Here is a 100,933-nt window from a genome sequence, read left to right as displayed (position 1 = left end):
CAGCCGCAGCTCCACGTCCTTCTGGACGTAGTGCTCGTGCAGCGGCAGTGCACTCAGGCTGGACGCGCAGGAGAAGTTCTCATCGGGCTTCTCCACGGTGAAGCGCACGCTGCCCGCGTCCAGCTCGGACGGCGGCTGGTACCTCTCACGGCAGTCAGCGATGTCCAGGAAGCGCTTGACGTAGCTCTCCCACTGCAGGCTGAACTGGCTGGTCTCGCGCTCACCCGGGCCCGGCACCGGCGGCGTCTTGCCCCGGCTGGGTGGCATGGTCTGCCCGGGGCTGTCGGGCAGCTCGCTGGGGCTGACCGTGCCGCTGCCCAGCCCGCTGCACGGCTCGCTGGCGAAGGAGCTGGCGATGGACGGACTCTCAAAGCTGCCCAGCGAGCTGACAGAGCTGCAGCGGCTGAGCACCAGTGGTGTCTCCTGCACATAGTTCTCCGATGAGCTGGATGGGGTGGCGTCCTCAGCCCCCAAGCCCCGGCCGGGGCCCCTGCGGGGCGCTGGGATGGCCACGGGCAGCGAGCTGGCGCCCGGGCTCCGCCATGCTCCTTCCAACCCTGCCTCGCCTGGGCCGGCCGCCTCCAGCACCTCCAGGGACGAGTCGCTGTCATCCATGTCCCCAGCCTCGCTAGGTCCCGGGCGCCCAGCCGAGGACAGGGAAGAGAGAGAGCTGCAGCGAGACAGGCAGAGTGATACGTCCTTGCCTGCAGTGGGCGGCGGCCCGGGCGTCTTCTCGGGCCCCTTGCCTCGGCCCACAGTGGGCAGCCAGGCCTGCTTCCGGGTGCCGGTGGAGGCCGCGGGTCCTGTGCCCATCCTAGCCACGCCCTCAAGCAGCGGGACGTGCTGGTAGCTGGGTGACAGCTTGATGGTGCGCACGTGGGCGTCTGCGGCTGCCACGTCTAGGGCTGGGGGCTCAGCTGGGCCCCCAGCCAGCCCAAGGTCCAGCCGGCTGGGTCGTGCCCGGGCCCCCAGTGGGTCCTCACGCTGCTCAGCCAGCGCGGCCAGGGGGCAGGGCCGCAGGTGTTCGCGTGGGCAGTAGCCGTCGCTGGTGCTGCCGCTGTTGAGGCTGTCGTTGGAGAGGCTGGCGTGGGCCGCCTTGAGCCGCAGCAGCGGGTGGGCCCGGCTGCCCACCTCCCGCCGCCCCGCCTCGGGCCCCCGGCAGGGCGAGCAGGACTGGGCGCGGCCCTCCCGTGGCGCCTCCTGCCCGGGGTCCCCGGAGCTGAGGCTGAAGCTGTCGTCAGACGAGGTGTGCAGGGTGGAGATGTCCTCCACCAGTCGGTCAATGCGAGCCACTGCCAGTGCCAGCTTGGCCTGGGCCTGGGCCGCCACCACTGCTTCCTCCGCGTCCCTCACCTTCTCTGGCTCGGGACCGCGGCGGGCTGGCGGGGTGCGGGCCAGCGCCTGTCCATGCAGGAAGGGGCTACCCAGGAAGAGGGAGAGGGCAGCGGGGCCTGACGGCTCGGTGGTGGCCGTGGCCAGGGAGGGCGCGTCGTCGTCGTCGAAGCAGCCCGAGTCCGAGGCGTAGTCCCGGGCCAGCGCGTCCAGGTGCCGCAGTGGCGGCAGCGGCTTCTTGGCGGCGGCCTCGGGCTCGGGCTCGGGCCCGGGCCGGCCCCGCTCGCCCAGGTGGCCGAGCGCCTGCGCCAGGTGCCGGGCGTCCAGCTCGGCCTCCAGCGCGCGCTGCTTGCGCACGTAGAGGCTGGGCGCGCAGGTGCCCGGGGAGACGGCGGCGGCGGCCGCGGGGCACTTGGCGGGCCGGTGCGCCAGCAGGTTGCGCAGGGCGGCCGCGCTGCCCATGGCGATCATCTTGTGCCGCGAGTGCACGAGGTTGCGCAGCATGCCCACGGCGCCCAGCTCCCACAGCAGCTCCTGGTCGCGCGCGCTGCGGGCCGACAGGTTCCAGAGCGTGCCGCACGCGTTGCTCACGATGGTCAGGCTGTGCGACGTCAGGTGCTGCAGCAGCGTCTGCAGGCAGCTGTGGTCCCGCAGCACCTGCCTGGGCGCCGAGGGCCGGGTGAGGGTGGGGCCGGCAGGAGGGGCGGGGCCGGCGCGGGTGAGGGCGGGGCCACCGAGCCGGGAACTGAAGTCCGGGTACCGGGGGGATGTTTTAGTATCTAAGCATACCCTAGTCCCTGTTTGGTATAAGTATACCCCGAGCCACTTAAACTCAAAGTCAAAATACAAATAAAATAAACGGGGACAACTGTATGATGGTAATGTGATCAGTGGATTATATACTTTGGATGATTGTATGGTATGTGAATAAATCTTAATAAAAATAAAAACGGGGGAGGTATATGGGAAGTCTACTTTCTGCATGGTTTTTTGGCAAACCTTCCAGTGCTCTAATAAAAGAAGTTATTTTTTATTTTATTTAAATTACATAAAACATTAAAGTTAAACATTAAATTCTATTAATATAAAAATAAAATTAGGTTAAATCAGAATAAAACAATTAAAAACAAAAATTATATCAAGGTAAAATTAAAATATAAAGTATAGAAATTAGATTAGATACAAATTAAATTAAAATTTTAGCATAAGTAGATCCAGTGCAACATGTGAGATATACTAAAAACAAAATAAAATAAGATGTGTAAATTACATTATGATTAAATTAAAAGTAAATAAACATAAAATTGAATCAAAAGAAAAATTACATGAAAATGAAAATTTAAATACAAATTAAAGCAAAGTAAAGCACAACGCGATTTAAAATGAAACAGGAAACGTTTGGTGTAAAGGCATCTTGCAGGACCTTTGGGATCTGCCTCCACGCGGTTCCCAGGAGGGCGGGAGAAGCCGCGGTCCCCGCCCCGCGCGCCCCGCCCCGCGAGCCCCCTCCTGACCTGTAGTCCTCGCGCGTGGCGACCAGGCTGGAGACGTTGCGCAGGATGCCGCCGCCGCTCTCGATGATGGCCAGCGAGTTGCTCTGGCACTTGTAGGTGAGCGTGCTCACCAGGAAGCCCAGGGCGCCGTCCACTTGGCAGATGGCCGCCTTGTTCTCCGTGCTGTGCGCCGACAGGTTCCACAGGGCGCTGAGCACGCCCTTCAGCGTGGACTCCTGGGCGCGGGGTGCAGGGAGGGTCAGCAGGCTGGGGAGGTGGGCAGCGGCCCATGCACCCCACCCTGCGCTCCCCGCCCCCTCTGCAGAGGCAGGGACAGAAAGTGGGAGGAAAAGGTCCGAAACTGATTTTTGAATAAAATATAAAGTTATCAAATCCGCGGCCACAGCATCTTGGAGCTGCAAAGGCTGGGAGCCTGTGTCAGTCTGTGGCTGGACTGCTCTGGACAACATTCTGGCTCAGCAGTGGGTTGTTGGGCTTGATTGCTCCCTGAGACGGAGACCTCACTATCTGTCACAAATGTCCCCCTGCCCTGAGGCTCACAGCAGTGGCTCCCTTCCTGGGCCTGGGGGACCCACCCACCCCAGGCCCCTGCCCGGCACCCACCTTGGAGGCCCGGAGGACACACTGCATGAGGGCCGTGACGCTGCCGACCTCCCTCAGCACCTTCTTGCTGTTGATGTCGGCCCGCCAGGACAGGTTCCGTAGGATGCTGGACACAACCTGGGGCAGGGGGCAGGGTGACCAGGGAGGCCTGGGGGCTCCCAAGGGGGTCCCTCGCCCCTGCCTTCAACTCCAGCCAAGCGGTGGGACTGCACAGAGACTGGCCCGGACACACATGGCAGGAAGGAGGTGGACAGGGAGGGGAACCCACCAGCCAACAGGGCAGGCCTTTGACAGTCAGGGAGAAGCAAAGGACAAACTTCCAGAGTCACCCTGCAAGGAGCGCCCCAGGATCCCAGGTCCCACCCCACCCAGGGGAGCACCCCGTCCCAGCCGTGGGTACCTGGTGGAGCTCCTCGCTCTCAGATGCCAGCTGGGCCACGATGGCCTCCATGCAGCCCCGGCGGGCACACAGCGCGGCCTGTGGGGGGGCAGGAGGGTCACAGGGGCTTGGGGAGACCCGAGGGAGCTGCCCTCCACCCTCCGGCCCCTTCACCCCCTTTCACTGAGCACCCAGCCGCCAGAGCCTCATGGCCTGGAGGGAGAGACAGCAGTCAGCCCATTGCTCAGATGAGGAAACTGAGGTTCAGAGAAGGGCAGGGACCCCACTGTGAGAGGAGTGCAGAGGACAGTGTCCGAGCTGTAGCCCTTCTGCCGCAGGCCCTCTCGGGGCCTCAGTTTACCTGACCGTCCCTCGGGGATGACCTGCCCAGCCTCGGCCAGGTGAGGTTCCAGAGGCCCCGCCCGCACCTTGTTGGCAACGTCCCCGAAGGTCAGGTTGGTGAGGATCATGCCCGCGTAGCGGCGCAAGGCCAGGTTGAGCGGGTCCCGTGTCACCTTGTGCATCTCATAGTCAACCTGCAGGAGCTCGGCCACAGCCTGCAGCCCGCCTGCGGGGGCACGGGAAGGGGCGCTGTGAGGCTGGGGGCTCACCCTGCGCAGCCCCACCTTCCTCCTCCCAGCTTCGGGCTGGGCCGCTTGCCCTGCCAAGTTGCCCTCCTCTCTCCACCTGCCAGGAAGGCTTCCTGGAGGCAGCGGCAGGGAGGGGGCGCTCACCCAGCTCATTCATGGCACGGCGGTACTCCTCGTCGAAGGACAGCTTCATCACGGCACAGGTGGCCTGGCAGATCTGTGGCTCGATGGGGACGGGGGCTGTGGGTGATGGGAGGGTCAGAGCCACCCCCGGAAACTGTCCCCGAGTCACCCCGCAGGTCCCCTCCCCTCCTTGCCCTCCTCCCCACAAAGTTCTACAGGGATGGCCCCAAGTGCCACCTGCTGTGCCGGCTGCAAGAAAGTTGGTGCCCAACTTCCTTGGACATCTGTCCCTCACCTGGCCAGGCCCCCCGACGGCGCGCGCCCCCGCGCCCTCACCCGCGCCGCCGCCCTCGGGCCCGCCGTCCCGCGCCTGCAGCCAGTCCCAGCAGGTTTCGCAGTAGGCGCGGATCTGCTCCAGCACGTGCAGGACGCGCATCTCCTTGCGCGCCAGGCCCTGGTCCGGCTGTGAGAAGACGATGTTGTGCAGCGCCGCGTTGGCGCGCATGCGCGCGTCCTTGGCGCCCGGGGCCGCCGGGGACCCCGAGCGACCCCCGGCGCTGGCCCCCGCTTCGGCGCCGTGCAGGATCTGCAGCAGCAGCGGCAGGCAGCCCGAGCGACGCATGGCCACGCAGCTCTCGGGCGAGCTGGACATGGCGAGCAGCGTGCGCGCCGTATCCTCCTGGTCGCGGGTCGCCAGCATGGACAGCAGCCAAAAGACCACCTCCACCTGCGCGCGGAGGGGACGGGAGGGCGGGGTCAGGGTGGGGACCCCCGCCCGCTCACCTGCCCAGTCAGGGGCAGTCCGCACATCTGGGACATGGACCGGGGCATCGGGGACCCCCTAAAACGGGGGGAGGTGATCTGTGCCCCCAAATGCTCACCCCACCGGCCTCCCTGGGTGCCCCCCACATCTTGGGGGCCAGTGCCTCCCAGGATGGGTGATCCACCCCCATGCCCACATGCTCCACCAGCCTAGCCGTGAGCCCCACCCCAGGACGGCACCCCACAGCAGGATGCCGGACCCGCATCACACGCACCCCACCTGGCCTCCCAGGGACACCCCCCGACCTGGGGCCCCTCTTACCTTGCTGTTGCCGGGCTGGGGGCCGCCATCGTCAGGGTGCGTGGGGGCCTCCGTCTCAGGGTCCTCGTCCACCGATACCGGCTTCACCGCCAGCAGGGCCTGCGGGGAGAATACCAGGCCTGGGGTTCGCCCCGAGAACACCCCACAAAGTGCCCATTACGACGTCACCACCCCCCCGGGGCCTGGCTTCTTCCGCCGCCCTCCACCCCGTACCTGGGGCTCCGTCTGCTGCACGCGGTCCTGGGCCTCCAGCAGCTCCTTGTCGATCTGCTCCAGGCGGGAAGCGCGAATCTGCGGGGGAGACCGCAAAGCTGGGGCCCCACCCCCAGGCAGGACCCCGCCCCCAAGCCAGGCTCCGCCCACAGCCGCCCTTGGCCCCACCCACGAACTCATCTGGATCCTGGCTCCGCCCAAACCTTCTGCAACCCCTGATTGGCCAACCGGCAGCTCTGTCCTGTCCCATAACCCCGCCCCCCGCGTCAGACCCGCCCGCAGCGGGCGCTGCCCTCAGATTCGCTCGCAGACGTGAGGCCCCGCCCCCAGCCGGCCCCGCCCCGCCCCCGCACCTGCGCGCGCTGCACCATCTCGTCCGCGGTGCCGAAGCGCTCCTCCATGAGCGAGCGGATGTGCTGCGCCTCGAACTCCAGCTGCTGCCGGATCAGGTCCATCTGCATCGAGAACTGCTGGCAAGGGCGGGCGGGCCGCGGTGAGCTGGGCCCGGTGGCGCCTGCACCACCCGGGCACCCCCGCCCCGGGCACCCCCACCCAGGCGGAGCACCCCCGCCCCGGGCACCCCGCCCGCGCACCGTCTCCACGTGCGGCAGCTCGTCCAGCCGCTTGGACAGGCCCTGGAGCTGGGAGTAGTACCACAGCTTCTCCTTCTCTTCCTTCTCGATCTCGTTCAGCAGGAAGCACCTGGGGGCGCATGCAGGGGTGGGGTGGGGCACCATGTAGATGGGGTATCTCTTGATTTGTGCACTTGCTTATAGAGTGCACACTGTGTGCCAATTTCACAGGCAATATGTCAGTCCCCCTGGGACTCCCGGCACTGGGGGAAAGCCAGGCTGCAATTAATGGGGTGGGGCACAGAAAATGAATTAAAGGGAGAGCAGGTTATTCCTTGGTGAATCCTCACCCTTGGAGAAAGGCTCTGGCTGGGGCTGCTCCGCTCTCACACCTTTCCTGCACTTGCTAAGCTCCCTGCAGCCAACGCAGATGGGCTTCAGGCTCAGCGTGCTCCAGGCGCAGCAGCACCCCTCCCCCCTTAAAAACCCTGTGGGGTGGCGCTGCTATTCCCATTCTACAGAGCAGTATCTGAAGTTGGCAGGGTTAGGGGACTTGCTTGAGGTTCACACAGCGCAGCCCGGACTTAAGTCCCCTGGCAAACTGCCCTGTCCGAGCCCCCACACCACAGCCAAGCCGAAGCAGGCAGCCTGGACCCTGCCTTCCTCTGCTGGCACAGAGCCCAGATGACTTGGTTCTCGTCCCTCTCTCCACAAAGGCTGCCTTGAGCCCCTCTGGCTCCAGGCCTGGCTCCGAGCACAGGCGCCGGACCCAGCCATCTCCCTGACGACGTCTGCGGGCCAGGGACCCCTGGGGATGTCTCCCAGGAGCCTTCCCCTCTGCCAGGAAACTACCCGCCTCTGTCCTCCAGCGGGGGTCAGCCAGGCCCAGAGAGGAGGCACGGAGCTGCTCAGTGGCCGGCTGGCTCACCGTTCCCGGTCTAGCTCCTCCAGCAGCTGGATGGTGGCCCGGCTCAGCTCGCCCGTGCCGTCCTTGGAGCAGTGAAGGGGGCTTCCCTCGGGGCTCCGGGCAGGGGGATCGGGGCCCAGGGCTGGCGGCTGGAACTTGAGGTTGTACAGGCTGGTGATGTCCATTTGCAGGGCTGGGGGGGGGGGGCAGGGACGGAGAGCGCGAATGTCAGTGTCCCCCCACCCCCTTCCTCCCGGCCCCCCATGGGACGGGCTGGGGCTGGCCCCCGTGTGCAGACTGTCCCTCCCGCAGTGGCAGCCCCTCACCTTTCAGCTGCTCTAGCACCTCCGTCTGCCCTGAGGACACGAGCACCCGGGCCTCCTGCTCCAGCTTACCCTGCAAATGCTTCAGCACCTCCTGGGGGTGGTGGGGAGAGGGTTGGAGTCAGACCCCTGCCCGAAGCTGTCCAGGGGCCACCCCGTGAGATGCTGGGCCTGGCTGCCTGCTCCCGGGTCTAGCGTCTCAGTGTTTGTCCCTGTAACTCCGGACTGTCCCCTCCGGCCAGCCCCTAGCATTTGTCCCTGTCCCCGCAGACCATCCCTCTGGCTAGCCCCTGGCATTTGTCCCCATCCTCTCTGGGCAACCTCTGGCCTCTGTCCCTGTCCCTTAGGATCATCCCCTCCAGCCAGCCCCTGGCGTTTGTCCCTGTCCCCTCCTTCCAGCCCCTGGCATTTGTCCCTGTCCCCTCTGGCCAGTCCCCAGCATTTGTCCTTTTCCCCTCAGTCCAGCCACTGATATTTGTCCCTGTCCCCTCCGGCCAGCCCCTAGCGTTTGTCCCTGTCCCCGCAGACCATCCCTCTGGCTAGCCCCTGGCATTTGTCCCCATCCTCTCTGGGCAACCTCTGGCCTCTGTCCCTGTCCCTTAGGATCATCCCCTCCAGCCAGCCCCTGGCGTTTGTCCCTGTCCCCTCCATCCAGCCCCCGGCATTTGTCCCTGTCCCCTCAGACTGTCCCCTCTGCCCCCACCTTCATGCCGGACGTCTCGGTCTCCAGCTTGGACAGGTGGCTCGAGTTGTCCTTCAGCTCCTGCCGCAGGTGACGGTTCTCGGCCTTCAAGGCCTCCACCTGCCGCACCAGCTGCTCGTAGGCCGCCACGGAGCTCGTCATCTTCAGCTCCTGCAGCGCCTGGGGCCGCGGGAACACAGGGTCACCAGAGCTGGAGGGGGCAACGCTGCCCCAAGCCCCGCCCACCCGCCTAATCCTGGGGGCGGGGGATCCCCGGCAGGGTGGGCCTGGCCCGGGGAATCCGGGGGACAGACGGCATGGCAGATGGAGTGACAGACAGGGACAGCGGCGATGGGACAGGAAGACAGGGGGACAGAGCAGTCAGACGCACAGAAAGCCCCAACACCCAGCTGCCCCCATAGCCGGGCTCAATGCACACTGACGGCCAGACAGACAGACTGTCAGTCTAAGGCAGCAGATGGACTGGGCAGCCCAGGCGCACTCAGCTGGAGAGACAACAGCTAGATGGACAGAAGGACAGACTGACAGCTGGGACCCTCCCCCCAAAGCAGCACAGCCTGCCGGGGGCCGGCCAGTGGACAAGATCAGGTTAAGGTCACTCCCCAGCACCTAAGGAAGCAGGCTGACAGTGGGGACGGACAGACGGTCACCCCGGGAACCCCCGCCCCCGCCATCAGCGGCCGGATCCTGGGGGGCTGCCCCTGCCGCCCCCCTGGCACCACCTCGTCCGCCTCTTTGTGTCACTGGCTGTCCCCTCACGCTGGCCCAACCTCCTCCCTCGCCCCGCCTCCTCCCCTCTTTGTTCCCTTCCCACCCACCCACCCGCGCCCACCCCCTCCCTCCGCCTTTGTCTGAGGCTGGCCAATGGCAGCCCGGCCCTGTGGCCACACCCCCCAGGAGCCCCCTCCCCTGGCCCACCAGGGCCCCCTCCCCACCCCAGCCCTGCCCACAGGGGGCGCCTGCTCCTTTCCAGCCCCCACCCCATGCAGCCACATCCATTCATTCACTTGCTCATTCAGTCCCCTCTCCCTCCCCCTACCCCAAGAAGCCCCCTGCCCACCCTGGCGTCACCAAGGGCTCAGATGAGCCCGGAGTAGGGGTGGGGGGCCCTGTCCTGCTCGGAGGGCCCTCTGTGTGCCTCGTTGTGTTTTCTGGATTCTGAGTCTCAGGATCCACCATGAGGCCGTTCCCAGAGGGGGAAACTGAGGCCTCAAGATAAGGAAGTGGACAAGGTGTGACTGGAACCCAGGCTCTCCCACTCCCCGGGCCTCAGTGTGTCCATCTGAGGAACAGGGACAGCTCGGCCAGCCCAGCTGGTCTCCCGGAGCTGAGTGGGGCTCAGGTGGGAGAAAAGGCACAGGGCAAACCGTGATTTGCAAAGCAGACAGGAAGGCAGGAAGGGGACACGGCGAGTTGGACGCCAGCCTTCACCTCCCACCCTCACACCCGCCGTGCCCAAAGCTGTGGGGATCTCAGCTGGGGACCAGGCCCAGGGTTGGGGCCCCACACAGTGGCTGAAGCCATTGCATCGTGCCCAGCTGGCATGTCCCCCCCACTCCCAAACCCAGCCCCTTCCCAGGGCCCTGTCCACGGTGGCCACATCTCCCCAACCTGCTCTCATGTGGCTCCCCTTGAATGGCCCAGGCTGAGCCTCTGACACCCTCACTCTCCCCCACATCCGGTAGTCAGACTGACCTTGGCCACAGGGCCACGCAGCCTGAGGGCCTAGACTCTGTGCCCCCAGCAGCTTGTTCAAGCTCTGTCTGGCTAGACTGTCCCTCCCCCAACTCCTGAGACCATCACAGTGTCCTCGCCAGCCTCCTTCAGCCTCCACGGGTCACTCACGCACAGCCAGAGAGATCTCTGAAAGTCACAAGGCAGACCCCGGCCTTCCCCTGCTCAAACACTTCCCATGGCTCCCCAGTGCCCTTGGGGTGAAGACCTGACCCTCCACAGATGCCCTGCCTCGCCTGCCACCCAGCTGCTCTCCGCCTGAGCCTCTGCTGCCTGGGACCCTCTTCACCTGCCTCCTGCCATCCCTCCTGGGTGCAGGTACCTGGAGTCTCTTCCTCCAGGAAGTCCTCCTGCTTGCCCCTCACCCCCAGGCTGGGCCAGGCGCCTCCTGGGGACCTCTCCTGGAAAGCACCTAAGGGAGACCCCAGTCGCTGGGTATCTGAGTGGCATGGGTGCAGGACAGCTCATTCCTCATCCAAGACCTCAGTTTACCGAGAGGGAACCTGACGCCTGGGGAGGCCCTGCGACGTCACCCAAAGCACCCCGGGCCTGCGCGACATCTCCGGGAGATGGCGACAGAACCCGGGAGTGGGTGCCCGCGTGACCGGCTGCCCCGGCCTGGACGCCCCTCCCGCGGGACTCAGTTTCCCTCCCAGCCCCCACCTTGGAGAAACGAAGTCCGCGGGAGACCCCGCTGCGGGGGCCGGGGTCCTCCTCCCTCCGGAGTCCGCAGTCCGGCCTGAGACCGCAGCCCTCCCGGGGGCTCCGGGCGCACAAAGCCCGTCCCGGCCCGGCCAGGCGGCGCCGGGCGAAACCACCGCGCGGGGGAGGCTGCGGCTGCGGGATGCGCGCGCGGCGGCCAATGACAGCGCGGGAAGACGGCTGGTGCCATGGCAACAGCCAATGGCGGCCCGGGGCGGGGCCCGGAGGCCGCGGGGCTGGGGCTCGGGCGCGGGTTCAGGGACTGCGTGTGCGGGGGGAGCGGGTGGGGGTAAGCCCTCCCCCCTCCCCAGGGAAGGGGCGCCCCAAGCACCGGGACCCGCGTACCCAAACCCCTTGTGTCCAGGGCAATGGCCATGCGGAACCCCCCGGGGCTGAATTCACAGAATCTAACAGTAAAACGCCGAGTCTTGGATGTTACGTCAGGATCTTAGGGGGTGGGGGCAGGGCGGGAGCAGGGGCCAGGCCCACCCCCGCGCCCCCAGACCCCGCTGGCGCGTCCACACGAATGGGGATCGGGCTGCACCTCCCCGGGGGTCCTGGCTGCGTGGGGTGAGCGGGCTGGCCAGGGTGCGCCTGGGACCCTGCCTTCTCCCACTTCTCCCTGTCTCCCCACCTCCTCCTCCCAGGACTCGCTGTCTCTCCCGTCTCTGTCGCTCCCTGCACCTGGGAATCTGCCTTTGTCCCTCCCCAGGCCTGCCTCGGGCTCCCTCGCTCTCAGCCTCTCTGTGCCCCTGTCCTTCCTCGCTCTTAATTTGCCCTCCCGGAGCGGGAGCTGGAGGGGCTGAGGGCCTGGGATCCCAGGAGCCCACATCCCCAGCTGTCCTGGATCTCCGATGCATCCCTGGAGGCCACTTGAGGGTTTAAGCCCGGAGCTGCCTCCGCAGCTGCGGCACCTCCTGCCGACACCCGCACGGAAGGGTGGGGTCCGGGCTGCCTCCACGTCTTGGCTGGGTGCCTGGGCCAGATCTTTTTCCCAGAAACCATCAGCTTGCGACCCCCGGCTTCCTCCTCTGTAAAACGGGGACCCTGCAGGTGGAGCCCTTGCAAGGGCTGGCCCGAGGAGTGAAAGGAGAGGCAGGGAGGGTCTGCTGCGGCCCAGGGCTTAGGGGAGCCCCGCTGGCTGAGAGGGCTCCGTGTGGACTCAGGCCCGGCCCTCGGGGAGCCTCCAGACTCGACTGCGGGCCTTGGGAGGGGTACAAAGGGTAGAGGGGCTCTTCTGAGGGTTGGAAAATCTGCCCTGAGAAGGGGGCATCAGTGCTGGGCCTCTTTAGGATGAGTAGGAGTTGGCCGGGTGGTCAAGAAGGGGGAAGGCAGCCCAGACCCAGGGAAAGCAAGGGAGAAACCCGGGACTGTGCTCTATCAGCTCAGGCCCAGGGGATATGGGGTGTGGGGTGGGGCCACGGGGCTGAGGATAAAAGGAGGTGCAGAGAGCAAGGCAAGGGTGGGAGATGGGGGTAGGTGGAGGGCCCAGTGCTTCAGCTCTGCTTCCATCTTCCTGTTGGACCTTAAAGCATGGCTGTCTCTGGCTTCAGTTTCCCATTGTATTCACTGAGGGGGTGTGCTGGATACTTCCTCCCAGTGGAACTGGGGCTCATTCCCCCCACCCCCCAGCTCCCCAGCCCTTTCAATCAGAACCTTGGAGCTGGCAGGAGCTCAGGGGTCCAGTGGCCAGGCCTGTCCTCATACAGATGGGGAAACTGAGGCTTAAGCCAGGGAGCATGTTGTTCGTGGCTCTGGCCTCCCTCACCCCTCTGGGTGCCCTGTAGGTTTGGGGGGAGGGGTTCTGTATGGTGAGGCTCTGGAATATCAGGTTCCCCAAAATCCTTGACCCTGTAAATCCTCGAGCCACACAGGCAGCACTCTAGAGTCCCCACAGCCCCTCAGGACCCCAGGCCCAACCTCAGGGATCTAAGAGACCCCCCCACCCCACCCTGCAGTGCCAGGCCAAGCCCGGGCCCCTCCCAGGCTGCTCCAGCACTACCGGCTCTTGCCGGGGAAAGCTCCATCACGTGGAGCTCTCTTCTTTCCAGATACGAGGTCTGACCGTCCCTGTCCCCTGATGTGCTCCCCTCCACCGCGCTCCTCTGCGCCCGGGGCTGGGGGCTGAGCAGGGCCAGCCCCTCCCTCCCTAGCTGGGTGGGGGGACAGAGGGAAGCAGGAAGGCACCAGGTCATCTCCAGAGAGCAGATGGGGGCTGCAGGCTGGGAGAAGGGCAGACCCCCGGCACATGACAATTGCCCCTGGAAGTGGGGCAGGGGGCGCCGGGCATCCCGGCTCCAGGCCGGGCCGCGCCTCTCAATCCGGGCCGGCTTCCCGCGGGGTAGCGGGCAGGGGTGGCGCTGGGGCCGAAACCCGGCCGGGTCAGCACCGCGGACAGCGCCCCGAGGTCCCCGAGCGCCCTGCGCGGCTGCAGGCCTGACCCCGGGCTCCGCGCCTTAAACCCCCAGACTCGGTCTCCCCCTAAATGGGAGCGGGTCCAGCCCTGGGTTCAGAAGGATCCCGGAGGCCCCGAGGTGCCCGGGTCGGGGTGGGGAATGGACACTGTCATTTCTGAGAACATCAGCGTCAGCGAGCGTCGGCGGCGGGCTACGCTCGGTGCCCAGAAGGGGAAACTGAGGCTCGGGAGGGCCAGGGCGTGGCCCAGCCTCACGGCTGGCGCGGGAAGGAGCCCGGGCTCAGCGCGCCCCGGGGTGGGGTCCGGGGGTCTCCCGCCGAGGCCGAGGGCTTGGCCCGGCGAGGCCCGCGCCTGCGCAGAGCGGGGTGGGGTGGGGTCCGCTGCGGCGCGGGGGGCAGGGCTCCCGGCCCCCGCCACCCCGCCAGCCTCCCCCGGCGGTTTCCCTGGCAACCGTCTCCACGGCGACCACCCGGGACCCCCGACCCGCCCAGCCCCCGCGCGCGCGCCCCCTGCTGCGGGGACCACCGCCCTCGCGGCCCCGAGGCTGCCCCCGGCCTGCGAGCGCCCTCCCCGCCCGGGCGCCCCACAGCCGAACCCCGCGCCGCGGGCCCCGCGCCTACCTGCTCCCCGAAGGCCGCGAGCAGCAGGCCCGGGGACCCCATGGAGCCGCCGCGCCCGCCCGCGCCCCGCGACGCCGCTGCGCCTGCGCGGAGGGAGGGGCCGGGAAGGCAGGGCCCGCCCCCCAGAGCGCCCCCAGCGGGGCCCGGGGCGCAGGAGGGGACCCGCGGAGTCTGGGGCACGCCGCAGGGGCGCGGGGAGGGGTCCCCTGAGAGTGGGAGGCCAGGGGGCCCCGTGGGGGCGGGGAAAGTGAGGGGAGCGCTTCCGAACCGGGTGGGGTACCCCAGAAGGGTGGGAGGAGACGGAGGGAGAGAGGGGTTCACACGCGGGGTTAGGAGGCCCCGTACGGGAAAGTGGGAACCCCAGGGGTTCGGACAATCGTCCTGCGTCTCAGCACCGCATTCGCCCGGGCGGCGCACACGTCCTTTACTCGATCAACAAACGTTTGGTGCCCGCCGGCTGCGACTCGGACCTGGGCTCTGGGGACAGAGGGAACCCGCCTGGTGGGTCGGCACATCCCCCAAAACAGATCTGCATTCAGTCACTCAACAAACATTTATTAAGCTCCTACTGTGCGCGGGACCCTTGCAATGAACAGAACAGACACCCCATTGAGCGGGAGATGGAAATAAGGTGAAGGCGGCAGCCAGCCCGCAGTGCTGAGGGGTCCTGTGGGAAGGGGACTGGAGTAACCCCTGCTGGCTTTGGGAGGATGGGAGGGCCCCGCAGGCCTTGGGAGCTGCGGGAGGACCTAGGCCTTTACCCCGGAGTGAGGGGAGAGCCCTGGAGAATGCTCAGTGGGGTCACGAAGGAGGGCAATGCCGGGGAGCAGGGGGATGAGGAGGCCTGGCCTGCGTGGGGCCGTGGGGAGCAGCAGTTCTCACGAACAAGCGAAAGGAGGAAAGGGGCGCTTTGGCCTGGATGCCGGAGGCCTCTGAGCAGGGGCTGTGGCGAGCCGGGTCCTGGGGGAGGTGGCAGAGGGCACGGCCGGTGCAAAGGCTGCTCAGGGGAGAGGTGAGGGGCAAGAAATGGGCACCAGACTTGGGGTTTTACTGATGCCTGGGAAGTAGGGGGCCGTGACCTAACGCTTTTGTCTTAAACTGGTGTCCAGGTGGGAGGTGGTGGGGCCTGGCCAGGGCGGGGGTCGTGGGAAGGGCCGCAGGCAGGACAGCCGTGAAGGCAGCAGACTGATCATGGGGTGGGACAGACAGAGGCATCGAGCCCCAGCAGACAGCGTTGTCTGAGTGCCGCCAGGGCCGGGCAGGCAGAGCAGGATTCTGGGCCTGTCGCCCGCTGGAGCCCAGGGGACAGTGGGACCAGGTGGGCAGTTTCGGGCGGCCCAGGCAGCATGGAGGGGTGGCTGCGGCTGGAGAGGCCAGAAGCCAGGGGCAGCTCCCTGGGGCCAAAGGAGCCCCTGCCCTGCTCCAGGATTCGCAGGTGCCCCCTGGTAGCAGGAGCCCGTGCCTCCTTCTGAACCGGCCCCAGGACCTCCCATTCCTAACATTCTTTTAAAAATGTTTCAAGAGCTGAGAGGTCACTCTGGTGGGCACTCTTACGCACAATTAGGCAACCCTTTTTAGGTTCTAATGAATTGGGGTAGCTGGTGGTGGATACCTGAAACTATCAAACTACAACCCAGAACCCATGAATCTTGACAATTGTATAAAAATGGAGCTTATGAGGGGTGACAATGGGATTGGGAAAGCCATAAGGACCACACTCCACTTTGTGTAGTTTATGGATGGATGAGTAGAAAAATAAGGGAAGGAAACAAACAGACAAAGGTACCCAGTGTTCTTTTTTACTTCAATTGCTCTTGTGCCGGTTTGAGTGTATTGTGTCCCCCAAATGCCATTATCTTTATGGTCTTCTGTGGGGCAGAAGTTTCGGTGTTGGTTAGATTTGCTTGGAGTGTGCCCCACCCAGCTGTTAGTGATAATTTTGATGAGATGTTCCCATGGAGGCTTGGCCCCACCCATTCGGGGTGGGCCTTGATCAGTGGAGCTATATAAATGAGCTGACTCAAAGAGGAAAGAGAGTGCAGCTGGGAGTGATGTTTTGAAGAGAAGCAAGCTTGCTAGAAAGGAACGTCCTGGGAGAAAGCCGTTTTGAGGCCGGAGCTTTGGAGCAGATGCCAGCTGCCTTCCTAGCTAACAGAGGTTTTCCGGAGGCCATTGGCCATCCTCTGGTGAGGGTACCCAATTGCTGATGTGTTACCTTGGACGCTTTGTGGCCTTAAGACTGTAATTGTGTAGTGAAATAAACCCCTGTTTTATAAAAGCTTATCCATCTCTGGTGTTTTGCATTCTGCAGCATTAGCAAACTAGGACACTCTTTTTCACTTTAATTATTATTCTTGTTATTTTTGTGTGTGTGTGTGTGGTAATGAAAGTATCAGGGATTGATTTAGGTGATGAATGTACAACTATGTAATGGTACTGTGAACAATCGAACGTACGATTTGTTTTGTATGACTGCGTGGTATGTGAATATATCTCAATAAAATGAAGATTAAAAAAAAAAATGTTTCAAGTAAAAATCACCAGCTGCCCCCAACCTGAGGCAACCCTGGGACAGGGTAGAAAGCTTTCCGAGGGCTCAGGAGGTGCTACATGCTGTCGTGGCCAGGGGCACCCCACCTTCCTGAGACGCTGGAGCAGACACTTCCTGGCCCGGCAGGGCAGACAGGCCGTCATGACTGCTCACAGGAGGGGGAAAGCAGCCCCTGACAGCATATATGACGACTGTGACCATGTACCAATAAAACTTTATTTACATCAGCCACAGACCCCGGCCTTGTCACTGGAGCTGGCTCCTGGCAGGTGTCTGGGGGTACGGAACCCCTCCAGGCCTGACCCCCCACCCCCAGGGCACTAGAAGGATGGGTGGTAGAGGACCACCCCACAGCCAGAAACCAGGGGCCGACACGGCCTCAAATCCCAGCCGCACCTCAAGTGGCAGAGGCCTGCCGGAAGTAGCACCTTGTCCATGGAGGTGACCGTGGATACACTGGAGGGACTTAGCAACTGGCTTTGCAGCAACCCTCCACCCCCTTCCAGAGGTCCACCCAGGAGCCTGTGACAACAGGGCAGACGCGCCCTTGGCCTGGCCCGATGGCAGCGGGAATGCAGGGCCCGACGTACAGACTGACCAGTGGGGACTGGCCCCTCAGCCCTCAGCCCTGACCCGGCCGGGGCCCCGGAGAGCAGGCTCTGGACGTGGGGGCCCTGGAGGGTGGAGGAGGCCGAGAGGCACATGGACCTGGGAAGGCCTTACCCTCTCATCTTCCCCTGCTGCCACCAGGCCCCCCGCAGCCGGGTAGCAGGGAGTCAGGCAGGCTCCGATGGCACTGCCTTTCCCAGCTCCCCTCCCCCCAGTCTCCTGACGGACACCCCTAGGTGGACGCCGCCCCCGGGCACACTCGCATTCGTTCTGCTCCCAGAAGGTAGTCCGCTTTTGGTACTGAGGTTCACAAGCTGCCTTCCAGAAAAGTCCTGCGTTGAAGGCTGGGTGTCCCTTCTCCTCTTGCCGAGGTGCATGAAAAACAGCTCAGGTTTTACATTTTAGCAATTTCACATCTTAGTACAGAAACTTTCACAACAAAAACTGAGAGAAGACAATGAGCCCCCATCTTCCCTCCCTCCTGCCCTTTCTGCTGGAGGATTTTGAAGCAAATCTCGGCCACAGTGATGCCCAGGATCCCCTGGGCAGGGGCAGCTTGGACCCAAGAGGCCTCTTAAAACCGATCACAACAAACCACACTCAGATCCTGCTTGAATCGGGAGCCCGGTAAGGGACACCCGCCGCAGTCCTGGAGGCGACCCCGCGCATTCTGTGACTCAGCGGGTCCCCATCTGCTACCTCCCACACTCCGTGGCCCCATCCGCCTCGTCTGATTCTGAGGCTTGGGAAGTTCCCTTTGGCAGCACCAGGCCCTGCTGGCTGGCCCTAAGCGGCCTCAGCTCGTCCTCTTGCTTCTGGGCAGCTGTTCAATGCTCACTGCATCCACAGTCTGACCTAAGACTGGCCATTTGTCCCAGGAACTGGGTTCCTCTGAGGGGACGGCAGCTCTCCACCTGGTCAGGTCCCCAGCCATTTTTCTACAAGGACACTTTTCCTCACCTACGTTCAGGACCTCAGCAGGCCACAGACACTCTCCTGGCTCACTGTCTCGGTGCTGGAGGAGACCCCCTAATGCGAGGTGGCAGGCACACCCAGCCTAACCCAGGCAGGTCACACTCTCCCCAGCTCTGCCCTGGGAAGCTCGAGCACAAGGCGGGTCCATCAGGGTGTCCCGGGAACCCCCTCACTCGGCACCTCAGCCTCGACTGTTAGTGCAGATCCTGCAGGTGCCCTCGAGTGTCCCCAGGGCCTGTGTCCTCCACCCACTCAGCACCCCGAAGCCGTGCTGGGTGATGACGGTGACGCCTGGGGGGAGCAGGGAGAGGAAGGGTCAGGACCACCGACTCGGGGTCCTGCAAGTGCAGGAACCAGCCACCTTGTGACAGAGCACGAGAAAGCACAGAGGGGAGACGCTAGCCAGGGAGCCGCTAGCCAGGGAGCCGCCTGTGTGGGGTGCAGCCCTGCAGCCGGGGTTGGACCTGACAAGCATCCACGTTATAGGAAGGTCAAGGAAAGCTCAAGGGAACTGAGCCTGGCCAGGGCAGAGGTGAGAGGACTAAAACCTCTGGGCCTCCACGATCTGCGACACAGCTTGCAAGTCCCAGTGGCACCACACGCATGGTTCAGCCCACTGCCCAGCACAGACCGGTTCTGTCCCTACCTGGACTTACTGGAGAACAGGGGCCCACACTTCCCAGCAGCCCCCCTTGACGGGCTGTCCGGACGCCCCTCCCAGAGTCCCCACGGCCAGCCCACGACACCTGGAAGGACAGGCTGGACTCGAGGTGAGAAATCTGCGCCTTTATTGGCTGGACAGGGCTACTTGAGGGGGATGAAGCGGGAGGAGTGGGTGGCCCCGATGCCGGGCCGGCCGTGCTTCACGGGCTTGTAGGTGATGGAGAACTCGCCCAGGTAGTGGCCAATCATCTCGGGCTGTGGGGAGCGGGAGCACGCGTTAGGCGACTTTGACCGGGGCCCCCCACCCCACCCCGCCCCTCCCCGCGGGCACGGCTCTACCTTGATTTCCACCTGGTTGAAGGTCTTGCCATTGTAGACGCCCACCATGCTGCCCACCATCTCGGGCAGGATGATCATGTCACGCAGGTGTGTCTTCACCACCTCTGGCTTCTCCATGGGCGGCGCCTCCTTCTTGGCCTTCCGCAGCCGCTTCAGCAGCGAGTGTTGCTTCCGCCGCAGGCCGCGGTTCAGCCGCCTCCGCTGCCGCGCGCTGTACAGCTGCATCAGCTGCTCGCTGTGGACCGGGACAGGGCGGCTGAGTCCCCGTGGCCTGTCCCCTCACCCCAGGGGCGTCCCGTGCCCAGCTTTGGTGCCGAACCCCTCAAATTTAGGAGCCACCCCCTCAGTGTTGAGAGATGCGGAAACTGAGGTGGTGCCAGGCCGAGTGATTGGAGTAAGGGGCCGAGGAGCAGGCGAGCAGCAGAGACTTAGCAAAGGCCTTTAACAGGAGCCAGGAAAGGGGTTGACACTGCAAAGCCCCCAGCCAGGCAGGAGTCTGTCCTGCCCCACCCCCCACGCCCGGCATCAGCGACGCCTACAGAGGACCTGATTATCGGGAGAACTCCCCACCCATCCAACGCAAACCAGGACCTCACGTCAGCTCTGCGCCTCGGCAGGTTAAGAAACCCTTAGACTGAGAGTTGACAGACCCCCACCCACACACGAAATCCGGGCCTGCTGCCGACTTTGATAAGGTTTGTGAGTTTAACACCGTTCTTACAATATTTCCGAGATTGAAACGTCTTAAACGGTGAAATCAGCATGACATTCAAACGCCAGTACACATAGGTCGTATTTGCTAGAACACAGCTCGCCCGCCCGCCGGCTCACAGGCAGTTGGTGGCTGCGTTCGCAAAGCTGGGGACATCGACCACCGGCCCTTGGCACTGAGATCGCAAGTGCCTCCCCCGGCCCCGGGGAGCGCCCTCCCCACCGCCGGCCGCTCGCGCCGACCCCGGCCACCCCTTACTAGGACATGTCCAGCAGCTGGTCGAGGTCCACGCCGCGGTAGGTGAACTTGCGGAAGGTGCGCTTCTTCTTTTGCTCCACTTCCGCCTGCGCGGGGACGGGACGGGGGTGAGCGGGACCCCGAGACCCATGACCCACGGCGGCGGGACCACCTGACCCGGGCTCCCCGAGAAAAACGCGCGCGCCGGCGGGTACGGAAGCCCGCGGAGACACACCACGGCTCACGCGTCCCAGGAGGCACGCGCAGCACCCGCTACGGGGGCCTGTCTGGGACATGCAGGCCGCGACAGGCCCTCTCCGTCAAGTGTCGTCCCGACACCCCAGCAGACCCTCCTCGCGCCCGCATGCTCAACGCCCCCGGAGGCCTGGAGGAGGCCGCCGCAGTCGCGGGGCATGAGCCCAGTCTCCGAGGCGCCACCGGAACCAGGATGGCGCCGGATGGAGCGGGCCCAGACGCGCAAACTCGCAACACTCACCATCTTGCAGGTTCTTCGGAAAAGACCCGTCACACTCGCGCCTGCGCAGTTAACGCGAGAGCGGCCTGCGTGCCCCGCCCCTCGGCCGAGCGCGCACACGCGCGCACGCGTTCCCGGCGGCGGGCGGGCGCCCTCTGCCGTCCGGAGGGCAGAGCACAGGCTGCGAGGCTTAAAGGGCCCGCCGCCCATCTTTGTGGGGCAGCTGCTGTGAGCTGCCCCAAGCGGAATCGGGGTGTGTGAGCTCTGCCCTCCACCACCGAGCCCTTTTCCAGAGCGCAAAGGTGGACACTGGTCACGATCGAGGGTTTTATGGATATCAGGGCCAGGGGGAAAGAGTGGAGGGTAAGAAGCAACCCACCTTTACTAGATACAAAATTATGTGAAGTAATGATTATAACGCATCAGTGGTTTGTAACCTATGTAGATGTAATATGTATAACGATAATACCACCCACAAAGGGGGAGGAGGGAATAGCACTATACAGGAGTAACACTTCTCTATCTCCCTGGAATGGAGTTAGTATAACTCTGAAGATGATTCTGACAAGTTACAATGTATTTGGTAAGTCCTAGAGGAACTGCGAAGAAAATCATACAAAAATAAAGCGATAAAGTCATTAAAGGATTTAGAAGTTAGTCTAGGAAATGTTCATTAATAAAATAAGGAAGCAGTGATGTAGGATACAAAACCAGAAAAGATCCGAGGCATCTAAAACAAAAAGCCAAATGGCAGATGTGAATCCAGCTGAGTCAGGAATAACATTAAACGTGAATAGATTAAAGCAGCAGCCAGCTCTGGTGGGAAGAACTTTCCAGAACTAAACGGTCACTGCCCCATCCTCCCTCCAGGCCAGCCTTGTGGGTGGCAGCTGGGGGTGGCCTGGAAGGGAGCGGGGCCTTCACAAGGGTGTCTGGGCCACCCGGGGGGAGGGTAACTGAACTTGACCCGAGAGGGCCGAGTCTCCGTGCGCCGTCAAGAGCTCACACACCCGGGCTTGGGGCCCACAGGCAGCTTCATTCCCAGGTCACCTAACTCGTGCCTGCCCCTTCTCCTGTGAGCAAACATGGCCCCAGGAGCACCTCCTGGCTCAAAATTGGTTTGTTTTTGCACAGTGCTCCTGTGCCAGGGGATTTTGCCCTCCAGGAGCAGAGTTTACCTGCCGGGAGAGCAGCGGACGCCGTGGGTGCCCCACCACCCCTGCCACGTCCCTCCTTCAGTCCCCGGCAAGGGCGGGCCTCCAGGACTGCAAAGCATCATCCTAATCCCAGCTCGGGGACACGGTACTTGACTCGTACTTCACTCGGCACAAGGTGGGGAGGTAACTGCAGAGAGCGGAAGGGGCCTCGGGAAGCTGAAGAGGCTGGGACACAGGTTCTCTCCGGAGCCTCCGGAAGCAGCCAGCCCTGCGCCACCCCGACAGCACTGCACGAATCTGCGTGGCTGCCGGACCCCTAGCTTGCGGGGATCTGCTGCAGGTGCCAAGGCAGCTCGCCCACCAGGAGGGGCTGGGGGCTGCCACCTGCTTGGTCCACGGCTATGTCCCCAGGGCCACGCTGCTGAGGCTGGACACTCGGGGAAGCACCCACCGCGACTGAGGGCTTCCCTGCCTCCTGAAAGGCTAGCCCCAACCTTCCAGCTTCTTGTTAAAACCCCAACAAACACCACGTACCCCCACCATGGCCCTGCTCCCCAACCCCTGGCTTCCAGGCCCCTCCAGGGCCGTTCCCTCAGGCTCCCCGCACCTGGGCCACTTGGGGGACCCCAACGCCCCCCTAGCTGGGCGCCTGGCCTCTCCCACCCACATTCCTGCACAGGCACCCACAGGAGAGCCCCAGGCCCGTTTGCCTGGCGGGAAGAACGGACACAACGTGGGTTTCTAATCCAAACACACTTCTCTTTATTCAGACCAGGGCCAGGCCCATGCCCACGGGGGAGCTGCTGCCACGAGGCCCGGCCACTGGCAGGGGTCCCCGCGGCCCCTCAGCCACCTGCAGCACCGCCAGGCAAGCCAGCCGACAAAAGCAAGGAATCAACAGAAAACAGAAACGCACTCAGTAGATTTCTTCAAGCTCCCAGAGTTTCTGGGCCAATGAGTCCCAACCCCAAAGCCGGGGCTGGGAGAGAGGGTGCAAGACACCCGCTTCCACCAGTGCCGACGGAAACCGTGTTTTAAATTAAAAAATAAGCCAGTATACATCGTAGAAAATTTCTCTTAAAAATCTCACAATTTGTAAATGTATATTTTTTTCTTTAAACATAAAAGTTTACAATATACGGTAAACCAAAAGGCTCAGGAAAATAATTTCAAAAAAAAAAAATAAAATAAAATAAAGAAGGAAAAAAAGAAACCTGAAGTTTTGAATTAAAGCTGAAGACTTTTTTTTAAAACCCTGTTGTTTGAACCAGTGACTTCTTTTTTTATTGTGCTGATGGGTTAGAGAGAGAAATATCTTTAAAAACTTCAGTCCAAACACCCACAGCCGCACCTCCAAAAGCCTCCGGCCCCGCCCCCCGCCCCCCAACGCTTTCATGGGTTCTTCTCTGTCAACGTGTGTGATTGTCACGAGTTCTCGAGTGTGGCGTCCGCGGCCTCCCTGGAGCCCAGTCGGCGTGGCAGCCCGGCGCGCCGGCTAGCGTCGGTAAGGGTGGAATCCTTGCACGTTGTGGTTCTGACCTCGTCCAAAGCCACTGCCGCCGGCAGGGGGGCCGCCCGAGCCCGGCACCGAGGGCCCCCCGTAGGACGGGGGCTGCTGGCTGGGGTCTGAGAAGCCCTGGCCGAAGCCGCTCAAGTCCTGGCCGTACCCTGCTGGGGGTGGGGGATCCGGTGAGCAGCAGCCAGGTACGGGCGCCACGCACACCCATGCACGCCATGCGCAGCCCTCGCACGCTCCCGCCCCTCACCCCTCGCACACACACCACGCTCAGCCCCCACTTACCCCTCACACACTAATGTCACGTTTCGTCCCTTGCATGCTCACGCTCACCCCTCACACAATTTTGCCCCTCGCACACTCACGCTCATCCCGCACAAGCTCACGCCACACTCTACCCTTTCCCTTGGCTCTGGGTTGAGTGCGACTCTGCCTCAACTTAGGAAGACAGTGGCTGAATTAGAACCCAGCGTCCTCCACTCCCGAGCACGGGCCTCCCGCCGGGCAGCAGGGAGTGGGCCAGGCCGTCCCTGGTCACTGGGGGCCACCTTCAGGGAGGCCCCAGAGCGGGGGCCTGAGGCTCTGCAGGGAGACCAGCCTGAGGTGGCAGCCACCCTTCAGACACTCCCAGGGGGCCCTGCCAGGATGTGTCCCACCCGGAAGGGAGAGAGCCGGGCGATCCGCTTGTGGCCTCTCTCCTCACACATTCTGGGAGACACGGTGCCAGGACAGGCATGGCAAGGAGGAGCGTCCCACTGGCAGGGGTTCTAAAGACCACGAACAGTCTGAGTGGCAGGAGAGGCCCTGGATTTAGGATCAGAAATATGGCTCATGGGACCAGGAGCTCTAAACACTCATTTCCAGCGAGAGGCACTGAGGGCTTGAAGCGTGGCTCTTGGGGACTGAAAAGAGCAGAAAGCCCCCACGGTGGGGAGCCCCGTGCCCCTGGGGTGAGCGGATTCTGAGGACCCCCAGCATCACTTCTATGGGGCTGCCCACACAGGCCCCCTGGGCTATCAAAGCTGCTGTCCCTGGGGGTGGTGCCAAGGGGGCTGCCAGTCTCAGGGGTTCTGGGTCAGGGCAGCACCCTATGTGAAGGAAGGGGTCAGGACCCTTCTGCTTGGGACACAGCCCCCAGGGGATGAGTGGGCACTGTCTGTGCAGCCACTAGGCTGGGGCACAGCTTTTAGAAAGAGCTCCCTGGGGCCAGCCAAGGACTCCTTTCCCAGCAGGCCCTGCAGGGGCATGGCAGGGAGGGGCCGCCTGCCTGGCACAGACGCTGGGAGGGCCATGGAGAGGGTGCCGCCCGCCTGGGAGACCCGCAGCTCTGCCTGACCATGAGCAGCCAAGAGCGTGCAGGCTCGATGAGGTGAGACTGAGGCAGGGGATGGGGCCATGCAGACACACACTGGGGACCGTAGCTCCTCAGGCCTGGGAAAGCCAGGCCTGAATGCCGCTCTCGGAGCCAGCCCTCCCAGGTCCTCCTGTGGAGGGTGCCTGAGCAGAAGTGCCCCCAGCACCTGCCCCTGAGCGGTGAGCTCCCTGCACACTCCCGCCGCAGCCCATCCTGCCTCCCAGGATCCCCCATGACACCAGGACAGCCCGAACGTCCATGCTGCCACCAGCTCCCACCCGACCTAGCCCTGCACAGGGGACCCCATGGGCTGTTCGAGGCAGTATGGGTACCGGCCAGCCAGGTGGAGGCTGGGACAGCACCCCGAGGATGCCTGAGGAGCCTAGAGCTTGCCTTGCAGGGCAGCGTGCACTGGTAGGTGGCCTGGGCCCTGGAACGTCAAGCTCGGCCTCCACGTGGACTCCCCGGGGCCCCTCAGGCCTGGGGCCCTGGGACAGCGGCTGCAGGAAGCCAACAGGCCCATCCCTGACCGGCCCCCGCGGAGACCTTGGAGAGCCCATCCTGCTTCCACGTGACGCCCTGGACGCCGGCTGCCCTGCCTGGTGCCCCTCTCCTCCTGGGCTCTCTGAACACTGCCGAGCACTTATGAGGAGAGAAGGCTGCCAGGTAAAGCCGTGTCATCGGCTGCTGGGCCTGCCTGACCCTGCCGTGGGCACTGGTGGGGATGGGGGCTCGGGAACGGGAGCACTTACCATACTGGCTGTAGGGGAATTCGGGCTGGGTGGCCGGGGGCTTGCTCATGTCCGGGGCAGCCTGCGATGGGGGTGGTGGGAAGGCCAGAGGAGCTGGCCCCGGCGTGGCGGGGGGAGGAGGGACCCCTGGGGGGGCAAACTGGTCGGGCGGTGGCGGTGGAGGCCCATAGCCGAAACCTGCAGACAGACAGGAGAGGCGGAGGAGCGGGCCTGGCAGCGGGCAGACTGGGCGCAGGTGCACACGTTGTGACGGGCTGCGAGGCAGAGTGGAGGGCAGCCCAGGGGGCCTCCCTCCCACTATCAACTGTTCAGATACAGCGGAGCCGCGGGCTGGCTCAGCTCTCAGCTGCATGGGGTCCAGGGGATGGCGTTCCCCACCACGCACCGGTCTCTTCCCAGGGCTCAAAGGAGGCCGCGAGGAAATAGTGGCTGCGTTTCTCCTGCAGGGAAGGTGCCCGACGTGCCCAGCATTTTCACTACCAGACCAGAGTCACAGGGCGGAACTGGTGGGTGGGCCAGCATGGAGCTCCCCCCCAGGTCACCCCCTTCATCCGAGTCAGGGGACGGGTCGCAAGGGGTGGCAGGGCACAGGGGACTTACTGAACTGCGGGGGAGCGCCGTAGCCCTGCGGGAAGCCCTGTGGGGGCGGGAACCCTCCGGGAGGAGTGGACACGATGTAGGAGGCGAAGGGCGGGGGCGGCGGGGGGGCTCCTCTGCCCGCCGGGGGCGGCCCGTAGCCACCTGGGGGGATCAGATGCAGCGGGTGAGGGGGGACAGCAGGGCGCACCCCCAGCAGGCCCCCAGGCTCTCGCTTCCTCTAAGGAGGAAAGACAGGCTCCCGAGCCCCAGAACAGGCCCCGACCTGGCACCCGGGGACACAATGGCCGGATGATGGGGCTGGAGCTGCCAGGAACTGCCACCGGCACAGAACACAGCACCTCCGCACCCCCCCGTCCCCCACCCCAGACCCGGACTCACCAATGGCCTGTCCCGCTGGCACCCACATTCCTAAAAGAGAACAGAGAAGGGCTGGTTGGGGCCACTGCCCCTGGTTGTTCAAGGCTGAGGACGCGCACAGGAAGCGGTCGTGGGCTGGGAAGCTTCCTGCAGCCCCCAAGTCGCCTGCCTGGCCCAGTGGGCACAGCCCGGAACCACCCGGCCCCATTCTCAGCCAAGATGTCTCAACTCCTGAGCAGATCAGCCCCTTGTCCTGCATTCAGCGACCTCAGTGCCCCCAAAACCTTTCTCCGTGCTGCATCCTTCCCACAGTGTGCCCCACAATGCAGGCGGAATGCACACAGGAGACGCCCCACCTCTAGGGGAAGGCTGAGAACCCTGCCAGGTCTGCACAGAGTTGAGAGGTGGGGAGCGTTCCCCGGGAGGACCCCAACCATCTGCCTGTCGGAAACCAACCCATCGGCCCGCTCACTGCCTTGCTCCCAACAGGGAAGGTTCAGAAAGAAACTCAGGTCAACTAGCCCAGGCTGGAGGGGATGGCAGGGAGCCTAGAAATTGAGACTCAAGGAGGGATGGACATCTCGTGGCCCCTATAAGAGCCTGGGGATCGGGGCTGGGCCTTGGGGCATCCAGTCAAGGCCTCACACTTGACCTGCTGGTGGATATGAGGGAACCTGTCTCAGGGCAGATGGCTTCATGCAGGTGATTTCATTTTGCAACTGAGAAAAAGACAGTTCCCTGAAGGCTGAGGAGAGAGCTCAAGGTACCAAGGCAGGAAAGATATGTCGTGGACATTCTGCATTTCCCACGAGGCCCCAAGGTGCAGCCGCCATGAGCTGGGGTGGACGCAGGCCACACAGCGTCAGGCAATGGGGGAAGGAGCCGCCTGCCCCTCCAAGACTAAGTGGGTGCCTGCCGGGGTCTCCTCCACTCAGTTCTCCCCCTCCCCCTCTCACCCCTCCGGCTGGTACCAGTGCGGCTTTGTGGGGTGAGCGTGAGACCTGGGGCCTGGCTCTGGGAGATCCGCTCCGAAGGCCCCAGCCACGGGGCTACCCCAGCTGTCTTCTCGCCTCACTGGGGAGCAGCAGGTCAGGGCACTGAGACGGGCCTCCACCCTGACCCTGCGTTCTGGGGCCCGCCCCGCCCAGAGCCCAGGAGGCAAAGTGGCTGCATGCGCCCCTCGTCCCATGCTGGCCACAGGGGCTGGCAGGAGAAACTCTCTCGGTGCAAAGGAGACGCCCCTGAGAAGTCCACCAGGCCACGCCAAGCCACGTGCCGCTGGGATGAGGATGCCATCGCCCCATGAGGGCCCCTGGGCTGGGCAGTGATGGGACAGAGGCCACCAGGCATGCAGGCCCGGCCCCATGCCACCCCCCCAACCCCCAGTGCCTGCCCAAGCAGGGCCCCTTACCCTGGGGGCCGTAGCCCTGCTGCCACGTGGGCGGGGGCTGGCCAGCCCAGCCGTTGGCTGCGTTTGGCACGATGCGGCTGCCCCACTGGCTGGCTCCCGGCTGTCCCGACGCTTGGCTCCTGCTGTCCCGAGGCTCTGCCCGTTTAACTTCCACCTGGACAAAGTGAGCTCCGGTTTAGGGGATGGCCGCGCATGCACCCCTGCCCTTCAGACACACCCGCAAGTAACTTACAGCTACACTTAGCAACTTATGACTTAAAACTAAATACTTAACTATAAACCTTATTTAGGCCAGTAACTTTTTTCTTAGAAAAAAATTCTTTCATTTATTTATTTTTTGTTTAAAAAATGTTTCTCAGGTACAGCAGACGCAAGTGCGTGCCACACGAGGCCCTGGGTCTGTGCCGCCACGGGGTCTTTTACGCAGCACCGTCCTCCCCTCCGGCCTCGGGAACTCGTTGCGGCGAAAGGCCAGGCCCCTCAGCCGCCGCCCGCAGCCCCGGCCCCTCCTGGAGCCCGGCAGGCAGGGCCTAGCGGAGGAGGCCCCTCTGCTGGCGTGGACGCCGCGGACCTCTCCGAGCCCCCCAGCCCCACTGCCTGCAATTTGAGCTCATACCTGAGAAACACAATTGCTTTAACTTAGGTTTTTATTTCAAATGTCTAATGGAAGATAAAGACTTACCTTCCCCAGGCTAACACTTACAGTATCTCAATTAACTCAAAATAATGTCAGAGGGAATGGATGTGATAAGAGAATCTTACATTACATCTAACAAAAAAAGTAAACAAACATGCAATAAAATGGACATTTGAATCAGTAAGCAATCTTCATACTGTGTTCAGGCAGCCCCCCCAGCCCATCCTCTCCCGCAGGGGAGAAGCCACAGCAACCTCAGGAGGAGAGCGGAGGCAGGCGGGAGCCACGGGTGCCAGCTGGGCTGGCCCACGCACTGGCCCCTCATGGGTGCAGACCCCCCTGGGGGCTGCCCTGGCACTCAAGGATCCTGAACTGTTCTCATCTTGTGATAGATTTTAATAAGAACAGGAATAAAAAAGCAACTAGGTGGCTGGGAATCACTGGGGTTCTGGCAAGCTGAGTCTTACATATCCAGATTCTTTCAGTTCTGCTGGAAAAACCCTTCCTGTGAGAGAACAAGCAGAAGCGGGCCGTGGAGGAGTCGCGCCCTCCTGCCACCTCACAGGGCGTCCCGGGACGTCCCAGGTGCGGAGAACATCTCCACTCGCTGAGGGTGAGGGGACGTGGCAGGGGACCCAGGGGCCGTTTCAAGGCCTCAGATGAACAAGTCCTGCCCCTGCCCTGACAGTCCTTGTGATGTCAAATAAAGAAGAACAAAAAAAACCCCACGTGCCCGTCTGCCAGGCACCCGGCACCGCGCTTTCCATGACTCGGGAAATGAAAACCCAGGAAGAGGCGGGAACGCCAGGGTCCGGGTGTCGGCTCTGTGCTCCAGGTGGAGCCGGGGCCCGCAAGGGGAGGCCACCCCACAAGGGAGCCGAGGCGGGTGCCGGGCAGGCCTTGCTGCCCACCCCCGAGGGCCGTGCTGCTTCCGGACGGCACACGTCCAACTCCACGTCACGGTACCTTCAGACAGCGAGAGCGGACCCCTCGAACTTGAGTTCGGAGTCGTCATGTGTCCTTGCAATCTGCGTGCTAAGTTTACACTAAGAGCTCCAACGACTGGCAAAACAAGATTTGTTTCTCCTGTTTTCATTAGATTCAAATAGGATTAATTCAACCAAATCTAAACCTCCTACAGTAAAAATAAGTGAACACGTGCTACTCTGTGTGTAAACTTTCAGGATGGAAAACCGTGGTGCTCTGTCCCCCCACGACACCCTAACGGACAAAAACGGCCGCAGCCCGTCAGGGGGCGCAGCATGAAGCTGGAGTAAGCAGCGTGGGGCCCCGAGGCAGGAGCCCTGAGCCCTCTGCCCGCCGGACCCCACAGCCTGCGTGAACCACAGGAAGTCCTGCAGGGTAGAATTCCCACAGTCACTTGTTTAAGAGTTCCCATTTCAAAAAGCTTCAAGGGCCCGTGGAAAATCGTGGTGAGCTGGGGGACCACCTCCAACACGCCTGCAGAGGTCAGGGGCACGGGGAAGGGGACGGCCTCGGCTGCCTCCCCCTGCCTCCTCCGCGGCAGCAACACAGTATGAAGACGGGACAACCAGAGGTCACTTGACTGCATGTGGTTAAGTTCTAGGGCATGTGGTGGCACCGGAGTCCCACAGTAAGTGACCCAATTCAGAGGACCAATCCTTCAGGATGCTTGCGCCCCGCTCACTTTTAAGGGGGCCCCGGGGCTCCCCGGTGGTCACAATGTCGGCTCGGGACCCAACAACCCGAGGCTGGAGCGGCATCTGAAGGAGTGGTGGCTGGAACCAAGCCTGAGGCAACCGTGCGATCTCACTGGGCCGCCGGGCTGCAGCCCCCCACCCGCCAGGCCCAGGGATCCGGGGGCCCCGGAGCAGGCCCAGCTCAGGCTCGAGCCCTGTGGGCCACGAAGCCCGGGTCCCGGATGCAATTGGCCAACCCCCCCCCCTCCTTTTTTTTTGCTGTGACTGAATTTTCCTTCACCAGTGAAATCCCTAAATTGCCTAAGACTTGGTTTGGACTGAAGGTAAAATAAAACTACAACTACACACTTTTTTGCCCATGATGTCGTGAAAATGCATGTTGACAGCCTGGTCCACTGATTGTTCGTCCTCGAAAGTAATAAATCCAAAACCTAGCCAACGACGAAGAGTGAATCAAGGTAGCAGGGTGTTGTGACACAAAACAGGACGATGAACAGTATCAGGCAGGCCCAGGGATCGACCACGGGTTTCAGCCAAGCGCCTGCGAGGGGCTGGGGCCCCCTCTGGACAGGGGAGCAGACGGAGGGGCCTGCACCCCGCCACAGCCCGGGGGGCAGAGGCCGTGACCCAAAGCTGGGGTGGGGGCTGATGCGGGCGAGGCCGACTTCCAGTCGGGGGGCTGGGTGAGCCCCCACAAGGCCATGCTGCCGCCTCCCGGCTTGGGGCTGCTGACGGGTGCGCAGTGCCCAGGTGCCGGGCGACCTCCACGCACGTTCTGTAACTGCGTGAACTTGGCCAAGTCGTGGCTGCGTTTCTGCTTGTCTGAAACCCTGGGGCTTCCCCCTTGGCTTGCAATTTGCTTTGCAGCTAGTGCTGACAGCAGCCATATATTGTTCTAAAGCATTAACAGGAGTACAGTATCTACCACAGTTAGTGTCTCACTAAGCTTAGCCAACACTGTTGGGTAAGCTCAAGGAGTCCTACCAGAAATAATATACGTACATACAACTAGATATAATATGTATATATATATATATATATATATATATGAATAAATAAAAAGTACACAGAGATACAGGCCAAAATGGATCCCAGCAGGTCCAGTTCTGCTGTCAGCAGCAAGAGCAAGAGGTGTCACGTAATTGAAAAAGAAAATCTTAAAGGGAAAGAAAATTTAGCATCTCCCAAACATGGAGCGTGGCAGTATAAACGAAGTTTGGTTGGTCGGGGAGGCAGTGCCCTCCCGGTTAAGGTCTCCGTCTGTGGACCACCCGGCAGAGTCAACGAGTCTGGACGCCTGCAGAGGGGCCCCCCGCCTCCCAGTGGGGTGCACCCCCAAGAGGCGAGGCGAGCACTGTGCCCCTCTGAGCACAGAGGAAGCAACGGCAGAGCCAGGTGCCGGGAGACCTCGAAGGACGGGGGGGTGGGGGAACACGGAGGGGCTGGGGCTGGGTCCCCCGCGGTGGCTGGGGGCGGGCGGGAGCCAAGCAGAGCTCGCAGCGGCACCCACGGCAGACGGGGCAGGGGAGGAGCCAAGCCCCCCACGGCTCGGGGCGCAGAGCAGAGTCAAAGGACCACGGGGGGCAGAGCAGTGGGTGGCGCCCCAGAAGGCGCAGCCTGAAAAGCCTCTCAAGCAGACGAAGGAGGGAATCTGAAACCAGGGCCAGCTGGGGACATGTGAGAAACTATAAGCACAACTGTGGGAAGGCACAGGAAAGGAGTGGGGGACAGTGCAGTTCCAGAACGTAGCGCAGCCCCTCTGGGCTCAAGGGCCCTGCCTCTGGGTGCCCTGTGCACATGTGTACATGAGCAGAATGACAGACACACACACGGGCACCTGCTAGAGGACACGGAACCGGAGAATGACACGCAGCTGGAAGATGGTACGAGATGATAAAAGGTGGCACGTGCACACAGACAGAATGGCCGAGATGGACAGCAGGTGAGAGGAGTCTCGGCGCGGAGAGGGGACCGCGTGGCAATGCTGGGCAGTGCAAATCCTGGCAGGACACGACGCGCCCGGAACACTCAGGTGTGTGTGGAGCAGTGGGGCCACACCCACCAGACCCAGGGGAGAAGGGCAGAGGGGGAGAGGGACCGAACCGAAAAGGTGCAGGAAGGGCCAAGGAAACAGGAGTGTGTCCCGGGGATGCCTGCCTGGCTGCCCCACCCCCGCCGGCCCACCTGGCGCTGAAGGAAGTGTGGAGACCAGGGGCCCCCTAAGAGAAGCCCTGGAGATCCCCACGTGCTGAGGCTGCATGAGACCGGAGGCCGCGATGGACACACACAGGTGATCAAACGACATATTGTAAAATTGCACATTTCCTCAAACTGCAGGAACATCTGAAAGCACAGGGCTCGCCTGGTCCGATCCTTCTAAAGCGGGCAACGGGGCGAGGTGAGGAGTCCTGGTTTGGGGAGGAGGCCCCGGAGCGGGGTCCTAGGGGGTGCGTCTGGCAAGAAGGTGACCTCCCCGCCGAGGCAGTGGAACAGAAAACACACTGAAACTTCGTTTACACCCCACTGGAGCCAAAGCCCGTTCCCTCCTCTGACTGCGGAACTGGCCTGTACCTGTGTGATATAATTTAGCACCTGGAGAAGAGAAATCTAAAGAGATATCGTTAATCACAAATAATTCACAGAGAGGAAAAGAAAACAACTTACTTAACATTACTGTACTTTACTATGAAACACTTAAATACGTCACTAAGCAGGTACATCTACAGTAAAATTAAGACTAAGACTTAACGGCTTAATCACGTGGGGTGAAGAGGACGTTACTTAAAGGAGGGATGCAAGTTCAAATGGCAAACTATTCTCCAGCATGGCAGTGCATGCTGCGGGCTGTGGCTCCGACTACCCTGGTGCAGACTGAGGGGGACGCCGGGGAGGTGACAGCAGCAGACCCCAGCGCGTAGAGCTAAGAGCAGAGCTGGTCCCAAAGCAGGGGCGAACCGAAAAACCTAAGGGGGGATGCAGCCACAAAAAAGTGCCCAGCCACCACACCCGACCAGCTCCACGGCCGTCCTGGGGCGAGCCGGGGGGCGGCTCTGGAGGAAAAACAACTTGGGAATCCCCTCCTGTGACTCGCCACCCTCCTCCCACCCACCCTATGGATTTAAGGGGGAAAGTCAAAAAGAAAAACAAACAAGCAAAAAGCATGGGATGGAAAAAGGAAACTCCAAGTTTCGAGGGGGGGGGCCCTGGCTGACGAGGAGGACACCTGTGCTGGCTGGGGACAGGGACGGTCCTAGGCAAGGTCACAATTTAAAAGAACTACAAACCGTCTGATACGCATTTAAAAACAGAGACCATGGGGAAATCCACGTTGCGTGGTAAAAACTTGAAAAGAAAGCACCAAAAAAGGGAGGTGCACAGCTGGCCGCCGGCAGCACCGGGTCTCGGCGCTCACTCCGCCCGCCCTCTGGGTCCCGGGGGAAATAGTTTGCCATCTGAGGGAAGGAGGGGAGAAGATTCGGGGACACAAGAGTCTGCCTTTACCTCGAGGCCGCTGCTTCTCCGCGTCATAGATCATGACCACTTCAGTGACCTGGGGGGAGAGCGAAGGCCGTGTCAGGGGTGTCGGGGCCGTGGGGGCCGTCCTCAGCACGGCTCGGTCCCAACGAGACTCTCAACCAAAATCCCCAGGGCCCTTGTAACTGGGCTCAGGGAGTTGAAGGGGAGCCCGATGGCCCAGCCACCTGCCCTGCAAGGGGCAAGCTCCGTGACACCCCAGGGGCCCCTCCCTCCTGGGCCTCCCTCCCCGTGACCCGGGTGGGCGTCCCAGCGGCAAGCGGAGGGCCTGCGGGCCTGCCCCAACTTTCGGACGAGGCGGCTCAGCTCTAAATGCCATGGCCTCGCTCTGCTGTGTCCTTCTCCCTGGCCTGTCTGCCCCAGCAGATGAGTAAGGGGCTCATGCGTTCTGTACTATCTGTCCCCCTAGAGCCCCAACCCCACAGGACAGCCATTTCTCCTTTCTTTACCCACCCAAACCCCTCACCACTCTTTTCTGGAAAACAAAACTACCCTCAGGAACTGAAAACACACAAAGCAGGAAACCAGTCAACCTCGCAGGCTGCGGGCCGGGGCCCCCTCCACCACGACCATGGCCTCTAACGCCTTCCTCCAGACCTGGCCGGACCCCAGACTGGTGGGTGCTCGGGGCCTGGTCATTCCCAAGGCCCTGGGAGGAGCTGGGCCGGTGGGACCCGGTCCCGGACACTCGCCCACCTCCAGACCCCGACGAGGCGGCTCTGCTGCTCGCACCTGACCAGCCTGAGAACAGCAAATCGGCAGGGGCAGGGCGGGGCAGGCGGAGAGCCTCCTCCAAGCAGCCAGGGCCGCATCCGTAAAGAACTCACCACTCCAAATTTCTTGAAGTATTCCCTGAGCTCTGTCTCACCACAATTGTGAGGAATTCCACCGACAAAGATTTTATTTGATTTACTGTTATCACTCCTGGGTCCTTTCTGCTGTTGCAAGAAGGAAGAGGCGGTTAGTGCCCGAGACCGCATGGGAGCAGCGTCTGGTGGGATTGTCTCATCAGTTCATGACCCCACCCACCCCCAGACACCAGCCCCATCACAGCCTTTCGTTTTCCTACAGGGCCCATGACACAGCGCGCGGTGGGCACAGTGCCGTGCTTCCAGCCAATTTAAACAGGCGCCACACTTGCCGTTGGCCATCGGTCTGCATGGTGTGGAACTGGGGGTTTTAACAGGCTAAGGTGGAAAACGAGGCTGTAGCTATTCAAACTGGCACCAGTGAAGCTGGTTTTCAGGTGGCAGTTTTGAAGCTGCTGACAAAGGCTGTCTTCCCCCCCACCCCGCTGTCATGACCCTGCACCTGCCCCCCGGAGCACCCTCACACAGATGCGTCCCCCTGCCCACGCTGTGGACACAGCACCGCTCCCAGCCCCTCCTCCCAGCCCTTCGCCCTGAGCACTCCTTTCTGTCTATCCAGAGAGATCAGGTTCTCAGTGGTCCCAACTGCTCTGGGTTAAGGGACGAAACTTTTGGAGGAGAGAAGGCTCCCCGTCCTGACTGTGGCGGTACCATCACAGGTGCACTGTCAGTTGCACCTGCTGCACCTGCAGACGCTGCTGCGAGGCCAACCCAGCCGGCCAGGGGCCCTGAATGCAGGAAGCCATTTCTGAGCCAAGAGCACAGCTGGACACTGGGCGGTACAGGTCACTGCGGCATTCTGGGGTTGGGGGGGGTGGTGTTTTAGAAGGTTTGCAGTCAAACACTTGAGGGCAACGAGTAGAAAGGGATGCGGCCGTACAGATACATTCAGTAAGACGTAACAATAAATGACTCTCCGTGGTGGACAGCTGAGTATCTGTTGTACTGTTTACCCAGTTTTTCTGTTTTTAAGTTTCGCGCGCAGCAGTGGCAGCAGCGATCCTGTTAGAAATGCACACCACCAGGCCCCCCAGACCTCTGGATCTGGAAGCGTGAGGGGGGCAGGGGTCTGAACACGCCCTCAGGCCAGCACCACACAGCGTGTCCCCTGATAACGAAGCACCCTCTGCCGCTGCCGGGAGGGGCCGTGTGGGTGAGAGCCGCTGGGCTGGGGGCAGGCAGGGGCGTGGGGGAAAACCCTGGGCATCGAGGGCTGGCCAGGCCAGGCTGGGCCAGGTCCAATGAGCCAAACACCAGCAATCACAGGCAACAGAAATCCAAAGACTTATCGCTTAAGGTCATTTTAAATTTAGTTTTAAAACTGAGCATCAAACCAGCTCCCACGCTGACGCTGGAGACCACAGGCTCCCATTCTCGAGGCCTTCGCCAGCCGAGCGCTCCTGGTCCCGTGCCTGGGAGGGGACAGGCCTGGCAGAGCTGGCGGAGCACGGGCCTCCTGGAGAGAAGAGTGGGCATCCGTAACATCCTGCTAACTGGTCTCAGCCCCACGAGAGCAGGCTGGGAGAGGTCAGCGAAGGAGCATGTGAAAGGCTGCGGTGATAAATGGGGGTGTGCCCTTTCAAGGTGGCGACAAGATAAAAATCTCACAGCTCCGTGTTACTCTGAGCAGCTCTCAGCTGCTCAAACGTCAAAGAGCGGACCTCCTGTGGCTCTCTCAACCTCAATGAGCCAAACACCAGACCCAAGCCCTGTGTTTCCAGCCACAGCCACTTACCCATCCTTCCTTGGGCCGGGCCCTTTCTGGCTGCATCCCCCGTGGCGTGCATGGCTTTGGATCAATCTGTAGGAAGTGTCAAACCAGCCAGCTGTGAATATGAAGCTACTATCTCTAGAAGAGAAGGTGTTAGCCCAGCCAGCCCCTGCCAGACCCCACTTGGTCTCCTCGGGCCACATTCCCACTATCCAGCCTCAGCACCAGGACTTGAGCCTTTCCAATCGAGCCCACGTCAAAAAGCTCTCTAACACGGAGACTGGCCACCTTCAGCTACAGACCCAAGCCGGGGGGGGGGTCCCAAACGCCAAGGAGACAGGCACAGAACACCGCGTGAGGAGGAACTCACATTTCGGCCGTCCAGTGTATGCGGTCTGCTGGCAAGTACCGTCCCCACGCAGTTTGGATCCTTAAATTTAACAAACCCAAAACCTCGAGACTGGTTGGTGGTTTTATCCTTCATGATAACACAGTCGACGACTTCTCCATACTGGGAAAAGTAGCTGCGCAGAGTCTCTGCTCAGAGGTCAGGGGCAAAAACACAAAACACAGAGAACCAGGGTATTAAGCGCATGCCTCACACAGGTGTGTAAACACACACATTCACACACACACACTTCCAGGCCACCAGCAGCACCAGAGAAGGATGGAACCAGCTACGATGAAATTCGGCTTATCAACTGTGAATTTGGGGAGGGGTCAAAGAAAGGAGAGCTGAGGGAACGAGGGAACGGCTGGGGGAGCACTGCAGGACACAGGTGCGTTGCCTCTTAAACCAGAAGGCTGCGCCCACGACACAAGCAGGACAGCCAGAAGGGCCGGCCTCAGCCCCTGCCTCGGCCTTTCCCGGGAAGCTGTGGTCCATCTAAGGCCTTCCCTGTCCCCCCGAGGAGAAATATCAAACTGACAAATACTCGACAATTTCAGAGCTGCCTTCTGCCCCCACCCGCCACCCCACCAAATTGCCACCACAGGAGAAAAGGAGGGACCGAGTGGCACCGCAGACCGACGGCACCCTGCAGGCTGCACCTACCTTGCGTCGTGCTCCAGTCCAGGCCGCCCACGAAGAGCTTTCTGCAATCCAACACAAGAGAGCGTCAGGGGCCACGAGGCCTCGCCCTGGACATGCCCCGTGGCAGGCAAGAGGCCAAGCCCAGGCAGCTGACCACACTGGGGCCGCCACAGAAGAGGCGCCCACAGATGATGCAGTGAGAAACTGGCCCCAAGGCACCGGGGTGCAGACGGGAGGCCTGACTGGGAGCCACCCCCGTGCCTTGTCCCTTGGCCTTGGGATTACAACATGCAGGTAACTGGGACTCCCCCAAAGCTGCAGGCTGAGAACTGGGGACTGAGACCCCCGGGGGCCTCTCAGGCACTGACCCTGCAGGGATGGGAACCCCCTCTTCGGGACCCCTGCCCTGCAGCCCTGGTAGCACCTGGAGCGAGCCAGCCCCGGGTACCCTGGCCGCCCAGCACCCACAAGGGTGTGCTCATCCACAGCACCCACTCAGCACAGCCGAGACCCAGGAGGAGGGGAGGACCGTGGAGGACACAGGGCCAGAGGCTGTCCTCTTCTGGCAGCTCACCCACCCTGTCTGTCCTCAGCGAAGCCAAGGCCCTGCCCACCAGGTCCCCCATGGAGCCGGGGCCCCGGGGTGCTGGAGAGCCGCCGCCTCCTTCCCCTCAGCTGGGACCAAGGCCGGGCGGGGCAGGGAGGTCACGGGCCCAGGCCCCAACCAGCCAGCCGCGTGCCAACTCGTCCGCGAGCGGGGAAGCCTCTGCGCTCCCCTCTCCGAGGAGAGCTGACTTCACTTCAGCACGTGAAACTAACCTTCCTACCGCCGCAGGGCCACTGCCACCTTCAAGATGGCAAAAACGGAGAAGAAACAAAGAAAAAACAGGACCACACCCTGCCCCCAGGTTCTCGGTGGTGTGGCGCCTGGGGGGAGGGAGCCGAGGGGGTGCCCGGGCTGCCAGCCCTGGGGAAGGAAACCTGCAAAGACGGCGTCCGGGGGGGACACGCCTGCCAGGAGGCTCAGGTCTCGCCCGGCCACTTAAAACCCCTCCCTGGGTCGCATCAGTTCCTGCTCCTGCCCTGGCCGGGGCCCGGGAGGAGCCAGGCAGGTGGGCCCCAGCTCTCTGCGGGCTCGTGAGAGGCTGCCGGTGGCCCCACAGGGCGCAAAGGCATGCGGGGGAAGAAACCGATCTTGAGCAGGTGCCACACAAGGAAAACAAAACCCAATTCCCTTCAACCAGCAGCAGCCTCCGTTCAGCAGAGCACGGAACCCACAGGGCGGGGACGAGCGGGGCCCTGGCGCAGCCAGCCCGGCAGGAAGGACTTGCTGGCCCGGCCCTGGCCTTGTGTGCGTCGCAAACCAGGCGCTGCGGGGAAGGCTCCACGTGACGTGGTGGGATGCGTGACAAGCCTGGAAGGGGCTCGTGGAGAGGACGGTGGGACGGCAGCGCCACTGGACTCCCCGGCGCCAGGCCCTGCTCCATGCTCAGCTGGGAGAAGGTCCTTCCTCCAGGACACGCTGCCCTCGGCAGCACCCACCAGGGGCTGGCCTGGCCCCGCGCTCAAGGGTCTGCAGGGCTGACGGCCCATGGTGGGACCCAGCACATGGGGTGAGGAAGACGCACCTCCTCTGGAACAGTGGGCATGTGCCCTCTGCCCTCTGCCCCCTGCACGGGAGGTGGCTCCGTGCCCTGTGCGGTGCTGCACTCCCACGCGTCCTGCAGCACACAGCAGGCCACTGGAGCCTGGGGGACTCTCCCCAGCCCATGGACGGCCAGAAGGTCCCGGAAGGTTCTGTCCTCCCAGGGTTTCCCCTCCTCAGTGGCAAGGACCGTCTCCAGAGCTCCAGGTGTCCAATGTACACAAGAGTGACGCCAACCGCCAACCTCCTGAGGAGGGAATGGACTTGAGGGCACAGCGTCCCGGAGCATATGCTCCGGGTGCAAGACCAGACCTGAGCCTCCCATCCACCACACGGCTCGGCAAAACCAACTCGGACGCAAGTCCACGGGCTGCCCTGATGGAGAACACGCCAGCTACAGGGTAGGGCTCAAGCGTGAACGGGGTCTTCAAACCCCGGGCTGTGCAGATTATGGGATTAGCTAGAAACACCCAGCTCCCTGCCCCGCCTCCAAAGAGCACCCCGGGCGGGAAGCCTTGCCAGTCCCGGGGACCCCAGAGTGGCCGAGGACAAGCCTCTTACCCAGCGGCGGGCTCCTAAGAGAACAAGGGCAGTCACGCAGGGTGTCCAGGTCTGCGGGCGCACTCCCCAGGGCCCAGGAACCCACCATTCCTGGGACCACATGCCAAGCTCACAGCAAGTGCTCAGCTGCCACCCAGGGGCATTCGCTCTGACAGCCAAAGTGTCCTGTGGGCACCAGACCCAAGGAACACTCCCCATCTGCTGCCAGTTAAAGCCAACACCCGACTGTGGACCCTGCCCTGCCCTGGCTCTGAGGACCCCAGAGGCTTCCTCAGGGCCTGGAAGCTCACCAGCCCACTGTGACCCCACAGCCGACCACCTCGTCCACACCGGCTCCTTGGGCCGCCCTGCTGCTGCACACCCTTCCTGGACCCCACGGCCCCCTCCCAGGGACCGTGTGCACCGCCCGCCGGGCTCGGGACTAAGCAGGGCCACCTCACAGGCTCGCAAGGGCAGCAGCCAGATGCCCGGACAAGCAGGGCCCTCCCGCCAATGGGTCCTCCTCATCATTAAGAACCTAAGTCAGGGCCGATGCTTGGAAACGGCTCGGACAGCCTGTCCCTCTAAACAGGCACACACAGGGACCTCACGTCCCAAAGCACGTTGCCACCTGGAACCACAAGCCTCTCAATGCCCTGCGGCCCTCAGTTTCCCTGCAGGGAGGGCGCTGAGGGTCACCAGGGCCAGAACAGGTTGGGGGCGGCCTGGGGGCTAGAGCTTCAGGGCCTCTCCCTGCCTCCAGAGACGAATGCCTGGGGAAGGCTGCCCCTGGGGCAAGACTCGCCAGTCACACAGCCAGGGCATGCGGTCTGCCCCAAGGGCTCGGCTTCAGGAGCTATGACCCGTCCGTGTCCCTCCTGCCAAAAAGGTAAAGGCAGTTTTTACCCCAGCAAGGGAGACCGCAGTGCACCCCCAAGGAGCAGCCCTCCCCAGCACTGAGGGCCCCGGGAAGGCTGCCTCTCCCTGCTGACACCTGCAGCCCTGCCCTCCTAGCAGAGGACGCGTGTCCACCCTGGACACTCTCATGGGCCTGGGCACTAAGCACCCGTCGAGGAAGTAAGTCACCTTCCGCCCAGAAGACTACTACAGATCGCGAGCCTCCTCATCCGCAGCTGCCCCACCAGAGCGGTGCCATGAGAACAAGGGGTGGACAGGGGCACACGGCACCAGACAAGTACATCTTGGGGGCTGACCGACCCTCTCACTTGTGCCCTGCGCCAACAGGAAAGGAGCAGGGGAACCCCCAACCTGGCCCGCCTGCTGCCTGGGGTGACCACGGGCAAGCCCCTCAGGCCCTGGGTTCAGCCACCCACACGGGAGCCACAAGGAGCACGCGGCGCCAACACCTGCACGCAGCCCCCAAGGAGCTGAGACCTTTCCAGGCAGCAGGTCTCGGCCAGGGCAAGGGGCTGCCTCCCGGGGACAGTCAGCAACAACCGGAGACGTTTTTGGTTGCCACAACTGAGGGGGCTCCCCCAGGCATTTACTGGGGGGAGTCCAGGGGTTCACTCAGTACCCTCCAGGGCCCAGGACAGCCCACCCCAGAGAACGACCCAGTGTGAACAGTGCCAGGGGGAGGGAGTGACGCTGCTCAGCAGGCTGACATGCAACGGAATAGCCCCAAAAGTTCCCTGACCCCCCCGAAACTCCCCATCACCCCTCTACAGTGCAAGAAACACCCTTCCCCACAGGCTACAACCTGGTCTTGGGCTGCAGAACACCACCTCTGTTTTCCACACCCTCTGCTCCCAGTACCACTGCACCCTATCCTGACACCCAGCTCTGGCAAGGCTGTGACCCCAGGGGACCCAAGGCAGCACAGGTCCCACCCCGCGGAAGCCAGTGGAATGAACGCCAGGTGACCCACCTAGAGCCCAGCGCTCCCAGCAGGGCCGGCCGGGTTCCCAGTCAGAATAGGAAGAGCTGCCTCACTTTATGGGTGACACAAATGCCCGGAGCCTGACTTTCCCAAGGCCAAGGTGGGGGCCGAGCAAGGGCTCAGGCCTGGCCCCCAGCAGGGCCCCGAGCTCCCCAAGTGGCCATCTGCAACGGTGCTCACTGCTCCGACCCTAACGCGAGGGAAGGGCCTGGCCCCCCACTTTTCCCACGGGCAGCAGGAGCACGAGCCTCGGCTCAGGAGGGAGGACACACCCATTAAGCGGGGAGGCCCTATGTGGAGCCCACTTAAGCCTGGACCCCCCTCCGTGTTGGCTGCTGGTGCCATCCCCCGCAGCCGGCAGAGCCGCCACCGCTCACCCTTGTGTAACTGTGGAAAGCAGTTGCTAACAAACTAAAACCAAATCCCCACGTTTCAGGCAAGCTCCTGTCCCCCTATCCGACTTGGCGTTGATTTCCAGGCCGTCCAGGCAGTGGAGACCTGCGACGCACTTTCTCCCCAGACCCAAACTCCAAAGGTGACTGCAAAACCCCCCTCCCTGGGCACTGCTTCTGGGGCCTCCCGCAGTCTCCCAGGACACCCAGTCCCGCCTAGCCCTCCACTGTGCGGGGCGGGCACAGCGCCCAGGGGAGGAGCCGGGTGCTCCCCACACCCTGCCCCCCAGCCCTCTGGCCAGCGTCCACACCAAGGAGGAGCGGAGCAGCTCACCCAGCCGGGCAGAGAAAATCGCAGAGCCAAGGGGTTCACAGGGAGGTGTGGGGAGCTCACCGGCCCCTTGGCTCTGCAGCCGCTGGCCTTCTGCCTAAAAACCGGTATCCACCCGGCGCGGCCACCCGGAAGCCGCCAGACGACCTGTCATCAGGACGCGGAATGGGCCACGGCCGTGTCCCACAGTTTAGTGCAAACACACAGCAGGACTTCAAAGCGCTGGCCTGGGGTTTCCTACACAAGGTGGACAGAAGCTTCCTGTAAATACCAGAAGCTCGGCAGAGTTCCCTTGTCAGTGAGTTTCTATTCACATTAATTAGAAAAACCCGCTGGGGGACCTGCGCGTCACAACTTTAAGATTCAGGCCAGGCGGGAGGGCTGGCCAGGGTGGGGAGGGGACAAAGCAGAACAGGGCGCCCACGAAGTGCGGGTGCGTCGAGCAGTGCCCGGGCTGGGGCCCTGCAGCCCAGGTGCCCACCCTGGCTCAGCCCCTTCCCAAGGGAGCCAGAGGCAGCAGGGAGCACAGGTCACCCCGGGACCCTATCTCCTCCTCGCCAACACCTGGGACGAGACCTCGTAAGGCGGCTGCAGGGGTGACACGAGGTCACGCTCGTCAACACCTCAGGAGACGTCACCCGGGCCCGGCTCTGGGGCCTACCCCTTGCGGATCGGGGCGCCAGGGCCTTGGAAGGCGACTGGCTGCCTTGCCGTTCCAGCCCAGCTGCACTCCCACGGGGCCCTTTCTCCCCGCCTGGCTTCCAGGCACAGATGCTGCACCCCAACTTTCCGCTCACCCAATGCCCCGTACCCGGAAGGCCTTAAAAGCGCCCGGGCACTTCACAGAACAAGCCAGGCGGGGAGCCAGCACTTTCTCCTGCTGCTCCCAGCCCCAGGAAGAAGGGAAGGGGAGACCACGGAAAGCTGGGAGGTCCCGGTTCCACTCGGGGGGCCCCAGCCGGCCAACACCCCGACGGCTGAGCAACGCGCCTTCTGTGCTGGGAACTCCCAGACGCCAGGGCAGAGCCCCCGGCCGCTCAGGGGGACAGCTCGGCGCCAAGCGGCCCCCGCGGGACCCCCGGGACCGCGATCAGGCCCGAGCGACCCCGGCCATTGTCAGCGCACGCGGCGGCCGCGAGGAGAAGGACGGCGAGCCCGCACCGAGGCCGGCGCCCCCACCCGACCGACCGACCTTGCCCTCGGGCCCAGGGCTCCCCAGCCTTGGGGAACAGAGCCCCCGGGCGCCCCGAGGCCCGGCGGCGGCAGGACCGAACCCCCCCACCCCAGGCCCGGCCGCCACGTGCGCCGACCCGCCGGGAGCGGGCGCCAGCGGGGGGCGCCCCGGAGACCCCCCCAAGGGCCCCGGCGCGGCTCCCTCGGGCCCGGAAGTCGGGGCGCGGCGGCGGCGGGGGCGCCTCGGGCCCCCCTCAGCCCCAGGCCGCCCGCTCGGGGCCCGCGGGCCGGGAAGCCGGGGCGCCCGGGCCCCTCAGGCTGCCCCCCTCGCGGGGTCCCGGGGCGCCCCGGCCGGCGTGACCTTGAGCGCGGCGGGCCCCGGAGGCGGCGCGGCCCCGGCCCCGGCCCGGCGCGTCCTTACCCGATCTCGTCGGCGCCCGAGTTGTTCATGGCGGCGGCGGCGGCGCTCGGCGTCCCCGGGCCTCCTCGCTCGCTCCCGCCTCCGGAAGGTCACCTGCCCCGTCGCCCTCCCCTCAGCCGCGGCCCGGATCTGCGCAACGGCGGCGGCGGCGGCTGCTGCCTCCTCCCCTCAGCGCCAACGGTCACCGCGCGTCCCCGCGCCGCCGCCCCTGCGCACGCCCGGGCGCGCTCCCGCACGGGGCCTCCGGGGGCGGGGCCAGGGGTGCGGCGTGCGTGCGTGCATCGGAGCATGCGCCGTCGTAGTCGCGGCTGCCGTACGTCCGGCTGCCCCTCCTCGCCGGGGGCCGGCGAGGCCGCGGGGCGCGCTGGGAAGTGGAGTTCCGCGGGCCGGGCCACGTGCGGGCGCGGCGCGGGCGAGCGGGCGCGGTCGCGGAGAGCGCATGCGCACGGGAGCTTCCCGGCTAGGCACCGCGGGACGCGGGCGCGGCTTCCGTTTCCGTTTTAAAATCTCAAGTCGGAAGTCCCCGGGGCGCCCAGGGGGACGGCTGGCAGGGTGTCTTCGCCCGCGCTCTACAAGGCCATACAAAGAGCGTCGCCGGCGCTGGCGTTTCCTGCGTCTCGGCTGCTCCCCGTGTCCCCGTGCTCCGAAAAGGAAACCGACGGTCACAGAGGCTCAGTCACTTACTCAAGGTCACTGGCATCCTAGCCGCCCATCTGTTAATTCAGCGATTATCCACAAAGATGTGTTGAGCCCCTACCGCATGTCCAGTGGTTTTACCTCCTGACCGGGGCAGGGGGCGCGCTGCTGCATCTCGCGGGTTCAGACCTGGATCCTGCCAGCCAGCCCACATACACTGGACAGCCCCCACGACGGAGAAAATCCGTCCCCACACGTCAACGGTGCCGAGGTGGGGGTGCCCGGGTCTACACCGACGATAATAAATAGATGAGCTGGATGGTTTTGTCGGATGCTAGTCACTTTCCACTCAATCACCCAGCCTCTGAAATTCTAAGTCTGATATTCTAATTTTTTCACCATCATAAAATTCAGCAAATAAAAGAATGAAGGAACTAGGTCTCAGGCAAATGGTAAGAAATAAAGCACATTTAGCATACACGCCTGGCTCACTTTTCGGTGCATGAAGCACGTTGATGTCCGTTCCATCAGTCACAGCAGCCTGTGGCTGTGGGTAATGATTACTAGAACCCATTTACAGGTGGCAACTGGAGAACTGAGTGGAGTGGCTTCAAGTGGCATCAAGCAGGTGGCCCCAGGGACAGTCCTCACTGCACTGCTCTGTAAAGTTTCGTAGATCAAAGTTAATCAGGGACAGTTGGAGACGAGGGCCCTGCTCCGTGTGGGGACATGGAGAAGGAGGAGGGCGTGGTGAGAGCCCTGGGGCTGGGTTCCTCGGTTGGTGATGTGACCTGCACAAATGGAGGGCAAGCTGGCAAGGTCCTTCCAAATCTTGCAAGCTCAACAGCCTCACTTGGAGGCATTTGTCCCCCGTGTGCTGGTCTGAGTGTGCAGATACAGATTCCCAGCTTGTTAGAAGTCTAGAAGCTTGAAATAACCCCTTTTTCCATCCATTGGTGACTGGATAAACAAACGATGAAACTAGGGAAGGTGGTAGATGTAAGATGTGCACAATGGGAAATGAAGAAAACCAGGCACAAACTGCTTAGAATAATATATTGCTGAAAGTAGACACCAACAAAGGCTAAAACAACGAACAGCCTTGTACCTGCCACTAAAACAAGGACATTAGCATTTTGTCACATTCATTCCACATCATTTTACAGAGATGAAGTAAACACTCCTGTTTTCCTTCCTCCCCATTCATTTTCCTCCCTCCCATCCCAAGCCAAAACAGGTATGCAAATACTGGTCTGAATTCACTCCCAGCTTGGATATATGTATATCCAATACACAATATATGGTTTGGGTTACTTTTTATTTAAAAATTATAATTATATAATTATTGCCTGGGCAGAGTGGAGCTCATGGCAGCTTTGTGCTGTCACAGCTGCTTGGAGAACTGTAATTATCTTACTCACTTAATACTTTTTTTAAAATACATTTTTATTTTGAAACTTAGCATATATACATAACAATAATTTCCGAAGTACTACTTAACAAGTAGTTAGCAAATTTCAAAGAATGTTGTGGGTTACATTTCCACATTTTCAGTTATTTCCTTATTGTGAAATATAAGATATATACAGAAAGGTGATAACTTTCAAAGTACCAGTTAACAAGTAGCTATAGAGCAAATTTTAAAGAATGCTATGGGTTACATTTCCACCATTTCAGTTATTTCCTTCTAGCTATTCTAATACCCTAGCATCTAAAAAAAGAAATTTACATAAAGATTCAGTGTTCATAATCCTTTGTTAAATCTGATCTTGTCTGTTGCTATCCCCATCTCTCGTTTGATCACTTTCTTGATCTACAGGGATGTCTAGGCAGTGACCACCCTAATTTGTTCATATTGAAAAGGTGTGTTGACATTATGGGGAAGGGGCTGATGTTCTTGAAGAGGCTGTTGCCTCTGGGTTTTAGGACTTGTCTGGCATAGGAACAGTGGTGGATTTGAGTTTCTGAGAGACAAACCTAGTGACTGCATCTTTTATAGAATCTCAGGTAGGGACCTAGGTATTTGGGGACTATTCTTGGTTAAGGCTTGGCGTACCGTGGCCATTTGGTGTATCTAGCTGGAGCTTGCATAGGAGTAACCTCCAGGACAGCTTCTCGCCTTTATTTGAAATCTCTTAGCTACTGAAACCTTATTTTACTACTTTTCTTTTCCCCCTTTTGGTCAAGAAGGCATTCTCAGCCCCTCAATGCCAGGGCCAGGCTCATTCCTGGGCGTCATGTCCCATGTCACCAGAGAGACTCATTCACCTGGGGGGTCCTGTCCCATGTAGGAGGGAGGTTAATGAATTTATTTGCTGAGTTGGGCTTAGAGAGAGAAAGGCCACATCTGAGCAACAAACGAGGGTCCCTGGGGATGCCTCTCAGGCATAGTTATAGCAAAGCTCAGCCTCCCATTTACAACCCTAATTTTCACAAAAGCAAGCCTCAAGTCTAGGGCTTAGGCTGTCCTGGAAGTTACTCCTATGACAAGCTTCACCTAGATATGCCAAATGGCCACAGCGTGATAAGCCCAAGTCAACTGTGGTCCCGAAAACCCTAAAGAATATCTAGATTCCTGTCTGAGACTCTATAAAATTTCACTCACTAAGTTTATTCTACAGAAACTTAAATCCTCCAGAGAACTCCTCTGCCAGCTAAATCCCAAAACCCAGAGGCAACAGCCTCTTCAAGAACATCAACCAGATGTGTCCCCCTTTCCCATAAAGTTGACACCCCTTTTCAACATGAACAGGTTTGGGTGGTCACTGCCTAGACATCCCTGAGGATCGGGAAAGTGATTAAACTAGAGGAAGAGGGAGCAACAGACAAGATGGCATTTAACAAAGGATGAATGCTGAATCTCTATGTAATTTTCTCTTTCTTAGTTTCTAGGGTACTACGAAAGCTAGAAGGAAAGAACTGAAATGGTGGAACTGTAACCCATAACATTCTTTGAAATTTGCTCTATAGCTACTTAAACTGTAATTTCAAAGTTATCACCTTTCTGTATATATGTTGTATTTCACAATAAGGAAGTAACTGAAACTGTGGAGCTGTAACACATAGCATCCTTTGAAATTGGTTCTACAACTACTTGTTGATTTGTAATTTGAAAGTTATCTCCTTTTTGTATTTAAGTTACATTTCACAACAAGGAAATAACTGAAACTATGGTACTATAATCGTAACATCTCTGGAAATATCCTATATATCTACTTGCTAAATCATATTTTGAAAGATATTACCTTTTTGTATATATGTTATATTACAAAATAAGAAAATAACTGAAACTGTGGAACTGTAGCCTATAATATCTTTGAAATTTGCTCTCTAATTACTTGTTAAATTGCACTTGGAAAGTTATCACTTCTATGTATATATGTTATATTCTACAATAAAAAAAATATGATTAGGAAAAAAAAAAATCAAGAGCTTGACTTATTTAGTAGGGGGGTTCCTAAGTTCACACAGCATGTGCTCTGTCCAAGCTAAACAATCTCATTTAACACTTTTTTGTTGTCCATCCCCCAGCATTAGGTTCCTAGGGCTTCAGTAACAAAGTTTCACTAACTGGTTGGCTTAAAACAAGAAAAACTTTTTGTCCCACAGTTCTGGAAGGCAGAAGTCCAGTAGCAGGGAGTTGGCAAGGCCCTACCCACCCTGCCCCAAAGGCTTTAAGAGAGAGTTCTGCTTTGCCTTTTCCAGCCACTGCTGGCTCCAGCCAATCTTCGGCTTGTGGCTGCCATCACTCCAATGTCTGCCTCCATTTTCATGTGACATCTCCTCTGTGTCCCTCTGGGTGGCCTTTCCTCTTCTATTTGGATCCAGGCCCCATGCTAATCCAGTAAGATTTCATCTGCAAAGACTCTATTGTCAAATAAGGTCACATTCGGAGGTTTCGGGGAGACACAAATTTGGGGGGGACACCGTTCTACCCAGTACAGCTCCAGTAGACTATGGGCTCTGACAGGGTGGCGGCTGGGCCCGTCTTGATTGTCACTGGGTCCCTAGAACCCAGCCCAGGGCCTGCATGATGTAAGGTGTGCATGAATGAACTGCACTTTCTATGACTCATTGCTCGATAATAGGAGTCTGCAAACTTTCCCTGTAAAGAGTCAGATAATAAAAATTTTTGACTTTGTGAGCCAGGCAGTCTCTGTTGAAATGACTCAACTCTGCCTTTGTAGCAGGAAAGCACGGGATGATTGTAAACAAAGGGGCGTGTCTGTGTGTCAAACTTTACTTACAGATACAGACACATAAATGTCATACAAATTTTTTTTCTTTCTTTCCTTTTGTTAAAGGGCAAGGTTTTGAAGTGACACACACTGGTCTGCTTTTCTTGTGCTTCCCACTGGCTGTGCGCCCTTGAGGAAGTGACTTCCCCTCTCTGAGCCTCCATCTGCCCATTATGTAATCAGATAATAATGGCTCATAGTAGGTTCTCCTGTGAGGAGTGGAGACAATGAACAACCATGTTCCATTCATTTGATGACATCAGAAGGTGGCTACGGCGGTTTTCTCTTTGTAGACAGAAGAAACCAAAATTCAAAGTTAAAATGGTTGCCTGAGTCGCCAGACAAACTTGGTTTCATGACCCACAGAAACTGTGAGATAATAAATGTGTGTTTGGGAATTCTGTATCTTCTGCACGATTGATCTGTAAACCTACAACTTCTCTAAAAAAATTTTTTTTAAAGAAAGAAAGTACAATGGGAAGAGATCCATCTATTTGGAATAGATCAAACTTCACCAATGCTCTATTAAATGGTCTGACCATTAAACGGTTTCAGCTTACTTAGCAAAAAGTTATTTTCTTGTGGATTTTAAGACTTCCCTTACTTTTCCTTTCCTCCTTCCCATCTTGTATTAAAAATGTCTTTTTTAAAAGTGCTGTTTTAAGCTGCTAAGATTTGGGGTAATTATTACACGGCAACAGCTAACTCGTACAGCCTGCCCTTTTCTGTCCCAGGCAGGGCAGTCTGGGGTGTCTGCTGAACTGGGTGACATTTAGTGAGCGCCACCTGCTTACACAGGGACACGCGGGGGCGCAGCCCTAGCCAAGCCCCAGCAGAGGTCCCAGCGCTGTGCCCCGGGCACGGCCACCGTGAACTCACACGAGGTCAAAAGGAACGGGCCCCTTCCAGTGCCTGACGATGCGCACCCATCTCCTTCCTCCGGGGTCTCTGTGCTGGGGCGCAGAGGAGAGCACGGAGGCACACACGGGACACAGCCGCGCCGCTCTGGTCCCGCCGCCGGCCCCTGGGGCTCCGGGGAGGCGCACACGGCCCCGGCTCGCAGGGCCGAAGGGCCCGCCGCCCCCACCGCGCATGTCCGCTCGCCGGCCAGGCCCCGCCCCGGCCCCGCCCCCGCCCCGCCCCCGGCCCCGCCCCGGCGTCGACCCCGCCCCCGGCCCAGAAGGCCGCGCCGGGAGAAGCTGAGCCCGCGGCCGCCGTCCAGCCCGCAGCATGAGCGCGCCCGCCGCGACCCCCATCTTCGCCCCCGGTGAGAACTGCACCCCGGCGTGGGGGGCGGCGCCGGCGGCCTACGACGCCTCGGACACGCACCTGCAGATCCTGGGCAAGCCGGTGATGGAGCGCTGGGAGACGCCGTACATGCACGCCCTGGCAGCGGCCGCCTCCTCCAAAGGTAGGCTCTGCCCAGGCCGATCCGCGGCCTCCGGGGCACGCGAGGCAACTGAGGCTGGGGGGAGATGTCGCTGGGACCCGGGCGCCAGCAGCAGCGCCTCTCCATGCCTCGCCTTCCTCACCTGGAAAACGGGGCTGCAGGCACAGGGGGTGCACACAGCAGCTGCTTCCTAAGCACCAGGCAGGTCCTCTCCACGGGTAATGAGGTCCCCGTGCCCCCGGGATGGGGCTGGGCTCCCAGATGCAGGACCTCGGGTGGCACTCAGCCGCAGGCTTCCCGTCTTGAGGTTGGCACAGAGGGGCTGCTGGCCCGATGGAGAGGGCTGCCCAGGCTCGCAGCGGGGAGTGTGGCAGGACCTGCTGGAGGCTGCCCCCCAGGAGCTCCCCCTCAGGGGCTAAGAATAGCTCCGGGATCTCTGAGCCGGGAAACAGCTGTCACCCAGCAGCCCTGCCAGCTGGATGCCCAAGGGCTCCCAGCCCAGCTCAGGAGCCACCTGGCACCGAGCAGCCGCTGGGGGGTGAGCCTCAGCGTCCCCACCTGGCAAAGACCCATCTGTTGTCCCACTGCAGAGGATTAGGGTATTTCTCTGGGCCTCCCCCCTATCCCCCAGCATTGTTTCACATCACAAGACCTTGAACCCAGGTCTCGCCTGGCACTTCTTGCAAATTCCTTTGCGGGGAGGGCAGACGGGAGAGAAAAGTAAGAGCCACCACACAAACAGCTCAAAGTCCAAGGCTCTGGCCCCCCCGTCAGGCTGTGGCCACCTCCCCAGCCTCCTCCTTGCCCTGGCCCTCGGCCACGGCCCACGCTGTTCCTTCTCCAAAGCACCAGGCGCTGTCCCCACCCCCGCCCGTGCCCTTGGCCTGCAGGGTGCTCCTGTACACATGGCCCTACATTACTCCTGCCAAGACCCCAGCCCCGGGCCCCGACCTGCAGACCACCTCTCCAGCCTGGGGGCCGCAGCCTGACCCCCGTGCCCTTTGTCTGCCCAGGGGGCCGGGTCCTGGAGGTGGGCTTTGGGATGGCCATTGCAGCCACTAAGATCCAGGAAGCGCCCATTGACGAGCACTGGATCATCGAGTGCAATGACGAAGTCTTCCAGAGGCTGCAGGACTGGGCTCAGAGGCAGCCACACAAGGTGCCTCTCTGTCTGCAGCCCCCCAAGAACCCCATCCCTTTTGTTGAAGGCCCTGATCCCGGGGGGACTGCGGGGCTTGTTGTCTCCCTTGGGATCTCCTCTGCTCCATCTCTTTCGTCAGGTGACAAAATTGAGCAGAGACCTTAAGGGCCACTCTGACCCTCAGTCTTCTCTTCTCCTCTGCCCCTAGGTCGTCCCCTTGAAAGGCCTGTGGGAGGAGGTGGCACCTACCCTGCCAGATGGTCACTTTGATGGTGAGGGGGCTCTGGGAGCTGGAGGCGGGGAGGGGACATGTTCCTGGGGATTCACTTGTGGAAGGATCTCTGAGGGAGACACCTATGTGTCCATGTGACAAGAGCCCAGGACGGGTGAGGGCAGGTAACAGCACAGGCACCTCAAGGTGCCTGAATCAATCTATCGAGGAGACAGCACGGCGAGCCTGAAGTGCAGCCTCTGGGGCTCTCAGAGCCGAGTTCGAGTCCCGGTGCCTTGGCAGCGGCCCTGGAAGGGGCCCTGACCAGGGTCTCGGTTCCCGGGCAGGGATCCTGTATGACACGTACCCGCTGTCCGAGGAGACCTGGCACACACACCAGTTCAACTTCATCAAGGTAGGAGCTCACGTGGCTGGCACTGAGGGGCCTGTCCCCTGGGAAGGCAGGGCCTGCGGGGGGCGCCCCCAGGGCGGGGGCCTCTGCCAGGCACACACAGGGCACCTGACCTTCGGGACGCGGGAGGCCTGGGTGCGGGTGAAAGCCCACCCCTGCCGTCCCCCCAGGGCCACGCCTTTCGCCTGCTGAAGCCAGGGGGCGTCCTCACGTACTGCAATCTCACCTCCTGGGGCGAGCTGCTGAGGTCCAAGTACTGCGACATCACGGCCATGTTCCAGGTGCGCCCGGCCCGCCGCCCCTGGGCTGGGGGCTTAACCCCTGGGTGGCGGCGAGTCTCCCGCGGCTGCCGGAACAAACTCCCACCAACTGGGCCACAGAACTGGGTGCTCCACTGGTTCTCAAGGCCAGGGCAGCAAAATCGAGGTGCGGGCAGGGCCCTTCCTGGCCTCAGCCGGCTCCGGAGTTCCTGGGCTTGTGTTCGCTCACCGGGCCGCCTCCGTCTTCAGGCAGCCTTCCTCTCTGTACGTCTCCATCCTCGTCTTACAAGGACACTGTCCTTGGCTTTAGGGCCCACCGTAACCCACCCTAACCCCGAGGACCTCATCTCAATTAACTGCACATGCAAAGCCCATTTCAAAATATGACAAGACCTCTCCCCAGCTAAACCACCCTCCATGGCTCCCCAGCACCCTCGGGAAAGAGCTCTGCATTGCGCCCGTCCCCCGGCTCTGCCCTGTCCAGGATGCATCTCTATCGGTGTGTCCTGGGGCCTCTGGCTGGAAACAAGGCAGCGGGGAGCAGCCTCTCAGCAAGAACCCTGCGGAGACCCCGAGCTGAGGGCATCTTCGGAGCTTTGTCTGGCTTTGTCCGGTCACTGAGCGGCTTTTCTTTTAAAACATGAATTAGCAGCTCCCGTTTTCTTTTTCCATCGGGACCCTCGTGCTTGCTCCCTGGGTGGGCCGAAACGGGAAGACGGGGCTGAGGCGGTGCCGTGGGCGGGCAGTGTGGTCCGGCCCAGGGGTCTCAGCTTCCCAGACACCCCAGGCATGGGAGACACGGATGCTGCCACCAGCTGACAGCTGAGATGCTGCTGACAGTGTTGAGCTCGGACAGCCGGAGATCTCACAGCCGACCCTGGGATTCAGGGCTCTCGGCAGCATGTGCCCATGTGCCCGCGGGGAGCTGCAGGCTGCTCCCAGCCCTCCCACCTGGCGCTTTAAACCCGGCTCAAGGCAGGGTGGGTGGCAGGGGTGTCGTGAGGCCCAGGACACGCCAGGACGGGACCCGGCCCTCCTACCTGTGGCCTCCTCTGCCAGGAGACGCAGGTGCCGGCGCTGCTGGAGGCGGGCTTCCGGCGGGAGGACATCCGCACCCAGGTGATGGCACTGACCCCGCCCGCCGACTGCCGCTACTACGCCTTCCCGCAGATGCTCACGCCCGTGGTCACCAAGCACTGAGCCCCCGGCCCCGCCACCAACCCTCCGGGCAGCAGCACGCCCGGCCCCCACCGCCCTCCTCCCGCCCCCGCCACCCCCACTCAGGGCCTTCGCACCTGGAAGCCTGGGCTCCGGGCGCCTGCAGCCCCGGGTTCAAGTTCCGGGGGCACCCGTGCTGGCCAGGTGACCTCGGGTAAGTGCCCCTCACCTTTGCGTCCCCGTCCCTAAAGTGGGAGCGCCACCTTCTACCTCCCTCCCAGGATCAGGGGTTTGAAATAAAAGCTAACACTGGGCCCGGCCAACCTGTAGTCAGCGTGCAATATGTGTTTACTCCCGTCCTCCCCAAAAAATAAACCCTGTGACTTCCTCCAGGAAGGCTGATTTCGGAGCCTGTGGCCCACAGCACGGTCACTCATGACGGCCCCAGCAGCCCCCCCACCCATGAGCACTGGAAACTGCCCGCCCGTTTGCGGCTGGAGTCCGGGGGGACTCAGCTGGGAGCTCATGGGGCTCCCTCTGCCCCAGGAAGCAGAGCCCGCTGGCCAAGCGCTGCCTCCACACACACCGGACACTTCCCTCTTCCTCCTCTCCCACGCGGGGCTGCCCGCCCCTCTCCAGCCCCCGAGGACCCCTGCGTCCCTCCTGCGTCCCCACGCCCAGCTGGGCACGCCTGAGGCTGTCCGCATGGCCCTGCCTGCTCCACCCCAGCTGCCCGTGGGTGTGGCTGCCCCGGCCCAGCACTACACGCTGCAGCAGGGTCCTGTTGGAGCAGCTGCCCGCCTGGGCTCAGTCCCGGGCCTGCTTGGGCACCCGCCCTGCAGCCGTTCCCGCGCCGCCCTCCCCACGCCTGGGGAGCTGGGAGGCAGGGAGCGGCTGTCCGCCCTGCTCACCGCTGTCCCCAGAGCCACCCTGACATGCGGCCAGCACCAAGGCCCGCGCAGTGTCTGCAGCACTCAGCGAGTGGGGACCCGATGTCTGACAGGCCCCGGATCACCCTGGGTGAAGGCCCTGGCCCGAGGGCATCAAGGTGGGAGAGGCCAGGCCGGGTCTGCCCAGACTTGCACATAGACAGCCCAGAAGGTTCCTCTCAGGGTGCTGGGGAGGCAGTGAGCCCTGAGCCTGAGGGCAAAGGAGGGATGTGGGGGAACGCCCAGCAGCCCCTGTCCCCCCAAGGCCATCAGCCTGAACCCCACTTGGGAAGGGCCCAGGGAGGGGCAGCAATGTCCTGGGGACCACCCAGCCCGCCTGGGGTCTCCCTGGCCCCTGGGGCACAGGCTACACTGCCTGTGAAGGGTGAGGAGGGAGAACCCCAAGTCTGGGTCCCCCAACTTCCTACCCCCACGCCCTCACAATTTCCCCGCTGCACACACCCTCCCATGCTCAAGGAGCTGGAAACTCGGGGCCCCTCCGTCACTTCCAGGCACGTCTTCATCCATCAAATGGAGGGGTGCAGACCCTGCTAGGACAACTCTGCCGGGAAGCTCCACAGGGGGCCTGGCCGTGTGCACCCCACAACCAGGGGGAAGGCTCCAACCCCTGCCCCCCAGCCCGTGCACCTCCCTTCGCCAACCGCACACAGCATGCAGGCGCAGCGGGGGCCACGGTGGGTTTATTGATAGTCATCACATTCTCACAGAACCAGCAGGAGACGCGGCACCGGAGCCCGCGGCACTACCTGCGGTACCAGATCTTCAGCCGTTTCTCCCGCTTGATCTTCTTCTGCAGCTGCAGGATCCCGTAGAGCAGGGCCTCGGCTGTGGGCGGGCAGCCTGGGAGTGGAGAGGGCTGTCAGCCTTGGGGAACTCGGTTTCCCTGCAGTGCAGGGCTCTGGAGGTCTTGGCGCTGGTGCCCACAGGGTGTAAACGGGCAGGGCACCTAAGGCCCCGCGCTGGCCATGCCGGGCCCAGGATGGGCAGAGGACCAGGGGCAGGGAGCCCAGGTGGGGCAACCCAGCAGCTGCAAGGCCCTGCAGGACAGAGTATTCCCTCGGGGGCTCAGGACAGCCCTGCACCCCAGGGAGCCACCCGGAGGGATGGCAGGCGGGGATGGCGCCCTGGTCCCAGAGCAGCCTGTGGGGAAGCAGGACCTTGCCCTGGGGCTGCTCGGACGTCCTGTGCCGTGACCCCTGGACCCGGGACTCCCAGCCCCTGTGCCCAGAGCAAAGGGCTCAGAGCCACAGGACGGGGGAGCGGCCAGCCCAGGGCAGACGGGCAGACAGGCAGCAAGCCAAGGGCCCCGGGAGGCCTGGGGAGAATGACACAGGGGCCGGTGCTGGGGCTGGGCCATTTCCTGGGGCGGAGGGAATAAACCGCATGCTGCCCCATCTGCTGACCCCCCAGTCTGCGCCAAGGGGCTGAGGGGCCGGGCGCACCAAGGGAAGAAGCCCAAGGGGGTGATGCCTGGGCTTGCCGAGCCAGCACCCCGGGCTCCCGGACTGGCAGAGCTGCTGGGCTCGGTGCTCGGCACACACTGACGCCGTTTGACAGATGGGGAAAGCAAGGCTCGAGAGGTGAGGCGTCAAGGTCATGTGTTAAACCAACAGTGGCAGTGAAAACGTACAGGCACCTGGTTCCCGATGCAGGTCAAGAGCCACGGGGCAGACTCCTATGCACCCCACGAGGCCCCATTCCTCTGTGCCCTCTGTGCTCCCCTGGGCTCAAGGCCTCCCCGGACCGAGCTCTGCCTGTGTGGCAAATTGCTTTTCAGAATGTCTGAACATCAGCAATTCCATGTGGCTCAACTGGGTCCCTTTCACACTTGAACCCAACTTCTGGGTAATCTCACAGTTCACTCGAGGAGCCCCTCAGATGACGAGGAAGGGGACAGCCTGGTTGTGTCCCTTTTCCTCCTGCACACGCTCTCCCGGAGGTGTGGCCGGCGAGGGGCTCCGGGTGGGGTGCCCTTACCTGGGACGTAGATGTCCACGGGCACGATGCGGTCGCAGCCCCTCACGACCGAGTAGGAGTAGTGGTAGTACCCTCCTCCGTTAGCGCAGCTGGTGGGGAAGGAGGCACCGCTGAGGGCGCTGCAGCCCGAGGACCCACCGGGCCCTCCTCACCTCACCCACACCCGCCCTCAGTGCAAGCAGCGGCCTGGGAAATCGGAAAAGGCAAGACGTGTCTGAAAACCCACAGAAGCAGCCAGAAATGACAAGTGGCTGCTGGACACTGTCCACAGGGAACAAACAAACACGCGGCTGATAAAACACACGGAAAAGCGTTCACCGCTGGGAGGAGCTTTCAAGGGCTGATACCCAGGGGTGGCGAGGGTCAGATCAGAAGAGGCTTTAACGGAAAGGCCCTTTTGAGTGTATGAAGTTGCACACTCAACGCTGTTGCGGTGGGTTGGATGCCACCCACGCTTCAATAAACTAGTTTGAGCTGGTGGGAGCCACAGCTGGAGCCCCCTCTGCAAAGCACCTGGGTGGCACGTCTAACCCTTCACCCCACTCCCGCTCTCTGACTCCAAGGCTTCTAGGGATCCGTCTGGAGAAAGGACCTGAAACCTGAGCTACCTCCGAGGACGAAGATGCCCAGCACAGCACGAATTCTAGCACAGTGAAGACAGAAAGCATTGAACATCCAACCAGGGACTGGTGAAGTGAGCTCTGGAATGTTCTACAGCTGCTCAAGATAAGTTATCAGTACAACCAGACAATGGAATATTATTTGGCCATAAAAAAGAACGAAGTTCTGATCCATGCTATGCATGGATGAGGCGTGAAGATGTCATGTTCAGGGAAATGAGCCTGATACGAAAGGACAAGTGTTGTATAATTCCATTAACATGAAACGTCTGGAATGTGCAAATCCACAGACAGGAGAAAGACTGGGGTTGCCAGGGGCTGGGGGAGCAGAATGGGGAGGGGCTGCTGATGGCTGCGGGATTTCTCTTGGCAGTGACGAAAATGTCCTGGAATCAGTGGTGCTGACTGCACAATTCTGGAATCGTATAAAAAACCCACAGACATGTATACTTCAAACTGGCGAACTTTATGGTCCATGAATAACATCTCATTAACAAACTACGTGAAGTTAAACCGTTTCTGGTGACACAGAGAAACGACTGAGAGACCGGCTGCTTTTAGGGGATGACTCTTGAGGACAGAGGGGCACGAGCAGTGTCCCGCCTGGGGTGGAGCCATGCACCTGGTACACCCCATTTCCAGTAGTCGCTGCCCCGTGCACCCCAAATGCGCGGCCTTGCTGGAGGGGAGGCTGCCTGCCAGGAGCCCCCTGCCCACCCCGGCCCCGCTCACCTCCCCATGGACACAACGTAGCGCGGCTCGGGCATCTGGTCGTAGACCTGCAAGAGACGGCAGGCGTCTGTGGCCGCTGGGCGCCGGGGCCGCGGGCAGCAGGGCTGGACCTACCTTGCGCAGCGCGGGGGCCATCTTGTTGGTGAGCGTGCCGGCCACGATCATCACGTCCGACTGGCGCGGGCTGGCGCGGAAAACCACGCCGAAGCGGTCCATGTCGTAGCGCGGCGCCGCCATGTGCATCATCTCCACGGCGCAGCAGGCCAGGCCGAAGGTCATGGGCCACAGCGAGCTCTGCGGGGAGGGGCCGTCAGCGGGGAGGGGGCTTCGCTGCCCAGCGGCCTAGTGGGGGCCCGGGCCCTTCAGGCAGCCCACAAACGCATTCTGCTTGGCCTGCGGTTATAGAACCCCAGAGAAGCATATAGAAAAATCTAGATTTCTAGGCCCTTCTGGAGAACAACACATCTGGCAAGCCCAGGCTCCCCGTCCGGGGGCAGTACCAGCCGGAGCCGAGTAACAGCTGCGCCTTCAGACACGCAGTGACTGCTGGGCCCAACGGCCCGTATCGGGCATGTGTCCAACGCCTGGGTTGAGCCCTTGGCCCAGTGCTGCCAAGAGAAACTTAACACATGATTCAACAAGCCCCAGAGATAGTGTGGAAAAAAACAAAGCCAGGGGAACCTTAAGGACGTGGCCCGTCCAACCCGACGGCACCCACACACTGCTGACCCCAAGCGGCGCTCTCCTTCGTCCAGGGCTCAGGGGTATGTGTGGCCAGCGGCTGCCCCAGTCCCTGCCACCCAAGGTGAGCTCTGCGGAGCAGGCCTGGACACCTCCGCAAGGGGGACTGGGCACCACTCGACCCGCCATGCCTGACCCCAAGCACTGGCCTCACCCAGATCTGCCTCCCCTGGAAGCCTGTTGTGGCCTAGTTTCCAGAGGATTCCACCCTGTTCCCTCAGCCTCCTGGGCTGCACCGGTGCCCCTGGCTCCCTCCCACCCCTGCCTACACATGTCTGGTGTCTGTGCCCCACAGTCTGTGCTCTCTCTGCAAGGGCCATCCTTGCCTTCTCCGTGTCTGGGTCTGAGACTGCGGAAGCCACCGTCCGCCCGTGCGGCCACCGCAGCCCAGGAGCGGAGAGCGCCAACCTGGCGGCTGCAAGGCATCCACTCTGGGTGGTTTACAATAAAGGCAGAAACAGACCAGCACCTGTGCCCAGGAACTGGGGAGCTCCGGCCCCTCACGGGGGAGCACTGCGCGGGCACTGAAAGGACTAGTTACAGAGATGGGGTGAGTGTTGTGGGAACACACAGACGTGTGACGGGCATCCACGGCCAGGGGCGGCGCAAGAAATGCCCGTGGCTGATGGCGGAGGGTTTAACTTTCTCTGAGAAGAATCGGCTCTTCTCAACACACACTACTATTCTAACCTAAAGTCACTTTCATGTTAAAGGAAACACGAGCAAACAGATACCCGGGAGGAAACAAGAGGGTAGTTCTCTGCCGTCAGTCCGAGAAGTGAGGAGTGCTGCAGGGAGCCTGTGACAGCGAGACGAGAAGTTGGGGCACAGAGAGCTGAGAGGCACGGGAGGAGGGGGCACCCCACGACCTCACAGGGAGACCCCAGGAGACTCCCGCCGTCCCCGTGGTCCCGGGAGGCTGCGCACGAGGCCGCAGCTGTGTGTGAGTGCGAGGGTGAGCGTGTGAGTGCACGTGTGGGCGCGCGCAGTGGGTGCCCTGCGGACGGAGGCGGGGGCGGGGCAGGGCGTCCACCTACCCGGCGCGCCCAGTTGATGAGGTCGTCCAGCTTGGCCACCACGTACTCGCCCCGGCTGCTGGGGAGCGCGGCAGGCTTGGGGACCACGGCCTTCGTCACAGCAGGCTGGGTGCTGGGCAGGGGGACACACGGGCACAAGGTCAGCCAAGCACCTGCCCCTGCCCTGGGACTCCGCCCCAGCAGCGTCCCAGAGGACAGGACACCGTGGGGGACAAGGGCAGGCGCAGGGTGGGGGCAGGCCAGGGCCAGGGCGGGCAGCGGAGGCACGGGCGGAAAGGGCCGGGTGGGAAGGCGGCCTCACCTGCTGGGGCCCCCGGCAGGCGCGGTCCGATGGACATCACGTGCCTGCACAGCTGCACCCACTCCGGAGCTGCTGGGGAGACGGGACCCCGTGTCAACAGCTGCCCTGGACCCACGGCCCCTTCTGGAGTGGTGACGAAGCCCCAAGTCCTCGGGTAGTGCTGGGCACACTCTTGCGCCAGCTGAGCGCTGGCCCCCCAGCCCACCTGTTCTCCTGCCACCACCCCACGCCCGCCCCGACCTGCCCTGCTCTGGCCTGTGGGCCATGTCTGCCGGGGAGACCACTGCCCCTTCTGCCCACCACCCCTCACCCCACCCCTCTGATGAGGGCACGGACTCCACAGGGAACTTCCTCGGGAATCCTTCCAGGAGAGTGACAGGCAACGGCACGACGATGACATGTGAGGGTGACCCTGGCACTGTTTACAGAAGGGGCCTCTGTGTGACTCAGGCAACGCGGGCCACGCCTGTCACCCCTTGGGCAGGCACCTGTGACACCAGGAGGCTCCAAATGCTGGACGGGCAGAACAGCAGCTGGGAACACCCCGTGACAAGGGGTGCCCCAGTATGGGGTCAGAAGTCTAGGTCTGGGGGCCCAATCGGCCGACTGCTTGTGTGAATAAAGTTTTATTGCTACTCGGGCATGCTCCAGCTGCTTTCACCTGCAGCAGCAGAGCTGAGCCCTCGCGCAGACGTGCATCCTGCGAAGCCCACGCTACTGACTCTCAGGCCCCATGTGGAAAAGGCTGCCCACTCCTCCTCCACAGGGCGTCTGGTTTTATTGGATGTTTTCCTGATTTTGCCAAATTTTTTTGTTTTACAGTGCACAGTACTTTCATGCTAGAACGAGTCTTGTTTAAAAAAACAAAAGTGTGCCCAAATCCGTGCCCTCCTCAAAGCCCTCTGGTCGCCCTTTCGGAAAGGCCTCTCTCCGTTCCCCTCCATCACGTCCCCGGCCCACTCACCGCAGCCCGAGGATCCGGAGCAGGCCGGGAGCTGCAGAGAGAGCACGCGGGTGGGGGTGAGTTTCCCGCAGCACCCGAGGTACAGGAGGGTGAACCCGAAACGCCTCTCCCGCCAGGTCCAGTTCCCAGGTGTTCTACCCTGACCCGGGCCTGCTCTCAGCCTCGGTCTGTCTCAACTCCCACTGAACGTGTTTGGTAAGGAGGGGTGGGTGAAGAATTTAACCTCGTCCAGAGAGAAGTCTGGCCTTCTTCCTGGGCTAACAGGCGGGGAGCTAACGTCACGGCTGATCGGAGGGCCTCGGTTCCCTGGGTGGGGCATGCGTCACACCGGACAGCCTGATGACAGGACTCAGGGTGGGGCCCGGCCACACAGAAAGACCAGACGTGTGGCTCAGGGTGGGGGCCTTGGTCCACCTGGAGACCGCCATCAGCCATCAGCTATGCCTCCCAAACACTGTGAACTCCGAGGCGCGGCTGAGCTTCCCCAGCTGGCATTGCTCCATGCGCACGGCCACACGTGGACTCGGAAGGAGCAACGTGTCCTGAGAGGCTGGTGGAGGCTCCGCCTCTGGTGCATCTCCAACCCTGCCCTACACGCTTCTCTCCTTGGCTGATTTCAATCTGTAGCTTTCCCTGCAATAAACCGTAACCGTGAGTGTAAGAGCTCGCGGTGGACTCCGAGTCCTCCCAGCGGAGGGTCGGTCTGGGGATCCACCCTCTGCCAACTCGCCACTGGTGTCACAAGTGAGGGCAGCCTCGTGGAGACGGTTCCCTCAAGCTTCATCGTTGGCCTTAATGCTGCACAGGGGGCTTTTAGAATAAGGACCAACATCTCTCCCTGCTTAGACCCCCGTCCTCCAAGGAGCCCCCGCTCACCCCAGCCGGCCACCGTCCTGTCCTCACACACACCAACACCATTCCTGCCTCTGGCCTCTGCACTCACTGGTGCCTCCACCTTCTCACGGGCCAGGGGTCAGCCCCAGTGGCCCGAGCCCCAGCCCTGTCTGTCCCACCACCCTGTTTTATCTCCTTCTGACCTTCTGAGCCCCCACCCAGCAACTCCAGGGCCCCCTGCGTGCCCTGCTATAGGTCTTGGCCGTGGCTGTGCTGGATGCCTAGACAGCACCCCACAAGCCTGTCTCCAGTAGACGACCCCACAGACGACAACCACATTCCAGGCCTTGGGCAGGGGGTCGGAGGGTTACAGACCAAAGCTGAACAGGGACCCCTCCTTCAGCAACTGGCAGATGAGGGAAAGACAAGGCACGGCCCACACCGTTCTGCCCAGCCAAGTGTCCCAGAGAGCTGCTAGCTGTCAGGGAAGACAGAGGTGGCAATACTTCCAAATGGAGGCCTCCGCGGAGAACATCCTGGGTGGCAGAGCCTAAAACATGTGTAGAGTGTCACCAGGCAGCGAGAGGCACGCAGGGTGGAGGTCCCCGAGGGATCTGGAGGCATAAAGATCCTGGCATGTAAGGGAAAGCCAGGAAGTCTGGGTGTGGGGCATGGCAAGGAGGTGAGACTCAGAGAGAGGCTTCGGCCAGCCCGGGGAGGCCCTAGGGTCCAGGGCAGGGGTCTGCTGGCTCCAACTGCTACAGGCCACAAAGCCATCTTTCTCCTCCGAAATGCTCAAGCCCGGATGGATGAACCACCACATCCAACCCTAACCTTCCACGGGGCCTTCTGTGCGCAGCTGCCCCATCTGGGCTGCTGATCTCCAAAGGACACGGCCTGTGCCCAGGATTCCCGATACCTCCAAGGTGAGGCAGAGAGGACAGGCTTGAGAAACACTGCAAACCGGGCAGCCGTGGGCTCCTGGGGAGCTACCTCTCTCCATTTCCCCATCTGCGTAAGCTCATAGCAAAATAGAGATTTCCAGATGGGGTCCTCTCATCCCGGCCCGAGAACTTGCATGGGAAAGAAAAAACCCTCTTGGTAGCCACCAACTGCTTACAGAAAATCAAAACCCTGTTCAACTCCGTGTAGACAGCAAACCACAAAAATAAAAACAGGATGTTTTGGTTGAATATCAAAAGATGAGATGTAGATAGACGAAGGTTTAGAGAAGAAAACAACGGCAGAGAAAAGATCTGAAAAACTACAAGAAACTCAAGACCCCTATAAGGAAAAAAGTGCGAGGACCAAAAAAAAAAAACAGTTAACCCAGATCTGTGGCTTTTTTTTTGCCATCAGAAATCACAGCCATTGGCTGGTCGGGGCTGCAGGCATCCGAGTAACGTTTCCGCTTCTCACTGCTTCACACCGACAGGCGCTGCCATCCCCGGGCTGCACCCCGTTATGCCGGCAGCCGGGTCCCCCGACAGCGCGTGGGAGCCCGGCCCGGCCACCCCCGCGTGTCCCCCGAGCGTCCGGGCGCCCGTCGAGGACGCGGCTCAGGCCCCAGCTGCGCCGCGGGTGCCCGTCGCCCTCCGGGGCTGCTGGCGGAGGGGACCCACACCCTGCCCGGGCCCCGGTCTCCTCGCGGCCGGGTGGGTGCGACCCGCGCCGCGCCCCTGTCCCGGCACTGGGGGACCCCCCGGCGCTGAGCGGCTGCGTCGCGCCTAACGGGCCTACTTTCCCGCCCGCTACCGGGGCGCAACGGCGCAGCCCGACCACCGGGGCCCGCCGAGCGCGGACGCGGCCGGAGCGCACGGAGCTCAGCCCCCGGCCCGCCGCCCCCGGCCGCGCTCACCCGCCAGCGCCGCCATCTTGGCCTCGGCCTTCAGACAACCTCGGCGGCGCGTCCCCACCAGCGCGCCGGGTCCGGTCCGCCGCCCAAAGGCGCCCGGCGCGCGCGCAGCCCGACTCGGAAGGTTCCGCCTCGCAGCGCGTCCCCGAGCCCAGCCCCGGGAAACAGGCGCGCGCGGGCCGGACCCCGCGCCGGGGAAGGAGCACCGCGGCCGGTGTCCTTCCCCACGGGGCGAAGTCCAGGCTCAGGCCGGGGGCCTCGAACCACCAACCATCACGGAAAGGCTGGAAAGTGACCGGTCCCGCCCCTCCCGGCCGCCCAGGGGCCTGGAGCGAAGCCCCGAGGGGGAGGCACCTGAACTTGCCGCCTCCCGTCCCCTCCCAGGAGCGCCCACCTAGACCCGGCAGCTGGGACTCGGGGGCCCTCCGCCACCACCAGGCGCCCATCAGATGGAGGGGTGCAGCCCTGCTAGGCGACCCCGCCGGGAAGCTCCACAGGGGACCGGCCGTGCGCGCCCCCCCAGGGTCTGCATCAGCCCCAGGCGTGCACCTCCCTCCGTCAACCGCGCACAGCACGCGGGCGCAGCAGGGACGCGGTGGGGTGACTGACAGCCATCACCCTCGCAGAACCGCAGGGGACGCCGACGGGGTGCACTACCTGCAGCACCGGATCTTCAGCCGCTCCTCCCGCTTGATCCTGCCCTTCAGCTGGATCCTGAACTCGGCCCGGGCCTCAGTTCCCACCCCAGCTCACTCCTGGGGCCTCGGTTTCCCTGTCTGGGGAGGCTGGGGTCTCCATGTCTGGCCAGGCCGTGGGGAATCCTGACCCCTTTCTCCAGTCCCAGCCTACAGGCCTTGGTTCTGACAAAAGCTTTCAAAGTACAAACATGGCCGAGGCTGAGGTCCCCAAGCTCGACTCCAGGCCAGAGTCTGGCTGGGCCTGGGTGGCCTGGCAGAGGCCAAGGGGCCGGGAGAGCTGAGTGGGGTGCCACCCGATTGGGCAGGGCTGCACACCCCACCACAGGCCCCTCACTTAGCTCCCCCAGGGCCAGGCCTGGGCTGAGGCCTCGGAGGGACACAGCTTTTCCCAAAACAGGCGGGCCTGGAAAGCACATGACAAATATTTGCTCAAGGTTAACCCAATCAACATGATTTTCGAATTAGCTGTAATCAAACGTCAAAACATGTTTCTTCTAAGAAGGAACTGGATGCGAGTTTAGCTTTTCTGGACGATTCCGATCAACAAGCCCCACAAGCAGGTTGTCAGAACCCACACGGGGGAGCTTCCGAGCCTGAGCAACACACGCCCAGTGCCATGGGAACCTCAGGCACACAACCAATAGCTTAGTCTAAGAATAACCCAGGTAGGAAGTGGGATATACTTACACTAAAAGAGTATTGGTTGTTACTCAGCATTCAAATTGATGTGGGTGGCGGGCTTTTTTATTTGCTACATCTGGCCACCCTGGCCACCATGGCTCTGAGGGACTCTCTCGCATCCTCCCGTGAGGGCCAGGTCTCGGGGACAATGACCTTGACCTCCAGAATGTGTGTTTTGTTTCTAAAATAGTTTTGCAGCTTTTTGGGTTTTGCTTCTATTAGGCTGAACCGTAACAAACTGCTTTTCAAAATGTTTGGACAGCAGCAATCCCATTGGCTCAACTGGGTCCCTTTCACACTTGGATGTGTCCAACTTCTGGGTAATATTGCAGACTGTTCAATAGAGGAGCCCTCAGAGGAAGACGGAGGGGACGGCCTGGCTGTGTCCCTTTTCCTCTTGGATCAGAAGAGGCTTTAACAGAAAGGCCCTCCGAATAGCAAAGGTTGTCAAGGTCAAAGAGCCAGCGTTGGCGGGAGGCCCAGCTGGAGGCCCCTTCTGCAAAGCTACTGGGCAACGTGTCGAAAACCTTCACAATGGTCCCGGGGTCTGACTCAAATTGAGCCTCAAGGGATCCATCCCAGGGAAATGATCTGAAATAAAACATATCTTTAAGTGTGAAGGCACACAACACGGAAAAATGAAAATCACCGGAACATCCACCACCTGGGGACTGGTTAACATGAAATGAAGCTACGAGTCCATCCATACAATGCAGGGAAGAGCTGGGACACGCGACGACATGACGGGCCTTGAAGACGTCATGATGACAGAGATGAGCCAGACACCGAAGGACAAGTGTTACATAATTCACTCACATGACGTATCTAAAATAAGCCAATTCATAGGCAGAAACTGGATGAGGGGTCACCAGCTGGGGTGGGCCAGGGGAGCCACTGCTTCCTGGGTGCAGAGGATCCAAGGGGAATGGAAAGGATTTGGTGACGGATGGTGGAGATGGTAGCACAACTGGGACATCTCGTGGTCTGAGAACTGAAAATTTGCAGCCTGATAAACCCCTGTTGAAAAAGCCAACCCGTTCCTGGCACGCTGCATTCCAGCGGCTCGAGCAAACCGAATTAACTTCAATAAAAAAGTTGACTAAACAACTTTTAATGAAATGGACAAATGACCATACAAGACTGGCAAGTTACAAAGATGAGAATAAAACCATCTGCGGAGAAAGGCTCACTGGCAGAAACGGGCCCGGCTGCTTTTGGGGGACGATTCTTGAGGACAGAGGGGCATGAACCGTGTCCCACTTGGGGTGGAGCCACGCACCCAGTACACCCCAAGTTTCCAGTAGTCACTGCCCCGTGCACCCCAAACGTGTGGCCTTGCTGGAGGTGAGTTTCGCCTCCACAGCCCTGGGAAGGCACCTGTCAGGAGCCCCCTGCCCGCCCCGGCCCTGCTCACCTCCCCATGGACACGACGTAGCGCGGCTCGGGCATCTGGTCGTAGACCTGCAAGGGACGGCGGGCGTCTGTGGCCGCTGGGCGCCGGGGCCGCGGGCAGCAGGGCCGGACCTACCTTGCGCAGCGCGGGGGCCATCTTGTTGGTGAGCGTGCCGGCCACGATCATCACGTCCGACTGGCGCGGGCTGGCGCGGAAAACCACGCCGAAGCGGTCCATGTCGTAGCGTGGCGCCGCCATGTGCATCATCTCCACGGCGCAGCAGGCCAGGCCGAAGGTCATGGGCCACAGCGAGCTCTGCGGGGAGGGGCCGTCAGCGGGGAGGGGGCCTCGCTGCCCAGCGGCCTAGTGGGGGCCCGGGGGCCTGAGCCAATGGACCATTTGGGCCACAGTGTTTAGAGAAACCCAGAGGCTCATATAGAAACATCTAGATTCCTAATCTTTCCTGGGAAACAACCCGTCTGGCAAGCTCAGGCTCGCCCTCCCGAAGGCCCAGGGAGCAGCACGGTGCTGCAAAGAGCTACTGTCAGCCAAGCAGGAGGAGGGTTGAGTATAGCAAAGAGACACCAGTGCCCTTTAAAGGCACAGCAGGAAAAACGTCCCGTCCCTAGTCCTAGGTGGTCAGGATTTTTACAGAGGAGGGTCCGTACTTTGTAGTTAAAAAATGTACTTCTACCTTAAATGACAAAAAAGAGGAAAGAACAGAAGCCCAGAGAGGGACACGCAGAGAAGAGACGCAATCACCTCGCCCAGGTGTCAGAAGGATGGGTGGGCTGGGGGGCCCAGGGAGAGCCTGACAGTGAACTGAGAGCCAGGGTGCAGGTGCCAGGGGCAGATCCCAAGACCCCATGAGGTGCAGGGGGGGTCTGTGTAGACGGGGACGGGACAAAGGCTGCAGCTGTGTGTTCTGCATGTGCGAGGGTGTGCGGGTCACGTGTGGACGTGCACGTGCATGTGTGTGAGCAGCGGGTGCCCTGCCGACGGAGGAGGCCGGGGCTGGGCGGGGCGTCCACCTACCCGGCGCGCCCAGTTGATGATGTCGTCCAGCTTGGCCGCCAGGTACTCGCCCCGGCTGCTGGGGAGCGCGGCAGGCTTGGGGACCACGGCTCCGGCCTTTGTCTCGTGCTGGGTGCTGGGCAGAGGGACACATGGGCACAAGAGTCAGCCGAGCACCCGCCCCTCCCTGGGGACCTGGCCCCCAGCAGCGGCTCGAGGGCAGGCCCCGGGGCCACTGGGTGTGGTCAGCCCTTGGCCTGACAGCGACAAGCCTGCTTGGGCCTGGCAGAGGTCTAGCGCCCGGCCTGGGCTCAGCACCCACCCGCTGAACAGAGCAAAGACAGACAGCATGGCTGCCTCAACCTGCTTCACGTGGGCCCCACTAGGGGCTCATCCTCTCGGGGACGTGGTTTCCCCATCAGGAAAGCAGGGGGCTCAGGGCCACACTCTGTGGACAGGGCCGTTCTGGCTTTGGGGGTGTGCAGCCAGGGGTGGACCCAACTGCCGGGACCAGGCAAGGCTCTGAGGGCAGGGCCTGCAATTCACCCGCGAACCCCAGCATCTACAGCATGTGGGACAGGGGAAGGACGGGGTGGGGGTGGAGAGCCTTCCCAGGAAGGGGGCCTCACCTGCTCGGGCCCAGGGCAGACAAGCTCTGATGGCCACCTCGTGCCCACACAGCTGCACCCACTGTAGAGCTGCCGGGGAGACGGAACCTCATGTCAGGGGCCATCCCCAGACCCCACCCCACCGCCCCCGTGGAGTCCCTGTTCTCCCACAGGACCCCAACCCTGCAGACCACACCCACTGTGGAGACCACCCCTCCTCCACCGTCTACCCCCAGTGCAGCTGGCATGCCGCAGCCCTGCACCCATGCACCCACCCCTCTGTGACGGCAGATTCTACAGTTTCTTCCAGAATGTGCCAGGAGATCCACAGGCCAGCACCTCTGGTGCTTTACAGAAAACATCTGCCGAGGCTGGCTCTGGAGGGCGCCTGGTTTTCACTTCACACTGTACTGATTTTGCCAATTTTTATTGTTTGTTTTACAATGCACATGTATTTTATAGCTAGGAAAAAAGCCTTATCAAAAAAAAACCCCACCACGCTGCCCTCCGGAGGGGCTGCACCGTTCTACTTCCCCAAAAAGAGTGAATAGGTGCATCTTCCTCTCCTCTTCTCCAACACTTGCATCTTTCTGTTTATTTTTAAAAAGTTTTATTCGCACACCTACAATCCATTCTAAGTGAACAATCAATAGCTCCTAGTATAATCACAGTTATGATTGCATCATCCCAATCTATACGGAACATTTCTTTCATCAATAAGGAGAAAAAAAAAGAAGGATAAAGAATAAAAAAAATAGATTGTAAGCTCTTACAGCAGTCATCTATTCCTGAGTTTTCACTATTACTTAAGAGGTGTTTATTTGGTACAAAATTTATATTCTCTGTAGCTCATTTTCCAATTTAACCCGTATGGTCAGTTTATTTAAACAACATAATTACATGGAACGTAGAATAGGGAATGAGATCTTGTAACTCTGTACAGGATAATGTAATACCCTGATACACTCCGGAGTATTTTGGGCAGAAAATAAAAAAGTTATCTGCCAAGTCCCCTTGAGGGACCAGAGAGAAATGTGGAAATACTAAGTTTTTTCACCTGGGGAATTCCTGATATTCTCACAAAATTGAGAACTACCAGTTTAGTAAGCCAGGCCCTCGATCTTGGGTCTTGCCCTAATGAAGCCTGTTACTGCAAAGAGGCTAAGCCTACTCATAATTGTGCCTGAGAGTCACCCCCAGAGAACCTCTTTCGTTGCTCAGATGTGGCCTCTCTCTCTAGGCCACCTCTGCAGGTGAACTCACTGCCCTCCCCCCCTACATGGGGCATGACTCCCAGGGGTGTAAGTCTCCCTGGCAACGTGGGACATGACTTCCAAGGATGAGCCTGGCCCTGCATCATGGGATTGAGAATATCTTCTTGACCAAAAGGGAGAAAAGAAATGAAACAAAATAAAGTTTCAGTGGCTAAGAGATTTCAAAGGCTGGAAGTTATTCTTATGCATTATACAGATATTCTTTTTTAGTTTCTAGGGTATTAGGATAGCTAGAAGGAAATACCTGAAAATGCTGAACTGCAACTCAGTAGCCTTGATTCTTGAAGACACTTGTATAACTATATAGCTTATAGCGGTGCAACTGTGTGGTTGTGAAAACCTTGTGACTGACACTCCCTGGATGCAGTGTATGGGCAGGTCAGTAATAAAATAAAATAAAATAAAGATAAAATATACATAACTATAAGGGGTTTTTATTTTTTTCTTTATTTTGGACTAATGAAAATGTTCTAAAATTGATTTTGGTGATGAATGCACAACCATATGATGACATTGTGAGCCACTGATTGCATACTTTGCGTGGACTATCTGGTGTGTGACTATATCTCAATATAATTGCATTAAAAAAAAACAAAACATAAAACCAAAATCTGTCCACATCCATCCCCTCCCTGTTGGCTTCCAGATGCCCTTCTCTCAAGAGAACTCTCTCTGCTCCTTCCCGTCGTGTCCCTGGTCCCACGAGGACGGTGGCAAGGGCCTGCCTCCTGCCCTGACAGAATCCCAAGGAGGTCAGGAGTCTGGACGAGTGTGTGCAAATCCTTTCCCTCGACAGGTAAAAAATGAGTTCTGTGGGCGCTGAGCTGGGTGGCCGGGGGCTCCATCTTCGGTCTGCACAAGCCGTTCCCTAACTTGCAGTGTGACCTTCAACACGTGCCTCGCCCACTCTGGGCCTAGCGCGTTGGGCTGGACGCCGGTGAAGGGCCGTCGGAGCTCTGAGTTTCCATGAGACCCCTCGCTTGAGGCCTCCCGACAGGAGGTCAGGAGTCACGGATGCGGCACTCACCCCAGCCCGAGGATCCGGAGACGAAGCAGGCCGGGAGCTGCAGAGAGAACACCGGAGTTACAGGAGGGTGAACCCCAAACCCCTCAGGCCCCATCGCCACACTCGGGGGCCTGGATCCCCCCGCTGGGTCCAGTTCCCAGGTGTTCGTACCCTGACCCGGCCCCGCTCCCGGCCTCGGTTGCTTACTCTCAACTCCCACTGAACAAACCAACAGTGAAGAGGGGGGTGTCAGGAATTTAACGTCGTCCGGAGAGAGCTCCGGCCTTCCTCGTCGGCTGATGGGAGGGGATCTGACGCCATGACCGACTGGAGCGCCCACCGGGAACCCCGACGTGGGATCTGGGGCGGGCGCTGACCCCGGCCTCCGCTCGCCTTACGTCCCCACCGGGCTTCCGGACACAGCCACCCCCTGCGTTTCCTCCGGGCGCCGCATCCGAGGAGGGGTCCAGGCTGCATGAGAGACCCGGGGCCGCCTGTTCCGCGAGCGGCCGTCGCGCTCCCGGGGCTGCGGGGGGAAGGAACCGCCGGGCCCGGTCACCTCGCGGTCGGGTGGGTGCGACCCGCGCCGGACCCCTGTCCCCGGCACTGGGGAGCCGCCGGCGCTGAGGGGCTGCGTCGCGCCTAACGGGCCTCAGTTTCCCCACCCGACGGGGCCTGACCACCGGGGCTTAGACCCGGGTCCGAGCCGCCCTCCGCGGCCCGCACTCACCCCCAGCGCCGCCATCTTGACCCGGGCTTCAATTGACCGCCCCGGTCCGTCCCCCCCAGCGCTCCGGGTCCGGGTCCTCCGCCCAAAGGCGCCCGGCGCGCGCGCGGAGCCCGGAGTCGGAAGGTTCCGCCGTCCGTTCCTCTTACGGTCCCCGGGAAACAGCAGGAGAGCAGGGCGCGCGTGGGGACGGACGACCCCGGAGTCAGGGAAAAAGCGGGGCGGTGCCCTCTTGTTTCCACGGGAGGGAAAAGCACGTCCCTGGGTGGGCTCGAACCACCAACCTTTCGGTTAACAGCCGAACGCGCTAACCGATTGCGCCACAGAGACACGCCGCGGGAGCCTCCCGGCGCCGCCCTATGAGCAGCGCGCGCCCGGCGTCGGGGGCGGGGCCTCCGCAGGAGGTGGGGCCGGCGCGAGATCGAGGCGCGGGCTGCCGCGATGGCTCCTCCGGGAGGGCGTCGGGCTGGAGACCTAAAGTCCCCTGGTTCGAGTCTGGGGCTTGGCAAGCCTTTTGTGGATCCATCCTTCCTGGGGTCTCCCTCCAGAGTGGCTCTAAGGCTGCTCCTACCCCACCGAAGCCGTGTTCCTCCTCATTATCAGCTTGAATGTTTATTTTGTTGTTCATTTAAATAAGCTTTGTCCCTTAGATTGGCTGCATTAGGGGAAGGACACAAGGACAGTGGAGTGGGCGCCATGTACCCCCACCCAGGCACCCCTCTGGTCCCAGTGGGAAAACCAGGAGCACTGGGCTATTGTTGGCTGAAGCCCCCACTTCCCGCAGTGTCCCTCACCCTCCGGGGACCCGAGGCTCCACTTGGCTGGGGCGGCTGCATCCAGCTTTGTGGGGTGCCTCGGTTAGGGTTTGTGTGATGTCCACCTCGTGGAGCGGGTGTGTGTCCCTCTGGGTGGGCAGCGGCTGGGCTGAGCCCCTTCCCACAGGCCACGGGGACCCGGCCAGGGGTTCTAGCTACCGTGTTGTCCAGCCTCGTGGCGGAAGGGCCCGGGCAGGGGGCCGCTCTGGACCCTGCCTCGTCCCCTCCTGTGTCCAGCCAGGCCTGGGGTGTGCAAGTGAGGCAGGGGGCGAAGGGGACTGCACGGTGCCCCGCAACCCAGGTCATGTCAGAGGCTGAGCCCCGTCCCTGCTGCTGGCCCCGGGTGCGAGTCCCTCTAAACGAGGCCTCTGACGATACAATGAGCCGAGGTGAGGCCTGTTCCAACAGCCCACGACCATGTCTTTATAACACGAGGAAATGTGGACAGACGGCAAGTGGACGGGGAGAAGGCACCAGCCACCCCAGACGCTGCAGATGGCAGGAGAGCGGTCACTCGGGAGGGTACCCTTTTCAGCTTCTAAGGTATTGGAATGGCTAGGAGGAAATGCCTAAATCTGTTGAACTGCAACCCAGTGGCCTCGATTCTTTTTTAACTATGCAGCTTACATGGTGTGACTGTGTGATTGTGAAAACCTTGTGGCTCACACTCCCTTTATCCAAGGTACGGACAGTTGGGTAGAAAAATGGGGACAAAAATGAAATGAATGATAGGGAGGGATGCAGGGGTATGGAATGTTTGGGGTGTTCTTCACTTGTATTATTTATCTATTTATTTATTTAGGAGTAAGGAAAATGTTCAAAAGTTGATTGTGGTAATGAATGCACAACTATATGATGGTCCCGTGATCAGCTGATTGTACACGGTAGATGATGGTAGGGTATGTGAAAACTGAACTGGAAAGAAAACCTGGAAAAAAAAAAAAGGTTCTTGCCCTGTGGTCATTTTTTGTTTATTTCTATTTTAAAAATAAATGATAGACTTGAAGTGCCAGAGCGTATGTGATGAGACGTCTCCTTTCCTGGAAGGTGCTGCTGCGCGGCGGGGGGAGCCGAGGCCCTGTTCTGCGCCGTCCGAGCGGGAATGAGCCGGAGCTGTGCGGCGCCCAGGACGTCGCCAGGGACCTGGGTGGGGGTCAGGCCGAGAGCGAGTCGAGGCTCCCGCACCGGCTCCCCAGAGGCCAGGGGAGTTAGGAAAGAGGGAGACATGTGGGGCGGGGAAAGCAGGCTTGGCGGGGGCGGAAGGGAAGAAGGCAGAGGGGGCCAGCAGGAGTCATTTCCCCACCCTGACTGGAACAGAGAGGACCAAGGCCCCCAGGGGCTGGCACGCTGGGTGACAGGAGGTCAGGGCTGCCCTGCCTTGGCCACGCACGGTGGTGTCTGGGGACAAGGGTCATCCAGTGCCCTGGAAGCCCCTGCAGCAGAGAATGCCCCAGCCCCCAGTGTCACCTGGGTGAGCCGAGGTGCAAAATCCCAGGTGCAGAGGGGTGTGGGGCCGGGGGCCAGGAGGGAGAGGGGAGGGCAGGGGTGCCCAGACCGGGTCCCCTTCGTCATGCTGAGAAGAGTCTGTCTTCTGACACAGTGATGCCGGCTCCCCCAGGGAGGCCTGTATGAACTGGAAGGACCGGCCGGGCCTTTCTAGAACACTCCTTGTCTCCCAGGCTAGGCAGGTGTGCTGGCTTCCTACCCTACTGCCCAAGGACAGACAGACCCCACCTCACCGGCCTTACTGAGAAGTTTTAGAACAAATTCCCTCAGAACCTGCAAAAAACATAAACTCGAGGAGCCAGGGGCTAAAAGCACACGTGCGGGCGGGGACAGGGCTGGGAGGAGGGGACCGTGCCCTAGCAGCCTTCTGATTAGCTCCTGCGTGTCTCACTCTGATAAAATTTTTTTTTTTTACCTGACAGATGTTTGCCCCGCTCAGGCTGATGTTTACATAGTTTTCCCAAATCTGTCCAGGGAGATAGCAAAATGTGTCTGGCGTGGCTTGTTGGGTGGCCCCGGGATTGGAGTTTGCCCTCGCAGCCAGGACCTGAAGGGCCTGAGGGTCCGTCTGCATTTCTGAATCTGTGCCGGGCGCCTGGGTCTTCCTGACAAGCAGCTTCGACACAGACATCACGGTCCCTGAAACACAACAGATCTGGGGGGTTAAACAAACAAACAAAAAAAACAGGAAGCCAGAGCTCTAAAAACCATTTAATTTCAGTCTGAAGAAATTCAACAATCGTACGTGAAGAAGACTTTTGGAAAAGATTAGCCAACAGAAGCATGTATGAAAATCCTTCCTGATGATGGACTCACTCCCCTTGGGTCATTCCGTTTCCACCAAACCTCAAAGATGCTTTTCATCTCCAGGAACATCACATACATTCATAGGAGACAATGGCTCTTGCTGGTAATCGACACAGACTGGGGAAACTGAGGCCCATGCCAAGCCTGGGCCGTGGGCAGTGCACTTGGGGGTCTGGGCTTTCCCTGCGGAGATGGGCGACCACCCGTCCGGGCTGTGCTGGTGACTCCCCTGCCTCCGAGGAAGTCCAGAGTGGGACCAGGTGCCGACAGGCGCATGTCCGAGCTGCAGCCACGTGGCACCAGCACACTCTCCTCCGCCCGGAGTCAGGAAGGACCCACCTCCCGGGGAGATCCACCTGCTTGGACGCAGTGGAAACACAGCTCCGGATCCCCGCCTCCTGCAGCCCCAGGCCCGGGGGGCTCCTCGGGGCCTCCCCCCCTGCTCCAGAGGAACCTCGGGTATGACAGGACTGCTTTGACGTGGTGAGATCCGACAGGACGAGCACTGCCAGTGGCAAGGCCCCCCAAGTGTGACATCGTCGCCTTGCGGTCATCCTGCTGACCGCGGTCGCCCTCACCGACTTCCGTCTCCTCAGACGTTAGCGTCTCAGGGCAGCACGACGCCCCGGTTTCCCACTACAGTGGACGTGGGCAAGTGAGGAAAGGATCAGAGACAAGGGTTCCTTCCCTGCACAAATCCGGGACACCTGGGTGGCGGACAGCTGCGTCATGGGGGAGGAGACAGAAGAGGCCACGATGCGGAGCGGACACTGCCGAGGCATAAAGACGCAGGCGGCGGGCAGGTGCTTTTGGGTCTGTCTCACGCCGGACTCTGAAAATTAACTTCAGCAACGTTCCTGCATCAACTTACAATAAATAATCCGCTGGTTTGTGGCTTTGACTTTTCAGAGAATTTCTACAACTGCATTCGAGGACCAAGCAAGTTCAAGTGAACAAGTGACCTTTCCGTGAGTGTCCTCCGAATGCCCAGGCCACGGGCCGTGTACGCCTCGGACACCGGAGGGACCCACCAGCCAGGGGAATGACCCCAACCCTTGTCCCGAGGATGGCCACACGAGCCTCGCCCAGGGTGCAGTGCTCGTTCCCTCCAGCGGCCTGCAGGTCCGGTGGCTGCTCCAAGGTGGGTGACGGCACGCTGGGATGCCATCACCGCCGCCCGGCCGACTCCCAGGACAGCAGTGGCCAGTTGGGCAGCAACAGCGGCCAGCAGCGGAGGACAGACCCTGCCCCAAACTCCCTTGGGGGCCTGCCCCGGGCCAGCGTGGCCTCCGTGAACACTGAACTCACTCGCCCATGTGCAGACTAGATGCAGAGAGGCCACTGAAAAAAATTTATTCTCAGTTCAGTCTCCTGCACAAGCAAACACGGCAAACACCAAAATGTAAGGAAGCAACTTGTCTTTGGTTCTACCTCTGACAGACATTTTTTTTTCCCCAGTCAAAAATACATGAGTGGCAGAGAATGTTCAGGAATGATCTTAAGAGGAACCACACAAAGGGAGAAAAACACAGAAAAACACAACGATGTCCCTGGGGCTCCATCATTATATCACACTCTTAAAAGTCCTGCCGGTTATTATTTGACAGCAGTGCTTATTAACATAAAAAAAAAGAACGTACATTTCATATTAAATTGTGAGTACAGTTCCAAGTAATGATATAAAATAAAATGCTATTTTGTCCTTTTAAAAAACTTTTCCAGGAGCTGTACTTTCCCAAAAGACAGCTGAGAGACTCCTGGCTACCGGGAGGTTAATAAAAGCGAGTCTTCACAAGTGTGGAAATAGGAAATCAAGATGCAGGGAGCCCAGAGATAAATCCAAAACCGAACCGCACACGTCCCCGGAGACCCGTTTTCCAGACGCTGTTCCCACATGGCGGGTGCAGGAGCCACCCACACTGCCGGGTTCTCATGGATGGCGCGGCCGAGACCCTCCCGCAGCCGACACGCCGGATTCCATCAAGGCTATGGGTTTCCTCAGCGTCGCCGCCGGTTCCTTTCTTCCAGCACCTGGTTATCAAAGATTTCTCTTTCCCTTCAGAAAACACAAGTTAATACTTTATTTTAGTAATTAATCATTTTGTTTTAAAGAGCATGAAGCATCAAATCATCCTTATGAACTGACCTCCCTTTTAAGAAACTTGCGTTAATAATGACTAAGCCGTCCCCCCGTCTCAGGAGCAGGTGCTGCCTCAGGAGAAAAGGAGGTGCAAACCAGGGACGTCAATTTTGAAGTCTGACCAAGCAAAACTCAACAACAGGCAAAATAAATGACATCACAAAACAGAAAAAGGCAAAACAGCCATTTTTATGACGACAATGGGGACAACACAAAACGCTTTACAGCACGGCCTTGTAGTGTGGAGGCCAAACAAAGTCAGGTTTACCCTCAACGACTCAAACATCACCAGAGGACCGGGACGAGGCGGAACATGACAGGACGGCTTCCAGCCACCGGCGGGGACGGGCCCTGGACACTGACCCACGACTGAAAGCCAACCGAGGACAAAGGCAAAACGTGGACGCCGCCCCTGATCCCACCACTGAGATCCTGGCCCCACAGCCAGCCCGTCTCTGAGCTCACAGCAGGTGTAAGCCATGAAGAGCCCGTAATGCCTTTTGAACAGCTTCTCTCAAAAGTAAAGCATTAAAATGAAGACACACAATCATCGGAGTGGAATGGTGAAAGTTTCAGAGGAGTTAGAAAGATGACAGCAGCGTGGCCCAGCAGCTGAGATGCCCCAGCTACGACCTCGTTCTCCTGGGACCGCCATCTTCCTCATTCCTACGTGAAGGGTGCCAGGCTAGACCACTAAAGATCCAGTGACAAAAATGCCAGGGTTCTCTTTCAAGAGGCCCTTCTTGTTCTGATAATTCTGCTGGGTCAAAACTCCTGTCAACAAAGCCAAATCTCATCTTCCTTGGGCGGTTTGGCAGGAAGCCCTGCTGACGTATGGCTGTCCAGACACCCCCGAGGCCCAACGCACGGCCCCGTGCGGCTGGCAGCCCCCTCTGCTCCTGGCCTGCGGGGGCTTTGGCAGGTCAGAGCCTCTCCGCCCTCCTGCCGGTCAGCCCTGGCTGCAGACCCTCTCCTCGGGCTCAAGTTGAGTCTTCAGCCTGTCACTGCCACGCGGGCCCTGCCTGGTTCCCAGCAAGGCCTGGCAACACGCCCAGGGCTGGGATTAGGGGCTTTGGGGGCCAAAAATCCAAGGGTGGCTAAATACACTGAAGGAAAGAAACATCTTGATCACAGCTTTACTCTGGCCAGTTAGACATCACCCAGGGACAACCAGGGCTGCTAATCTCGCTGTATTTTCTCAATCAACCATGGGGTTGGGGCGAGCAGGAGAGAAAGTTCGAAACACACATCAGCCACTGCAACGAGAGATTAAAAGCAGTCCCAGCCCCAGCTCGCATCCAGGGCCAGCTCTGTGTCACTCCTGTGGGAGGCAGGTCCCCACGGGCGGATTTCCCATGGGCTGCCAAGCGAGAGGCCCCAGATGCGTGTCCAGCTCTGCCCACTGGCAACCAGCCGCGGCGCATGGGTCCACTGCGCAAACCCGGGGAAGAGGAAGCCTGCCACATGGCGACAGCTCTGCCATGTGCTGCTGTGTGTTCTTAAGCTTATGCACTAAGTGTACCAGCCAAGAGGGGAGAGTGGTCAAGGCCACTGCCGTGTGTGGAAGTAAAAGCCTTTTAGGGAAATTGCAAAATGGTTTCAAAACAGCCTACCGGTAGCTGAGCAAGGGTCCTTTTATGTACTTCTCTTCGGCTGTCTTGTAATCGACTGCATCGACTGCAGAAATCGCACAGATGATGGCCTGCAAAAGGGCATGGGGACTTAACAAAGGGGAGCGGGAAGCACGACCCCGACGAAAGGCACGTTTCTCTCTGAGAAACCGGTCGTTAGCCCAACACAATCACATGCTTATTTCTAGACATCTCCTGGTTTATGGTTCAAAAACCATGTAACCCATGAAATCTCTGCTTGTAAGCAAAGCACTGAATTACATCACTAACACGATCTTTTGGACTCGAGATGAACGTTCAAGTCACCGAAAGCAGAGATTAAAGGGCAGGACCCATAACCCTCAAATGCAGTGTTTAGAATTTTTAAATTTATGGTAAAAATATAAAAAATGCCACAGGGATAATTTGAATGCTCAATAGATGTTTGATACCAAGGAAGCAGTGTTCGTGTTTTTTAGCCAAAGTAGAACCGTGGTCAAGTTAGAAATTTTCTCAGGCCTCTGGCTTACGGAAGGTCTGCCCACAGGCGCTGCTTGCCTCGGGGCCAACTGTTCTCTGGGGGCCTCTGAGCAGCGTCCCTGGTCCCCAGCCACTGAGGGCAGGAGCCCCCACCCCTGCTTGACAACCCCAAGTGTACCCAGACATCGCCAGGGTCCCCGGGGGGCAGAATCCCCTGCTGGTGGAAACCAGTTACAGAGGAAGAAGGAAGGGAGGGAGGGGTGGCGCGTGCTCCTGCTGGTGGCGGGTGGGCACGTTATGGTTCACCAAGCCATTTTCTTTTTGCCTATATTTGAAAATTTCCACAATTATGACGTGAGAAATTTTTGAGTTTGCAAACAGATACCCTAAGGTGCCCTCTCTTAAATTCCAAATACCATATGAACTTAAAAACGCTGTTTGTCCCACGCCAGGTCCTGATCCCCAGCTGGTTACGATTATACTCGAGTGCGTTTAGGAACGTTACCGTCTACACAAGGACGGAGCATGTGCAGCTCATTCTCCCGGCCATTGATGATGGCATCCGAGTGCACCAGGGCCCGTTCAACTGCCCACGAAAAGGCCGAGGGACGCAGAGGCTGAGCGGCGAGAGCCGGGCCACAGGCCGCAGCAGCCCCTGGTACAGTTCTAGAAGGACATCCAGCACCCAAGGGCCAAGCCCCCATGGCCAGCGCGAATGCGGTGCAAGCCCGAGTGCTGCGGCCCCTCCCCAAGCCCCCAGCAGACCCCAACCACCTCGGCAGCTCACCTCGGGCAGCAGCACGTCCAGGATGAATCTTATCCTGTCGCCGTTTATCCGCGTCAGCATCCTGCTGTCCATTTCCCGGTAGACTCCCTGCAGATACTTCACCACACGGTCCAGCTGCTCCTCGTCCTCCAGGTATGTTTCCACGCATGTCACGTAGTGGCTCGAGTTCAGGAAGGTCTTCAGCCACCTGGACGGCTTCCTCCTCCTCAGGATCGCCCGGAGATGGCTCTCAGCGCCCTTGGCCTTCACGATGTACTCCACCAGCTTCTGGTTGGCCCGGTCCCGTGCGGCCCGGGAGCGGTCGGGGAGGATTCTCCTGCAGGGCCGTCTCCCCCTCCCACGAGGGGACCCCTTCACGGGCTCCTCAGGGACCCTCTTGCTCAGCTGGGGAAACGTAGTCCCCAAGACATCCTGCTGGATCAGCTTCCTCACGGGGTAACCTGAAAGTGAGCATGGGCCTGTGGGCTCCACCGGGGAGGGCGGGGGCTCTGCAGCCGGGGTTGGGGGATGAGGGAAGGGCTGTTGCCTTTGGCAGGGACACACAGGGCTCTGCAGGAGCCACCGGCCGTGAGCCGCGGGGAGGCAGGGCCGTGGCTGAAGGGGTGCCTGATACCCAAGTTCTATAAAACACCAGTAAAGTGCACTTTCACGTTCCTAAAGAACACTCCCTCTGACAGGCCCTTGAACTGTCCCAGAGAGACCCCTCCTCATCCTGCTCTTCGACCATGAAGAGCAGAAAAGAGCCAGCAGCCCCTCGGCCCTGCTGAGGAATAAGCTGTTTATCCACCTCGGTTCCTCCAGCGACAGGAGGAACGGAATGTCACCGTCAGTAGCTAAAAATGCCTATCGATGACAGAAGCAGAGGACATGTGCTGTTTAAACATTTTAGTGTTTAGGCAACATCCTCGAAGTATGTGATTGTAAAATCCCTCACACTGACGGGGACTCGGGGCACTGAGGGCTTTGAAGCCCACCAGGCGGGTGGGTGTAGCCGTCCGGGTCCCCGTCCCCACTGCAGCCTCACCTGACGGGCAAATGGAGGCGCGGGGCGGGTGGGGGGCGGGGGTGAGGCGGGCAGGGTCACGCTGTGCGCCCAGGAAACCAGGAACAGGCTCGAGGAGGAGCACGAGAAGGAGCAGACTGTTATTTCTAAAGGACTGAAAGGAACATTATGCTTGCAGGGATTTACTTGTGGACTTACTGATTTTGGCAGCGTAATATTCCAGGAAAGAGCCGGCAAAAGAACCACAGCCTGTGGGAAGGGGAGAAAGACGTGTGGACATTAACAGGAGAGTCTCTAGATTGTTTTCTAGGTTCAACAGATCAAAAGCCTCATCTTTGGGGCTTTCTCATCCAAAACTGAACCAGACAACTCTTTCAAAGCTTTCCAAAGAGAGGGACGTAGCAGGGTATGGGGTACTGGCCCAATCACCCCCCAAAAAAACTCTCAGAGTTTGAAGTTGCAAGTCTTCAAGGGAAAACAGAAAAGTCAGGTCGTTTTCACTAACGCCACAGTTTAAAAGTTCCCCAGGCAGACCTCAGACGGACACCATCTCTCAGATTACGAGGAAAGCCTGTCTCCTGCCTGTGCCCAGCTCCCTGCCCGCCTGCCTGTCAAGGACGATTTGCAGATGGCTCTTCCAGCTGACGGGGACACTGGCCTCTGCTCTGCTGGAAGAGCCAAGCTGGGCGGGACCAGGAGCAGCTCTGCCCGCATGCAGCCGTGGCCGGGCTGCCCAGAGGACGCTTCAGAGCCCGTGCCGCCCCCGCCCTTGCTGGTGTCCATCCTCTGGCTCCATCCTCACTCACCCAGCCGGACCCTGTAGTCGGTGATGAGAGACATGCACCAGCCAATGGCCTGGCTGAAGGACTCCTTGGCTTCGTTCTGCAACAAGACCCGAGAGCAGGTCGTGAGTGCCAGGCGGAGGGCGGCCTAACCTGCCGGCGGGGTCCAGGAGCCATGCGACACAGCCCCGGACCCTGCCGTGTCCCACTCGAGGGGTACCCCCTTGAGGCTGCTGACCGCTCTGGGCCCCAGAGGGGACCGGCCCGTGTGCACTCGGGGCCGAGGGTCACTGACACCCTCAAGTATGCCTGGATTTCAAGCAGACGGAGAGCAGTTAGAAAGCCTTCTGAAATCAGCCATCCTGAGAGCACGGCCACAGCAGCCTGCCTGTCGTGAAAATGGGGCTGAGTCAGCCTAGAGAAAGCAATGACCTTGGCAGGGAGGGAGCTCGGCTCGCCAGGGGCAGGACCCGATGAGCTGCCCCTTCTGCGGGGCGAGGTCAGCAGTGTGAAGATGACTGTGACCCTCTCCCGGCTCTACCCGCCCCCTGCCCCCAGCCCCCCTCCCCAGCCGTCACAGTGCCAGGCAGGCTCTCCAGGGCCTGGTGCAGGGACAGCTCACGGCACATGCAGTGCTGTCAGGTGGGAGCACAGTGGGTGCTCTGGGATGGAACGGGGCCTGGGGCCTGTCACGTCAGTCTGGGCCCATCAAGCAGAAGACGAGCCACATAGACCCAAATGTGGACGGCAAATGGGCAGCTCCTCAAAAGGGGGAGAGGCAGAGCCCTCTGCCACGCGCCACAAGGCTGTAACACCCCATGATGCCACCTCCACAAATCCCGGGATCCAGAGCTCAACTAAGAAGGGACGTCCTGAGACGACACTCACCGCAACTGAAACAACCAGTATCTCAATGCTCCCCGGGCACATGATTTCACCAGGATTTAAACCACATTACCCGGGAAAGGGGGTCGGCTGTGGGCCCTCTCAAAGCATGCTGGGTAACCAGCCAAGAGGACAACACACGGTTTTCTTATAACCCGTTCTGGGGATAATAAAGCACGGACCTAAAAGTGAGAAGATGCCTCCTCCTCTTTTTTGCCCCACGCACACCATTTTGGAAAGCTGTTTAGACTCCTGAGGTTGAAACTGCCCTTTTGTAAACAGGGGCAAGGTTGGCAAGCCCCAAACGTGGGACAACTGGGTCCCGCGTGCTCCTTTATCTGGGTTTCAGAAACATGGCACACTCCCGTGGCCACAGCTCCCAGCCCCCTCCGAGCCAGCGCTGGCTGCCGGACACTGTGACTGCAAACTGGGTGCCCAGCAGCTGGCCACGGGCGTCAAGTTGCCGGCAACAAACTTGCACAGACAAGCAGACATGGAATGGGGCTGACCATCTTAAAGAAATGCCCAAGTATTAAAGGAAGGTGTGAGGGCATTTGGGTGTCAACCTTTCCAAGGGTTAAATATTGGGGGAAAAAAAGAAAAAAAAAGGCACCCAACCCCTCGGCTCTCCGTCCCACTGTTTTGGAAAGTTGGTAAGTCAAAAAACGAGCCGTGCCCGGGTGGCAACGGACAATGCCTTTGAACAGGGCAGACACCCTGGACCACTGACACAGCACGTGGTAAGATGCCGATGCATCCTCGGGAGAGCTGGACCCATCCAGAGCACGGGAGAGTGCTTTCCGGAGAGCTGCCTTCTGTGTGACCTCTGTCTAGGGAGGGGTCCCCAACTTCAAGGGGCCCCTGGCCTGAACACAGTCAGCAGTGGGCAGAGCCAGCAGCCCCTGAGCTCCCCTGGGCAAGCTGCCCTGCTCACCAGCCCCTCCATTTCCTCACCTGTAACACGGGGGAAAGAGGGCCGACAATTCCCCAGGGTGGTTGTGAGAACTTGGTGCAGTGATCCCCAAAAGGAGGCGCCCAGAGCCGGGCATGGGACACACTCTCAGTCAGCGTGGCCGGCCGTAACCGTTACTTCCCACGGTCATTTATACGAGGGCACCCACGCCCTGGATGTCAAGAACTATATACAAGGACAAATGTACGAGTCACAAAGTAAACCGTTTAAAGAAACAAGCACAAATAATAGTCCACCTACCAGAAGCATCTGTTTCTCTTTACAATCAAAGTGCTTTAATCTTCTAAGAGACACCGTGATACTTGATGAAGCAGAAAGAAGTAAAAGTTAAAAATGAATGAACTTCATCGAATCAGCTAAAAAAAATTTTCCCTTCTTCCGATAAAAACAAGAGAGGGCCGCTGGAGCCTCACCAGGCACCAGCTTCTTTATCAGGCGCTCACGGGCTTTTCCACGGCTGCCAAGAAGCCGCCAGGAGCTGGGGGTGCCTGAGGGGACGGGGCAAGCTCAGAAGACGTGGACTGTGCCCGTGGGGGGGACAGACAGCGGGAAGGGGCAGCCCCCGCACCCTCTTGGCTGGAGCTGTGGTCTTTCTTTACCCTGCACCCCCAGCCGCCAGCGGGAGGCAGCGGTGCTCCAGAAGTACCGGAGGGTCAAAAAACCGAGAGCTCAGGGGTGCCTGGGCACCCCGAGGGGAACACATCCATCCATTTCCATCCCACGGTGAAGGATGGTCAAAAAGGACTGGTGTCTGATAAAAACACGGCTAGACAAAATTTAGAAAGCGAATGGCTTATCTGTGACCCACAAAAGCTTCTGACCAAAACCTGGTGAGAGGGAGGCGCTGGACACGCCTGCACAAAGGCCTTCGTCCCAGCCAGTTACCCAGCGGCAAGGCCCCGGCTGGAGCAGGGACGCTCCCTCGCAGCCCTGCACTGACACGGTTTGTTAGTTTGGGGAACGGGGGGATTCAGCAAGTGATTCAGCCGCTTTTCAAGGTCAGCACGTTGGGCACTAGAAACTGGAAGGTCTAACCAGTTCCTCTAAATACGGTGTTTGGGTTATTCTTCCGGGCAGATCCGAATCACAAGAAGGGTTAATTACGAACGGGCCACTCTCAGGCTTGGCCGAGGGGCCTCTGGTCGGCTCCCCTCCATCACTGGCATCCGTCCGAGAGACGGCAGATCTTCACCTGGAAACTGAGACACGGGGCCATGGACAGAAAGCAAAGAGCGGTGTGCTTTATTTACCCTCTCCCTTTTGGATTCATGTCCCCTTCGATAAAGAGCACACTCGCTTTCTTATCTCGTCGTAGGATGCTTTTGACCTGTTGGCAAATTCAAGAAAAAAAAACATCAAGAACAAAGAGCTCAAGGACAAGACACTTCCCCGACATCACCCCAGTTAGCTTTATGGCAAACAATGGGTGCACACGAGGACCGTCACCGACACCGGGGTGGTCCAGGCCGTCTACGGCAGGCAAGTCCCCAGAAATCGCTGCTTCTGCTCCGTGGTTTTACACCTGAGCAGAAGCAGGCAGTTCCGGTCTGTTCTGTTTAATAAAAGGAACAGCACCTGCTTTTGCACATCATCCTGGTCGACTCTCCCACTGGCTTAGCCGGACAGGTTTATTCTCCTTTTTTGATGAGCAAGGTGAGCTCAGAAAGGTTCAGGAACACGCCAAGGTCACGCAGTCATGGATTTGCTCCGCGCTGACCTGACTCTAATTTAGTCTTTTCCCACAGCTGCCGGCCACACGGGGTCATCTGGAGAATGTGAAGGTGCCCCCCACCCCTGCTTTCTCAAACCCACACAGCAAGGTCAGCTGCTGCATCTTATGCCCCTTGAGTCCAACACATCAGTTACCCGTTAGCCCGGCAGGGACCCCAGGAACTGACGGAAATGAGGAAAGGGCTAGAAGGGTGTGGGAGGATGGGTGCTAACTGCAGGGCAGGGAGACGGGATGCCTGCTGGGGAGCTCATGCCTAAGGTGGGGGGGATCAGAGAAGGGCCTCGGTGGACTCAGCCTCCCTAATGGCTGCATCCAGAGGCTGCCCCAAATCCCCAGTGGGTGCCTCATCATCCCCAGTTTATCTAGAAATCTGTTTAAGGCACACGGTTTATGTAGAAAAAATACTTTAATACTATTTTTCCTATAACTGTATGCAAAGAGGCATTGGTGATAAGTGAGATTAGATCTATTAAAAACAACAAAAAAGCTTCTCCTGACTATTGCAAGTCAAACACCTTTTAGATTTAAACTTCGCTGTCTCTTAATGAAATTAAAGAAATACAGCTAGAAAAAATCAGAATGCTGCGTATGACAGAGGAGATAAAGGGAGGACAACAAAGGGGAGAAGATGAGAGAGAGAGAGGCCTAACAAGTTGGGACAGTGGCGTTGCTGAAAATAACATTCAAATTAACAATCTGCACCTTCTAGACATAAAGAAGAGCCAAAAATCTGGCTTCATTTAAGCTCATCAACGACACTGTTCAACTCTGAGAGGATTTTAAATATGTTTTCATACAAACAACTAACCCCTACCATACGGCCTAAATTAATAAGGTCTAATGGGAAAAAGTTTGAAATGCATAGTATTTAAGAGGAGCAAATTGCTGACATTTTTTCCCAACAGGGTTTTTCTAAGCCTGCTCGGTAAAAACATCACCTCTCCACCTTACAATAAATTGTGCCGAACTGATGAGTTTTCACTTTCACTTAGTTAAATGTGTCTTGTTTATAAACCTGCCAATTTTTCCCAATATTAATGAAATAATGAAAACATTTTGCCCAGATCAAATTATCGAAAACTCAGGACGAGTGAATAAAAATTCCCGGGTCTTTACTGAACTTCTTCTAGAAGACAGAAGAGGTTGTTCTTACCACAGCTGGCCAGAAGGGGTATTTTTGGTATTTAAGCCAGACTAGCATTCCTACTTCAAACGAACGTGGTTCTAGAATTAAAAGAAAAGGAAAAAAAAAAAGAAAGAAAAACAAAAAGAATAGACAAGTCAAATCCATATCAAGCACCAAGTGCAACAGCTTGAGAAAACATGACTGTGAAACGGTTTATACTTGATGGGAATGTAACTCATTCAGTAAGGTTCATAAGTCAAGTCTCCTAAGTCTAACTGCCAATTATGACAATGTGAAAAAGGGGCACTCATTAAGGGCGTGTGGGACCCTGTTAATTTTTCAGCGTGTCCTGGTTTTGGAAGATGTTAACATGTGGGAAGCTGGCTGGGGACAGTGGGAGTCCATGTACCATCTCGGCAACTTTTCTGTATAATTTAAATTATTTCAAAATAAAATATTTTTTAAAAAGTGATATAAAATCAGAAATGAACACTAAAGACTCAGATAGAAGAACTTAAATTCTAAGAAGCTTATCTGTCTGAGAAACTTGAGTCTTAAAAAAAAACAATTTAAACGATTATGTATTATCTTCAAAACTATTTTTGAAGAAAATTTAGACTTTTTACCAAAAAACACCAGAATGAGTAAATAATTTAAAAAATCAAGTAACAAAAAAACTAGGAAACAGACACAGAGAACAAAGATTCTATCAGTTTAGACACTTCTACAGAAGAAAGAAAAAATTCAACTATACAAAAAATCAAAAGGTCTGTAAAGCAAAAAACGAGACCAAACAAAAGGGAGGCAGGCTGGGGAGAATGCCAGCCTCCGAAACGAGGAGGGGGTGCACCCACCCGAGTGCCGGTGAACACTCAGGACATTCCGCTGTGCAAGACACACCACACCAAACGGAGGAAAAACAGCTCACGCCAAAAGAGCCGGCTGGGGGGTGGCTGGAGAGGACAATCCTCAGGGCCGGGAAACCTGCCCTTGGAGCAGATCGGCCAAAACGCTCTCCTAGAACACGATGCGTGCACCCAGCACCCACCACAACGAGACAGCCAAGACAGCGAACGGCTGAGGGTGTGGTGGGGGTGGCTTTTCACCCACCCTTAGTAAATAATAACTAGTTGCCACTAAGAATAATTGGAAAACCATGTGGAAATGTAAAAACGTCTGGGTTATCAAGCAATAGAAGGGGAGAATGTGAAATTCTAAGTACACTGTAGCATGGTGGGAAAGCACCCGTGGTCTGGGGAGAAAAGAACCATTTAACGGTTCTTTGCACACATGTCCCCAGATGCGGATGGACACGGACAACAGAGGACACCTGCCCAGCTGCAGACAGGGCTCGGGCAACATCACACAAACACCGTGGGGGGCTGGGTGCAGGCCCAGGGGCCACACCCTGTCAATCTATGATGATCTCAACATAAAAAGGTAAAAAAAATAAAAATAAAAATAAAAAGCAAGACTAGATTATGTTGAGATGAAAATATGTGAGTCTAGATGACTTAGTTCATGAAACAAACCAACCTGCCATTCGCTGCTGGTTTGAAATCTTTGTGTGCATTTGTAGCTAACCCCGTCCACACATCAAGTGGAACATTTTTTCCTCTGGTGAACACAGGTCCTTATGGGCGGGGCGGGGGAGGGCTGCTCCCGTGGGCGCAGTTGCAGCCTCGCTGGATGGACACACGGCCACCGCCGATAGAGATGGGCCTTGCGGTGCCACCCTACAGGCAGCTCTGACCCGCTCTTCACCTAGCTCGGTTCCTTCCCACTGAAGGGAGGAGGAGATGGGCTCGAGGTAAATTAAAGCTGCCATGTTCCAGGGGGGGTCGAAGGGTCTGTCCTCCCTTTGCATCGGTTTTCCTCACGCTACAGGACTGAAAACAGGAGGCCTCAGCCTCCTTCGGAGTCTCCGACGAGGTTTCCACCCCAGCCAGCCTCTTTCGAGAATCCCACTCGGCCTGAAGCACGCCCTACCCATCCCTTACCGTGGTATAAAAGGATCCTTGGTGGCTCTTCCTCATCCTCATCTTCCTCCAGGATAGAATTTATGGAATTGAAATCCATGGACTCTCCGGAAGACAGACGGTCTGTCAACAACGTTAGAGCAGACTTTCATTGTCAGGCACTGTCGTGGTGACTCATCCCACAAAAATATTTTGTGATACAAGACCATCAATACAAAAGACAAGATTCTGTGTTAAGCAGAACTTCACACTGACAAATGTGAGAGGGTGTTTCAATTAAAGTACATTTTAAAGAGGAATTTTTTTAAAAAAGAGAGCGAGAGAAAATGCCTCTCGCTTCATAAATGCAAGGCAAGCCTGAGAAACTGCGATCTAAAATGCAGGAAGTGGAATGAATTCCAGGTGGGAATTCCTCATGTCCCAGTGTGGTTCAGTCCTCCTCGGCCTCGAGCTCCGGATGGAAAACGGAGCAGGGCACCGGAAACCAGGAGGCACCCAGGGGGCAGGGCAGGGGTGCAGGCACTATCTCTTCTAAAATGGCGAAGAGGTACACTCCTTCCCTGCAGCTTTCAGATGTGCTGAGGTGATGGCCTCCAAAAGAAGTTTAGGAGAAAGACAGAAACCTACACGCTAAGGGTGCAGAGAATGGATTTCAAGATACCTAACTTTGCAGTAATTAAAATTTCTGAATTAGCATTTCAAAAAGAAGTCAGATGAGCAACGTTAAAATGAGGAAAATCACAGGGCATGACTGCAACCATGAAAAAATATATCTGCACAGGCATTCTTAAAAAGCCAGGAGCCTTTCAAGTAAGATAATCTGCTGAGATTCCTGCCCACTGAAATGGGAATGCGTTACTGCTTCTGCAACAGTTACAAATAAGAGTTAATCCTTGGGGAGCAGCCGCGACACCGTCACAGCCACCAGGCTTCCAGGGGCCTCCGTCACACGATCACACACAGCCATCCCGCCACACTCCACCCAGGCCCCCACTCAGCACCCTCTGGTTCAAAACAGAAATAAAAACACACAAATCCTGGGGAGAAGTTGACGTGATTATAGCCCAAAGAGAGAGACAGAAAAAGAGGGATCAGGGCAGCTCTGCTCCACATCTATTTTAGTAGTGATCTCCTTAAGAGCTGATCAACAATACACAAGGGCCTCTCTCCAGAACCGGCAGCGGAGACCCTAACTCCACCCTCGGCGTTCCCGGGCACTGCAGCGCGACTCTCCACTGAGACACTTTTACCTTCCTCCGCCTTCTCAGAATCCGGGAGACGAAAGCTCCCCATTTTGTCCACAGGAGCGTGTGGAAGGGGCAGGTCGCATTTAGAGGCACTGCGCAAGGTCATGTGCCCCCTGGGCCCCCGGCTGGGGGACCGCGCTGCCCCCGTGGGTAATCCCGAGGCAGGCGCGCTCTGGCGGCTCTCCGGGCACCGCCTCTTGGCGGGGCATCCTCCAGCACCTCGGCAGGCCCCGCGGGGACGGGCCCTGGTCCCCTGGCAGGCGTCATCCGCCCTCTTCCGCCAGGGCAGGAGCACGGCAAGGCCACCGGCTGGCCGGACGGGGTGGTCCCCTCGGGCCTGCCCGCCTGTACCCTCCTGTCCGGCTGCGGGAGGCGAAGGCAGAGCTGTTGGGCCCCCTGTCTTTTTCTCCTTCTCTATCTCAGGAGCTCCCTCTGAGAGTGAGGGCACATTCTCGCACAAGCTGGACTTCTCTGCTGAATGTCTTTCCTTTTTACTTGGGTTTCTCCAGTTTTTCTGGAGTGTTCTCGAACGACCTCTGGTTGAAGAAACCAGAAGGGCTCGAGGGCTGTCCCTCTTCCCCAGCACCCTCCTCAGGTCCGCTCTGCACCTGAGACCCTTCGTACGAGTCAGCGAACGGGATGCGCTTTGCCGTCCACTCTCACTGCCCTCCAGTCCAGGACTGTCCGATGGGTCCTCACGGCAGAAAGCGGACAAGTTAGAAACGCAGGGCGAGGAAGCTGGCTCTGCAGGCTTCTGGCTTTGAGATGGGGCCGCCGTTTCTTCTCCCGAAGAGCTTCCCTGACTCAAGCTGGTTGTCTCGTTCAAAACATCCAGGGCCACTCGCAGCGACCGTCTGTAGGCCAGTTCCTCCAGGGGTGCAGCGGGAACTTCCTTCTGTGAGGCTGCAAGGACGGAAAAGAAACAACGCCGGGTTACGTCTAGACACGAGCACCCCATCACGTCACGGATTTAAAAGCATGGCTGCTGTAATCGTCTTGATTGCTGCTTCTCTCACCTAAATGAGTGAAAAGGAGAAATGACATTTCTCACCTACATTTTCCCAAAAGGGGGACAAGGCTACAAAACAATAGCTGCTTGCTCAGGGCTGCCAGCCTTCGCTTTTTTGAGGAAGAAAAAAAAAAAAAAAACAAAACACAAATGTACTAACCTTAACCTCACTGGTTAAAAAGACAAATTCCTGCCACTTCCAAAACAATACCACAAATAAAATGTATTCAAATGTTTTGCAAATCCTCTCTCAGCCTTACAATTTCAAATTCAATCCAATGCCAACTGAAGAAAGAACTCTGCTGGAAATGTATTCTTACTTGGGAAGAGAGGGCAAGAAATAGCTGATTAAAAGGACTCCTTATGGGTTGAGAAATCGTCCATACATCTACAGAAGGGCATTTCAAATTCCAGCCCAACCGCTGTCCTGCCATAGTTTTATTTATTCATTCCGCCATACAGATATGGTGCTATTTATCCGAACGAGGTGATGGATGCAATATCACAACCCAGCAGGCATAATACCTCAATCAAAACAGTATTTCTCCCCGTTTCATACTAAAGGCACCCACAAACAGCAGGTCCCGGACACGATCTGAACAATGAGGACGGCTTTCAGGAGACAGACGTCAGCACAACCTGAGGGATGTGACAGGAGGAATTCTGGGCAATCTTTACACAAAACAAGTTATTCTTTGCAAATGGAATAAACACTCCCACTTTGAGGGGAGAAAATTTTTTTTTTTTTTGGTTTGAGTTTGCTTAGCTCCGACTATGTATGCACATAGTCGCTGATCTGTCTGCTGGTTGCGTGTGTACGTGACAAGCCCCTGGCCCAGCTGGGTTTAAGTGTTTCTCACCCGTAAAATACAAAAGGGGCAGTGGGTGGATGGAGAGGCTTGCCAAGGAGGAATGAGGAGAGGTGGGGGTGCCCGTTTCCCACCCGCCTCGCCCCTACCACGACAGCCCCTCGGACAGCGGGCAACCACCAGTGCAGACGGGGGTGACACCGTCCTTTCTCCCCTGGGTTCGGGTCTGGAATTTTAAACACAAAACCAGGTGTTTCTCAAACCTGAGGCAGACAGGAAGCCGGCCGAGCCAGCCCAGCCAGCCACACAGCCATTTCCCAGTCCTACTGCGGAACGAGCAAAGGAAAAATGACTTTTCCCCTCTCTCCAGGGAAGAACTCATTCTGTGTCTTCTAGACACCAAAGGCCATGGACACAACCAAGAAACACACCGCTGGCCATTCAGGGGGTCAAGAATAGGATCTGCTCTGGGAGCAAATTCTGAGACTGTTCAAGAGGATAGATCCATTTTTTTCTCCTTTTTCAGCTCAGGGAATTCACAATCCCTGGTATAAAGGGAAAAAATGGTGAACGGGATAAATTTTGACCTAGAGTCTTTATATTCTCCTAAAGCCTCTCTCTTACTTTAAAACTTAATGGTTTCTTGGGAAGATGTTCTTACCTAACAAAGAAGCGATGTCTTCGATTTGAGACTTCTTCAGGCTCTTGACCTCCGTGCTTTTCACCTTCACTCTGTGGAGACAGAAACGACGTTACACGCCACTGGCCAAGGCCACGGGGACATCTTCAAGCATGTTTTCCTTTTAGGTGACAAAGGAATTAAATTCATTTCCCTCCTTCTCAACCTTCCATTTAGACCAAAACTCACAGCCAACCAGGAATCCACATGCCTGAGGTTAGAGGCAGCAAGGGCCCTGGTGAACGTGCTTTTTTCTTTTTTTCTCCTTTCAAGACAGAGAAGGTTGGCTGGGTTTAAGAGTAAAAATGAATTCAAATTGTGACTTTCATGAGGCAAATCCTACTTTCAACTGCACAAATAACTCCTTTGTTAGGTTTTCAGAGTGGATGATAATGTCACTAAAAGCTGTTTACAGCCCAGCAGGTGTGTTTTAGTTTTTAAAAGGATGTGCTTTCCTTTTAAACTCAAGTATTCAATTACTTTCCCAGCCGCAGGGAAAGTGTGAGCTGGGGACAAAACAAGCTTAGGAGGCAGCTCTGAAAATACAGCTCGCAGTGACGAGTGGGGCAGGGAGAGCCAGGGGACTTTCAACTATTGCTAAACTCGTTTTATGCCTCTGAGTTGGGGATTCTCCCGACAGACATGTCCACGCCAGTCCTGCACGATTGTGCATTTTTATCACCCCCGTTCTAGCCGTCCTCTACCTTTCTGCAACCATAATCAAGAGCAGGACAGTACAGAGCTGCCTTTCGAATGTTGAATAATAGCTTCTTCTTGAATGAAAAGCTCAAAAGTCATTTTTTTTTTGTCTTTTGATGAAAAAAAAGACACACAGATTTGTGGGGATGATATACCCCCATTTTAAACCCACAGAAAGTTCACCCCAGGCGTAGAATTTCTATTTATTCAACTTCTCTAGTGCTGTCTTTGTAGTTCTCACAGATCCTCTCGTATATATTTTTCAGTCTCCAAACTGACATAAAATAAAAACAGCTGTTCTCAAAATGAGCACTAACAGGTTAATAACAGAGATGATGACCAGAAATCACATACAGAAAAAAAAATACATATATACGGCATACAAAACCCACACTTAACTTTTCATCTAGAGAGAGTATTTGAACGTCTAGAAAAAATTCCTTTTTCCTCTTATTTTTTGTTGAAGTCTCCGTTCTGAACAAAACCTATGTTTAAAAAAAAAAAAAGAATTCCTTGTTAAGACAAAGAGAACGGCTGAAAAACTAAAAAGCAGTGGCAATATGCAAATATGGATGTATTTTAAGGGTGCTCAACCACAGGATTCCAGAGGTTTGGGGTCCAAGCCTCTTTATCTTGCAGACAGGGAAACCGAGGCCCAGGGGTCCGTGGCACCGCCTGGCTCCCAGGTCTCGGCCTGGCGTGCTTTCTACTGCCGAGCTGGAAGGCCGCTGCACAATTCAACGTTTATTTACTATCACAGGACTGCTAGCCAGCTATTTCCTGGAGTTACAGCCTCACGTGCCTTTTTATAGCTGACTTGGTTGTTCTGTTTTGTTTAAGTGTGGAAAAAAAGACATGTCCAGAAGCATAACCTCATAAGCTCCAGACCTAAACCCCACTAAACAGAGGAGGAAGGACTCGTGCCAACTGCTCTGGTTCCGTTACTCTGCCGAGGCCACTCCTAGGTGTCTCCCGATAGAGACTTTAACTTGTCACCCCCAAGCCACTCCTAATTCCTGAAATTACAGAACGGCTGTCACCTTTGCGGGCCATAATCGCGTTTTCCATCTGCAGAGGACATACTGGGCATCCATCATGACTGAGACGCATGTGGCGGGCGGCAGCGATTTGGCACGAACAAGGGCCGTGGAGGTCTGACGCCGGAGGTGCCCTGCAACAGAATGTGCACGGGGGTTTATGCCAGTCGGCGGCTGTCACCACGCGGGGGAAGCCCGGGGCAAGGTGGATGGCTCAATTCTGCAACCTGCAGCCACCCGACCGGAGCTCAGAAGCAAACCCAGGCGGCCTCGGGACCCAGGGGGGAGCCTGCATTATTATTATCATTGCTTTCCATAAACAATATACCATCAGTTGCCCTCTGGAAGCTTCCGCCTCAGTTATTTTTAAAAGGGTCCTGCATAACACATCCCTGAGCCATGGCGTGTCTGCCACCGAGGCTCAGAGGCGTTTTAAAGAGCCCAAGCTCACGACCTTCCCCTCCTGGGGGAGTTCATCGCTGACCACGGCGCAGAAATAAAATAAAATGAAATGAAATGTAATAAAATACCATGGGAGGCACACGGCGGCCGCGACGCCCCTCAAACGACAGGGGCAGCTGCAGGCCGCGCATGACACCGGGAACGGCTTCGGCGGGGTTTGGCTGCTGGCGGGAAGGCAGGCAGGTTTGGGGGGATCGGGGTGCAGAGGCCGGGAGGGAGGCCCCGGGGACGGCCGCCGCTTTCGGGGTGCGCCCCTCCCCCGCGGCTCCGGGCCGCGCCGCCCTTACCCCGGGCGCCTCCGCCGGGCCTGCCCCGGCGCCCCCGAGCCCGGGCGCGGAAGCCGCGGCGGCGACGACAACGGCCCTCACAGCCCGCAGCGCCAACCGCCGCGGCCGCCGCCGCCGCCCCGCGCTCACCGCCGCCACCTCAGCCGCCGCCGCCGCCTCCGACGCTCCCCGCGGGGCGCAGAGGGCGGGGCCGGCCTCGCGGCGCCGCCAAGCCCCGCCCCCGGGCCGCCGCCGACCAATGGGGCGCTCGCGCTCGCGCCGCGCCGCCGGCCCCGCCCCTGCGCCCCGCCCCTTCCGCCCGGGAGGGCGCGAAGCCCGCGATGGCGGCGAGGAGAGCGCGAGCGCGGCCTCCATCTTCCCGGCGCGGCTCCGGCCTGTGTGAGGGAAGTCGGCTTTTTTTTTAATTCAAAAGAGGGAAAAAAACACCCGAAAGCCCAGCGGCGGGTGCCCGCCCTGCCGCGCCGTCTCCTCTTTGTCCCCTCGGCCGCCGCTCCCGCCTTTGTCTTCCTGTCAGGCCGAGGCCCGCCCGGGGGCCCTTTGTCTCCCTCGGTGCCCCGGGGACTCCGGGGCTTGGCAGGCGGGGAGCCCGGGAGGAAGGTGCCTCGGGGTCCCCTCGCCCGCTCGCCCTCGGCCCGGCCTGCCTGTGCGCGGGGTCCCGGCCCCGCAGCCCGGCAGCGTCCTGGCGGGGAGGTTCGCATCTTTCCAGGGTCTCGGCGGCCCCGATCGGGTTCTCCGGCAGGAAGGAGAGCAGAGGCCGTGAATTAGCGCGTGCAGCCGGGGAGGCCTTCGGGATCGGGGCTCCCCCGGGCCGTCTTGATTTCCTTCCCTTGGTCCCCTCCGCCAGCCTCCGGGGCACCGGCCGCGAGCCTTCCCCGGCCACCCTGCCCCTCGGTTTCCGGGTTCCCGACTTCCGTGCACCAAGGCACGGCCCCCTCCCTTCCCTGGGTCTCCTCCGTGGCATCGCCTGATTTGGGGGGCTTGCGGGGTGACCTGACACCTCCATGGCGCCCTATAACCAGGCAGGGAGCGGCTTGCCCTGGCTTCAACTGGAGGTTGCAGCGCGGTGTGAAGAAGGTCACGGGATGACCGGGGTCTCCAGTACAGCCCCTTATGGCCTCATTAGGGTCTGGTTGCAGTTCAATCATCGCAGAAAATATAGATTCAGACTGGCTCATGAGGGGTGTGCGTGAGGCGTGCGTGTATGTTCATCTTTGATTTAGCTCACGGTTCAGTAACAAACTTAATGCATTTCTCACCCCTCATCAAATTAACGAGGATGAAAGACACGATGATGCCCGGCCCCGGTGTGGGGCACGCGATGGGCATGGACACACAGTGCTGCTGGAATTTGAACTGGTGCCTTTCCGAAAAGCAACGTGACATTACCTGTCAGATGCCTTGGGAATGCTCAGACCCTCCAACCCAGCAATTTCCACTTGCAGGGTTTAGCATAACAACAGCATCAGATGTGTGCAAAAATTTCTGTGCGGTGGAGCTTGCTTTCTGCAGGCTGATTTAGATCACGGACGGAAAATCAGAAGACCCTGAAATGTCCAACCAAAGGGGTTGGGTTGACCAAAATATGAATGGAGCTTATTTTTTACAATGTCTGAAATAACAAGGGAGAAATGTTCAGGAGGTATTTCAATTCAAAGAAAAAATTTTAATTAAAACCATAACTGACTTCTCAAGCAGCGTGGGTCTAGCGAGAGGGTTTTCTCCCACAAATCTGCCCGTCGTCTGCACTGCTTTGGAAGAAGACCTTTAGTTCAACGGAGAAGCTCGGTGGCTTGGGAAGCATATTCATTCTTGAAACAAATACTGGAGTAACCACTTGGTGACAGGCGCTGGGCATGCAACGGGGAGGAAAATAGCACTCGGGGAACACATAGCCTAACAGAAAACGTTTAATATGCTGGCACTAGTATAAGCACTTTATAAGTAATGAGTTGCTTAATGCAAGAACTCTCTGGGGTCTGTGAAAATTATCTCCACGGTTTTGATTATCACTGCCTAACAAACTACCAGCTGAAACAGCAAGCATCTTACTTGCTCCTAAGTCTGCAGTCTGAGCCGGTTTCCATGGCTGGTTCCCCGGCCAGTCTCAGCATCCACGGGAGTGGTGGCATTCGGTTCACGCGTCACCTGGAGGCTGGGATATGGCGCATGTGTCTCTTTTCAGTTTGGCACTGGCGCTGCATCTCCTCTGCGTATTCTCTTGGTTGAAGCAGGTCATAGGCTGGCTCAGAACTCAGAACAGAGGATTGTATAGGGGAGTGAATACCAGGAGACACAGGGACCACCAATAGAACAGACTTTCACACCCATTTTACAGACAGAGAAACTGAGGTGTAAGGCCGTTAAGTCCCTCATGCAAGGCAGAGCTAGGACTTGCAGCCGGCTGCACAGCCCAGGCAGCTAACCATTGCACCACACAAGTAAATACACCTGATATAACCTGATGAGGTTGTATCACCACATGGGGAGCCATGAGAATAATGGACTTAACCTAGTCTGGATGGGGCTGGGCGCTGGGCGAGGGCTTCCGGGGCTCAGGGAATGTGCAAAGGCCCTGAGACGGCAGCAGACCTAGCGTCTCCAAGGACCCAAGGGAAGGCTGGTGAGGCCAGACTGAGGCAGGGCGGGAGAAGGTCCGGGGGGCCCCTTGGCCTGGGTCTTTATCCTGGAGGGTCGTGGGGAGCCCTGCGAGGGTGTGTTGTGGTTTTTCCCCCTAACTTTTTATTTTGAAATAACTTTCGATTCACAGGAACTTGCAAAAATAGTACAGTGAAGCCCCACGTGCCCTTCCCTCAGTGGTTATGTCTTCCGTACCTACAATGCAGGATGGAAACCAGGAGCCCAGGGTGGTACGGCATGTGGAGAGGTCTGTGCCATTTTATCCTGGATTTACGCAACCACCACCACGTCGTGCTCCCCTCCCCACCACCCCCAACTCCTGGACTGCTCAACCGTTCTCCGTCTGTGCAATTCTGTCCTTTCTGGAGAGTTGTATAAGTGGAATTGCACGGCGTGTTACCTCTGGAGATTGGCTTCCTTCAGCCACCCTAATTCCCTCGAGACCTGTCCTGTAGCCCGTATCAGGGATCCGTTCCTTTCACTCCTGAGGAGACTTTGTGGTGCGCATGTGCCTGGATAACCGCAGAGGCCCTTATGCATGTAACGTCACCTCTGCCCAGGTTCCGGGGACTGGGGAGTGGACGGCTTAAGAACCATCCTGCCCCCTGCCAGAAAGCCCGGGGAAGTGGAAGGTGTGATCCAGAACATCCCAGGGGTGAGATGCCGGCGCAGGGCTGCACCAAGCTGTGGGAAGGCTGCAGAAGTCACCCACTCTCCTCAAGGAGGAAGGGGAGAAGGGATCTCGAGGATGGACCTCTTCCCCGTGCCCCCCGGGGGTGGCTGTGAGCACTCCTGGTCCCCCCACCTTACGGGCCCAGCGGAACCTGCAGCGCCGGCTGGGGCTCCCGTGCTCACAGCAGGGTGGGCTTCAGGGAGGCGGTGTGCAGTGGGGAGGACGCTGGGGTGGAGTTGAGGGAGAGCCTGCTCTGGTGGGCTCTGCTTGTTGGGGGCCATGGTGCCCAGCCTCAAGCAGTGGCCTTTCCTGAGTCTTCCCGTGTGCTCCCACTGCAGCGTCCCGGTGGCTGCTCTCAGGGTGTTTGGGAAGGGAGGCATGGCCCAGTCCTCCCGGGAGCCTTCTCACCCTCCATGGGTAGTGTGTGGAGCCCTGGGGCAGGCTCCTGGAGAATGGGAGAGGGAATGGGGTGCCCCCCCAGGGAACTTCTGGGTCTGAGGAGCAGAGCAGAGCTGCTGCTGCTTGGTGGCCTCCACAGCGGCCTGGGAAATCGCAGGGAAGACCCTGCTGCCCTCTGGGAGGCCAGGAACAGACCCTGAAGAGAAAGGCCACCCTTCTCCTCGGCACCCCTGTGGGGCCCCGGCGACAGCTGCCGCAGCCTGCTCTGTGGCCTTCTCCGGAGCCCTGCTCCCTCCATGCTCCGCTGGGCCCTCTCCGTCTGGTCCTCCTCCCTGCTCTCAGCCGCTTCCCTGGCACCATCGGCAGGTTTGCTGACGGTCCCGGGGCCTTCGAGGTGGGGCCACACTGGGGCATCTGGGCATAGAAACACGGACCCTGGGGAGAAGGCCACGTGACCACTGCCAGCCCAGGGACACCAGGGATTGCCAACAAGTATCAGAAGCCGGAAGGGGCAGGAAGGAGCCCCGGAGCCTTCAGCAGGAGCCCAGCCCGCCTCTGGCCTGATTCTAGCCCCTGGGCCTCCAGGACCACTAGACTATGAGCTTCTGTGGTTCAGAGGCGCCCAGCCTGTGGTCACTGGTCCGGTGGCTGCAGGAAGCCCAGACAGTTCCCAGCGACCCTCACCCTTGTGTGATGTCATCTGCTGGAGTTGGGGCGGGACCCATGGTGTGACATCACTCCTTTGTGTCATATATGGCAAAGGTGCAGGGATTTTCCACATATTATAAGGTCTACAGTCAGTCGGCCTTTAGTTGATCCAAAGGTGACCCTGGTGGGTGAACCCGAGCAGGCTGGCCCTTTTGGAGAGACACAGCTGCCAGGAAACAAGTTCTGCCAGCACCCCACGAGGACCTGTCCATCCGTGCCTGGGCTGCCAACCACAACAGTGGAAGCGGGTGTTGGTTCCACCTCCAAGTGTGTGATCACTCGTTACGGGCTGCACACGTCCCCACCAGTCGGGGGAGACCCTGGGGCACAGCGTCTCCAGTAAAGAACAGATGCGGTGGGCATCCCTCAGTCTACCCGGTCGCAGTTCTCAAGGACCCCTCGTCTGTCTGTCCATCTGCCTTCGTCTCTGGTGCGCGCCCTGGGCCAGCTCACTCTGAAGGCCCAACTCGAGTCTCAACATTTGCTGGAGAATCCTTCCGAGAGCCCCAATCTGTGGGGCAGGTTTTCCCTCTGCACCCCACACCCAGGCGATACCTTAAGAACAGGGCATTTCCCTTCTCCGGGGCACAGGGTGATGTGGTTCCCCCTGCCCCCCACCCAAACCCCAAACTCAGACTCAGCCAAGGAAATGTGAGCAAAGTGCCATGGGCAGCCTGCCTCTGCCCGTTCCCGGACGCTCTGATGATGGGCCCTGTCAGCCTGGGCCCCTGCGGCGGGCAGCTCTTGTGCACGTTTTGCTTATTCCTATCCTGAGCCGGGGAGATTTTTGTTGCCGCTGCGTCACCTGGTGTGGCCTCGCCGTGCCACAGCACTTCTTTGTCCCAGCGCGGACATTCGTCCATGTGCCTCTGTTTCCCCTGGACAGTGACTATGTGCTGTCCCTCATTGTGCAGTCAAGGATGGGAAAACTTAACCTCCCCAGCTGGCACCAGAACTCATTTCAGAGGCATGACCTGTCTGTTTAGGAAAATACCTTCATCAGTACCTGAGGGCCTGAGATGACAGGGGCACAGAGGGATGCTAAACTACTCTACAGGAGAAAATCGTGCAGTGGGGGAGCGAGGAGGGGTGGCAGGGGCCTGTGCAGATCTGCAGACAGAGGGGACGGACGGGGACTCGGGGCAGCTGCCCACTTGGGGACAGCAGGACCTGCCCTGCACTGAGATCTCAGCTGAAACAGAGCAAGGCAGAAGGATGAGGCAGCAGGCAAAGCCCCAAGTCCCCCGGCTCGCTGGAGCCACGGTCATCCAGGCATGTCCCGGCCAGCGCTCATAGGCGGGTGGCCAAAGGGTGTCAAATAAAGGAAGGGACAGTCAGGTGGCCATTGGGAAATGCCAGGGATTCACAGAAAGCCCGAGGAGAGCCAAGCTTCCAGTGCAAACAAAGCCCCAACATCCTCCTCTCTACCCACGCTACCCCTGCAAGCCGAGGCACCACAGAAGCCCAAGATGCCGGCAGTGGGCCTGGGGGAGACGACCAGGGTGCTAGCCGTTATGTCTTTGCTTTGTGTGACAGGTTGCATTGGGCCTGCGTTACTTCTGCGACTGTTTTTTTAAAAAAAGGCCAAAAGAGTACACATTTTCCAACCGTCTCCACAGCACCAGGCTTTAGCTGATAGGGAACATGTTCTTTCAGGCTCCGGGGACCGGCGAGGCCTGAGCTAAGCCCTGTGGGAGCTCCGCACCCTGGGTCGGGCCCTGCTCCTGGCGGCCGCCCAACCACATGCTGCCCAGGGGCTGCAGCTCTGACGAGGACGGCTTCACTGAGGCCCCGGCCTGCAGGAGTTCCCACCACTGGGGCCGACATGGGGCGGCCCGTTCCCTGGGTGCCCCGCACTCGAGGGCTGCACTACCTGGTCGTGACAACCACAAATGTCTCCAGACAGTTCCCCGGGTCCCCGGGGGTCAGAACCACCTGTGCCTGAGAGCCGCAACCATGGACTCACTGCCGGCCCTGGCCTGGTGTCCTCTGAGGTAGCTGGCACTCGGCCGTCTCGCTTGCAGGGGCATCCTCTGGACTGGCATGCGCCTGTGCCCAGTGTCTGCTCACTCTGTGCTCCACGAATAAACACTAGAGAAGACAGCCCTGGAGCAAGCAGATCCCCCCCAGAGCTTCCACTCGTGGCTGGGGCGTCTCTGGGGCGAGTGAGTCAAGTCTGTCACTGTCGAGACGGCAGAGCCTCCCAGGACCTCCGCTGGCCCGTCCCCGTCAGCCCCCACCCTTCCCCCCTTCCTCTCTCCACCAGCCCTTGGCACTCTGGGTCGGATCCTGGCATGCCAAGTCAGGATTTCCCTTATACCCGAAACATTCCTTCCTGAGAACCGAGCCCTGTCCGGCTCCCACTTCTCTCTGCCTCCCCCTGGAGCAGGAGGACCCCCAGGGGCTGCCCAGACACAACCTCCGCCCGTCTCAGAGGAAATGCGGGTGAGGGGTGACGGCCAGGTGCCCAGCCCGAGTCCCGGCACAAACCACAGATGGTTCCACAGTGAGCTGGCAGGCTCTGCAGGCACCAGCTCCAGCACCGCATCATGGCAGCAGCCACGGGTGCAGGTTCGCTGGAGAAAACGGGGCGCCCAGTTACGCTTCAGTCCAGGGGCGCAGCGAGTGTTTTTTAGAATGCAGCCTCTTAGGCATACTTAAACCAAAAAATTATTCATTATGTATCTGAAATTCAAATGTGACTGGGCCTTCTTTACTTCTATTTGCTAGATTTGGCAACCTTATTATAAGTATATGTAACTTATTAATTGGCTTCGTGCAGTTTTCCCCAAAGAGGCCTTGTGAAGGAAACTCCAGAGATACAAATAGAATTTGGGAATCTATGATGGTTTCACCATCCCTGCAAGAACTTTTGTGGGCAACAGTTAGAATCTCATCCTGACAGACAAAGCTTTCAGCAGTGTGTGTGTGTTTGCACAGCCTTCAGAAATTGAGGAGAATTGGTTCAGAGGCATATTTTAAAAGGATGTTTGCTGCACTTGTGGGTCCATCAAACATTTAAAAATAATTCTATTAAAGTTTGAATAAATATCAAATAGGCTTATTGTGGAAAAAACAGACCCCTAAATCATCCGTGGCCACTCCTGAGAGCCAACCACCTCCACCTTTAGTTGCTTCATTTGATACTCTTTTTCTTTTAAAAAAAAAAAAAAAGGTTTATTGAGATATAATTCACACAGCACACAACTCACCCATCTAAAATGTGCAGTTCGGTGGCTTTCAGTATATTCATAGAGTGGTGCCACCGTCACCACACTCAGCTCTCGAACATTCTCCTGACTTAAAGGAAACCCCCATGCCTATAGAGCAGTCACTGCCCCCAGCTCCTGGCCCCCCAGTCCCATTCCCTCTGGGCCTTCACCTGCTCTGGGCATCTCATACAAATGGAATCG

The 100,933-nt window shown here is 59.2% G+C and overlaps 7 protein-coding genes and 1 non-coding gene across 24 annotated transcripts in view; 1 reads left to right on the top strand and 7 right to left on the bottom strand.

Moving 5' to 3' along the window:
* APC2 (APC regulator of WNT signaling pathway 2) overlaps window positions 1-10,908 on the bottom strand; it is a 90,496-nt gene extending 79,588 nt beyond the window's left edge. The window contains exons 1-15 of the mRNA XM_037823804.1: window positions 10,741-10,908; window positions 8,344-8,502; window positions 7,644-7,734; window positions 7,339-7,510; window positions 6,432-6,540; window positions 6,192-6,308; window positions 5,839-5,916; window positions 5,626-5,724; window positions 4,878-5,268; window positions 4,563-4,658; window positions 4,257-4,396; window positions 3,850-3,927; window positions 3,450-3,566; window positions 2,847-3,061; window positions 5-1,993 (exon numbers count right to left, since the gene is read on the bottom strand). Of these exons, the coding sequence (XP_037679732.1) occupies window positions 5-1,993; window positions 2,847-3,061; window positions 3,450-3,566; window positions 3,850-3,927; window positions 4,257-4,396; window positions 4,563-4,658; window positions 4,878-5,268; window positions 5,626-5,724; window positions 5,839-5,916; window positions 6,192-6,308; window positions 6,432-6,540; window positions 7,339-7,510; window positions 7,644-7,734; window positions 8,344-8,484 (3,833 nt within the window). The 5' untranslated portion in view covers window positions 8,485-8,502; window positions 10,741-10,908. The remainder of the gene's footprint in view (window positions 1-4; window positions 1,994-2,846; window positions 3,062-3,449; window positions 3,567-3,849; window positions 3,928-4,256; window positions 4,397-4,562; window positions 4,659-4,877; window positions 5,269-5,625; window positions 5,725-5,838; window positions 5,917-6,191; window positions 6,309-6,431; window positions 6,541-7,338; window positions 7,511-7,643; window positions 7,735-8,343; window positions 8,503-10,740) is intronic.
* A 7,807-nt stretch (window positions 10,909-18,715) lies between these two features.
* Window positions 18,716-20,601, bottom strand: RPS15 (ribosomal protein S15). The gene is made up of 4 exons (XM_037823896.1): window positions 20,398-20,601; window positions 19,923-20,008; window positions 18,953-19,187; window positions 18,716-18,868 (listed from the first exon to the last, which is right to left on the bottom strand). The coding sequence occupies exons 1-4, from the start codon at window positions 20,584-20,586 to the stop codon at window positions 18,755-18,757; spliced, it is 624 nt and encodes a 207-aa protein (XP_037679824.1). The 5' UTR covers window positions 20,587-20,601; the 3' UTR covers window positions 18,716-18,754.
* Window positions 20,602-22,271: 1,670 nt separating this feature from the next.
* Window positions 22,272-43,607, bottom strand: DAZAP1 (DAZ associated protein 1). Of its 9 annotated transcripts, none has more exons than XM_037823889.1 (12): window positions 43,392-43,607; window positions 37,011-37,051; window positions 36,327-36,493; window positions 35,981-36,046; window positions 34,204-34,311; window positions 33,344-33,392; window positions 30,191-30,273; window positions 27,524-27,677; window positions 26,134-26,163; window positions 25,756-25,896; window positions 25,156-25,332; window positions 22,272-23,201 (listed from the first exon to the last, which is right to left on the bottom strand). In XM_037823889.1, the coding sequence occupies exons 1-12, from the start codon at window positions 43,418-43,420 to the stop codon at window positions 23,029-23,031; spliced, it is 1,218 nt and encodes a 405-aa protein (XP_037679817.1). In that variant the 5' UTR covers window positions 43,421-43,607; the 3' UTR covers window positions 22,272-23,028. The 9 variants fall into 9 exon arrangements, with proteins under 9 accessions (XP_037679817.1, XP_037679816.1, XP_037679815.1 ...); XM_037823888.1 differs by having other exon boundaries at window positions 34,204-34,314; window positions 43,392-43,606; XM_037823887.1 differs by having other exon boundaries at window positions 22,272-23,204; window positions 43,392-43,601.
* Window positions 43,608-49,429: 5,822 nt separating this feature from the next.
* GAMT (guanidinoacetate N-methyltransferase) lies at window positions 49,430-53,166 on the top strand. The gene is made up of 6 exons (XM_037824017.1): window positions 49,430-49,676; window positions 50,669-50,814; window positions 51,005-51,068; window positions 51,355-51,422; window positions 51,590-51,700; window positions 52,739-53,166. The coding sequence occupies exons 1-6, from the start codon at window positions 49,496-49,498 to the stop codon at window positions 52,877-52,879; spliced, it is 711 nt and encodes a 236-aa protein (XP_037679945.1). The 5' UTR covers window positions 49,430-49,495; the 3' UTR covers window positions 52,880-53,166.
* Window positions 53,167-54,447: 1,281 nt separating this feature from the next.
* Window positions 54,448-63,309, bottom strand: NDUFS7 (NADH:ubiquinone oxidoreductase core subunit S7). 3 transcript variants are annotated; one of them, XM_037823847.1, is made up of 8 exons: window positions 62,852-62,993; window positions 60,160-60,190; window positions 59,196-59,267; window positions 58,895-59,006; window positions 57,231-57,410; window positions 57,117-57,163; window positions 55,765-55,853; window positions 54,448-54,627 (listed from the first exon to the last, which is right to left on the bottom strand). In XM_037823847.1, the coding sequence occupies exons 1-8, from the start codon at window positions 62,865-62,867 to the stop codon at window positions 54,530-54,532; spliced, it is 645 nt and encodes a 214-aa protein (XP_037679775.1). In that variant the 5' UTR covers window positions 62,868-62,993; the 3' UTR covers window positions 54,448-54,529. The 3 variants fall into 3 exon arrangements, with proteins under 3 accessions (XP_037679775.1, XP_037679777.1, XP_037679774.1); XM_037823849.1 differs by having other exon boundaries at window positions 59,196-59,264; XM_037823846.1 differs by lacking the exon at window positions 60,160-60,190 and having other exon boundaries at window positions 59,196-59,264; window positions 62,852-63,309.
* Window positions 63,310-69,000: 5,691 nt separating this feature from the next.
* On the bottom strand, window positions 69,001-71,370 carry LOC119525202. The gene is made up of 4 exons (XM_037823803.1): window positions 71,190-71,370; window positions 70,253-70,694; window positions 69,916-70,048; window positions 69,001-69,580 (listed from the first exon to the last, which is right to left on the bottom strand). The coding sequence occupies exons 1-4, from the start codon at window positions 71,368-71,370 to the stop codon at window positions 69,518-69,520; spliced, it is 819 nt and encodes a 272-aa protein (XP_037679731.1). The 3' UTR covers window positions 69,001-69,517.
* TRNAN-GUU lies at window positions 70,506-70,579 on the bottom strand. The gene has a single exon. It is a non-coding gene; the product is annotated as a tRNA-Asn (tRNA).
* Window positions 71,371-73,261: 1,891 nt separating the features above from the next.
* Window positions 73,262-93,986, bottom strand: PWWP3A (PWWP domain containing 3A, DNA repair factor). Of its 7 annotated transcripts, none has more exons than XM_037823840.1 (15): window positions 93,233-93,269; window positions 92,885-92,977; window positions 92,358-92,488; window positions 91,717-91,802; window positions 90,601-90,671; window positions 88,125-89,024; window positions 86,896-86,997; window positions 84,923-84,993; window positions 83,288-83,364; window positions 82,278-82,338; window positions 80,204-80,279; window positions 79,596-79,646; window positions 78,395-78,834; window positions 77,131-77,219; window positions 73,262-75,433 (listed from the first exon to the last, which is right to left on the bottom strand). In XM_037823840.1, the coding sequence occupies exons 3-15, from the start codon at window positions 92,412-92,414 to the stop codon at window positions 75,376-75,378; spliced, it is 2,139 nt and encodes a 712-aa protein (XP_037679768.1). In that variant the 5' UTR covers window positions 92,415-92,488; window positions 92,885-92,977; window positions 93,233-93,269; the 3' UTR covers window positions 73,262-75,375. The 7 variants fall into 7 exon arrangements, with proteins under 7 accessions (XP_037679768.1, XP_037679770.1, XP_037679769.1 ...); XM_037823842.1 differs by having other exon boundaries at window positions 92,885-92,980; window positions 93,233-93,248; XM_037823841.1 differs by lacking the exon at window positions 93,233-93,269 and adding an exon at window positions 93,104-93,163.
* Window positions 93,987-100,933: the final 6,947 nt, after the last annotated feature.

This window comes from Choloepus didactylus (assembly GCF_015220235.1).
Source record: "Choloepus didactylus isolate mChoDid1 chromosome 25 unlocalized genomic scaffold, mChoDid1.pri SUPER_25_unloc1, whole genome shotgun sequence".
Lineage (NCBI taxonomy): Eukaryota > Metazoa > Chordata > Mammalia > Pilosa > Megalonychidae > Choloepus > Choloepus didactylus.
This window is presented reverse-complemented; position numbering and strand designations above follow the sequence as displayed.

Excerpts from the sequence above, each read along its gene's own strand:
- PWWP3A (XM_037823844.1), bottom strand. The coding sequence starts at position 92,414 with ATGATGGATGCCCAGTATGTCCTCTGCAGATGGAAAACGCGATTATGG. Across the intron at positions 91,803-92,357 it reads CGCGATTATGGCCCGCAAAG|GTTTTGTTCAGAACGGAGAC; the intron begins GTGACAGCCGTT and ends TTTTAAACATAG. Across the intron at positions 90,672-91,716 it reads ATACTCTCTCTAGATGAAAA|AGTGAAGGTGAAAAGCACGG; the intron begins GTTAAGTGTGGG and ends CTGTCTCCACAG.
- RPS15 (XM_037823896.1), bottom strand. The coding sequence starts at position 20,586 with ATGGGCGGCGGGCCCTTTAAGCCTCGCAGCCTGTGCTCTGCCCTCCGG. Across the intron at positions 20,009-20,397 it reads TCCGAAGAACCTGCAAGATG|GCGGAAGTGGAGCAAAAGAA; the intron begins GTGAGTGTTGCG and ends GTCCCCGCGCAG. Across the intron at positions 19,188-19,922 it reads CAGCTGCTGGACATGTCCTA|CGAGCAGCTGATGCAGCTGT; the intron begins GTAAGGGGTGGC and ends CCCGGTCCACAG.
- DAZAP1 (XM_037823886.1), bottom strand. The coding sequence starts at position 43,420 with ATGAACAACTCGGGCGCCGACGAGATCGG. Across the intron at positions 30,274-33,343 it reads GGAGAAGCAGCGGCCTCGAG|GTTTTGGATTTATTACTTTC; the intron begins GTAAAGGCAGAC and ends GTCGTTGGCTAG. Across the intron at positions 26,164-27,523 it reads GCAGGGCTACGGCCCCCAGG|GAATGTGGGTGCCAGCGGGA; the intron begins GTAAGGGGCCCT and ends GTTCTCTTTTAG.
- LOC119525202 (XM_037823803.1), bottom strand. The coding sequence starts at position 71,370 with ATGACCTGGGTTGCGGGGCACCGTGCAGTCCCCTTCGCCCCCTGCCTC. Across the intron at positions 70,695-71,189 it reads TGGCCGGGTCCCCGTGGCCT|CCATCGCGGCAGCCCGCGCC; the intron begins GTGGGAAGGGGC and ends CTCCCGGAGGAG. Across the intron at positions 70,049-70,252 it reads TCAAGATGGCGGCGCTGGGG|CCCCGGGAGCGCGACGGCCG; the intron begins GTGAGTGCGGGC and ends TTCCCCCCGCAG.
- NDUFS7 (XM_037823846.1), bottom strand. The coding sequence starts at position 63,294 with ATGGGCGCCTGGTGGTGGCGGAGGGCCCCCGAGTCCCAGCTGCCGGGT. Across the intron at positions 57,411-58,894 it reads TCATCAACTGGGCGCGCCGG|AGCTCGCTGTGGCCCATGAC; the intron begins GTAGGTGGACGC and ends CCCTCCCCGCAG. Across the intron at positions 57,164-57,230 it reads TGGCCCCCGCGCTGCGCAAG|GTCTACGACCAGATGCCCGA; the intron begins GTAGGTCCAGCC and ends CGTCTCTTGCAG.
- GAMT (XM_037824017.1), top strand. The coding sequence starts at position 49,496 with ATGAGCGCGCCCGCCGCGACCCCCATCTTCGCCCCCGGTGAGAACTGC. Across the intron at positions 49,677-50,668 it reads AGCGGCCGCCTCCTCCAAAG|GGGGCCGGGTCCTGGAGGTG; the intron begins GTAGGCTCTGCC and ends TTGTCTGCCCAG. Across the intron at positions 51,423-51,589 it reads ACCAGTTCAACTTCATCAAG|GGCCACGCCTTTCGCCTGCT; the intron begins GTAGGAGCTCAC and ends CCGTCCCCCCAG.